The sequence below is a fragment of the Monodon monoceros genome, unplaced genomic scaffold (assembly GCF_005190385.1).
Source record: "Monodon monoceros isolate NGI ecotype Baffin Bay Population unplaced genomic scaffold, NGI_Narwhal_1 Super_Scaffold_17, whole genome shotgun sequence".
NCBI lineage: Eukaryota > Metazoa > Chordata > Mammalia > Artiodactyla > Monodontidae > Monodon > Monodon monoceros.
Window position 1 is genome coordinate 22,757,625 of NW_021703773.1, and position 121,811 is coordinate 22,879,435.

The 121,811-nt window shown below is 41.5% G+C and overlaps 3 protein-coding genes across 6 annotated transcripts in view; 1 reads left to right on the plus strand and 2 right to left on the minus strand.

Moving 5' to 3' along the window:
* STOX2 (storkhead box 2) overlaps window positions 1–6,950 on the minus strand; it is a 207,960-nt gene extending 201,010 nt beyond the window's left edge. The window contains exon 1 of the mRNA XM_029226258.1: window positions 6,841–6,950. The gene's annotated coding sequence lies outside the window, so the exon portion shown is untranslated. The remainder of the gene's footprint in view (window positions 1–6,840) is intronic.
* Window positions 6,951–52,468: 45,518 nt separating this feature from the next.
* TRAPPC11 (trafficking protein particle complex 11) lies at window positions 52,469–93,667 on the minus strand. 2 transcript variants are annotated; one of them, XM_029226511.1, is made up of 30 exons: window positions 93,502–93,667; window positions 90,860–91,084; window positions 88,865–89,034; window positions 88,131–88,201; window positions 87,207–87,321; window positions 86,128–86,227; window positions 85,684–85,757; window positions 83,773–83,869; window positions 81,958–82,091; window positions 81,157–81,304; window positions 79,176–79,269; window positions 78,150–78,229; window positions 77,973–78,051; window positions 77,836–77,890; window positions 77,346–77,491; window positions 76,623–76,684; window positions 76,399–76,531; window positions 75,693–75,823; window positions 72,149–72,304; window positions 70,247–70,434; window positions 69,994–70,142; window positions 69,690–69,811; window positions 69,050–69,169; window positions 66,300–66,365; window positions 66,034–66,190; window positions 65,106–65,217; window positions 61,397–61,488; window positions 60,052–60,185; window positions 58,211–58,378; window positions 52,469–53,443 (listed from the first exon to the last, which is right to left on the minus strand). In XM_029226511.1, the coding sequence occupies exons 2-30, from the start codon at window positions 91,061–91,063 to the stop codon at window positions 53,399–53,401; spliced, it is 3,402 nt and encodes a 1,133-aa protein (XP_029082344.1). In that variant the 5' UTR covers window positions 91,064–91,084; window positions 93,502–93,667; the 3' UTR covers window positions 52,469–53,398. The 2 variants fall into 2 exon arrangements, with proteins under 2 accessions (XP_029082344.1, XP_029082345.1); XM_029226512.1 differs by lacking the exon at window positions 93,502–93,667 and adding an exon at window positions 92,709–92,791.
* A 218-nt stretch (window positions 93,668–93,885) lies between these two features.
* Window positions 93,886–108,713, plus strand: RWDD4 (RWD domain containing 4). 3 transcript variants are annotated; one of them, XM_029226662.1, is made up of 9 exons: window positions 93,886–94,143; window positions 96,677–96,757; window positions 100,826–100,935; window positions 101,041–101,188; window positions 102,529–102,646; window positions 104,551–104,600; window positions 104,737–104,739; window positions 107,838–107,913; window positions 108,210–108,580. In XM_029226662.1, exons 1-8 carry the CDS (start codon window positions 94,120–94,122, stop codon window positions 107,868–107,870), a joined length of 567 nt encoding a protein of 188 aa, XP_029082495.1. In that variant the 5' UTR covers window positions 93,886–94,119; the 3' UTR covers window positions 107,871–107,913; window positions 108,210–108,580. The 3 variants fall into 3 exon arrangements, with proteins under 3 accessions (XP_029082495.1, XP_029082494.1, XP_029082496.1); XM_029226661.1 differs by having other exon boundaries at window positions 107,838–108,704; XM_029226663.1 differs by having other exon boundaries at window positions 93,901–94,143; window positions 100,830–100,935; window positions 107,838–108,713.
* The last annotated feature ends 13,098 nt before the right edge of the window (window positions 108,714–121,811 follow it).

The window sequence follows — 121,811 nt, forward strand, 5'->3', positions numbered from 1 at the left end:
CCGGAGCCTGTGCTCCGCAACGGGAGAGGCCACAACAGTGAGAGGCCCGCGTACCGCAAAAAAAAAAAAAAAAAAAAAAGAGATACCTGACCCTTGACAGTGTCCAAGTTTATTCTTCTCTATCAAGAGAGACTGATAGCAAAATATCAAGAGCCGCATCCTCCAACGCCAGTGTGACTTTACAAAGCTCTTGGCATTGGACCTTCTCAAGGATAAATGTGTGTGCATATATAATATATACTAACAGATTATATTCTTGTATTGATAGCTTGTACTTTATCAATACATCTATGCAACCGCCTCATTGAGATAAACTATACATCAGATAATTAGTTCCCACCAATTAAGGAATGCCTGTGATTGTATTAAGTCTACAGCTGTAATACAGAATGGAGGAGTTCAAAACGTGTTTCTACCCATGTAGAGTGGGTAGAATAATGATACAAGTACAATCCAAGTGACTATGTTAAAACCCACCCCATACCTGAAAATTCGATTTTTAAGGTGAGCACACATCTTTGTGCGGGATATTTTAAGCAGAATGAAACGTTTGAAATTATTTGTAGCAAGTACTTTGGATAAAACAAACCTCTCTGGGTTTTTTACCCCTAAATGTGTGGTGACCTCAGGAACGGAAAGCACCTGAGTGCCCTCACTCCAGCACAAGAAACACAGATGGGCCTTTCAGTTTTATGCCCCTTTGAAAAGAACCTGGGATAACCTGTACATTCACCTCTTAACGCAAGAGGGAAATATAGGCTCAAGACCAGCATTCAGCAGTAAGAGGGGAAATAGATAAATTTTTGAAAAGCCTCTCAGTTATCACAACAAGGCCTTGAGTCTCAGAAGTTCATTCTAAATGCTTTATTACGATGAAACTGACACACGTTTACTGAAAATTTCTTTGAGCCAGAGTGAGGTAACTCATAAAAATATCTTTATGACTAGCTAGAAATGAACAAAACCTGAGATGCATCACTGTTCACTGTTTAACCTTAACCCTGAGATTTTAATATGAGAGGTAAGCTTCTCTAAGAGCGAGGCCCACGTCTGACGATTTCCTAGATGTTCTACAGACCCCAACCCAGTGCTCTATGTTTATTGGACGCTTAATGCCTTGTCAGCACAGAATAAAACTCCAGGAGGCTCCACATGGCCTGGAGTTGGCCAGCCCCTCTGACCTCACCTCCTGTCACACCTTCCATTCTCTGGCTGGCTTAACAAGCCCCAGCCTCACGGGCTTTCCTTTCTGTTCCTCCAGCATTCAAGCTGATTTTCATCGGCTCCTCCACTGCTGGCCGGGAGCTCATCCATCAGTCAGGTGCTACGCGAAACAAGGGGCATTATAGAGCTGTCACTCAAAGCACTGGCAGGGAATGTGGCTTTGGGGCAGAAAATGAAGAATCCGCCCTCCTGTGAGAAAGCCCTGCAGAAAGATTATTAAACCGCACAAAGCAATGGACCGACCTGTTTGGCCTAAAGGAAGCTCAGGCAGGATGGTCTCAGGCGGCATCCTGGACCCAGCACTGGTTTCCCTTTTTCTTTGTGTTATCTAATGGAAAAGAAGAACCTAGCCGCCTCCAAGCAAACTGGCTGCCATTGGGCTACGTGGCACCCCAAACTGTTGGGAGGTTGTATGTACTGGGGGCTGGGAAGGAAATTGTGGCCAGGACAGCCTAAACTTGAATCCTATCTGTATGACAAAAAAGAAACAAGCAAACAAAAATAACGATGCCTGGGTCCAGACCCCCTCTCTCTAGCTTACTAACTAGGTACCTTTGGAGAAGTACTTGTCACTCTGTTCCACAATGTCTCCATTTGCAAAATGGGTAAAATAATGATACCTAAATAGTTGTAAAGGTTGGTTAACAAAAAGATAGCACTTAGGAAATAGTAAACGATCAGTAAGTGTCAGCTATCGTCTCGTATCTTCTCGTCACTCTCTATCATCTGCTCAATTTTTACAGCACTGAAAACTCTCTGAAATTCTAATTTCTTTGTTTAATTTCTGAGGTGTCTGTTGCACCCCCTAGAACGGAATCTGCAAAAGTACAAGGGCTGTGTCTGACTTGTTCTCCACTTCAGTTCCCAGAACAAATCCTAGAAGACAGAAGGTTCTCCAATTGTTGAATGACTCAGTATCTCCAATTCCAAAATCTTTACAACACTCATGAGGCAATCCCAGCCATGAGCTTAGGACACTTATTCAATTTTAAGTTGACTTAAATGAGTCAACTTTTGGTTGGGATATATACAAATTCTTTTGGCATATACATTTTTAAAACAATTGTCTTAAAAATTTACTACTTGGAGAAACCACTTTAAGAGAGCAACTTTCTGAGAAAACCAATAAAGATGTTGGAATAGAATGAAGGCTTGATGCCCATATGTTCTAAACAATTTTCTTTTTATTGACATATAGCTGACATATAATATTATGTGAGCTTCAGGGATACTCCGGCTAAAAACTTTTCTAATTTAAAACATAAGTCCTGATTTAAAGCCTAAAAAGCATGTTTGGTCCTCTGTTAATATCTAAGGATAAATGGGGAAAGTATAAAGAGTCACTGGAGAAGACAGAGACACTGAGCCATGCTCCCTGAGATCTGAAATTAGAAGAATCTATGGAGATTGCCGGATCTGGATAAGGCTGGCGGGTGGGGAAACCCCAGAAGCCCCAGGAGGGAGGAGCATCGAGGCTCTGCTCAAGGGCCTCTGGGTGTGGGGCTGGGACTGGAAGGCCCTCTAGACTCAAGCAGGCTAACGCGATACCTTCCGTAGCACGCAGAGCCTTGACCATGGGAAGGTACCATAAGAGAACAAATGCACTCACACAGCACCCACCATCTCTCCCCACGACGCTTTCAATAGACCTTTAGCTGGTGCACCTGCGTCCAACCCCCTCCCAGTCCCACCCAGCGCCCTCACCGGCCCCAGAATTCTCATTCTACCTAAGATCAAACTGTGTCACCCCTCCCCCTGCTCAAAAGCTACCAGGGCTTCCCAGTCATCACCTGTGGCCCAAGCTTCCCTTCCCACTGTCTTATCGCACCACTGCCCACCCCAGCCCCAGCCAGCCAGTTCCCAAACGTGTCAGGACCTCCCCAACGCCGTCCTGCCCGGGTGGGAAAGCACTCCTGTTCTGGAGGCCCTGGCGGCCGGCATCTGCACAAGGCTTAGCGCAAACCTCTCTGCTGGGAACCCCTCTCCCAGCCCACCAGGCAGGAGTACCTGCTCTTTACTCCCGTCCTCAGAGCCCTCCTCGCGCTCTCAGTTCTTGCGTCAGCATCTCCGAAAAGCCTGAGTGCCTCATCAATCTTTATAATCTCGGGAGGGACACAGAGCCTGGCACTAGCGGGCACTCAATGAACACGTATGGGGTTTAATTTAGAGTTTAATCAGAATACACAGCACAATTTTAAAACATTCCTAGTTTCCTGCACACACACATCCCTTTTGAGGGTCCTGGAAAGAAAATGCCTGAACTATTTTTTCTACATGCCCAGAGTAGGTCATTTCTAAGTAGTGGATTGAAATATGCTAGCAGGTCATTTCTAAGCAGTGGATTTGAATATCCCAAGTCAAAACTATTTTTCCTTTGAGTTGCTTAATTCCCTGCTTCTTGTTGGATCCATAATCATCTCCTCCTTGTCCAATCCCCACCTGAAATGTGTGTGGTTAGAACCACATACTTTTGGAATTACGGGCAAAAGTAATCTGGATTGCTGGCAACTTCAAGACGCATGTTTCAAGTTACAAAGCAAAACACTAACTTGTTTTCAATCCTGCTGTAAAAGTGTAGGCTTGCCTCAATTGCGCTGGGGCACAGCCAGAAAAGGGGGTCTGGGCAGACCTCTTGTCCACCCCTCTCTCTCCACTCCGGGGTGGGTTAATACACACACACACACGCACGCACACGCACACGCGCGCACACACAGGAGAATGGGAACTCAAGATGGAGCAAAGCCATTCCTCCCTTTTCCTCACTTGGAGGATCTAACAGAACAATTTCATTACCACGCTCTAAGATGGGCTCTCAGAGACCACCTGGAAAACAAGCAAATTTCGTGAATAATTATTTACCATAAGTATAATAAAATGTAAACTGGCATTTGCCTACCAGTTATTTAAGAGGACTACTTGTGACTGATGAATTTAATTCAGGTTCGACAAGAGGAAATATAATGTCTTCTGTGATGCTCATCTATGTGTCTGGTTTTGTGGCTGTTTTACACCCATGAAATAATTAGGGAAAATCACAAAACTACATGAAAGTAACTGATAATATAGGTAGCACAGTCTGAGGGATCAGTTGAAAGTTATCCTGCAAGAAATGCATTACTAATGATAAAGTCCCACAGACAGTGATCAGCTCCTGCTTTTGCGTATATAAATTAGATGGAGTCAAGGGATTCCTATGATAGTGGCGCTCAGTCTTTACAGATTTACAGCTAGGCTCCCTCTGAGTACACCTTCGTGGTTTGGAGTTTGTTTCTTGTATTTTTGAGCGCATGAACTTGTCCACACATATATTGTGACTTGGAATAAAAGGTGAGCCAGTCATCAGGGGCTCCCAGACTTCGGAGTTTCAAGGCTTCATAAAAGATCTTGCAACAAAAAATTAGGAAGCTTTGCAGCAGACACTGAGGTTCCCTAAGAGAATTTTTATAGGAGATAAACTGTCGCACACAATTCAGCATCTTACCATCATTACTGAAGCAAAACCGGAATTCTGAACCCCCAAGACAGTTCAGAAAAGTTAACCACTTGGATCCCAGAAGGCATCACCCATGCTCCTTTATCTGATGCTGGTTTCAGGGGGTGGTCCCCTTGCTTATCATCGCGGTACTGAGTTAAGGGCTGAGCCAGTGCAGCCGCTAAAACCACCAGCTGCCCGTCAGCCTGAGACAGTTCAAGCTGCCAAGGCAACAGGCAATAGTCAATCAACTACAGCAATCTCGAACCTTTAAAATTGCCAAAATAGTTCTCCTTGCTTAATATGACAGATCGCCAATTCCTATAAGTTCACACATTCTGCTAAAATGAAAAAATATGTGAACTACTGAAATATTTACAAATCAAATGCTATTGATACAATGTCTGGGATTTCAAATGGTGGGGGAGATTTATAGATGGAGTAAGATTGTCCATGTGCTGATAAATTTTGAAGTTAGATGATGGATTCATGCGGATTCAATATAGTATTTTTGATTATACGGGACACCCCCCTTATCTGTGCTTCCGCAGTTGCAGTTTCAGTTACCCGCAGTCCCCTGAGGTCCCAAAATATTAAATGGAAAATTCAAGAAATAAACAATTCATACATTTTAAATTGGGTGCCATTCTGAGTAGCTTCATGAACTCTCTCCCCATCCTACCCCGTCCTGGGGTGTGAATCATCCCTTTGCCCAGCGAATCCGTGCCGTGTAGGTTACCTGCCTGCCCATTAGTCACTTAGCAGCCGCCTGGCCAGCATCACTTCAACAGGGGTGGTATCGCAGTGTTTGTGTTCAAGTAACCATTACTTTACTTAACAATGGCTCCAAAGCGCAAGAGTAATGATGCTAGCAATTCAGATATTCTCTTACTGTGCCTAATTTTAACATTAAATTTCATCATAAGTATGGAGGTATAGGAAAAAACCAGTATATACAAGGGTTCATCCGGGGTTTCAGGCATCCACTCCGGGTCTTGGAATCCTAACCTCTTAACCTCGCAAACAAGGGTGGGGAGGGGAACCCCCGTACGAGTTTTGCAAATTGCTTAAATTTTCCAAAATAAAAAATAATCATGAAGTCAAGTTTAAAACTATTAAAATGCAATCTCTACAGTGCATACAAGTGATTACATATATTCTTACTTCCTAGTGTGTTGCAGTTCTACAGTAGGAGAGCAGATCTTGACCCTTTACTAAGGCAGCTTAATTACAGGGACTCCACTGAGGTTTTTGCTAACGTCAAAAAAGAAAGTTAAGACACCTTCTGAAATTCAGTACAGGTTGTAAAACATACAAGATGAAAGCTTTACTAATTTTTTACCTACTCGATTTAAAGGAAGCTTTATAAAGGAAGATTTCTGCTATGTGAAAATAGACAAAACACAACAAAACAAAAAAGATGCTATAAATTTGCCATATGTATAGAGGAAGGCACTTTAGCAGGTAAAAGCTATTCCTTCGGCGGAAGGTAGCCTAACAACCCTGGCGAACGAAAAAGGCGGCTCTTCAGTCTTTTAGCGTTTGAACTTTTGACCTCTTCCCAAAATGTCACGAAAGAATTTCTAAACCGTGGGACTAGAAAGAACGCTTTCTTTCCTCAAATCGTTTCACAAAACATTACTCTTTACTATATACGCCTTGAGCCACCGAGCCCAAAGTACAAAACTAAAAAGTAAAGTCTAAAAGAGATGCAAACTGGATTAAGAAAAATACATATGAAGTAATGCAATTAAAAACAAAACAAAACAAAACAGCAGGTCGAGACAGCACTGGAAGTGCGGCAGCGAATATCACCTTTCGGGCTCTCTTCCCCGGACACAGTTTTCTCTTTTGCTGAGGATCAGGCTTTCCACTGTCCTCCTCGTGTCCCTTCCTTACTTCAAACTCACAAAATGACTTGAAGAAACATGTACTGGAGGCAACGAAACCTACAGCTCAGTCTTGCAAGGACACAGCGGCGCTTAAGAGTCAACCCACACGGAGGGGGCGGAGGGACGCGTCTCCCGAGGCAAACGCGGCCGAGCCGGGTCGCCTCCCCAGGAAAGGACGCGCCGGGGGCGCCCGCGCACCTGGCCCGCTCGCCGCCGCCTCCCGCGGCCGGGCCCGCTGCCACCCGAAGCTACCTGAGCGCTGTCTCTCCACTTCTCCCGCGTCCGCACACGCGCCCCCGGCCCCAGCCGAGCTCAGAAGGTGAGACCCGCAGACCCGAAGCGGCCGCGGCCCCGCCGAGCCTCCCGCGCCGCCGCCCACCCGGCAGGCCGCAGGCACAGCCTCGCCGGGGCAGCCGGGGAGGCTCCCGCCAGCTGGCCAGAGGCGGCGTGCTCGCCAAGGTACAGATCCGCGGTTTAGGTGCCAGGAAGCTCCCCAGTCCAGCACTCGCCCAGGCTGCCGGCCCCTCCCCGGGCGCGGCGCGGGGGTGGAGAGAGGCGCGGGCGCCCGGGGGGAGCGGGGCCAGCGCGCCGGCTCGGGCGGGGCAGCGGGGGGGGATGGGGGGGATGGGGGGGTTCCCGCGGCGCGACAAGACGGGACAGGGCGGGCGGCGGCCGGACTCACCCAGGCAGCGGATATGGAACCCCGAGGGCGGCCGCAGCGCCCGGCGCGACCAGCCCTCGCGCAGCGCCTCCAGATGCTCCTCCTTGCCCTGGATTAGCAGGACCTGCTCGTCGATCCAGCCCAGGAAGAACGTCTCGGCCACCGCGGCCGTGACCTTCTTGTTCCAGAAGTGCTGCATGTTCTCGGCTTTGAAGTCGGCGAAGATCTCGTAGCCGATGTGGTGCCGGGCGAGCTGCCGGGGCTGGGCCGGGGACGCGGGCCGGGCGGCCTCGGACCTCTCCCCCGCCGGCCCCTCGGCGGGGCCCAGGACGATGGCCAGAGAGTGAGGCGCAATTTGCAGAAACTTCTCCATCTTCGGAGGCATCCGGCGTCCGCGCGCGACCCCGCTCACCGCAGCCGCCGCCTCCCGCCGCTCCCGGGAACAGCAGCGCGAAGTGCGCTGCGCGACAAACGAAGAGCGTTAGTGCCCACCCCCGGGCAGGCCGCTTCCCCACACATCCCGCGCCCAGATGCCGGGGACGCCCCCGCGCAGCCCCTGCGCGCAGCCTGCAGGCGGGCGCAGCAGGTCACCACGTGGGGGAGGGGAGGGGGTGCGGAGCCCGCTCGGGCCGACGGCTGGCGCGCATTACCTGCAGCTCCAGGCCACCCTCCCTGCACCGCTCATTTTCCAGCCTCTGCACCCTTGCCTCCCTCGGCGCCCGGCGGCCCGGCGGGGGGCGGAGACGCCGGAGGGGGCGGGCAGTTCGCGCCGAGTCCGGGGAACCCTCCTGGCTGGACTCGGCCGGAGGAATCCCCCAAAGTCCGCTGCGGGAGGTGGTCGACGGGGTGCGGATGGCCGGGGCGGGGGCGGGGTGTGAGTTTAGGTGGCGGGGCCAGGGACGCACGGCGACACATGGAAGGCACCGAGTCCGGAGCGGTGAGTGTCGCTCCTCCCCACGCTCCACTCCGCCCTCACCTCCCACCTCCTGCTAGAACAAGTGGCTTCGCTGACTGGTTGATGTGCCCTTGGAAGTGGCTTTTTTAAAAACGTAGTCAACCACGAAAAATTGTCATCCGTCCCTCCTCCCACGCTCTCGTGGAACTCTCCTCCCGTATCTCCATCACGTACTGTGGGCCTGAGATAGAGGAAACCTAGTCATTCCCAGCGTTACCTACCCAACCCTCCGTTTAGGAAGAGGATACGGAAATTTACCAGGAAAGGTAATGATTATGCTTTTTAAAAAAAGAAAACAAGAAACAAACCAAAAAACCCCACTTCGTTAAGCTTCTTTGTGTACAAACTCTGTTTGGCTTATTTTTCATTGAGAAAGTTTAGTTGTGTATTTAGAGCCCTAATTAATTAACGCCAAGGCTTCATACTACATTTCCCTAGAGGAGGGTTTCTCAGCCTTCGGTGTTTCACAGAGTCACCTGCAGCTTTTTTTTTTTTTTTTTTTTTTCCCGGTACGCGGGCCTCTCACTGTTGTGGCCTCTCCCGTGTGGAGCACAGGCTCCGGATACGCAGGCCCAGCGGCCATGGCTCACGGGCCCAGCCGCTCCGCGGCATGTGGGATCCTCCCGGACCGGGGCACAAATGCGCGTCCCCTGCATCGGCAGGCGGACTCTCAACCACTGCGCCACCAGGGAAGCCCCACCTGCAGCTTTTGTCAAAACATAGGTATCTGTATTTGGGTCTCTGATTCCGTAGGCCTGCTGTGGAACCTAATACTTTTTCTTTCAAACAAATTCTCTGCTGCTGCTGCTGCTGGTCCTGGACCATACTTTGAAAACATTTGAACTAGAAAAAATGTTACGTGGTGGGAGGGATCGCTGAAGTGTTTGCTACTGGCATCCTGGGATTCTATTACCATGAAAAAGTTACTAAACCCAAGTCCAAAGACCTGGGTTTTAATCTTACTGAAGGTGTCCTTGGACAAGTCACTGAACCCCAGTTCCTCCCATTTGCAAAATGGGAGTTGATAAAGCCCCACTCAAGCCCACATCTCTGGACCGGAGAGAGCATCAAGGAAGGACATGTTTGAGAAGTCGCCTCAGATGATAAAATGTGCAGTCAGCATGAGAATGTGTGCTGCCACTAGTCACAGAAGCCAGGGGCTCCTCAGGCCTTAGAAAGCCAAGGACTGGATTTGACATGAGGGAGGCAGCCATGGTCGTATGAATGCATCCTGCCCTTGGAATCTCCCAGGCACCCGCGGAGTGGTGAGACCTGATCATTTCTTGCTGGGCTTTTAGTGCTTTAGCACTAAGCCTCAATTTGGCACCAGTGACACAACATTCTTCGCCCTCCCTTAGTGCCTGGGCCTCAGGAAGAGAGGAAGTGGTAGTGGCTGGGAAAATGGAAGAAGGAAAGATGTACCTGTGACATTTTCTTTTTTACTTAGCAATTTTTTAAATTTTTGTATTATGACATAATTTCAGACCTAGTGAAGAGTTGCAAGAGTAGTGCAAAGAATACCCAAGTATTGAATATCTTCACCCAGATTCCCCAAGTGTTAGCATTTTACTACACTTTTCAATAACCCTCAGTTCCCAGTTGGCCCACAGTACCCTCCATGCATGGACTCAGGGTCACGCATGTTTCTACTCCATGTCAGTTTCACCAAAATTTGCCTGTAAATATAGCTTTTTTTTCTTCCTCGATCTTTCCCTCTCTTTGCTTCTGCACCCATCCACAGTCTCTCTTCTTGCAGCCCCCAGTCTTCAGCGGCTGCAGCAGCAGGAAGCTAGGACAGGGATGCATTGGGCAATCCTTCAGATGCTAAATAATAAAACCAGTCAAGGAAAAATAAAAAGATGTAGGGGGAGCAATGACCAAGGAAACAACTGTAAGTGTAATTATAGCATGAGATGCACGCCTTGAAAGTGTCGAACAGAGAAGTGTCAGAAAGAAACAGGAGGGGGCTTCCCTGGTGGCGCAGTGGTTGAGAGCCCGCCTGCCGATGCAGGGGACACGGGTTCGTGCCCCGGTCCGGGAAGATCCCACATGCCGCGGAGCGGCTGGGCCCGTGAGCCATGGCCGCTGAGCCTGCGCGTCCGGAGCCTGTGCTCCGCAATGGGAGAGGCCACAACGGTGAGAGGCCCGCGTACCGCAAAAAAGAAAAAAGAAACAAGAGGACCTACATTAGATAGGATACTGGGGTCTCTAGGAGGAGATGGGCATTTACTCCTGCCCAAAGGATGAGAAGTAGCCTATCTTGCCAAGGCTGCATAGGCCACACTTCTGATGTCACTAGAAAAGTTGTGCTCTTTTATCCCCTTCAGAGAGGCATTTGCGTGTATCATCATGAAAGAAGGTGCAAATGTTTCTTGGCAAGGAACTATTTCCTTCCCTAGGTTCAGTATCCTAGACCTTTATATTGACCCAAGTACTGGTAAGATTTCCTGGTTATTTTCCAAGGAAAAGTATTTAACATTTATCAAATGCCTCATTTTTGCAAAACTCAATGAGAAGGAACAATTATTATTCTAATTTTTCCAATGAGAAACCGAAGTTCACAGATGTTAAGTAATTTGGCCAAGATCACACAACTACTAGTTGATAAACCGAAAATTTGAACCAGACTTATGACTCCAGAACCCAAGTTTCCTCAGCCTACACTGCAGCCTCCAAAGGAACTAAGAACCTGCAAGATAAACTAGTATTACTTCATTCAGAAGGAATTATTGCACCAATTTACTTGAAAATGTTCAGGAAGAACTTCTTGGGTAGCTCGTCAAATAAACCCTCAAACCCCCTGGGGAGAACAGTTGCCTCAGTTTTTATTTTATTTTATTTTATTTTGCGGTACGCGGGCCTCTCACTGTTGTGGCCTCTCCCGTTGAGGAGCACAGGCTCCGGATGCGCAGGCTCAGCGGCCATGGCTCACGGGCCCAGCCGCTCCGCGGCATGTGGGATCTTCCCGGACCAGGGCACGAACCTGCGTCCCCTGCATCGGCAGGCGGACTCTCAACCACCGCGCCACCAGGGAAGCCCCTCAGTTTTCTCCATAGTGAAGTTCAAGGTCAAGTGGGATGTTGTGCAGAATGAAAGAGCACTGTGAAGGAAATTCTTTATCAGCCCTTCTCCCCACTGCCTGCCGTCAACTGCCTGCCATTCCTGCAGGGAAAGTGGGCTTTGCTAAACCTACTCTGGTCCAAGCTTATCAGTTGCTGGTTGTCCCGCCAGGATATAACAGACTCTCAGACAGTCATCACTCGGATGTGCCTTCCAGCCTAAGGGCCCTCAGTTTGGAATTTCTGTTTGTGGCAGATGGTGTTTTTGAAAGATGGCTGCCGCAACACTTCCCACGTTTGTGCGTTTCCGTAATGTGACCCATTACGGCAGTGTGACTCCCCCATCAGGAGGCAGCAGCCTCTCTCTCCACCCCCTTGACTCTGGTCAGGCCCCGTGATTGCTTTGACCTATAGAGTAGAGCGGAATTGATGCTGTGCCAGTTCTGGGAATAGACTGATTAGCTTCTTCGTTCTCACTTCTGCTTCTTGGAAGCAGCCGCCTTGTAACAAGTACGGCTACGCTGAGCTCATCATGCTGTGGGCAAGCCCAAGCTAGCCACGAGGAGAGGGTGTGGAGAGAGAGTAGTGCTGGCCAACTCCAGTCGTTCTCACCAGCCCAGCTCAGGCACCGGCACATGAGTGAAGGAGACATTCTAGCCCCAGCAGACACCAAATGTGGAAGACCCGAGACCCCATACTAGTAACCCCCAATCGAGCTGTCCCAGGCACCTCTGGGCATTCAAGTCAACCCAACTAAAGCTTCCAACTTTGTATAACCGAGCCATCCCCACTGTGTCTCGTCTCAATAATTTTTTTTTTTTTTTTTTTTTTTTTTTTTTTGCGGTACGTGGGCCTCTCACTGTTGTGGCCTCTCCCGTTGCGGAGCACAGGCTCCGGATGCGCAGGCTCAGCGGCCATGGCTCACGGGCGTAGCTGCTCCGCGACATGTGATATCTTCCCGGACCGGGGCACGAACCCGTGTCCCCTGCATCGGTAGGCGGACTCTCAACCACTGCGCCACCAGGGAAGCCCTCGTCTCAATTCTTGACCCACACAGCTATGAGCATGATAAAGTGGCAGCCGTTTTTCATCACCGAGTTTTGAGGTGCTTGGTTACAAAACAATAGATAATTGGGCCGCTGTTGCTCTCGTATTGTTTGCACGCATCTTGGGGCAGTCTAATGGATAAGAATCCCGGCAGGAAACGAGATTTCGTTGATGTCCTGATCGTGGCATCTCTGGAGAGTCAACTGTTATAAAGCAAAAAGGAAGTCCTGCTATGTTATTTCTATCTCACAAGTGTGATAGGTGGATTTAGACTCCTAAGTCCATAATTCGAGGCACCAATCGATTAATGTGTCAGAAAGAATGACATCTGCACAAACCATTCGATAAAGCCTCACTGCAGTAGGAGTCCAGAGTTTCCACAGAGCTCCTATCACCATGGGGTTACCGCTTGTTCTAATTAAAAGCCCCCTAAAGGATTCTTTCAAGGGTAATCCACCAACACCCTTAATTGTAGTGCACAATTTACGCAGTATTATTGATTTTGTTTGATGCTTATGACTACGTGCTCACCTACTAGCTGGAAAGAGGCTCTCAATTAAATGTCTATTACTGTTTATACCAGGTTAATAATAAAAATAGCTGACATTTACATGGTGCTTCCTGTGTGTCATGTACCATGGTAAGCACTTTATGTATACTCATTCGTTTAATCCATGTGGAAACCCTATGGGGTAGTTACTTTTGTCATCCTAACTTTATAGATGAGAAACTCATCCACAGAGACCTTAAGCCACATGCTCGGGGTTTTGGTGACTTGGTATAAAGTCCTCAAGCCAGGATTCAAATCCAGGCAATCTGGTTCCAACCACACTGAAGGCCCCCTCCACTCTTCAAAGAGTTTGTGATGGTCTTGTTATCACAGCCGCACATGTATGAATCACTTACTTGAGGATGCTGGCTCCATCCAGTGGTTGAGAATGAATTTGATGTTGAAAAGACTGCAGAAGTACATCACATGCCTCACTTCTCCCCACAACATACCAAAGACACTTACCTTAGTCAAGACCTATGTCGATCTTCCTTACAGGGAAGACTTTTTGATGGCCTGAGACACTTTCCCAAAGTAGCTCACAGTGCTTCTAAATGCCACCCAGATTCCTCACTCTTTTTCCCCCCAAAGAACGAATCTCTTCTAAGACAAAATTTAATATTGCCACCATAACTGAGAGCTTCATGTAGCCTAATAATGAACTGTGGCTGGTTCTTGGAGGCTTCTGCATAATGCTTCTGTGGACAGTAACACAGCCAGGACCCTTCTGAACTCTGGCCTTCATATGGCACCAGCCCTGGCATCTCATTACAAAGGCAGAAGCCTATCCCAGTGTGCAAACTATATTTTTCTTTGTCTTCTGTTTCTATTCATGGTTTGTTCTTGTTGGATTCCTATACCTGTGCATGGGAGCAGTTAAGGGTAGAAACCAGTCTACTTTTCCCTATGAAAATAGTTTACAAGTTTCCTGCCTGTAATGGTAAACCCAACTCCACATACCCCAAATTTTATGCCAAAATTCCATTTTATTTGAACAAAAATTTCATTGGCCACATCAAGTTGTGCTTGCATGTGGGATCCTCCTGGACCGGGTCATGAACCCGCGTCCCCTGCATCGGCAGGCGGACTCCCGACCACTGCGCCACCAGGGAAGCACTCTTGTGCATTTTTTAATGGAATGTTTTAAATATTGGATGTCCATGTCCTTAGAATGCATGCCTCAGGCTTTAACTCTGAATGATTGGAAGTTAGTAAATCTTGCTGCCGTTCATTAAGAATCATATATCAAACAACTGTTGTACTCTAGGCAGTGTTCTGAGTATGACACGTAGAGAAATAAATAAGACGTAGCCCCCTTATTTGGGGGGGCTTACAGTTTGCAAGAGGAGACAGACAAATAATCTCCCCAAAATGGAATTAGGCCTTCTTAGTGCAGTAGTAGAAGCAAGTACATACTATATGGGAGCACAAAAGGGGGAGGGAGATAAAAGGAAGGAGAGGTTCATTAAATAGGTGACATTGAGAGTGAGATAAGACTTCATACGCTGGGTAATATTGAACTAAGACTTGAAAGGTAAGTACTTATTATACGAGGTTGACGTATTACAGCTCTTTCCAACCTAAGGGACGTGATCCACTGGTGAGTCTCTGTCACTGGGCAGTGTGTCCAAGAAAACAGTTATTAGCGATAGAGTACCCATTTGGGATTGATTCCTTTTGATTTATTTTTAAATTAAGGTAGATTCAAAGTTCCTCTAGTAGTAAGTTTACTCAATCCTTTGCATGCTGCTAGGCTTTTTAGATACGAAAGAAAAGGGCTGGAGTTACAACTACCCTGCCAGGGTTTGTGCATTTCACTAGTGTTCCCATGAGGTTGGGTCCCTCATGTAAATGGCATCTGCCATGTAGGCTGTGGTGGGGAAAAAAGACATGGCAAACTGCTACCATAACGCATACTGTACTGTCGTTAATTTCGTAAGTATGTGGATGAGCATATATAACACCTTGTTACTATTTCATGTGAAATAACAATCGCCGATATTAATAACAAAGCAACATGATACACACAACTTTTATATATTTTCTCCTACTAACTGGAATAGAATCAGTTCATTATGTGTTGATTTTTTTTAAAAAATCTAATTGCCAAGTTCTACCCCTGATTTTGTCTCCTCCAGATAAGGAAGTGAATGCTCAGAGTCTGAGATCTCCAACAGTGGAAATTATAACCTGCCGGGACACTACCATCTTGCCCAAAGTGCCGCATTCTCCAGTAAACAGACCCTCCCTTCTCTGAGATCACTGCAGATGGCAGATCTCCAAAGGCAAGAGAAGGGCCAACTAAAAATAGTTTTAGGAAAATGCTCTGGTTAATCAGATAACTGCTATCTGAAACAAGCAGATACCAAAGCATTTTAAAAGACAGAAACACAGTCATTCACAAGAGAAAGCTTAATGATCTTATTCATGTTGTATTTGTTAAAGTGGAACTTCAAAATCATCTATATCGGGCATTCAGTTATAAATGTAATTCGATTCCTACGGTGTTTTCCACTTAGTTACTTTAGCAATATGACTCACCAGAGTTTAGAAATTATATATAGTTAGTCATTCTTGGTGATTTATTCTAGATGAATAAATGTACTCTTTTTCCAAAAAAAAGTTGAAGTAGTTTTATTTGTAATTTTATTATTTATTTATTAATTTATACTATTAATGGGGATTGTCCTGATAATTTAGAAATGCAAAATAAGTGGCAAATCAACAAGACTTGTCTACCATCTGTGACAGTTATTGTGAATCTTAGTATCTTTTCAGTGCACCACTTTTAATGTGTTCTGTTTATCCTACTTAAATATTTTAAAGGATGTAAATTGAACAAGCAATTAGATAAGCACTCCATGTCTAAAAGTTATATTTCATATTAGAATTAAATATATACATACAGTAAAGACAACATATTTTATTAGAAAACATATTATCAAGAAAAAGCACATTTAGGTCTTCCATTTCTGGCAATGGAGCACACTAGATAGCCTAAAAATTTCTCAGTACAAGCACTTAAAAATGACACATATATATAATACCACCTCTTGCCCTCACCTTATGCTTTCAGGTAGGATGGAGTCGCTTATGTCAGACCAATGATTCTGCCAGGAACAGCTAGAAAAGCTAGATAACATATAAACATTGTCTGCTTAAAGGCATCACGTGGTTGCTGAAGCAACAAGGAAAAAAAGGAATAAAATTTCTGAGGGAGGCCCGTGAAGCGGTGATCTGACCTGCAGACAGTTTTCCCTAAGGAAATGGGTTAATCTAATTCCTGGCTATGAACAAGAGTCCAGAAAGCCAGACTTTTATTTATTTATTTTAGTCCCCCGACCAGGAATCGAACCCGTGCCTGCTGCAGTGGAAGCGCAGAGCCTTAACCACTGGACCACCAGGGGAGTCCCCCCAATCCCCTTTCCCTGAGTAGACTTCTGAGTAGTGGAGAGCTGCTTCCGACAGACAGAGAAACCAGTAGACTTTCTGGCAGTTTTATACAGTTGGAGTGATATAATTGCAAGGCCTCAAACATGGCAATTTTCTGTTCAAAACAGCTGCAGAGGACGGGAGGATAAAAAGCCGAGCTGAAACCCTCAGAAAACTAGAACAAAGCTTTTGTCGGCTTCAGTAATGATGAGACAAGGATTGGAGCTCACGATACGCCAGGTGGAGGAGTTCCAGCATGTACATCAGGTTCTCAGTTGAAAGCATCAGCATGAAGATAGATGAGACAAAGGTAAACTGCAATGCAAAATAGAGCCTGCTCAGTCCCTTGTTGAACGAAAATGATCAGCTCCCACTCCATCTGCTTAACAAGGGAAAGAGGGAACTTTCTCTGGAGGAAGAGATAGTATTACCTGGAGCCTCTACAGTATTTTATATACAATGTCCAGCATTCAGTTAAAAAATTCCAAGACATGCCGAGGAAAAGGACTATATTGAGTCTGTTGAGTCATGGAGGAAAAAATATACTATAAACAAACCCATAGCAGACAAGAATTTCAACATAATTATAGTATGTTAAAGAAAATAGAGGAAAAGATGCAGAAAAACAATAGAGAATTTTAGCAGAGAATGGAAATATTTTTAAAAAACAGAAATCTTAAAAAAAGGAAAGTAAAATCTTTAAAATTAGAACTCAGTACATGAGCCTATGCCCAGACAATATACCATTTTTTACCTACTAGCGTGGTTATAATAAAAAAGACAGACAGTAAGAAGGGTTGCTGAGGATGGGAAAAACTGGAGCCCTCATACCGTGCTGGTGGGACTCTCAAATGGCGTGGCCACTTTGGAACACAGTTTAGCAGTTCTCAGAAAACGAAACAGACCCACATAAAACCCAGCAATTCCACTTCTAGTAGTCTACCAGACAGAAATGAAATGAAAATGTATATCCCCACAAAGACTTGTCCACAATAGTCATAGCAGCATTATTCACAATAGCCAAAAAGCGGAAACAACTAAAATGTCCATGAACTGATGAATGGAACACAAAATGTTGAATATCCATGCCATGGAATGAAGCCAACCCTCAATACCCATGGGGGATGGGTTCCAGATTCTATAGTATAGTGGATCCTCCGTATTTGCCAGTTCCACATTTGTGGATTCAACCAACCACAGATCGAAAATGTTTTTGATTGTATGAAATGTCCAGAAAAGGCAAATTTATAGAGACAAAAAGGAGGATTAGTGGTTGCCTAGGGCTGGGGTGGAAATGGGGGCGATTGCTAACGGAGAAGAGGTTTCTTTTCAGAATGATGGAAATGTTCTAAAATTAGATTGTGGTTATGATTGCACAACTCTGTAGACACACTAAAATTCTTTGTATACTTAACAGAGGTGAATGTTATGCTGTATAAATTATATCTCAATAATGCATTTAAAAATAAAGATAAAACCCAATAAAAATGATCAAATAATCCAGTAAAGTATGTTCTCAGAGTATATTTTAATAGTTTGTTCGCTTGATTTACAACTGTGGAATATGTAAACATGTGGTATGTGGATCTCCATTTGTATTAGGGACAGCGTGTCTGTCATTGTCGCTGGTGGGGCCACACACAGATTACTAGGTTCACATTAGGAACCAAGCACCAAGAAGTGGGTGATTGGCTTGAGAACCGTGACAAGGAAAGAGAGGAAAATGCACAGGGTTTGGAAAGTTCTGATCATACTGATGGAAGCTGTGTTACACCTACTACCACGAAGGGCTTAGGGTTGCCTTTTCCTTAGGAGTTCTGCACAGCTGAGTGTATAGACTCCAAGCTCAGAACATATTACAATTAATCTACTTCCACATTTCCTCCAGAATGTTCCCATCACTATCCCTAATCCTCTCATAACCCAGGCTTTGACTTACTTTTTCAGTGAAGATCACAGACAAGTGTTACTCCAGCCATAGCTAGAATTAATGCTTTCTACGAAAATCTGATTTCTCTGTTGGTGCTCTGTTTTCCTCCTGACTCGGAGAACTCAACAACAGAGATTTGTCGTCCATTTTCTAAATCACTAACCCCCTTAAGTCTGTCCTAATCAATTCCATGGGTAAAATTAAAGAACAATATATTGAAAATAAAAATAAATTTACTTGGTCATGATTTCGGTATAATTCAGCATCTTTACAAATCACCTAATACCTGTACTAATATTACTACATGGTTCGAATTGGGGAAAGTATTGCAGCTAAACAAAACAATGCCGTGGTTCTGAATATGGTCAGACCAGTCCAAACACTGTGGTCCCAGAAAGGGAAAATGCTTCTATGCTTTATCATGCATTAATTAAAAGCTAAGTGCTCTTTCAAAGTTTTGCTTGGTGGCCCAGGGATCTAAGTGATTACCACCTGCATTTGATGAGTCAGACTCTAAATATTAAAAATGTCCCCGCAGGCAACATCTGTTTCTCAGATCTGCCCTTTTGTGGCTAGAGAGTTGAGCCATTTGGGAGACTCAGATCCCCAGGCTCCTATCCACCCTGTCAGCCCTCCTCTTTAAGGGATTATCCTTCACAGAGGTTGCCTCTGCTCTAAAAGGACACGCAGGGAAACCTGCAAATGCACAGGCCATGGAGAGATTCTCAGAGACTGGGGGTCACTCAGGCTGTGGGTAGGCGAGCTGATGGATTGTCTCCATTTCTCCCCCAAACTCCTTCTCCAACCTCCTCTATCTTGCTCTCCACCCAGGAGCCTGACTGCCATGGGCTGCACCAACAGCTGACTTGCCCTCTTACTTCCAGTTAGATCTGGGCCAGAAATTGGCAAGACAGGGGGGGCCAGGAGGAGAGAGAGAATGGGGTATTTATTCCCCCGACAATTCCCAGTCAGGCTTCGGGGTGGGCAGTAGTGTGTTCCTCTCCCCAAGGCCACGGCCCCCCTCCAGGGCCCTTTTCTACAACGGCAGGTCTTGCTGGGTTGGTGACCACTCCCTTCCCTTGCTCCTTGCTGCTTCAGAGAGCAGTACAGGACCCTCTGCAGCTGCTACCCCCGGGATGCTTCACTACCCCTTGTTAGACTCTCCTAACGCTGCCCCCTCCTTTGCAAATACTCCTGCATAAAACTTTCTTCACTTACCCCTTTTGAGAATGCCATCCATTTCTTTCCAAGATCCAATGAATTAATAGGAGTTACCATTGGTGAGTGGAACCGGGAAGAATTGATAAAGGGTTTAACATTTTATTTTATCCTGCTCTGTATTTGTTTTTTATATTTAAAAATGAGGGGACTGATGGGAAAGGGGTGCACAAAAAATGAGTAGGTGTTACTTTGATAATTAAACACACACTCTCAAAAGAAAAGGAAAACTAAGCTAAAATTAAATAAATAATATTATTCATAACAGAAAACACGTAGGATTTTTACCTATTTCTTGTCACTGTGGGAAGAAGTTCAAAGATATATACAGTAGGTTTGTTCTAAGTGATGTCAAGATTTGCCTATACGTGTGTGTCGTTGTGTTATATTGATAAAAATCTGTTTTTTTAAGTCTCTACAAAATGGAATTCATCACCGAGTATGGACTCATGAGCAAAAGGAAAACTTTAAAATAGCTGTTGAGGAACAAAGAATCACAACATTGCATTTAAATGATATAATATCATACTATTTACTCTTAAAAAATTTACCTTGAAAAATTGAAAAAAATCCAGAAAGATGCATTTGCTAGGGTATTAGTGAAGCACTGATATTCAGGTGCAGCTAAATGAGATCCTCCCCAAAACGATTTCTTTTTTTTTTAACATCTTTATTGGAGTATCATTGCTTTACAATGGTGTGTTAGTTTCTGCTGTATAACAAAGTGAATCAGCTATACATATACACATATCCCCATATCTCCTCCCTCTTGCGTCTCCCTCCCACCCTCCCTATCCCACCCCTCTAGGTGGTCACAAAGCACTGAGCTGAACTCCCTGTGCTATAAAATATGTCTATATTTTGAAAGTGATATAGCATCACTTTCCCAAGTTAATGTTCTTCCTCACTCATAATAAATAGAAAACTAGATCTCTGGGTATCATAGTGAATGCGTCTCAAAACACATGTTGAATGAAAAAAGCAAATTCCATAATGCCTTATTGTGCCATTTCTGAAAAACAAAATCCACAAACAACACTGTGTCCTTTGTTTTGTTTTTCAGAAAACACCTATTTATTATTTATTATGAGCCAGGCACTATGTTAAGTACTTGACAAATATTTACTCATTTATTTCTCAGAGCAGGGAGGCTCTCGTATCACAGATCCCCTACAAATGAGGAAATGGAGGCCCAGAGAGGTTGAGTTACTTGCACAAGGTCACAAAGCTTGTAGAAGACACTGGGATCCAAATCAACGTGGTTAGACACCATAGTCTCTGCTTCTAATGTCACAGCCTCCTGTGACTCTGAAGAAGCCAGATGTTGGCCCCAGGATTAGGAAATGCTGAAAAAGATGCTGCCCTGCTTATCTCACAGCTCTGTCTCTCTCTCTAGACAAGCCATTGGTTACTCTCCTCCTTTGTCCAGTCACAGATCTTCTAGGATAGATATTTGAATGTCTCCATCCCTTTGAGAAGAATACTGGACAGTTGGCAAATTCCTACCGTCCGGAAAAAATGTCATCCTTTCTGGATTCCCATTTATGTCCTCAGTGACTACCACTGGCTGTGGGCAACTGGATTTCTGTTCTCTTACCAAAGGGCTCTGCTGTGTTGGAAAGAACACTGAACTTGGAGTCAGAATATCTAAGGTTGGATACTGGCTCCACCACTTAAGAGATGGTGATGTTAGAAAAGTTACCTGGACTTAGGAACAAAGATAGCTGACTGAACACATCTTCCCCAAATCCCACTAAACTTCAGTAAAGAAGAAGAATCAATACTCTTTTTACACAGGGGAGAAAGCATTGTTCTTGTTTGTTTATTTGTTCATTTTAAGGAGGAGTCTTTCATTATCACTCACCAAACAAATGTTTAATGAGGGTGCAGCACTGTTGGAAAAAGGGCTTTACACTATATTGGAGATAGAAGATCAATATATCTGAAATAAAGCAAACATTAAAGATGATGAGGGCTTCCCTGGTGGCGCAGTGGTTGAGAGTCCGCCTGCTGATGCAGGGGACGCGGGTTCGTGCCCCGGTCCGGGAAGATCCCATGTGCGGCGGAGCGGCTGGGCCCGTGAGCCATGGCCGCTGAGCCTGCGCATCCGGAGCCTGTGCTCTGCAACGGGAGAGGCCACAACAGTGAGAGGCCCGCGTACCGAAAAAAAAAAAAAAAAAAAAAAAGATGATGATATTACCTTGCCTAATTATATGGAAGAGAGTATGGTTGCTTTGAAATTTCAGAACAAGAGATCAGTGAGGACTGAAATGGTCAGAGAAAGTTTTGTGATGAAAAGGAATGTTTGCTAGGTCATAAGGAACATGGGTAGCCTTGCATGGACAGGGCAAGATATTTCTGGTGAAAGAAACGTGACAAGAACACATCTTTGGGCTTCCCTGGTGGCACAGTGGTTGGGACTCTGCCTGCCAATGCAGGGGACACGGGTTCGAGCCCTGGTCTGGGAGGATCCCACATGCCGCGGAGCAACTGGGCCCGTGAGCCATGGCCGCTGAGCCTGCGCGTCTGGAGCCTGTGCTCCGCAACGGGAGAGGCCGCGAAAGTGAGAGGCCCACGCACCGCGATGAAGAGTGGCCCCCGCTCGCCACAACTTGAGAAAGCCCTTGCACGGAAACCAAGACCCAACACAGCCATAAATAAATAAATTTATTTAAAAAAAAAAAAAGAACAACAGCTTGCAGCTGGATCGGTGAGGAGGTGAAACCAGTTCATCTTGGAGAGTCGTGCATCTTCTCTGCATCTCTACGACCTATATCCACCCACCCACCATCCACCAGCACCTGGCAGTTTACAGGTCTTGGCTAATGTTTTCCAAAATGTAACTCAAGACCGGGAATTGCATTGGATGCTATACTACAGACCTTCTTGAAAACCAGGTAGTGGAATTTGGACCTGATTCTAAAGGAAATGACTAAATAATTGTCTTAACTGGGGATGGATGGTGTTCTGTAACTGCAAAATGCTCTTTGGGGAAAGTCAGTCCATAACACACAACCACAAGACAGACAAAGGACCAGGAGAGTCTCAAGTACGTGTCATTACAAAAGAAACTGGCTCTGGAAAGACCTTCCTTGGATCATATAAAGGAAGGAGCAAGAAGCCCAGTCTAGACAGTGGCCAGAAGAGCCAAAACAAAAATTGCCACACACTCACACATTAGTGTTGTAAAATCCTCAAATCAATATTCTCCGACCGGACTGAGCAGAAATGAGTTGCTGCCCATGTTCAGAGTTACCAAAACATTCACCTAATAGGAATCTTCTTTTGGAGAAGAGAACTGATTATTTTGACCTAAAAAAAAATCCTTATTTATTACAAACATACCTACATTTTTCTAATCATTTTAGTGCTGATCTTGTCGACCACAATATAGTTATACATCAGCTCCTTTAATGCGACCATTATAATACTGCTAACCTAACATAGAACCTATTCACAGAGACAGAAAACAGAATGGTGGTGATTGTTCAATGTGTACAGAGTTTTGGAAGATGAAAAAGTTCTGAGGGCGGGTGGCCATGGTGCTTGCACAACAATGTGAATGTACTAAAGCCACTGAGCTATATACTTTTAAATTGCTTAAAATGGTGAATTTTATGTTATGTACATTCTTAATTAAAATATACATTAAAAAAATTTTTTTGGAAACTTAAGTCTCTTCCTTTGGAAACTGGAAAGGTCCTGCTCAGGCTATCCATAGAGTTTTAGCTTATTTTGAACGAACCCCATTTGCCCTTTGTTAAAACCCAGCAAGGCAGTGGCTCCCCGGGCAGTGCTGTGGCCACGCCCAGATTCTCCTCTCGCCCCTGGTGCTTTCGTACACCTACTCTCTTATACCCTCCATCCAAGCTGACTATAGCACAGAGCTCAAGAAACTCTTTGTTTGAAAACCTCCATATTTTCTGCCCCCAAGACTGGGTCATTAGCTCTGCAAGTATTCTCTTGGACCTACCGTCCAACCTGCTTAAGCCTCTGTCTTAATTGCACTGAAGTCTGTTTCCTCCCTTCTTCAGACACTTGCCAAAGCCCTCACTTGCCTCTCACGCTTGAAAACAAACCACAAAATAAAATTTTAAAAAAAGCCTGCTACACTTTATTCCCCTTGCTTTGAAATCTTACTACACCAAGTTAAAGTTCAAATCTTTGTGAGTTCATGGTTTCATTCAACAAATCTTACTGCATGTCTGCTACTGGCAGGGATTGAGTTTAGCACTGAGACTGTAAAAGCAATTAAGACACAACTTCAGTCCTTGTGAAGTCTGTGGTCCAGCGGAGGAAACACATAAATGAACAGGAAATTACAACCAGAGTAAAAATGCAACCAGAGGAGTAAGCAGTGGGTGGGGTGAGGGGCACATAACCCAGCTGAAAAGATGGGAAGAAAGGTATTTTGGGAAGAGGGAACAGCATGGGGGTAGCCTAGAGGAGGCGGCTAAAGCAGGGAGCGTAAGCAGGTAAGTATTCTTCAAGATTCTAGCAGCCGTGTGCAGAATGGGAAATGCAGGTTCTGGATAGAACTGCCTCTTTGGTTTCCCTGTGAAGTGGTATGGCCCTGCCTTAGCAGATGAGAGCCCCAAATTAATTTTTCCAGCTTTTCCTGTTCAAAATTTCAAAAGAACCTTAAACATCAGCATGAGAAAGGCCACACCTCATCTTTCTTTTTTTTTTTTTCACGCCTCACCTTTTGAGCTTAACTCCTGGAAGATACTCTGCTTTCAGGATGATAGCAGATACCGGATGTCTTCTCCCTTTCCCTGTGATTTTCTTCTTTCCTTCACACTGGGTAGAACGACACTGAAAATAATATGCATTATGTGAAAGCAACTTGAACACTCGGAAGTATGATCCAAGGGTGAAGGGTGAATAGTCACAATTACTAATAGGATACATTGCCCAGTGGAAGGAGCAGAGTCTGAAATCTTGGGTGTAGCCCCTCTTCTCTGACTTCTGTGACCTGAAGTAAATTCGACAACCTCTCTGCAGTGCACCTTGTCATTTTTCCCTGTCTTGCACTCTGTATTCTTAAGAAAACGTTCATCTCTGACTACACACACACACACACACACACACACGCACACACACACACACAGATATACATACAGGTAGCTGATGCAAATGTGGAGGTACGTTAAAAAACTTTTTTAACATAAATGGTCATTGTCTAGGTAATCAGTATACTGTCCTTTTAATTTTCCTGAATGTTTGCAAACTTTGATAATGCAAAATTTGAAAACATTTTATCTTCTAGCCAACCTTTAATCTGTGATCTTTGGCCTTCCCTTTGTTCAAGGCTCCCTTTCGGGTCCTGTGTATTTTCACACCCTCTCTTCCTCCCATGTGACCATCTGCTCAGAAATGGACAGCTTCCCATTTCCATGTTGCCTTCACTGTCAACATGTTTATGCTACCTTCTCACCTTTTCAAAGAGCATTCACGGTTTATCTCCCACTGTGGCGGAAAGGTTTTGTGACTTCCTTCATGGATTTCAGGATGGGCACGTAAGAGAGGAAGGGGGGGTGGCGAGGGGGATGTCTTCCCGGAGCCCAGAAAGCATATCACAGAGGCCAGGTTCAACTGTCTACACCCAGGTTGGCACAGAAGTGTCCCTGCTTAAGCCACGTGTCTCAAAGTGGGTTCTGCTTTAAACTGGCTGCTGTTCCGAGCTCTGTCCCATCTCTGCACCACCCACCGCTCCTTTGGGAAGTAAGGCCATTGCACCAGCTGGGGACGGGGCTGACCCTCCTGGGCTGCATATTAAGCACGTGGATTCCTGCGCCCCACGCCCTGGTGCACGTGGTCTGCGAGGCCAGAAACACCAGACTGGGTGACCTCCAGCACTCCCTTGACCCGTAATACACCGTAAGCTCATGACAAAGCAGAGTGGGTTGTGTCCTCATAGGAGCATCTTTCCCTCTTCTCCCCCCACCCCACTCCCTCATCCCCAGTTCATTATTCACAGTGTGGATGCAATCCCGATCCTATCATCCCAAAGGGCTGTCTCTCCTGGATTCCGTTGATGTGTGAGCCTAAAGCAAGGAAGTTCAGAAGAAAAGTGGAATCAAGGCAGAGAGTCTAAAATCCAGAAGCATTTTTTTTTTCTTTTTTGGTCATCCTTGAAAATAAAACAAAATTCCTCATCTCTCTCCCTCATGACATTAAAATATATTTTATAAGCCAAACTGCCTTAACTATGGTTTAAGAGGTATTTTCCTTTGTTCAGAACTCTCTTTTTTATGTATTTTTTGAGACAAGCTTTGTCAAAGCACATTTCAGTCTAAAAATATAAATACTTTCCTTTAGGAAGTCACCGCTCCCTTCCCCTCACATATTTGAGGAAATACTGCAGATCTAGTCATGATTCTTTTTTTTAAAAAAAGGAAACCCAACCACAAAACAAATCCCTTTCCAGCATTTTCATGGGAGCCTATAACAGTTAAAGCCAAAATGATGGGAGATGGGTGGCGGCCTCTTTCCCCTCCAGGTCAACCCCCCCCTTCTGTTTTCTTTGGGCTGAATGTTAAATAAATCTAAATGAGAGACAACAAAGGTCCTTTTCATTCTGGGGATAAAGGAAAACGCAGGATTTAGACCTGGAGTTTTTGTCTCTTCCATCGGCTGAATGAGCTACAGGAATCTGTGTAATAATCCTTTGCAATGATCCTTCTTCAGAGCAGATGTAAACGCTGGGCACCATCTGACCAGCTCCAGCTCTGACCCCTCTTTCTTCCCTGACTGTTCCCCTGCCCTGACTTGTCTGGATTATGTGATTATCATGAGACCATGATAATGAGACCATTCCCCTGGGGAATCTTTGAAGGCACCCTGACGGCCTTCTCTTTGCTTCAGCACATTTCCAAGAAAGGACACAAGCAATTTAGAAAAGCTTTCTTTCCAACTGAGTGATGCTTGGGCCCCAGGTCCACACACCTTGCTCTGACGGAGGCGTTAAGTCAGTACAACGAGAGGTTCCAAGGGGCCAGCTCACTATTAGCAGTGGAGGCAAGCCTGCCAAAAGAAAATGCGTATCAGCTATCAGAGAGTTTTATATTCAACTGGAGGAGATAATTATCAATAAGAATGACAGTTAAAAGAATGTGAGTGCCATGAACTGCTAAAATCTGTGATATCACCCGAAAGAGTGTTCAGTTTGAGGTGAGTGTTTGGGGAAGGCTTTATGCAAAATAAACAAAGCAGAGGAGCAGTTAATGCTGTGGGCTCCTCAGGAGCTTGGGTTTGACACTTACTAGCTGTGGGAACCAGCGAAAAATACTTAACCTATTTCTACCTTAGTTTCTTCATCTGTAAAATGGAGATAATAAAGTACTTTTCTCAGAAGATTGTAATAAATAATGCACACACATATTTATACTATCTATGTATATATATTTATGTTTAAATCTATTTTCTTACTAGAATGTAAGCTCCATGACCACAGGGAATACTGACCATTTGTTGCTTGAGTGACTGTACCGTGTCAGCTTAGCTAGGCTGGAATGGCTTTCTCAGCATCCTCTTCCCCGCATGTTTCTGGGGTGGGTTTGACCACAAGAGAAATTTGCATGATATCTGGAAGCCAAAAATGAATCCTGTGCCATATTTTCAGGCTCTGAAGGTCAGGTGCAGGGCCCAGGCGTCAAGTCAGCTCACGCGTGTCGTCACTGGCACGCCTGGTGCAGGGGGCAGTAGCCAGCCTCGTGCTTGTCCATTTCCCCACAGACCTCTCTGCTCACCTTCTCTGAGTCCCGGGCCAGGCACGGCTCCGTGGTGAAGACCACCGGCTTCTCCAGCAGGTTACCTGTGCTAGCAGGGCTGTGCACAGTAGAGATACAGAGATTCTGGTTTGTTCTCATGGGTCACAATCCGCCTGTGCTGATCCCATTTCCTGTCTAGCTTTCCTGACTCACTGTTGGTAACCTAGGTTCCCTAGGTAACCCGTGAAGACTTCAGGCTCATCACTAGATGCAGAGGCAACAGCCTTGCATGGACTCTCTCCAGCAGCTTGGGGAAGCTCTAATTCCTAAAACAAATCCATTATTCTGCATCACTTACAGTGATCCTGCTTCTCTAACTGAATCCAGATTATGTGGAAATTAGTACCAGAAATGGTTCTAGAGAATGTGTTCTCATATCCAGTTCTAGGCTATCTGAAATTAGTCCTCTGATCTGATTCAATTTAAAGGTATTAATGATCCAGAATTATTAATAATAACCAATAATGGTAGTCCATGAGATGCAGTGGCAAAAATTACTTTAATTATTACCTGCAATCAAATGTCCATAGAAAGCAAGACTTTGGGTGACTAAGTAGTTTCTTCAATAAAAATCACTTTATAGACAATGAAGAAGTTGGGGAAAGAAAATGATGAGCTCAGGGCTTTAAATCCCCAGCTGAATGTCTGGGTAAAGGATGAGAAATATTCTATGATTGCCCTAAAAACAAATAACTTTTTTCTGTAGTTGCAAGGCCAAGATTTCTGGAAACCAAGCCCAAAGTCCAATTCAATTGAATTCCCAATCTTATCTCTTTTGCTAAAGTTAAGGCAATGATTGGAAAGGAGTGGGACCCTAAAATTTGAGGAGACATATAGGCATGGTCAGTATGGCTGGGGACCTTGAGTTCCCAGATTCTGTCAAGTCTTCCATGCCAGTAGAAGAAATTCTTTCTCCCATGTCTAAGGAAGTGATTGTCCTTATGCCAGAAGATCATGCAGTGGTCTCTTCCAAGGCCTTACAAAAGACTGGTGACCCTCTGCAGGGTGAACTCATTGATTCTAGACCAGACTCAAATTCCAGCAAGTCCCAACAGATACAAAATATGACCTATGAGGTTGCAATGCACACCAGACAAACTGTAAGATTTTACCAATTTATATCAATAAAAATTGGGGGGACATGTGTGGGAATCCAATAAGGGTGTTGGATCATAGCGGAAGGAGTACAATATTGAACTGGATGGAATTTTTTAATAACAATACATTAAAATGTGTGTTATGTTATATAGATTAAAACAGAGATCCAAGTGTTCTTGATTCAGTGTGTTAGCTCAAGTGGCTGGGAGTGACCCTGACGGTTCCCTTATCTGATTGACGAGTGCCTGGACCCAAGGTAATGACACTAAAACTTTAAAGAAATAGCAAACAGAAGCTTCTGGTACAGAATGAATGGAAGATGGGAAAAAGTAATACCAGTTTCAGACACATTTAGTCTTTAAGAATGAATAAAAAGAAACGGGTATCATCTTAACCATGTCTAAGAGATTCAACCCTTGTGAGGTTAGTCTCTGCTTTTTACACTAATTCCAAGTCTGAACATCATGGATCATTTTTGCCTAGCCTGGTGTACCATTTGCAATTTGCAAATATTCTTGCGAGCTAAAGTCTGGGAGATGTGGTTAATTTTAATGAGAGATTCTAATTAAACCATTTAGCCATTAAAGCACAAGACCCTTCCTCTCTTTTCTGTTGTCCTTTCTCTCATGGAGTTAGTCCTTTTGTTGAGTCCAGTAAGCATTCTCCCAGCCCTAAGAGCTACGGATTCCACTGGTTCTGTGACTTTCAGTTATGACCCCAAATTTCCTCTCTGTGTGTTAGGGAAATGTGAACTTCTTCATGTCTTTGTTGGCTTTAATTAATATGTCTGGGCCAGAATCCAACAGACCGCATGAGCCATCTCTAAACAAGGAGGAAAATAGAGGAGCCTGAATTCTGTGCCAGCTCTGGGGGCTTCAGCACTCTCCCGGCTCCTGTCCCCAGAAACACTCCAGTCCTCATCAGTTTCAGCAGAAAAAGCCCTCATGGGTCTAAGGAAAAAACAAAAACAAAAACAGGGGTTTGGTTGTTCTGTAAAGATGAGCATTATGCAAGGGCAAACATAAAGAATTCTGCTCACCAGAATTTTTTTTTTTTTTTTTTTTTTTTTGCGGTACACGGGCCTCTCACTGTTCTGGCCTCTCTCGTTGCGGAGCACAGGCTCCGGACGCACAGGCTCAGCGGCCATGGCTCATGGGCCCAGCCGCTCCACAGCATGTGAGATCCTCCGACACCGGGGCACGAACCTGTGTCCCCTGCATCGACAGGCGGACTCTCAACCACTGCGCCACCAGGGAAGCCCGAGGATGTGATTTAAAGAAACAAAAGCAATTTTGCTGTACAATCAGGAGATCTTGATTTCACATCCGATTTCTTGGTTCTAGAGAAACTCTTACCAAAAGTCAGCTTTAATGCAATGCATATCAGATGCATTTCAAGGAATCCAGGGCTTGGCTAACTTGTTCCCAAACTTTAGTTCGTTTTTTAAGTTTTTTTTTTTTTTAATTTCCCAATCCACTTCAAATTCCAAATATTTATGCTTCCCTGAGAGTGGGCCACTGTACATTGCAGCACTGCAAACCTGAGGCAGCATTTTTCCCTGCCAGGGTTCTAGAGGGAGACGAAAGAATGATATAGAATTCACTGTGCGTGCGTTTGGTCTAAAGAAGTGCCGTTCCTTCCGTGTTGGGGGAACGGTATCCGGGAGCCACGGGGCATCCAGGACCAGAGACGCCTCAAAACCTCAGGAAAGTGCAGCCGTCCAGCCCTCAGCTCCACGCAGCCCCTGCACCCCTCTGCTCACCCCTCACTCTTGACCAGGTCAGTGAGGAAAGTACTAGCATTTCTCAAATCAGATTTCCTCATTTCCTCATGCTCACTAATTAACAACAGCAAGACATAATGCGACCAAGTGCATATTGTATGTGTAAAAACTAAATAAGAATACCCTAAAAATGAGAAATGCATAAGAAACAAACACTCACAAAGCCATTGAATAACCCAGGAAATTGATATCCTATCCCTGGGCCTAGTAATTTTCAAACCTACTTCCCTCAAGAGACCATTTGTAAGGCTCCAATGATAGTTATTTTATCAATCTATCCATCAAGTATTATACATTGAACATACCCCACAGTGTGTAAGGCACTATGAAATGATTACCTGAATTTAAAGTACTACATGCATTTCTTTCAAATGCATGGGATTATCTCATTATTTCAGAATAAAAATTCTAATTACAAAAAAATTCTGAATTCCAAGATTTTATAGAAACTGTGGCCTTGTAAACAATGAGTCAACCCTCACAGCAAAAATTCCTCAGGAAGATAATGGTTCACTAATCCCTCCTGGCTGGCATAATATCTTGGGTTTGGCTCATTGAACCAAAGAGATAATTTCAGCTGTGCATCATTTACTGGACAGGTCTTTTGAGGGAGTAAACCTTTGATAAGGAGTAATTGGGAGGACTCCTCCCATAGCACCCCTGTGCTACTTTATACCTATATTGCATCTGTGTGTATGTGTGAGTGTGTGTGTATTATACACACACACACACAGGCATACTTCAGAGATACTGTGGGTTCGATTCCAGACCACTGCAGTAAAGTGAATATTGCAATAAAAGAGGTCACACAAATTCTTTTGGTTTCCAAGTACATATAAAAGTTATGTTTACACTATGTTCCAGTCTATTAATTGTGCAGTAGCATTATGTCTAAAAGAAACAATGCACTCCCTTAACTAAAGAATACTGTACAGCTAAAAAGTGCTAACCATCATCTGAGCCTTTAGCAAGGTATAATCTTTTTGCAGTAGCAACATCAAAGATCACTGATCACAGATTACAATAACAAATATTAATAATGAAACATTTGAAATATTTCGAGAATTACCAAAACGTGACACAGGGACATGACGTGAGCAAATGCTGTTGGGAAAATGGTGCCGATAGACTTGCTTAGTGAGGGGTTGCCACAAACCTTCAATTGTAAAAAAAGGAAAAAAACCCAATATATGCAAAGCACAACACAGTGAAGCACAATAAAATGAGATACGCTTGTCTGTCCCCTATCCTGCGCTTAACTAAAATTAACCCACCTAAGCTATCTCTAGACTTCTTTCAGCTTGAAGTTTCCTGGATCCTGTGTTGTGTCAGTGTCTAGCTCAGACCTGAGGGAACAGAACCCAGGCCAGCCCTATGCTCTGAGAAATGGGGGGATATGGAGCAGGAGGTGCTGGCTAAGGGAGCGAGAGCCAGTGGGGGTCCCAGGGCAGAGAAGAGACCGGCAAATAGGTGGAGGAATCAGAGGCGAGCTGTGCTGGCAGCAAAGTAAAACTTGGCCATGATCATAGTTTTACCCAGAGCTAGACCTACACCTGCAAAACTGGATTTAATGGCAAAGTGCCTAAATATACGCTCAATGAAAACATTTCTTCTCAGAAGAAATGACTGCAGGACACAATGGGGTCAGTCAGCGTCTGAGCCTTCGTTTGTTTTGGGTTTTTTTAACATCTTTATTGGAGTATAATTGCTTTACAATGGTGTGTTAGTTTCTGCTTTACAACACAGTGAAACAGCTATACGTAAACATACATCCCCATATCTCCTTCCTCTTGCGTCTGCCTCCCTCCCTCCCTATCCCACTCCTCTAGGTGGTCCCAAAGCACCGAGCTGATCTCCCTGTGCTATGCGACTGCTTCCCACTAGCTATCTATTTTACATTTGGTAGTGTATATATGTCCATGCCACTCTCTCACTTCGTCCCAGCTTACCCCTCCCACTCTCCGTGTCCTCAAGTCCATTCTCTACATCTGTGTCTTTATTCCTGTCCTGCCCCTAGGTTTTTCAGAACCTTTTTCTTTTTTGTTTAGATTCCATACATATGTGTTAGCACACGGTATTTGTTTTTCTCTTTCTGACTTACTTCACTCTGTATGACAGACTCTAGGTCCATCCACCTCACTACAAATAACTCAATTTCGTTTCTGTTTATGGCTGAGTCATATTCCATTGTATCTATGTGCCACATCTTCTTTAGCCATTCATCTGTCGATGGACACTTAGGTGGCTTCCATGTCCTGGCTATTGTAAATAGAGCTGCAATGAACATTGTGGTACGTGACTCTTTTTGAATTATGGTTTTCTCAGGGTATATGCCCAGTAGTGGGATTGCTGGGTCGTATGGTAGTTCTATTTGTAGTTTTTTAAGGAACCTCCGTACTGCTCTCCATAGTGACTGTATCAATTTACCTTCCCACCAACAGTGCAAGAGGGTTCCCTTTTCTCCACACCCTCTCCAGCGTTTATTGTTTGTAGATATTTTGATGATGAGCCTTCGTTTTAACGCCCAGAAGAACTGCATTTACACAGTCAATTTCCTCCTACTCCGGAGTGAAACTTTTGAATTCTCCTTTGTTGAATCCTGGCATAAAAGGGGCTGGAGGTTAATGGACTTGAGAATACAAGACTCAGTAATATAAGAACTGTACATTCCATTGACACTTAAGCTTCTACGCGTTATCAGACTAAATAAAAGCAGCAAAGCCTCACTCATCTACCATCCAACTGTATGGCAAGTGCATAAGTGGGAATCGGGAAAGCAGAAGAGGGGCCTCGTGATGGGATGGAGATTTCAGGCATTGGAAAGACAGTGCTTGGGTTAAAGAGAGAAGGACAGAGAGACAGATGGACAGACAGAGCATTGCGTAGCCATTCCTGTTAACCTGCAAAGCAGGCAGCCCACATTTTGTAGAGTATATTGGAGGGAAGCAAATTGCTCTAAAGAAATCAATTAATAAAACTTGTATGCTTCAAGGCCCTGATTTGAACAAGTACATAGAGCTGTGATTACTGATACGAGCCTTAAAGGAAAAGGAAGAATTTGCTGCAGAAAAGAAGAGCCAGCAGCCCAGGGACAGCACAAAAATGTCAGGCGCTCTGGGTGGCTGGGACGTGGCCCATGCCCTTAGCTAGGGCTGAATTGTTATTAGCTGATCCCTAGGAATAGGAAATCAATATCAATACCCAGAATTGTTTATATCCCTATCCAAATAAGCTATGATATTGTCTCATTATGTTCAAGCTTTCTCAACAAGTTCAAAGACAGTAAACTTTTAGAATATTGGCTTACTTCTGTGTGCACTGCATGCAGTATAATCTCAAGAGAAGCCCCTTGGTCTGTTATCCAGGCTGTAAGGCTAAATTCTACACTTACAGCAAACTTGGAGTTCTGGCTTTCCAACTCACAGAAGTAGAAGTGAAAGAGGGCTTACACAAACATAAACGCTAGCATCAGCGAGAAGTGACAGATAGTAACAATAAAGAGAAAGAAAACAGGTAAACTCTAAACTGCCAACCCAAGTACCAGAGAATGCAGCAACACTTCAAACCCCGTCACACGTCTTTGTGACAGACGGTTAACGGCCTAAGTCTACCAAAAAAGTACAATTGGAATTAGTATATTTGATTTTTTTTTTTTTTTTACAAACCCTTGTGTCGAGGGCTGACTTTCAATAGATCGCAGCGAGGGAGCTGCTCTGCTACGTACGAAACCCCGACCCAGAAGCAGGTCATCTACGAATGGTTTAGCACCAGGTTCCCCACGAACGAGCGGTGCGTGACGGGCGAGGGGGCGGAGTATATTTGATTGTTAAATGTCAAAAAGTAAGCAAGGAAGTTTGGAAATATTTTGTGCAAAGGGGTTATAGAAAAACAGAAACTTGTTTACCTAGAGCAAGTGGTCAAGAGATGTGGACAAGTTGAGATCTACCCTGTGTTAAATAATGTCTCCCTGAAACGTGTATCACCCAGAATCTGTACACGTGACCTTATTTTGCAATAGGGTATTCACAGATGTACCCAGGTTAAGATGAGATCCTGCTGGATTAGGGTGGCTCAATGACTGCCATCCTTATAAGAAGGGCGGCATTTGGAAACAAAGGCTTGGAGGAGAAAAGACCGCATGAAGACAAAGGTTGAGATTGGAGTTATGCTATCCCAAGCCAAGGAGCCCCGAGAATTGCCAGCAACCAGCGGAAGCTCGGGCGGCAAGGCAGGATTCTCCTTTAGAGCCTTCAGAGAGGGCATGACCCTGCCAACACCTTGATCACACAGTTGTAGCTTCCAGAGCTATGGGAGAATAAATTTCTGTTGTTTAAAGCCACCCAGTTTGTGGCACTTAGTTTTGGCAGCCCCAGGAAACTAAAACAGGGATCCTATTCTCCCTGGTTCATTCCATTAATTGAGACAGTTGCTTTTGAAATACATAAATGTCATTTGTTGAGTGATTACCATTTTCCAGACACCATTCGAAGCATCTTGCACCTGATCCTTACAATAAACCTCTAAAGTGGATATTGTTACTATAATGTAAGAAAATTTTGTGTATTTTGAAGCTCTGTTGTTACAGATGAGAAAATGAGGTAGAAAAAGCATCAGAGGACTTGCTCCAGTCCACTCAGCTAGTGAATGTTGAAATAAGAAATTGCACTCAGGTAGACTGGTTCCAAAATCATGCTCTACCGCCCATATGACACACTTTGGAGGCTAAACCATCCAAACCAATTGTTTTCATAGAGTAAATGGTCCAGATAATTCACTCAGCTTCACTGTGGTGAATTCAGGTCAAAAGTTGGCAAAATGAAATATAGTGAATTTTCTGGCTCATTTGGTGATCTCTGCCACCCATCTTCTACTCTATCAATATGGTGCTTGCCATTTATACACTGACCATGTCATGCTATGCACTGGTGCCTTTGCAATACTTAGTCCTATTTCCTGGAATGTTCTTCCTGGCTTTGGCATATTTTAAATCGCATCTTATATTTCAAGTCATAGCTCACACGCAACAATAAATGAACATGCATCTAACAACAGAGCTTCAAAATACACAAAGCAAAAACTGATAGAACTTAAAGGCTACTTGAACAGATGTGTAATTTTCATTGGAGACTTTAACACTCATTAAAAGGGGAAGTGGGGCAAAAGAGGTGTTCCCTCCGCGCGTAATTCAGGAATGCCAGAACATTGTATTCTCTTTTCCTCATGTCCTCCATACATATTACTCCTGGTTCACTGGTGCCTGAAATTCCATAGCTTATTGCTTTGGCTTAAAGCCAGGAGAAGGGAAGGGACATAAATTTCTTCTTTTCTAGAGCTATGTGCCAGGTACATTCTTACTTATTCTCCACATCAATCTTACGCATTGCACTCTTTTATAAAAGAAGGAACTGAGGCTCAGAGAAGTTACGTAATTTTTTCAGGGTCACAAAGCAAGTAAATAGAAGAGATTATAACTGAGCCCGAGGTGGGTTTACTCTAAAATCTACTACTCTAGGCTAACATTTATGTTGGCCTAGCGCTGTATTGTCTCTGTCTTATTTAATATTTACGCTCAGAGTAAATAAGCTTATCAGGGCAAGACCATTATAAATATTTTCAAATCCCCATCGCAATAGGAGAGCAACATTTAAACAACCCTCCGACAATATTTTCAATAAAATTAGGTGACACGGTTTGCTCTGCTCTGGTGGTCTGGGTAGGACGAAACCACCACTATCCACGAAACCTACTCACAATCTTTATAGGTTAGGAAATGTGTGAGGATCTAAGGGAAGATGAGAGGGAGTTCTGATGGTTTAGGAGCCGGTGGTGTGCTCGTAAGTTAGCTCTCAAAAACATTTAAAAACCACCAAAACAAATAAACAACAAAACTCAGAAACCAACTTGACCTGTACTGTTTGCTGATCTTCAGGGTATAAATACTCCACCATAGTTAATGTCACTGGCTGCAGATCTGGGGAGAGCTGACACAGTCAAGTTTGGCAAGAATCTCAGCTTTAGAATGAGCCTTAGAGCCACTGCTGAGAGCCTTAGAACATAGACCTTGCAACAAAAGCTCACCCTCACGAGAGAGGACCCTTCAAGGACCCCAGAAATACTCCATAAAAACTCTCTCCTAGGGACTTCCCTGGTGGCGCAGTGGTTAAGAATCTGCCTGCCAATGCAGGGGACACGGGTTCGAGCCCTGGTCCCGGAAGATCCCACATGCCACGGAGCAACTAAGCCTGTGCGCCACAACTACTGAGCCTGCGCTCTAGAGCCCACGAGCCACAACTACTGAGCCCCCGTGCCTAGAGCCCGTGCTCCGCAACAAGAGAAGCCACCGCAATGAGAAGCCCGTGCACCGCAAAGAAGAGTAGCCGCTGCTCGCCACAACTAGAGAAAGCCTGCGTGCAACAACGAAGACCCAATGCAGCCAAATATTAATTAATTAATTAATTTAAAAAAAAACCCCAAAACAAAAAAACCCAAAAACTCTATTCTAGGAGGAAAAACTCTCTCCTACCCTGAGTAAAAATCTTCTAGTAGTAGAATGAATTGATCAGGTCCGAGCACTGGATATAAAGAAGGTACAAAGGAATAAGATCTTATAACTGTGGAGGTGAATCCATGGAATGAAGTACTTTGAAGTGACAATAGGGAGGGAGCCTTCAAGACAGAAGGCACCTTGGTCTAGCCCCTACTCCTTGCATGACAATATTGCTTTCAAATTATAAGAAAACCCATCTTATATAAGTATAAACATTAGAAAAGAAATGTAAATCAAATATGAAGATATTTTAAGGAAAATGAGAAAAAATGAACTAAATACTGCATTGGCAGATAAAGAGGCATACCAGAGAAACATGGCCACAAAGCAGATTGAGAAATGTTTCCTAATGGAAAATGAACTAACAATAATTTTTAAAACTGTAATAAGTTACAGAAACATGACATAAATATGACATATGTAAGTTCGAAAATTAGACAGTACCACAAGAGGGATGTGTCAAATAAGAGTCGAGCGAGCTCAGGAAAAAATTAAAACATAATATTTTATGAACTAAGCCTAAGCTAGAAGTTACACAAGAAAAATTAGACGTCACAGAAAGCATAACAAGGGAGATTGAGGTTATAAAGGAGGAAATTAAACAGAAATAAAGAAAAAGATTGTTTATAAAGGTAGATGTAGAAAATAGGCAAAGAAAAATCCAACAGCGTACAACTGAAGTTTCTGAAGAAGGAAACTAAATCAATAGATCAGAGCAAATACTATCTTAAGAAATCTGTGATGAGATAAAAAGACACTTGAGTCTATATATTGAATGGGGTCAGTATGTACCTGGGAAACTCAACCAGAATCATCCACAGTGAGATACATTCTAATTAAGCTACTGGAATTGAAAGATAAACTCATTTCGGTCTCCAGACACAACGCACCACCACCAAATATCAATTTTTTGATGGAAAAGAGGACAAATTTGAAATGAAACTCTGTTCATACAAAAATCTGCACAAGAATGTTCATAAAGACTTCATTCACAGTAGTCAAAACCGGAAACAACTAAATGCCCTTCACCAGCGAGTGGTTAAACAACCAGGTACATCTGTACCATGGAAATTTACTCAAGGATAAAAAGATATGAACTATCGATACAGGCAATAGCTTGGATGAGTTTCCAGAGAACTTCCGGAGAATTATTGTGAGCGAGAAATGCCAGTCCCCAGTGGTTACAAATTCTATGGCTTCATTTATATAACATTCTTGAAATGACAAAATTATAGAAATGAAGAACAGATTAGTTGTTGCCAGAGTTTAGGAAACACATGGTGGGCAGGAGGTAGACAAGGTTATAAAAAGTCAACATGAGGAATCCTTGTGGATATGTGTCTTGAGTGTGGTGGTGAAGATACGAGAAAATTGCATAGAACTGAATACACACACACATATATATGCAAAACACAGTTAAAACTGGGGAAATCTGAATGAGATTGGTAGATTGAACCAATGTCAAAATCCTGGTGTGACATTGTACTCTAGCTTTATAAGATGTTACCTTTGGGGACACTGGTAAAGGGTACACAAGATCTTTCTGTATTATTTCTTACAAATGCATGTGAATCTATAATGATCTCAAAATAAAAAGTTTAATTTAAAAAGTGCACTGCTCTGAGCTAACCAATGTTTCAAAATCAGTCAACACAGAGGAAATTTCGATGACGAGGATGCTGGTAGTCATGGTGATAGTGGTGATTATGAGACTAATTACCATTTACTGAGCTGTCAGTGCAGGTTCCAAGAGAACTGAGGCTTCCTCTTAGTCGCCACTGCACCCCAAAGACTAGCACAGTATTGAATAAATATTCATTGAATAGCTGGTATTGAGCAAATACTGGTGGAATAAATGAACAATTCTGCAAGATACCTATTATTATTCTCATGCTTCAGATAAGAAAGCTGGGACTTAAAAAGGTTAAGTAATACCCAAGCATCACACAACTTATAAAGAGAAATGTTAGGATCGGCTGATCACAAAGTCTGCTATTAATAACGACGTCAGTCTCCCAAAACGCTAGGGTAAGTTCCAATAAACCAACATGAATGCTCTTCATTTTGGTATCACCACTTTAACTGCCTAGCATCTCTCTGCTGAATCTCATGACTATTCTTATTTATAGTGATGCACCCTTAGCCCTCCTCCCTGTCTTCTTGTTCTCTGAGCATCCTTGTGAGAGATTATTATTAGTGCCACTGCATGTGAAGGGAAAAGGAGACTAGTTTACGTGTGTTCAGAAAATCTACCAATGACTAGAGCATTTTTTAAAGCATGTTAGATACTTTAGGAATTTCCACTAATTTCTGAGAATACACTTACCTTATGAATTTATCTTATTCCAATTTAAGCTGCCCACATAAAAATCTGCGAAAGGATCCGCTGTCAGGCATGAGAAATAGTCTGAAAATAATAGGTCTGGCTGCTTCGGGGAAAGACTATTTAGGAAACAAACTCCCCTGATGTAAAGAGTAAACACTGGAAGTAAATTCTCCAAGATGTGCAAAGTCTTTATCATTAGGTAATGAGATTATGAGTTCCTTTTGGTTTTCTGCATTTTTCAAGTCTTCTGCTCTGCATGTATATTACTCTTAAAAATAATATAGTAAAAATAAGAAAATGAGTAGTCTAGGTAAAAATTTTACAAAATTTTTAATTAAAAAAAAAAGTTATTCTGGTATAAACCTATCTTAGCCCAGGTTGTCTAGAAATCAGAATGAAGGACAATGCATTTGTGCTAACACTTCATCAGGGAGAGCGATCACGGGAAGGAGAGAGAACAAATATTATAAGAACAGTACTGAGCCGTTCAGAAGCACAGCTGATTCTCCATCTTATGGGAGGTCTTCAGAGGGGCTGAATAAACTAACAGATGTCTTGAAACAGTCCATGGGGGGAGGAAGAGAGAAGAATTTGTTCATCACTTCCATCTCTCACCTGCCAAAGTTTACCCTGCAGGATGTTAAGTCCTCATCTCCTGGGGGAGCGCGGGGGCAGTATCTCCAAGCAACCATTGGGAAAGCAGACCTCAAAACACTTGTGGCAGACTTCTCCCACCAACCCCATCCCCCGCCACCTGCAGCCATCAGCCTCAGGGGCCTGTTCAGGGCGACAGTGAGTGTGGGCTCCATGAGGTTCCCAGGGGTGCCCTGGCTCTACGGCAGGAGGCCAGGGCGCAACAGGAACCCCCAGAGCACCACCATGGCGCCCTGGCCCAGTGAGCAGGTAGACGCCCACTTGCCATTGCTGTCAGCGCGAGATGCTGGCGAAGCTAGACAAGCTGCCTCCAGAAAAGATGGAGCTTCCTCTCTGGGAAGGCAGGCTGATTAGGACTCAGAGAACAGGCCGGCTCCTCATGAAGGGCGCCCAGAATAGGCTGTCAATATGTGCTGTCTGGGCTTCCCTGGTGGCGCAGCGGTTGAGAGTCTGCCTGCCGATGCAGGGGACACGGGTTCGTGCCCCGGTCCGGGAGGATCCCACATGCCGCGGAGCGGCTGGGCCCGTGAGCCATGGCCGCTGAGCCTGCGCGTCCGGAGCCTGTGCTCCGCAACGGGAGAGGCCACAGCAGTGAGAGGCCCGCGTACAGCAAAAAAAAAAAAAAAAAAAAAAAGTGCAGTCAACAACAGTGCCTCTTTGGACCTTGAAGGGGGAAACATCAGAGAGTGAAAAGTTCTAGGTTCTATGTATCCGTGACTCACATCCTGATGCCTTCATTTTGATGAGAAAAAATTTTAAATCACCCTTTTACTGCAGAGAAAATAGCATATAGCAAAATCTTGCAGGGAACTTTCACTGGGATACGGAAATGACACGACCCAGCTGGATGTCTCAGGATAATGCTCCGATTCACTGGTCCCAGCATCTCTCCTTCTAGGGCATTCTAGGGACCACCAGTCACAAAATTCAGTGTGGATGGAGCTGGGCAACATGGCAGTCCGACCACGCCTCTTCCCCTTCCTTGTATCCATAGGGAGGCGACCTGGACTCCAAGTTCAGGAAATACAATTTTCTTACAAATTGGGGTCCCGAAGACACAAGAAAAAGAAAAACAGGACGCGAGAGGGAGAGTGGCGTCTGCAAGGGCCTCTGTCCAGCTCCTCCTAGGACTGTCCTGCTTTACTGAGACCTGGGGCTGGTGACTCCGTTCTCCATTTTGTGATGATGAAAATGCCATACAGAGTTTTGGAAGAAACATGCAAAAAAACAAAATATCATTACAATTGCATCGTATTTTACCTTTCTAGAAGAGTCCCCCCTTCCCCAAACATAGCATTTTCTACTGTCTAGAGCTTTCACTGGGGCACAGGACACAGAAGCAGAGCTTGCGGAAAGACAAGAGGACTTTGCAAAGGGAAACAGAGGCCGGTGCCTCTGGTGTCTGAATTACACAAATTACATCGGTCCCTCGGCCTGCAGTGTCTCATAAATCTTCTCTTTCTCACTTTTTGACAAAGATCGCTGGCATCCTTAGTGTGGGTTACCGATGTTCCAGTCACTCTCACACTTACGGGGAGCTGGAAATGAGAATAACGGGCACAGTTGGAATCATCTGGGTTTGGGTTTTGGCTCTTCTATGCCTCAAGACTTTGTTGGGATGGGACTTGGAAGCTTCTAGGGATCAGGCATGGCTGTGGCCTGTGGGTTTTGTTGTCATTCAGATGGGCCCATCTTTTTAGTGAATGAGTGGATCCGTAGTGGGCAAATGACAAATGGGCATGGGGTGGGTGAGGAAGGTGTTCTCCTGTATAGATGTAAAAGTGAGGGAAAAAAAAGAAGAGGGAGAGGGAGAGAGGGCAAGAAGTAAGAAAGAGCAGGAAAGAGAAATCTCGAAAGCTGGGAGATTGCCAAAGAGTAGGTCTGTAGTTTACCAACATATGTCATAAATATTTACCAGTCCCTTCTAATGCGTCAGGAATGGTTCTAGGAGCTAGAGACAGATCAGCGAAGGAGACATATCTTTGGGGCACTTACAATCTCGTGGTTCCACTGGAAGGCCCACTTAGGACTCTGTGGCAAGAAGGAAGCTATTAGGTCTTGTTTAGTTAAGACTTTGAAGCTCTTCGGGTCCCTTTAACATCATCCCCTAGTCGGAGATCTAAATCGAGATCTGCTTCCTACAATCTAAAAGCTGAGACACGACAGAGAATTCCCCCAGCCATAGAGGACTGGCAACTGGAAGAGAGCCAGGTCAATGAACATGGTGTCAAGCAACAGATCAGAGTCACCAACAACCTGAGGAACCTTCTGGGAAAGAGAAAAGCATCATGGTTATAACTACAGCGGCGGCTCATCTGCTGCTTCCTTGAGTGGCCGCAAAACAGAATCTTCAGAAGCTCTCCGGGAATCCACACGGGGGCTTCTGGGGGGTATATTGGTATCGTATCACCAGGTGTGCCCGACCATGGACTCTCTTCCCACTGGTGCTGTGATACTGTGGATTTTTTTTTTTAATAACATTTGTCATTGTTTCTTGTTAGAAAAAACCCCACTTACTGCTGAAAACACTCTAGAACAGATAAGTAAAATGAAGAAAATTAAAATCATCTATAATCCAATAATCCAAAAATAGAATTTGGTGCATATACTTCCAGTCCTTTTTCTTTGAGTATGTATTTGTGTTTTTGTAGTGTTTGTTTTGTTTTGTCTTACAAGATTGTATCACACACACTGTTTTGTACCTTGCTTTTTCTGCAACAATATAGAGCAACCATTTTTGTTTGTTTGTTTGTTTTGTTTTTTTGCAGTACGCCGGCCTCACTGTTGTGGCCTCTCCCGTTGCGGGTCACAGGCTCCGGACGCACAGGCTCAGCGGCCATGGCTCACGGGCCCAGCCGCTCCGCGGCATGTGGGATCTTCCCGGACCGGGGCACGAACCCGTGTCCCCTGCATCAGCAGGCGGACTCTCAACCACTGCGCCACCAGGGAAGCCCTAGAGCAACCATTTTTAAACGTGATTTCACCAGGGAGGAGGGCCCTTCTTACAAAGAAAGATTTGTCTGTTGGGGTTCAGGCCCCACTTGAGAGCTCTGCAGCTCTGCCAAACCAAACAGAAAAGAAAGAATGAAGGAGGGACCTGGGTCTGGCAGTGCTGGCATCTAAAGTGCAGGCCATTCTCCCTTCCGGGCGAGGACATTCCAGAGGCACCTGAGTCCACTGCTCTCATCCCCTGGCCTCCCTTTCAGATACCAGCCACCTTCTTCTGGACACAGAGCTTCTCCCCTCTTCTCATCGGCATCCGAGGTGGGTGGGGGTGAGGGGGGCTTGGGGATGCCAGGGTGTTAGGCCTCCGGGGTGGAACGACCCCCGCAGACCCCAGACACCTGCAAGTGGCCTGGAGGTTCTGAGCTAGACACATCCTCTGTCTTTCCGGACTATGATTCCTCCTGCAAAGAAAAGGTAAAACTGATACCGCTTCACCTCCTAGGTGGGCTTTGCAAAATCCTTAGAAGGCGTTTTGCATTAGCTTTAGAAACTCGCTGTGGAGGCCTCTCTGAGAGTGGCATCCTGCCCGCTTTCTGGAAGTGGCTGCACCACGTTTAAGCGAGGGGTGATCGCAGCGGGGTGAACGTCCATCTCAGAGGCGCTGGGGGCCTGTGATCTCCTTCAGGCTCAGCCCGCTGCCGCTCCAGCCGGGAGCCGGGTCCCCGCATAGATGCAGCGCGTGCCCGGGGAGATGCGGGGATGCGCGCCAGGGAGCGTGCGTGCAGAGTCCAGCGCTCGCCCGCACAGCCAATGTTTCTGCCGGTCATTCCAGCAGGTACAAGAAAACCTATTTGCTTGCTCGTCACAGCTGGGTTCCGATTTTAAAACATAAAGGCTCCTTGTCCTGAAGTCATCCAGCCTGTCTAACCACTTTGGAAATTTCTTTCTGCTTCGCAGAACCCGGAGTCAGTCATCCGACATGGTCCTGGCTAGTGAGCCGGAGTTATTCTTGCACGGAACCTCGAGCCTCGAAGGACCAGCCTTGGTTTTCGTTTTCTATGAGGGAGGGGGAAGCAACACTTGAAAGGTTCAGCTTGTCCAGCGCGCTCAGACACACTTGACTTTGAGAACAGTAAACATTCTACTACCTGATAGAGGAGGAGGAATGATTAACCTGAAAAGTAAAACATTGTGGTTAATGGTTGTAGGTGGGAATGGGCACAGGCTCTCTCCTTTGACCAAACTTTGATCAGGCTCCTCTGAGCACCTCTGCTCAGCCAGGCCCGACTTGGGCTTCTCTCCCAGTCCTTGGAGAATCCTGTTTGGGCAAGAATCCTGCTAAATCAGTTTCATGGAAATCCCCACCTTGGTACCTGACCACCCTGGGCTGCCTTCAGCCAGAATTCTGTTGAGTTGGTCTAGCAAGAGCCCCCTTACCCCTTAGGTTTTCCCATCCCCATTCCCATCTCAGTAATTTCCCATCCACTGACCCCCGCCTGCACCTTGCCTACAAATCCACATTTGTCCCTGTCGGTGTTGGAATTGAATCAGTCTCTCTCCCCTACAAAACCGCATTGCAATGGCCCCTCTTGAATAAGTCTGGCTAACTGTCTTTAACAGGTGTCCTGAAAAATTTTTTTAACGGTATCTGTGTCTGTGTTGAAAGATCCATCATGCAGTGATTACCGGTTTTCAAAGAATTTGTATAAAATCCATTTATTAAACATCATTTAATCACTCCTCCATGTCAGGCTCTTGCACTAATTCCTCAAGGGAATCACTTGGAACATCTATAATATTGATTTGAAGTGTGTGGTTGGCAGAGGTCTGCAGGAGTGGATGTCTGACACCAGTCTGTAGAAGTTTTCTTGTTGGTCTTATCCTTACAGCTGAAGATTCCTTGTCAACTTTACTTTTCAAAGCAGAAGCTCTACGCAGGTGAGTACAGGCATAGGATCCCTCTGTTCGGAGGAAGCCAGATGGAGGGTGCTGGGTGTCCTTTAGAGAAGGTGACAGCTGCCACCAAGATGTCAGAAGGCCATCACACCAACCTCCCTGTCCTGCAGCCTTTCATTTACATGATTATTTCATACGAAGGGGGGAGTAAAGGAGAGGACCAACAAACCAAAACGAAAACCAAAGCTCTTGAATAACACGAGAGTTAGTGAGGTTACCACTCATTATCCTGAAAATTATAAAGAGAAAGAATCAAGTTATTAAAAATTCTCTTATAGGAACTATATTTTAGGGTAATTAAATAGACCTAGTAGATGAGGGGGAAAAAGCTTCTATATAGCATAATTCCAGCCAATAAATGCAGGACAGTATATTAAAATTACATTTTGCAACTTCTAATAAGTAACTGATTCAGACAATTGCCACCGATGGATGTTCAGCTGAACCTTATAATAAAGGGGTTAGGCTGTCATTCTCTAAACCCACTGATCCATCGTAGCATGACTAAAAGTGAGGCAATCAGACCTGTGTGGCAATAGGATGTGTAGCATGTCAACTATGAGATATTATTACAGAAAAAAAGCAGGGGCGGGGGCTTTCCTGGTGGCGCAGTGGTTGAGGGTCTGCCTGCCGATGCAGGGGACACAGGTTTGTGCCCCGGTCCAGGAGGATCCCACATGCCGCGGAGCGGCTGGGCCCGTGAGCCATGGCCGCTGAGCCTGCGCGTCCGGAGCCTGTGCTCCGCAACGGGAGAGGCCACAGCAGTGAGAGGCCCGCGCACCGCAAAAAAAAAAAAAGCAGGGGGGAGGCAGGCAGAAAGGGACTCAGACAAGCTTTGAACTGTAACAGTCCACAGGAAATCCAGGGGACAGAGAAACAAGCCAAATGACACCCTGGGGCAGCAGTCAGCCAACACCAGGATGGGGAATATTTCACAAGACGCTGACTGCATGTCTTCAACAGGTCAATGATAAGGGATAGAAAGGAGGAAGGGACTGTTCTACATTAAATGAAACTCAAAAAAGACTTGAGACATAATTAAGTATAATGATGGACCTTGTTTGATGCTGATTCAAACAAACCAACTGTAAAAAGACTCCTTAGTCAATCAGGGAAGATTGAACATAGATCGTGTATCAGGCAACCTTGAAGGAATTACTGGTAATTATGAGATGTAATAAGGTATTGTGGCTATGTTTATAAAAAGTCCTTTTATTTATGGGTGAAATTACGTAAGGGGGGAATAGGTGTGGGTGCAATATCATGTAGATGGTAGATGGCAAAGTATGAATGGCTACAGAGCTGAGTACAAGCATGAATGTGTGTTATTGTCTCTACTTTTGTGTATGTTTGAAAATTTTCACTATAAAAATGAAACAAAATAAAGGGTAGCGATTAGAAGTAGAGAAAATATTGCAAACGTACTCTGAGCAACTGGTAAGCGCTCACACCTCTGATAAACGCATGAACTATCACAGAGCTCCTCCCACCCTGTGTTTAAACGATTCAATATTCAAACACATCTTGAATGTAGGGCTTCTTATTGTTTCCTGTTAAATTTGGCACTTGGGATTCAGTCCTTTGCTGAGACAGTGGTTTTTGATTATCACCCAGAGTCAAAGATTTCTCAAGCTACAATTCTTCAATACTCTAATTAGCATTAGACAACTAACAAGAAGACGCGCTTCGTTCAAAAATCCTCGAATTCCAACAGAAAAAGCCCTGCCCTCCAGAAGCAGCGGTGCTGACAGCAGCAAGCATTCTTTCAGTTGTAAGTGAGTTTCAGGCCTCCCCTAATTCTCTTATCACTGAATAGGAACCTCTCGGGTAGGAAAAGCAGAGCCAGCTTTACTCAGCGCTGGACAGGTCTGTCTACACTATGAACGCTTGGTGAGCCTGGGGGCCGTCTGGTGTGGACGCCAGCCAGCACCCCTTCATCACCTGCAAAGCTCTTCCCTGATATGTTTACTTTACAAATTTTATGTGCCCTCCAAACCCAGCTCACATAACAGGATCTGTTCAAGGATGATGGAAACACATTCCCATACAAGAAAAACAGAGTAATTTCATGACGATCATGAAAACAACTCCAGGGTCACTTCTGGAGGAAGCCGTGCCTCTCTGCTGCTTCATCACTCAAACCCTATAATCACCTCCACTGGGGTTCCTTTCTACCTTGTATCTTTTATTTACTTATTTTTATCATGGAAAGTTACAGACATATCCAAAAGTAGAGCCCCCAGGCACCCTTTACCCACTTTTAACAATGATTAACATTTAAAAAATCTTGTTTCATCCACTTCTCCCCAACCTGGTTTGTTTTTTGTTTTTGTCTTCTGGAGGATTTTAAAGCAATTCCCACACATCCCATCAGTTCACCAGTCTTGTACCCACTTTTACTGCAGCAATCTCATGGCAGTGGAATGTGTTTTCATGCCAGTGTCTCCTGCTGGACCACTGATCTTCAGGAAGAGGATTCCTTTATGTTTTAGCAAAACCAGCACAGAAACTGGCCCATGGCAGGCGCTCGATAAACTCTTGGAATTCAATGTGTAATTGAATTGTCAACAGCTTTATTGCCATAGACTTAAGAACAGGTCTTTTTTCCCTCTTTTTTTTTTCTGCCGCGCCACGCAGCTTGTGGGATCTTAGTTCCCTGACCAGGGATCGAACCCACGTCCCCTGCACCGGAAGCATGAAGTCTTAACCACTGGACCACCAGGGAAGTCCCAAGAACAGGTCTTAATTCACAGAATGCATAACGCCTCAGTCATCAAATCCATATTTAGCCCAAACTCATTTATTTAGGAGCAAACACTGGCAGCATTAGAGTGGTGGCTGTGTAGCATAGTGGTTAAGCACGTGGGCTCTGCAGGCAGTGCGTTGATTTGAATCCCAGCTCTTCCACCAGTTGCCGTGTCATTGGGTAGGACAGATTGTATTTTCCAAAGATGACTGCAATGATCTCTCCTGTCCCCCCTGTTCTTCTAGAATGTGGCCATTTCCCCATCAGGAGGTAGGGTTTATATTCCCTCCTCTTAAATGTGAATGTGCCTGTGACCATAGTTGAAGTGATGTTATGTGATATACAAGGCCAGGTCATAGAAGGCAATGCATCTTCCTCCTTGCTGGCTAGACCACCCACACTGGAGCTCTGTGCTGCCATGTAAGCATCCAACTACCCTGAGACCGCCATACTGTGAGGAAGCCCAAAGACCACATGGGAAGGTCCTGAGACTAAATGGAGGGATGCCTGGCTAGCCCCATGCTGCTTCAGCTCCCTCGTTCTCACAATCCCCACTATCCTAACTCCAGCTACTGTCAGATGAGCAACTGCCTGAGTGACCACAAACCAGAACTACCCGGCCAAGCCCTTCCTGAATTCCTGACCCACTGAAACCATAAAAAATAATTGCTGCATTAAGCTATCAAGTACTGGGATGATTTGTTTTGCAGTGATAACCAGAACATTGGGCAAGTTACTTAACCTCTCTGTGCCTCAGTCTCCACATCTTCAAAATGGGGATAATAACAGTACCCACACCACGGTGGGCTTTTATGAGTACTAAATGAGGTAAGAACAAAGTTGCCCGGCACACTGTAGCCCTCAATAATATCAGTAATTATCATTTGGGAAATATACATGGTTTAGAAATCCTGACCAACCTAATAAACATATTGCCAGTTCTCATATTGCCAGGCAGGCTGATACATTCTGGGTAAGGGCGTATTCTATAAATGAAAAACTACTTCAAGGTGGCTGTGAGTTTTGCATCCTCTCAACGACTGGGGAGAAAACAATTTAAAACATGGCTCGACCTGTCACTTGCATGGTATATGTCACCTGAAATGCAGGGGTGCCTGGCAGGGTTGACTTTGGTTACATGTTCCCCTCTGGTAAAACACGCTTCAGAAAGCAGACACAAAAGGCCCGGTGATCACTTTCTCTTTTGTTCTCAGGCACAAGTAAATTGAGTGGAAGGGAAAGTTTCTCATAAATATGACCTTCGAAGAGAACCTGAATATACTTAAACTACAAATTTCTTTTCTCATGCATGAAAACATGGCATTTCATACTCATTCGGTGAATTGTATGCAGTTCTTTAGTAGCTGTGTCTGAGAATGGCATCGTTGGCTAAAATAAAAGGAAGATGGTGATGGGGCTCACCACAGGATGGCTTGAGGAGCCCTTGGTAGAAATGTTTCAGAACAAATCCACAAGCAAGAGAAAGTGCACATTTCTATTCGGTATCGTGTTCATTCAGCAATCTCTAATCACTAATGCTGCACCTAACTGCTTCTTGACAATTATAGTCATTACTATTTATTCACTCAACCGTTAAATAACACAACCCATCTCAAGTATTTTTTTACACTAGGAGTTGGGACACTTTCAGTGCCTTTTCTGGGGTTTTAGGTCAAGAGGTAAGGTGTGTGCTGGGACTACACAGACCCTCCCCATTACAAGAGTAACCTTAACTTTTCCACTTGTTTTGTCCTTGAAAGCACCCCCTCTTTCACTGCAATGCCAATGTGGAAATCACAGCTCAGAATTTTTTTTTTTTTTTTTGGCTGCGTTGGGTCTTTGTTGCTACGCATGGGCTTTCTCTAGTTGTGGTGAACGGGGGCTACTCTTCGTTGTGGTGCGCGGGCTTCTCATTGCAGTGGCTTCTCTTGTTGCGGAGCATGGGCTCTAGGCACACGGGCTTCAGTAGTTGTGACAGGTGGGCTTCAGTAGTTGTGGCTCGCAGACTCTAGAGTGCAGGGTCAGTAGTTGTGGCGCACGGGTAAGTTCCTCTGCGGCATGTGGGATCTTCCCGGACCAGGGCTCGAACCCGTGTCCCTTGCATTGGCGGGCGGATTCTTTTTTTCTTTCTTTTTTTAGTGATGGATGTTAACTAGATTTATTGTGGTGGTCATTTTGCAATACATACAAATATTGTATCATTATGTTGTACACCTGAAAACTAATATAATGTTGTATGTCAATTATACCTCCTCAATAAAAAAAAAAACAGTGGCAATTATAGTACCTTACATACTTTTTTAATATTTAAACCTCGTAATTACAAAAAAAAACAATCATTTGTAAAATCCAGTTTAAGAAGTGAAGATGACAGCCAACATTTGTGTAGTGCAGAGAAAGCTGCCTATGAATTCACTGCTTTTCAAACTCCAAACCTTGCATATTTCCCACTCGCCATGCAATCTCCAACTAAGAAAATGAAATTAAATGAGAGTGGTTATTGGAATTATTTCATTTATTAACTATTGCAGTTGTTTGTTTAAATTGAATCCCGTCATCCCAGATTCCCTAAAGACTGTTCAAAGGCTTTCCAAGAGCAAGTACAAGTTAGAGGCATCTTCTTCTGATGGTGGTAACACCAGCAGCTCCACCACAACCAACTCACTGTGCTTCCTGAGAAAGGGTCCTCTTCCAAGAGCCTGATGCGCATCAACTCACCGCCTCCTCACGAGAACCCTACGAGGCACTGTGGTGGACACACTCTAAAGGTGACCCCAGGACCCCCATCTTCTGTGTTCATACCTGTGTGTCATGACCCCACCCATACCTTTGAGTGAGTGGTGGGTGGGACCTGGGACTTGCGTTTACTCACTAGAATACAGCAGAGGGGACATGATAACATGTGTGTGATTACAGTGCCTGGCTTGCTTGAGCCTCTCCCCCCCCAGCTGGCTTTGAGAAAGCAAGTGGCCTATGGTCACCAGCCAAAAAGAAAATGAGTCCCTTGGTCCTACAACCACAAGGTCACACATTTTGCTAACACCTTCGGTGAGCTTGAGAGTGGATCCTCCCCCAGTCAAGTCTCAGATGAGACCTCAGCCCTGCCAGACCCTTTGACTTCAGTCTTGCTGACGACCTGGCTGGGCTGTACCTGGATACCGGACCCACGGAAAATGCAGACAATAAATACGTGTTGTTTCAAGCCACTGTGTGTGTAGTAGCATCGCTCTTCAGCAACAGATAACTAATACAGTGGTGTGGATATCTGCATCCTTGCTTTACAGGGGGAAGGTTAAATAAACAGTCCGCGTTCACGGAGCGAGTAGGAGGCAAGATGAAAAACCAGCAAGTCTGGGGCCTGGAAGATCGGCGTTAACCACCGCGTGTTCCTGCCTCTGCTGACATCTTATAGCCCACCTGTCTCACTCCCTCTTCTGAGGGTGGGGACCCCTGTCCTGAAGCCATGGGCTCCGTTAGGGCACCAAACCCAATCCCTTGCAGCCCCGGTGCCAAGGCTGTGGCATGGCATTTGTGCCGGCACAAAGGAGAGAACAGGGGTAACGGGCCATGACGTCCCTCCTACGGCCCTGGCAACTGGAAAGGAGCAAAGCTTGGTCACACACCAAAGGCTCCGACTGCCAGGTGGATTCTTAACCACTGCGCCACCAGGGAAGCCCTACAGCTCAGATTCCTTAACACGTATTGTTAAGAACAGTATCAAGAAAGAGGCTTTTAATATTCTGGGTGGAGTTATTAATGGGCCATGAAAGAAATGACTGAATGAAAATGAACGTAAAGAATCTTTTTTTTTTCAAGTAATGTGAAGACATTTTTAAAAATTCAATGTAAGAGCCGTGCTCTGGAAAGCCTCTTAATAAAAAGAAGGATAAAGAATCTAAGACTTTCTGAGGAAAACTGAGTTGAAGTTGCACTTTTAGGATCACAGATATATAAAATTAAGCAAATTGGAAAATTAATTTTATGCCAAAGTCAATATCATCCTCATCCTCTTGGTAACACGCAACATTGATTATCCACCGGCTCTTACCTTCAAGAATCAGGGGCCAAACTTTAATACATAGCTCCCCCAAATTCCAAATTTTAAATGCTTTATTTAAAAATTTATACCCCTGAGTGGTGCATAATACTGGTAAGGAGTAATACTGAGAATCAAATGGCAACACGGTACTAAGACAGAAGACAGGGTCCTCTCATGAGGGACAGATGACTGTGGCTGGTGCACAGAGGCCACAGAGGCAGGAAGGGAAAGACTCTGAGTTCCTTCTGGACACTTGTAACCTCAGTGAGTCAACAGCTCCTGCAATACTGTGACAGTTTTGTTTTGGGGACCCAGGAAGATCATGATTTCATGTATTTCTGAATTAAGACTTGCAATTTAAAAACAAGTGAATAGAATACATTCACAGTAAAATGAACGACATGGGAGAATTCCTGGTTGAGAAAGGATTACGCTATTGAGGGAAAGCGCAGACCTGTTTATGTGGTGTATTTACACTCACACAAATCACACTGACATCAAGGCTAACAATTTTAAAGTGGACGCCAATGATCCATCCGTTCTAACACGCACTGAGTACTCTGTGTTTGACGATGGCCGTGTTAACACATGAGACCTTTATTACATAAGCACGGCATGAGATGGACCTTTGAATTTTTCAAACATCAGGTTACATCCCCTTAGTGAGTCATGAAATCAATTCAGCAGGTTAAACCAGGAATATTTTTAACAAAACAGAGTGGGATATAAAATGTAAGAGCATATAGAAAGTATTATTTCATGAAATTTTCGTTTACAGTTCCTCTTGTGTATTTAATTTTTATCATTCTCATACCAAGTCTACGAGGTAGTATTACCATCATCCACATCTTACAGGTAAGAACAGAGACAAACAAAGGGCAACATGAACAAAGTCACCAGGGCTGGGATTTGGCCCTAGACAATCCGACAAACTCCTGTGGTCTCCACCTGTAAAGCTGTGATAACAGGGAATTCACGTCCTCCCAGACCGTCACCGCCCCAGTCTCCCCGCAGACGCGCAGCGCCGGCTCTAGAAGGCGGATCTATTTCCAGTCCTACATACCCCACCATACCTCTGCAACCATGTTCTTAGTAAAAGCTGCTCCACGAAGCTGAAATCAAACAAGCGCAAAATAAATAAAAGATACATAAAAGCATATCTGAAAGAGAACATATTTATTCACATGATTCTTTTCCTTTCTGAAACTCCTATACTTTTAAACAATAAAATCTCTGGGAAATGGGGTAGTTTTAAATTAAGATATTTTAACAAAGAGGATTTTCACAATATGATTTTTATTTACATGAATTTTCAGAAGTTTTAAATAGTTCTTTTCAAATCGCACAACATAACTAAAATCTCTTATTTAGACATTGCACCTGTCTCAAAAACTTTTAGTTTAGGGAATTATGCTTAGAATCAGAATCTTGCAGTTCAGATACTGACGGGTAAGGATCTTGTTAACATACTTATAAATACAAACCTGCTTCATAAATGATCCGTGTTTTGGCTGCAAGCTGAACCTATCTGACATGTTTTGATGGTAAGCAAAGATATTTTTTAGACATCTTAAATTGCTCTGATTAAAACCTTCTGGAAGTTTTCTGCATCAGTCACGTGACTACTTTCCGGTTCCTGTGTGTGTATTCTGAGCACAGACTAGATTTATGAGGATGGATTTACCTCCGGTTTAGCCAACTCTGAATTCAGAACTTTCCTGGGGCAGACACTGGCGCGTGTTCCCCTTGTCCAGTCATATTTCAGATGCTTATCTTTCCTCGGCCACTGCAAGTGCAAATCCCTTACTTCGAAAAGACGTTACTATCCATAAAATGACTTTCAACAGGAACAAAGGACTGACATCCTTTCACGTCACACCGACAGATTTCAAATATTTATTAGTGAAAACTATAAAAGAGGATGGATTTTCCTAATATTTTAAGCATGAGTTCCTCTGAAGAGTTGCTATAACATCCATTAACAAACAGCAAAGATTAACTTGCACCACAATCAAGCTACGGTTCACCACGGAAAACGTAGACACTTCTGTCCGGCGTCTCCGTAAGAACAGCCGAGGCCCGTCCTGAACATCACGCGGCAACAATGGAGGCGTCGTCCATGAGTCTGCCCTGGGGCTGCCGAGTGGAAAACAAAACGGGTTTACAAAATGGTAATGGCAACAGTAGCGCTATTAATTGAAGAGATTTTGACGTTCTTGGAACTGTTTCACGAAAACAGAATAGACGTGTGCAAGTACCCAAACAAACTGTGTTGCTTTCCTCCTTTCCCCCCACCCTCTTTCTTCACGTGAGCCGGGGATGGTGACGGCACAGCCTCCGTGCTGCCACACTCCCTCTGTGCCCAGTGGCAGACATCACCAGCCGATCACACCCACCCGCGGAATCTACCTCGTCACTACTTTTCTCTTAACCCGGTGTTCTGGCAGCTACCACCAATCTATCAATGCACCGCGCGTGAAAGGGAACATGGCCACCATTCCTGCTCAAGCGGTAACGCTCTATCCTCTCTCTCCCTTGCTCAGCCTGTGTCCCGAGCTTTAAGCAGGCCACAAACCTCAGCTGACAGCAAGCTCTTTGGGATTCAAGGCTTCCCAATCTCCTGTTTGAGAAAAAGTGATTCACAATGAACTCTAAGGTATTAACAACGAAGATTGCAAGGACTGAAGCAGCAATTAAAACAAAATTTCCCCTTCTCAAAGTTCAGTGATTGAAAAAATTTAAAACATCACATCAGAAGAAGAAAAACTAAGAGGGATTAAAAGGTATCATGACTGTTTTTAGGTGTAAAATTTCTGACAGGTCAGCAACACCCCAGAGAGTCATCGAGTAGCTAAAAGAATGAAATTCTTGCAAATGACTACTTTACTGCTGTACGTTAGCAGGCCTCTGTGGGAAAAGCACGAGAGACGGTGTCTGGGACATGAACTAGATTAGCATTGCAACCTCAGCACCACAGCCCACTGCTGTGTTTCAAGCAGCTGGCTCCTGTGGGTTCCCTGGAGCAGCGAAGGGGGCGCCCCCGCTCTGATCTGTTGCTGGGCAGCTTTATGTACGTATGTACGTATGTATGCACGTGTGCCTGTGTGTGTGAGTCAACAGCCATCTGAATGGGATGAACGAAAGGACAGGTTGCTGGTCTTTCATACGTCATGGAATTTGTAGGACTCATGGAGGACGTTTAGTTTTAGAAACAGAATAAATGGCTCCACCAGGTCAAATCCTTAACAAACACAGCTTTACAAACAGGGACAGAGATCAATAAATCTGTTTTCTTATCATGCAATAAGAAAACAAATCTATTTTGCGAAGGAAGAAAAATATGGATCCAAGCGTGCTCTAGGCGGCACTGTCCAACAAGACTCTCCGTGAAGACGAAACGCTCCCCATCAGTGCTGCTAGCTGCTCGCCTACTGAGCGCCTGAGATAGGCTAGTGCAACTGGTAACTAAGCTTTAAGTTAAGTTGTAATTAATTTGAATCTCAATAGGCACATGTGCTCGTGGCTACCATACTGGAATAGCACAGGTCTAAAGTTTAATAAAGGTATGACGGGAGGTAGAATTTCAGTCGGTGATTGTTCATGAAGTGGAAAAAGGGTAATCCTCATTCACTGCCCTTAGTGTGACAGGTAAAGCAATTTTAATTATTGAGTTTTCCCAGTTAATAAAGGAGCTGGCTCTGAATAGTGCAGTCAATGATTTTAGCAGCAGTCAAGTTACTAGAAGATGGTTCTTAAATTTAGAGAAAGGATCGTGGCAGTTAGAAAAGGGTGTGCTGATTAGGTTGAAACTTATGAAGGTTTACTTTTCTGGAACCTTTCCTTATGGACCTAAAACACCACCACCCAGAAGAGGTTTACTGTGAAAGAAAATCAGAAGACGGAACCAGATTTATCTGGATTAGTTTGGGTGTTCTGAGCACTTCACGGAAAGGAACGAAAGAGATTAATTGATGGGAACAAAACGCTGGTTCCTCAACATGACCAACTCTCACATCTCAAACAAGCTCTGTTTGTTCGGCTAGAATACGATGAGGTCTGTACATCGATAAATACTTTCAGGCTGATGAAAGCCATACTTCTGAGTTTAGGAAGAGCAAACTTCGGAGGGTCAAACAGCTAAAAGGACATCAGAGACCACCCATCCCACCGCCGCTCCCCAACCCAGTCATGACTTCTCCCCTGCAGGGTAACCTCAGACGTGACAGTGAGGAACAGCAAGGGAAATGGCTTTAGAGTGTGATGAGGTGGAAATGTAAAAAAAGCCACTGCTGTGTGCAGGCGGGCGGTATATGGGAAATCTCTGTACCTTCCTCTCAATTTTGCTGTGAACCTGAAACTGCTCTAAAAAAAATAAAGTCTTAAAAAAACAAAAAGGCCACTGTTTAAACACAGGAGATCCAAAATTATGAGATTTAAAAAATAATAATTTAAAAGTATGGTATAAAAGGGAACCCTTTTGCACTTTTGGTGGGAATGTAAATTGATACAGCCACTATGGAGAACAGTATGGAGGTTCATTAAAAAACTAAAAATAGAGCTACCATATGACCCAGCAATCCCACTACTGGGCATATACCCAGAGAAAACCATCATTCAAAAAGACTCATGTGCCACAATGTTCACTGCAGCTCTGTTTACAATAGCCAGGACATGGAAACAACGTAAGTGTCCATCGACAGATGAATGGATAAAGAAGATGTGGCACATATATACAATGGAATATTACTCAGTCATAAAAAGAAACGAAATTGAGTTATTTGTAGTGAGGTGGATGGACCTAGAGACTGTCATACAGAGTGAAGTAAGTCAGAAAGAGGAAAACAAATACCGTATGCTAACACATATATATGGAATCTAAAAAAAAAGGTTCTGAAGAACCTAGGGGCAGGACAGGAATAAAGACACAGACGTAGAGAATGGACTTGAGGACGTGGGGAGGGGGAAGGGTAAGCTGGGACGAAGTGAGAGAGTGGCACGGACTTATATACACTACCAAATGTAAAACAGATAGCTAGTGGGAAGCAGCCGCATAGCATGGGGAGATCAGCTCGGTGCTTTGTGACCACCTAGAGAGGTGGGATAGGGAGGGTGGGAGGGAGACGCAAGAGGGAGGGGATATGTGGATATATGTATAGCTGATTCACTTTGTTGTAAAGCAGAAACTAACACACCATTGTAAAATAATTATACTCCAATAAAGATGTTAAAAAAATAAAAATAAAAAAGTAAAAGTTTGGTATAGAATAGAAGCTTAGAGGGTTAATAAAAATGATTTTTTTTGCAGATGCAAAAGAAAAACACAACAAAACTGTGTAAGTCTAGAAAGGTAGCAGGTGGGATGATTATGACACATACATGAACACAGGCTAACTTACAATTTACCAAATCCCAGATTATATAAACAAGGCTTCCCCAAAGCCTGACAGATACAAAAACGGAAATTGTAACTTGTCATCCAAAAAGGGGGTATAAACTTAAAATAAAAAGAGAACACACAAGGGACTTCCCTGGTGGCACAGTGGTTAAGAACCCACCTGCCAATGCAGGGGACACGGGTTTGAGCCCTGGTCTGGGAAGATCCCACGTGCGCGGAGCAACTAAGCCCATGCGCCACAGTTACTGAGCCTGCGCTCTAGAGCCAGCGAGCCACAACTACTGAGTCCGCGCTCTAGAGCCAGCGAGCCACAACTACTGAGCCCGCATGCCACACTACTGAAGCCCACACGCCTAGAGCCCATGCTCCACAACAAGAGAAGCCACTGCAATGAGAAGCCCGCGCATTGCAACAAAGAGTAGCCCCCGCTGGCCACAACTAGAGAAAGCCCACACACAGCGGCGAAGACCCAGTGCAGCCAAAAATAAAAAAACAAAACAAAACAAAACAAAAAAAACCCAGTGTGATCCTATATCAATTATTTAAAAAAAACACAACAACAATAAAAAAAGAGAACACACAGGATTCATATATGTTCATGTATCTCTGGTTACCAAGGGAAACCAGAACTATCTGGAGAAACAGCCTTAATTTAGGCATCAAGAGTGGCTTAACCCGAGGCAAAGCGATGACAATCCTACAGGGTCCTTTACTGAAGGAACCTGGAAATCGTATCACTGTTAAAAAATCAAAACATTAAACCAGAGTATAGTTTCTGACCGGTGATCGTTTACAGAAAAGACCCAAATCCAGTAGTATTACATAGTTAGAATCAGAAAAGTTCAGGGACTGTATTCAGAAAGTTAATCCATTTTTTTTTTTTTTTTTTTTTTTTTGCGGTACGCGGGCCTCTCACTGTTATGGCCTCTCCCGTTGCGGAGCACAGGCTCCGGACGCACAGGCTCAGCGGCCATGGCTCACGGGCCCAGCCGCTCCGCGGCATGTGGGATCTTCTTCCCGGACCGGGGCACGAACCCGTGTCCCCTGCATCGGCAGGAGGACTCTCAACCACTGCGCCACCAGGGAAGCCCCCTTGATTAAAAAATAGTTACAAATTAACTACAATTTTAAAACATATTTTTAAAAAGTAAACAAAATATTAAAATAAAGAAATAAAAAAAAAGAAAAACAAAAATAGAAATATACTTTACTAAACGCCAAAGAAAAACCATGTTTAAGGATGCCAGAAAGATAAACCTTTACCCAAGGGAATAAAAATCTTTGAAGTTACATCTAAAAATATCTATAAAATAGAAATCTAAAAGAAAAAATCTATAAAATAATAACTTTACAGAAATGAATAGCAATATTGCCAAATTTATACAGTAACAGTCAAAGCCCTATCCTGTTAGTCTCCAAATACTTAGTGAAGTTTACATGAAAAAACATCTTCTTTTGTTTGTTTTCAAGACAGTGAATTTAAAAAGCAGAAAATGTCTAAGCCTCACCTTTACAAAAATACTGGTGGGTATAAAACGCCTGAGCAGTTGATTTGTGAAGTTGGGAAACCTGAGCAAGTTGATGTTGAGAGATGGCAGCGGCTGACACCCGGCCATCAGAGGGTAGAAGTTATATAACATTTCCTGTTCGGCGCCAGGGAGGATACGTAATCGAATCTAAATCACAAAAGTTGTAGAGAAAGATGATCAAATACAGATATCAAATATATCTATACGACGTTACCCACAGATTACTAGCAAATGACAGGACACCTAAATCTTTCTGGTGAAATATTCACACCCTCTCCTATCCCTTCTTCCAGACAGATACCAAAATATACAGCTGAATTAATGAGGTCAGGATCATGCAGTTAACAAACATAACAAAAACATGTGCATGATTTCTCAGTTTCTACCAACATCTAAAAGGCAAGCTGTACCTGCTTAACAATGGGACCACAGGGTGGATCACAGGGTGGACCACAGGGTGGATCAGTATTTCCTGTGCCTTAGACCAGGCAGGCTTTATAGGCACAGGGCGCTATGGGATAACGTGCAGAAAAGCATCTTTGTAAACATTATGTAACATTATGTCAACATTATGTCAACATGAGACAGATTGTTTCCTGTGTTTTGTGTTAGGGACTCTACCTTTGAGGTAAGGTAAGTAACTTCAGGGGAAGAAAAGATGTTTGTACTTTAGGAAAGAACACCAACAGGTAAGATTTTTGGTATCTTACATTATCTAATTATTTTTAAGTCAATATGTGAAAGAGATCAAAACAATCAAGAAAAGCTTACTCATTTGCAAATGAGTACATATGGTGCGTGTTGCGTCAGAGATAATACATGTGTGTGTGTAACCAACATATTACAGCTAATATTATATTTGGTATACACTATAAATTTAAATTACTGTACAGATTTACAGTATACTTCATGTGTAATTCTACTTTCATTTAACTGCAAACACAGCACTCAGGACATGCCCAGCCATGGCATGGCTGGTGAGTCAGGGTGGATGCTACTAGGTGTTATGACAAGTTTGTGCTCTAATTACATCCTTATCTTACTGACCACTGAGGTGTGTCCCTGTTGCCACTCTTTTTTATTTTGTTTTTGTTTTTGTTTTGGCCGCACCGCACAGCTTGCGGGACCTCAGTTCCCTGACCAGGGATTGAGCCCAGGCCCTGGCAGAAAGCCCAGAGTCCTAACCACTAGGCCACAAGAGAGATCCCCTCTGTGGCCACTTTGAAGAGGAGGACAGTATTCTCACTGCAACATGGTTTTGCCTGAGAGTGTCCCACCCAAAAATCTGATGAACTTTTCTACCCCTGATTTGAATAGATGAATCAAAACATCTGAATCACTTATTTTTATGTATAGATACAAAATTGTGCCTACACAAAACAAAGATAAGTAAATTCCATACAAGATCAAAATCTCTTAAAAACTGTATTGATAGTTCAGAAGGGAATTAAGCTTTGATCTGTGTAGTCATGCCTCAAGGCCTCAAATTAAAAGACACACACACTCACAAACTCATTAGTAATAAAAGGGACATTTTAAAATTTTCAGGAATTCTATTGTAGTCCAAGAATTTGTGAACTCCTGTTTTATACGGAGAAAGAACCTATATGTGTGATCTCAAAGCAAAATGGGTTGCCCGTTTAACCCAGTTCTATAGCAAGTTGTAATCAACCTTCAAAAGTGACTGAAGATTCACCACTATCAAAACAACAGGGACCACAGTCAGCCTTATCAATTCATTTGTACACGAAATGTACAGCTTTCCACTTCCTGGCCATACTTTTGTGTCTTCATAAACAACCCAGAGATATGACCTGTACCTGTTTAAGACCTGAGAACATGAAGGCATCACTGGGCTCCACAGAAATCTCCACATCTTGAACTAAGTCAGTCTTATTCTGGAGGTGATACTTGACAGGTAACGACTCTCTAACACGCCCGAATGATGGCAGATCTGCAGACAAAGGTGACACATTACTCTTGGTTTTAAAAAAAAAAGCTCACCATTTATGGGTTCTTTTATTTTGCAGTATGCGGGCCTCTTATTGTGGCCTCTCCCGTTGCAGAGCACAGGCTCCAGATGCGCAGGCTCAGCGGCCATGGCTCATGGGCCCAGCTGCTCCGCGGCATGTGGGATCTTCCCGGACCGGGGCACGAACCCATGTCCCCTGCATCGGCAGGCGGACTCTCAACCACTGTGCCACCAGGGAAGCCCCTATGGGTTATTTTTGTAAATAAATCTCACTATAGACATGGGATTATTTAAATTAAAGATAGTACTGCACTCTTGCTAAATAAGAAAATTCTCTGATTGGACAATAGCCACAGGGTGCCGATAAAACAGACTAAGAAGAATCAGTCTCCTTCTACAATTGATTTGACTTAGATAGGGGTCTTGGCTACCAAGAGCGGAATTATATTTTAGGAATAATTTTTTAAATCTACAAAAGATTTCCCTAAATATCAATAATGGCTGAAGATGGAATGACAGACATTATGCGCCCCTTGATGGGAACTGTGATGTATTCTTGCCAAAAACTTTAACCTGAATCTGATCAAGCCAACAGATCTAACTACCAATTTATAGGGACAGAGAAACACTTAAAAAAATGATACAATGCAATCAGTAAATCCAGGCTGTAGGCACTGAGTTTCGTTAACAAATGAACACCAAGGAAGCGAGAGAGGAGGTGGAGGTGGCACAGGAGGTGATGAAGCGGTGGTGTGGACCTGGGGGAGAGGGAGTCTGCCTGCCCATGGGTTTCAAAAGTCTAGACATCCATGAACGGCAATGCAGGGACCTTAAAACACACTAAAGAACATTCAGAGTCGACTAGGGAAATTTCAATACTGGAATTCGATCATATTACAAAATTATTGCTATGTTTTAAAGTTATGATAATGGTATTGTGATCACGTTTAGAAAAATAGCCAGTAATGTTAAAGATGCATACTGAAATCTTTATAGATGACATAATATCTGGGATTTGCTTCAAAATAATGAGGGTAGGAGTGTGTAGAGGTATAGATAAAACAAGACTGGTCACAATCTACTTTTATAAATGGTGGGCATTTTTCGTAATAGAAAGTTAAAAAAAATCTTAGGAGCTAAAATAAATATTCTTACTGGATTTTTTTGATCAAATAAAATGTGAGTGCCATTACCTGCGTTCACATGGAGAGGGATATTTTCTACAATCACGTGTGGCAGAGTGATGACAGTGCTGATGACAGGGATGTCGTCCATGGCTGAAGTCCTACAGCAGAAAAAGGTACCTTTTAAATCCACATTTCATGTGAGAAGTTAATAAATCAAAACCAGGGAACACGTATATTCACCAACTAATTACGAAGGAAATATAAACTATCCCTTTTCTAAAAGTTTATTAATGGAAGGAGTTTTGTGAAGAGCTTTTACAATCCCATTTTTGTTTTGAGGATTTCCGATTAACAAATGTTATAACTCAAGGCTGCTCTTTGGTCCCAGTGATGAAGTAAGGAGTTGCGTCAGAATGTAAGTCAACTGCACCACGAGCACACCACGTAACATAGTGTTTTGGTAGCAAAATGTTCTCAATGTCGGGAGTACTGCGGTGCTTTACATTATGACACAAACACCTTCTCACACCAAGGACCATCTCCAGACGAGCACCAGACCACTGGACATGCCCTGCTGAAACTGCACTGTGGACGCACAGGAGAAACTGAAGACTAAAAACATTTTACTATCAGTAGACACAGTGGCATTCCAACATTACTGAGATAAAGTGAGTTACATTATGAGACTGTCAGATATTTTTCCCTGTAGTACAGTCAGGGTGGGAACTCCAGGGGCAGCTGGCATCTATCTGACTGCTGAGGACAATCCGTGCGAACAGCATGTACGTAGAGGTGGAACAGCTGTGACACTATTACAATAGTGCAAACCACTGATGGGCAAAAGCACCCAACCTCTCACCATTAAGAAATACATGTCTTTTTTTTTTTTTTTTTTTCGGTACGCGGGCCTCTCACTGCTGTGGTCTCTCCCGTTGCGGAGCACAGGCTCCGGACGCGCAGACCCAGCGGCCATGGCTCACGGGCCCAGCCGCTCTGCGGCACGTGGGATCCTCCCGGACCGGGGCACAAACCCGTGTCCCCTGCAGCAGCAGGCGGACCCTCAACAACCACTGCGCCACCAGGGAAGCCCCAAGAAATACATGTCTTTATAGTAACACAGCAGAGTAATTAAGCAGCACCTTCAAAATGCTGTTTTAATTCCTATAAACATGTGAATTAAACTAAACATCAATATGGTAAATTCAAGGGGGGAGAAAGACAAGTTAATTTTTTAAAAATAAAATTACCTATTTTTCCTTTCTCATTTTTAGTATCTTAATTACTGTTTCAAGACTTATAAAATAATTGAGCCATGCCAAGAAAATAACACATGAGATACCATGCATCTACCTCCTGGCCTAAGAGAAGATAAGAACATAGCTGAATCTTCACGTGTACCCCTTCCCACTTGCATCCCCCAACCTCCACTCTAGAAGTAACTACTAGCCTGAATTTGGCTTCTATCATTCCTACGTGTTTCTTTATGCTTTTCCAAATTATACGTACAGCCCTAAGAAACATATGTTTTACGTGTTTTCTGATACTATATATATGCAATTTGTTCATATTCTGCAGTTGCTTTGTTTCATTTAGTTTTAATAGGCTGATAGGTGTAGCTCTGGTTCCCTCATTTTCACTGGTATATAATATTCCATTGTACAAATGTGCCACAATTTATCCAATTTCCTGTTGGTGGACATTTATTTTCTAACCTTTAACTATCGTAAGTAGTGCCGCTATGAACATTCTCAGACATGTCCCCTTAGTGTATGTTTTTGAATCTTTTCTAGGACTGCAGGGTATAGCCATCAGCTTTACCTGGTACTGCCAAATATATTTCCAGAGCAATTGTTCTAATTTATACTCCTCCTCTTGACAAACTTTGCACTAACCTTTTTATTTTTTCAAAGTAGTGGGAGTACAGCTGAATCTCAGATAAACTTATAAGGCTGACCTTCTCTCCCCCTATGTTTACTGGCCATCCAGCTTCTTCTGATCACTGTACTACCTACTCAAGTATTTTTCTCAACTCTCAGTTAAGAGACTTGTGTTTTTCTTATGATCTGAAGAAGTTCTTGATCTGAATTCGAATCCTTTGTCAGTTTTAGATGTTGCAAATAGCTTCCCCCAGTTTGTATTTTCACTTTCTTCATGGTGTTTTCTAATGAACTGAGAAACAATTTTGAGAAATCAAATTTATCCATTTTAGTGGCTTGTACTTTTAGGGTCTTATTTAAAGAAATTCTTTCCTATGCCAAAGTCATAAAATGATTCTCTTATTTTTCTACTAAAAGTAACAAAGTTTTGCTTTTTACAATTAAACTTTAATAAGCCTGGAATTTTCATATACATTATACAGTGGTACAGCAGATATCCCATTTTTTTCCCAAGTCAATACCCAACTCTTTACCACCATTATAAAGCAGTTCCTCCTTCCCCTACTGATCTATAATGCTACCTCTGTGAAATGTAATTTCCATGTGTGGATCTGTGGAACTATGTCTAGACTCTCTCTTCTGTTCCATTGGTTTATTTACATCTCCCCGAGCCAATACCATAGTGATGACTACTTACAATAAGTCTTAGAATCTGGAAGAGCAAGTACCCTTGCCTAGTTGTACTTCTTCTGGAATATTTTGACTATTACTGCCTCTTTGCCTTTCCATACAAATTTTAGAATCAAGAGTGTCAAGTTCCACAAAAACAAAAACAAAACAAGTTGTTGAGATCCTGAAGGACACTGCATTGAATCTATAGAACAATTTACAATATTAAATCTTATCCAAACCCTATCAGAGATTATTTTGTATCTCTCCCATTTATTTAGGTCTACCTTTAATGCTTTAAATTTTTATAATTTTCTCCATAAAGGTAATGCACATCTTCTACTAGATGTATTCCTATGTATCTTACCATTTTGTTGTTATGTAAATGACACCTATTTTAAAAATATTTTCCCTACAGGTTTATTACTGATATACGGAAATCCAGCTGATTTTTGTATGTTGATGTTATATCCAGCAACCTTGCTGAGACTCTTTATAATTCCAATAACTTGTTGATCCCCTTGGGTTTTCTATGCGAACAATCCCATTCACTGTAAATAAGGGCAGTTTCTCCTAATGTTTTTAGTGGTTGGTTCTATCATCAGAATTAATTTGGCTAAAATTGCATCTGTAATAGTTCACAAATTGTAACAAACACAAACAAAAGTTTATCCTTTTAAATCTTTGTGTTTTTGACAAAAGGTCAATGACAGCATGTGACTTCTAGCTTGTTCTCCAGGCTGACAGAAGCTCTCAACTATTAAATGACAATGAGAAGGACTTCCCTGGTGGCGCAGTGGTTAAGAATCTACCTGCCAATGCAGGGGACATGGGTTTGAGCCCTGATCCGGGAAGGTCCCACATGCCTCGGAGCAACTAAGCCCGTGTGCCACAACTACTGAGCCTGTGCTCTAGAGCCCGTGAACCACAACTACTGACCCCGCGTGCTGCAACTACTGAAGCCAGCGTGCCTAGGGCCCACGCTCCGCAACAAGAGAAGCCACCGTGATGAGAAACCCGTGCACCACAACGAAGAGTAGCCCCCGCTCGCCGCAACTAGAGAAAGCTCATGTGCAGCAACGAAGACCCAACGCAGCCAAAACTAAATATAAATAAATAAATTTATTAAAAATAAATAAATGAGTAAATAAATAAATGACAATGACACATAATAAAGGCATTAGAATAACACAAATAATGAAGAAGAGGTAGGGCTGATACAATTTTACCTCTTCCAGGAGATAATATAATGCCCAGTTGCTACTCCACCTTCAACATTTCCAACAGATGGGCAACGAAGACAAAAGCATTCACTGGCACTCTCTGAAGTCCGTAAGACAACTACAAGAAAGAGACTTCATGATCCTTCATAGTGATTTCATCTCTAAAAAGAGAGCTTTACATCCAAGTAATACAACAAAAAAGAATACTTTATCAATTACACATTATTTGTAGAGACTTGGAAACTAAGGCTCAGAGACGTTAAATGACTTTTTTCAAGGAGTCAGGTAAACAGAGCAAATAAAATGACTCACTTAAACAGAGCAAATAAAATGACTCACTTATATTTGGTCTTAAGAATACATCACGATTTTTTCCCCTCACAATATGTGCCCTTATCATCTAGCTGAGCCCAAGTTTGCTTGGGTTAACATTCAAACTAATTTTTATTCCCTCTAACAGCTCGAGAAATATACAAAAGCCCAAAGTATCCTGAACCAGAAAGGTACTATCGCCTCTATAAACTGTTTTTAGTTGGATAATTTAGAAAACTTATCGTCTGCTTTTCTGTATTTTCCAAAGTTTCTTTGGTAAACATCTTTTCCCATTTCAAATTATGACCAACAGTAAACATCAATTAAAAATTATAAAAAACAATCTATAAAAAATCCAAATATGACAAAACACTTTATCTTCAATTACATTTTTCAGTCACTTTCTTACAGTATCAAGAATCTGATTTTTTAAAAAATAAGGTATACTCAAGCAAATTGTAAATGATGCTAATTCTAACTTAATTCTAAATGCACCTGCTTTTTGTGAGTGTAAGTCTCAAATTCCCTTCCTTAGCAAAAAGCTAACTCTTACGCCACCAGCCTACACACGCACACACACTACTGTTTTCTGCTAGTTAAGGGGGATGATCCACATTCTCACCGTTGTCCACCTGGGACTCCAGCTGGTCCACGGGCGTCATGGAAGGAGCAAGCTGCAGCTCACTGGAGACGATGGTGAGGGCCCAGGGCGAGGCACTCAACAGGTCCGTCATCAGCAGGAAGGGGATGTCGGCATAAACCCTTTCCAGGTGCTCAAACTGTCACGGATGGAGACAAAGGTCTGTCAGGAAGTAAGTTAATCCATTTTCTCTTTTCTGTTAATTTCTACAACCTCTATGATTTCCAGTATGCTTCACAGGAACGTACCTTTGTAGAAACAAATTTAACTGCAACGTCAAATGGAAAGACGGTTTCTATCGTTACAGTTTCATCCTGCAAGGAAATGTAAAGGGCACGATCAATGGCTTTTCTAAATCTTAACAACAAATGAAGTTTTAAAAACAGAAGGCATACAAAACACAATCGATTACTGATCAATAAATAATTCCAATTTAAAAATTAAGAAGCTAGGATCTTTCACTTAGGTATAGTATTTGTAAGAATCTATGTAGAGAGCAGACTAATAGTTCTAATTATCTATGGTTTTGTAACAGTTCACACTGCAAAGTGCTTTCTCATACATTATCTATCTCAGGATCTAGCAACAGTGGGCAGGGCAGGCACTGTCACCATTTTACAGAAGAAGAACCAGAAGTTAAGGAAAGTTAAGTGATTGGCCTTAAGCCACAAAACTAGTGGTGCAAAGCCTAGAATCTGGGTCTTCTTTTTGTCTAAGTCCTTCACCTCACCTTGACTCAAGACAACTAAAACAATGATAATGATAATAGTAATAATAATAATGTAATATGACATAGCATTATAATCACTGCACACATATTAGGAAATGCTCCTAGTAACTCAAGGAAACAGACACCAGTATCACCGCCATTTTAAGATGAAGTGGTCACACAGCTAGTAGGTGACAAAGGCAGAAACTGAACCAAATCTGACCCTGGAGCCTGGACTCTTAACCATCCTGCTCCATCTCCTCTGCACAGGGCTGTTCAAAAACCAGTGGGCTTATAAAGCAGAAACTAACACACCATTGTAAGCAACTACACTCCAATAAAGATGCTAAAAAAAAACAACAGAGAACAAACAGTGGGCTTACGACATCTTTTAAAAAAACAACCCACACTGTTGGTGAGAAACCTTTAAAGAAGACCACGTTGGGTTAAGACTCAGGCTGTAAGGCCAAAGAGATCTGGATTTTATTCCTGGCTGGATACGTACTTACTAGCCATGTAGACCTTGGACACAGCGATGTGACCTTGGGAAGGGTATACGGTCTCTTTAAGTCTCAGTCCTCCCAAGGTTGTTGTGATAATTAAATGAGATAATGCACACAAAACACTCAGTGAAATGCCAACATCATTTTTATTATTATTATATGCTTCAAATTATTTCCTCTCTCAATTATTATCAAGCTATCCCACCCCTCTAGGTGGTCACCAAGCACCGAGCTGATCTCCCTGTGCTATGCGGCTGCTTCCCACTAGCCATCTATTTTACATTTGGTAGTATATGTAAGTCCATGCCACTCTCTCACTTTGTCCCAGCTCACCCTTCCCTGTCCCGGGTAAAATAATTTTGAAAAATAATCATTACAGCCTTTTGCGAAGCTTCACAATACACACTAGCAAATTTAAATGCTGTGCTAAGTCCTGAAGTAAAAATATCAGTTTAACACCCTTTAACCCGGTATTTTCCAAACATATTTAACCAATTAATTCTTTTCTTGTGTAATATCTATTTCTATTCCTCAGAATTAGCGTCCCTTACAAGCACATCTTGGTAATGGACTGGCTGATAGAAGAATAAATACATTCTTCTCTAAAAAAGTGGCATGTACCTCGATGATCTCATGTCTTGAGAACATTGCTGAAAGATGTAGCGGCACACTGGTTTCGCTCGAGTTCAGGAGAGTTACGAGGTAGCAAACGGTTATTTCAAAGTACATTCCAAGTCTACCATCAGCTTCATTATCAGACGTAGAAACAACACCCAAGGCTCAGGACTTCAAATGTGCACAGAACTTTAACGTTCTTATTTTGTAGATGAGGAGACGGAGGTCGAAAGGAGTTACCTGGCTGACCTGAGTTTAGGATTTAGGAGGCAGTGCTGAGACTGGCACCCTTATCTCCTAGTTCACCAGCAAGGTCTTTTAATTACATCAGGCTGGTGAAATTTTTGACAGTGTATTATATGCCTTTCTCCCTGCCACTTGGGGAATCCTCCTGAACTCTCTTAGGATGGTTTTGTTTCCCAGTGACTTATAAAACAGCCTGCGGCCCAGTCCTGTGCAGTGACCAAACTACAAACCCCCAAATTCCTAGGGCTTCTCCTCTGCTGGACTGAGGACCCCGTTCCTAAGAAAAGGCTGCCAGGTCTCAGAAGATACCAAATATCATCATTTTCCATTAATAAAAGGGGATACAAGCATTATATACAATGTGGTTAAGTCTATATAAAAACACGTCCCCCTGCAATCTCTTGAAACAAAAAAGACCGATAAGAAATACATCAAGGAGTTAATAGCAGCTGCCTCGGAGTTGTTGGACCTGGCAGCCTTCTTACTTCTTCCTCACCAATGTGCACTCACCAAAAAATGATGTTCAAAAGAATCTTTTTTACTAACATAAATATTCCACAAAGGGAGACCTCCCTCCCACAAGACCTTCTTCATATTAGCCAACTTACAGATTTTATCTAATGTGTGATCTTATAAAGAAGCAGATTGGGTTTAGAGTCTCAAGACTGTTTTGCACGAGATCTCAAACCTTTTGGTTCTCTGTACAAAAATACCATATAGGCCAATTTTCTAATGTTTGAGCGATGCATACCATATCACATCACTTATAATAAACGTAAATGATAAAAAAATCAACAGATGTTTCATTAAAACTTGTAATGGACTATGATCACCTATGCTGTTTATTTTACAGGTTAACTAAGATAATACAAAATAGGAAACACTCCAAATATGGTATTTCTCAAAGTAGCTATGAAATAAATACCTTGTGACACTTGCAAACAATTTCTTTTTCTTCAATAGTTGTATTGATCAGGTAAGAAACATACACAAGAAACATTCTTGAGCCCACTGTTCCACAGCGAACATATAACATTTTTTCCAGCTGCAACAAAATAAAAGTATTTTAGTTTAATTACTATTACAGAGATTGTCTCCTGATATATATTCTAGGATAATGCTCCCACCTTTTAGAGTTTACTGTACCAACTGGCTAAATTCTTGAACACTTTTTTTAGCTGTTCCTGTCGCAGCATGAGTGGGATCATTACTACTCCATCTTTTTTTTTATTACATTCTCAATTTCCCAAGAATTCTTTGTGTTTGTCTTGGAAATAAAAGCTGACCGAAAGGTTATTTAACTAAGATACAAATTTCGTGTTATTTAGTTATTTTATCAGGCAATGAATTCTCCATATTAGCATTGTTTGTTCTAAAATTCCTTGTATAAAAACTGAAGACACTTTACACATTAAATATGTGAAATGTGAATAAAATGTGCATTAGTTGAATCACTTTTTTAGTCTCGGGATATGCTGTTAAAATGCTCTACAACTAAAACTCACTACATATTTAACACTACAGCCTAACCGATTTCCTCTCCAATCACAGTTGGCCAAGTTCACCTGCTCCCCGGGATGTAGGTCTCCGACAGGAATGTCAGTGAGTAGAGCCGGGTAGGACTCATCACACGGTTCTGTTCCATGAAGAGTCACATGAGTTTTCTGAGTTAAATTGGCATCCTGTCCTAAAAGTATGAATGTTGGCATTTTAAAAATACAGGAAATCCAAACGTTATCTTGACAATTAATACTGCATAGAGAGCACTAGATCATAACCATTTTTTAAACAAACTTCCTGAAGTTGATATCACTGATGTTTATTTTATGTTGGATCAATACGGCTCAAATTTTAAAAAGGCAAGTTTACCGGGTTTTAAACCAGCAGTGAGCTTCAGGTCTCTGATGCAGGTCTTCTCATGGGATTGCACAGTCACAACCAAACAGTACATTTCGTTAGTCAGGGCAGGAGGGTCATGTCGCAGATGGACAGAAATGTTTGGAACTCTGGAAATGATCCTTTGGGAAAAAATGTTAGCTAAGTCACTGATTTTTTTAAAAGAAACAAAGTATTCCAAAGAAGTGAGGTGACCTTCTCCCATCTGCCCACCAGGCCGACTCACATGGTGCTCGCCTGGATCACTATGCTGTCCCAGTGAAGCTCGCTGTCGGGGAGCCTGGGCCTTCTTTTGAAAGAACGGGCAGCCTGTAAGGCTTCCTGGGTGGAAGCGGCATCTCCTCCTCCCCCCTGCCAATTCAAGATCACGCATCTTCCTGCCTCGCTGCCCAGAACCAGATCCAAGGATGTGATCTAGAAGGAGGAGGTCCGTCAGAAACGCCATCTCATACCAGTTCGTCACCATCCCCTCCCAACAAATTACAGGGTGGGCTGCTGGGCTGTGGCGTTCCTCGGACCCACGACGTGACACAGGTCAGAACACCTGCTGTGGGAGTCCGATCCCAGACCCTTCTCAGCTGTGACACTGGCTAGCCGTGTGTGGGGTTTCAACCTCTTCACCTTTAAACAAGGATAATGAGCTGACTCCCCAGCTCGGACACGACGGTGCGGTACTGCTATCCCAGTGCTCGGCGTGGTGCCCGAAGGAGCAGACCCTGCAGTAGTGGCTGCTGAGTGAAATCAATGAATGTTCTGCTAACCGTTAACATACTCACAAGCTAACTCCTAGTGGCCACACATATTCTTCCCGACAACATCAACAGTATTAGCAATGAAATTCTTTATTAACTGAAAAAATGTCCTTTCCACTAAATCCATTAACAAATATACTCAAAATAGTATTATTAATTATGATTTACATCTGGTAGGCTTCCTTAGGTACCTTGTAAAAAATTAAAACATGTCACGAGGGATTTAGCCAAAATCATGCAGAATTTTTTTTTTAATGAATAAGCAAAAACTCTGGATATTGGTAAATAATAAAATCAACAGATTCACAGAAATTGTTATGAGAACATAGGGTGTACAGCCTTAAGTTTCTGTCTTGGAAATGGTCTCTAGTTTGCGTTAGCCAACCATTCCCGTTCCAGCCATGGGAGAGCAGCACTTCATGAATGCTCACCTCGTCCTAGTCACTATTCCAGGAGATTTATGTTAACTAACTGATTTAATTCTCATGAAACGTTGAGAAGTAGGTAATGTTACTATCCTCACTTTATAGATGAAGAAACGGAGACACAAAGAGATCAAGTAACTGCCCAGGGCCACAAGCAAGTAAGCCAGAGAGCTGGCGTTGAAACCCACGTAGCTTGGCTCAGAGTTTATGCTCAATAAAAATATGACTTCCATCATGTATTTCTGAAAGGCATTTTAATTATCTACATTAAATGAATCCTTTGAAGTATATATCTTCATTTTTTCTTTAAAAATATGCAATCAGCAATGTTTAAAGGTCAAAATGATATAGCTCTTTAGTGTGAATTATGTCATATTTTACAAAATATAATTACTACATTATAGAATATGTATATATATACACAGTCTAAAATTCCTTAGCTGATTATGCAGCCATTAAAAATGAGGTTGGTCTCATGTAGTAACAGGAAATGATGTCTAATATATCACTATCAAGCAAAAAAAGCCAACTACTGAATATTACGTATAACATATTCTCACTGGGCTTCCCTGGTGGCGCAGTGGTTGAGAGTCCGCCTGCCAATGCAGGGGATACGGGTTCGTACCCCGGTCCGGGAGGATCCCACATGCCGCGGAGCGGCTGGGCCCGTGAGCCATGGCCGCTGAGCCTGCGCGTCCGGGGCCTGTGCTCCGCAACGGGAGAGGCCACAACAGTGAGAGGCCCGCGCACCGCAAGAAAAAAAAACAAAAAAACATATTCTCACTGAGGGGAAACCTACCAAAAAACCATAATGAATGGGTTCCCTTGGGAAGTCCAAGTGGAAGATTTTCATTTTTTACTTAATAAACTTTTGTATTATTTTTATTATAATTTTTTCTGACACATTATTTCATCACTTAAAATATTCTTTAAACACATTTCATAACTAACCTCAATTTTCTTTCCCACATCTTCAGTTTTTGCCACAAATTTAAATAAAAACTTCCTTGTTTTACCAGGAACTAAGCACATCTTTCCCTGAGTCAAATTTTCTAAAACGTCACTCGCCTTGGATGCTTCTTCGATTACACAGAACTGGTTGTATTCCTGAAAAAGAGGTGAGCAAGGGTCACGGTTTATGAACTCAAATGTCATATGTTTTGCTAACACTAAACACCAAATTACTTGGAGCTTGTTAAGGTTAACTGCACTGATACTGAAGCATTATGAATGTTCTATTAATAAAAGAAAAAGTATTTTTATGCCAGACGGTAGCAGTTAACCACTCACTGCCGCCACAAGATAAAGACGCTTCGCACAGAAGCTGGCCTCTGAAAACGTTTGTTTAGCCATCCCTTTCCTGGAGACAGAAACAAAGACTTACTCTTTGTTTTGTGTCAGATGCTACTGTCTATCATCTTTTCTTAAAGAGCTTCCTTTTTACCTGGCTTCTGTGACACTATAATAGCTCCTGTTTCTCACTCTCCTGCTTTTCCCTCAAAGGTCTTTTTTCCCTCTTGTTCCCCTCATTCGGAGGTTCCAAAAGTTTCAGTCCTTGGCTTTTGGTTCTGCTTTTCTCTTTATGTTTACTTCACTGCAAAGTCCATCCATGTCTACGTATTCGGCACCTCTGTGCTAATATCTCCCACATAAAAACTTCTAATTCTGACCTATTCCTTAACTAAAAGCTTATATCCACAATTGTCTCAGGGATAATTCCACTATCACTTCAAGCTACCTTCCCAGAAAAGCACACTCCTTACAGATGAATAAACAGAGACATCTTTCATATACATATCTAAGGGATCACCATTCTCATCCTTTCAATAAATACTGAGAACTTTCCAAGAGCCATCTTCTATCCCAGCAGGTGAATTATCTTCACAGAGGATTCTAATACAGTTAAGTTTTATACCTTCCTTCTAATTTTCATTTCTATTCCAGGCTTATGAAACCTCGTACCCGCTACTTTTTTCCTTGTGATCTGCATCCTGCATTTCAAATAACATATATTCAGAATACAACTTTAAAAACAAATTGCTTTATATTTTATTTTAATATTTTATTAGTTTAATTATAGATGTGGCCTGTGTTGCTAAAAGGGAAAAAGAAGGAAGGAAAAGAAATGCAATAGCAGGCTATGATGTGAAAGGTAAAATGAGAGTGCCTTCCTTGACCCTCTAAATTCCAGATTTAGAATATTTCACAGTGAGTGAAAAAAAAAATGTCTGTCCTCTTGGAGCTTACATTCTAGTAAGAAAAACAAGCAATTTACCAAATAATCACATGACAAGAGTGAAACCACAGCTGTGACAAGTACTATGAAGGGTTATGTGAGCCTGGCTAGGTCAATCAGTCATGTAGGTCAGGCGAGGTGTCCCTGAGGAAGTGAGGCTTTTAAGGGGATAAAACATGAGGAGGAACTAAGCAAATAAAAGAGGAGGGAAGACCAATCCAAGCATAAGAAACAGCACATACAAAGCTGCTGTCCTAATACTGTATGATCTTACTTATATGTGGAATCTACAACTTACAGAAACGGAACTCATAGAAACAGAGAGTAGAATGAGGATTGCCATATGCTGGGCGTTGGCAGAAATGGGAAGATGTCGGTCAAAGGGTATAAACTTCCAGTTATCAGACAAATAAGTTTTGGGGATCTAATGTATGGCATGGGGACTATAATTACTGTATTATTTATTTACTTGCACGTTGCTAAAAGAGTAGATCCTAAATGTTCTCACAAAGACAACAACAAAAAGGTGATTACGTCAGGTGATGCATGTGTTAACTAACCTTACTATGGTAGTCATTTTGCAAAATATGTGTATCAAATCATCATGTACACTTTAAACTTACGCAATTTTATATGCCATATCTCCATGAAGCTGGAAAAATAAAGTGTTTTGGGCCTGCAAAAACCAAATGGCCCATCCTTTATCCATCCTATCCCCATTCTGTATCCTCTATATATACTCAGCAATCCAAACGTACCTATTTTAAATGCCTCTTACCCCTTTGCCTCCATTCCCATCACTAGCATCCAAATCCTCATGCTTTCGCACCTGGGTTCATACAAAGAGCCTCCAGTCTCTAAAGTATCATTTCTTTCCCTCTATTTTGCTACTGGAATAAAGTTTCTTAAACATAAATTTCATGCTCTTGCTTTAAAATTCTCAAAATAATTGGAATCCTTGGGTAATGGTTTGAAGTTGAATAAAACATACTAATCCTCAAGTGACCCAGGTTCATTTAACCAATTCTATTACAGGGACATTGCTCAGTTCTTATGAGTCAAAAAAAACCTATTTAAACAGACAACATTCTTTCTTTACCACCATGCAATAAATAAACAGATAGATAACGAATAAATGAATGAATAAATCAATCTTAAAAGGCTTCTGTTGATACTTCCCAGACTGACTCTGCTTAACTCTCCAGGTTCCTCTAAGCCACCCAGCCTGACTCCCACTCACCCCACCTATGATCCCTCTGCTCTCGTGAGGCTGCTGTCTTCACTTGCCCAAAAACACAGAACATTCACTCCTGTTTCCATTCAGCGTTTCCTCATTGCCAAACACATCCTTTCCCTCTCATCTTTTTAAACCTATCTTAATTGCATCTTCAATTTTGAAACTTCCTCTTTTCTCCAGCATGCCTGCCATAACAGTATTTCTAGCCTACACACACATTTAGGCCATCTGTGAGCCAGTCCTGGCCTTGCTCCCAAAACGCTTATATTTTAGTGGGGTTGATATATGCTAAACTTTTTCAGGTTCACCATGATGCTAAGAATATTGTAACTCTCAATAAATGCTTGCTGGTTACAGCTCAGTACACTTTCTGTGTGACCAGAAAATTAGAAGTGAGCTTATAACTGAAACAGAATGTAATCAAGCACTTGACTATATCACACTATAAAAATGTTCAAATGTAGGAAATATAGTACAATCCCAATTCTGGAGAAAAAAGTTGCTTATATATGCGTGCACATAAGATGTCTAGACTATTCACGAAGTTAATTGTGACGCCCCCTAAGGAATGGAATTGGAGGAACACACATTTACTTTCTACTTTATATCCATCTATTCCACTTTCATTGCTTTAACATCAAACATATAACAGTTTTATAATATAAAGCTAATACCAATGTTAGAATAAAACAAATGGTTTTGAAAATTATATTCATTCTGAATATATCTTATTTGAAATTCAAGATACATGTTACAAAACTTTTTGTCTATGTGTAGACAAAGTTCTTAGGTTTCCTAAGCAGGGAGTGAAAACAAAAACTAGAATAGAAAAGTGTAAAACTTGAATTGTGGATACAGAAGTTGAGAACTATAAATACAATTATTCTTAAATAGACTGTCAAAATACATTTGTTAATATGAAACCATTAAGACCTAAAATTCACTAAACACATTTTACCTCATTTAATGCAAGCTACAATAAGATACACACATGGTAAAAACACCTTAAAAGGTGCCATTACCTGATTATTAAAGCTGACACAGAGCTTAGAAAACCTAATGGGATGTGGGCAATCAGCCTTCAGATAAATATCGAACTGCACGGGAACGTCGACATGAAAACTTGGGGCGTGGAACTTGGCTTTGCATTGCACTAGAAATAAAACAAAAAGGGCCGAGTCAGACACCATCAGACACTCTAGACACACACACATTATTCTCTGATCCACATATGCTCTTCAGAAAGGAAACAGCTACACTGGATATTCTTACTGACTTCTGCACCTGAGGCATTTCAAAAGACATAAATCAAGCCAAATTTAAACAAACTCTAGCTCCAAAACCTCTCTAATTTTAAAAACATGGTTCCTCCTAAAATGTAACTGACATAGGATTTTAAAGAAAAAAGAACCATTTTGTTATTTTTTAACGTATTTCAAAATACCTGCCTAGACAATAAACTTTTTAAATAACTGTCTTTCCAAATGCATTTCAAATAACATCTGAACTACAAACGAACAGAGTAAGTGTTATGACCTCAACTAAGTATTTAAAATTTTGACCATCTTTAAAGTCGATGGGCAGAAAATTCAAAAAAAAAAATCACACAGTTCATCTACAAAATGACCGTACTTGGAAAATTCTTTGACTTTATTATTCTGTGTCTATTTATTTTGTAGAAATAAGGACGATTTCTCTAAAATAATACTGTAGACGTTGGTTACCCACCAAATGGCACAAAGTCCTGTACGCCTATTGTGAAAAGATTGCTGCCGGCCAGAGAAATTCGGTCCGCCCACAGCTTCTGAGCAGTTTTCACAGCTAATATGTCACAGTCAGGTTCAGGAGCAGGACTTTCATTCTGTGCCAACATGGAGTTAAACATCTGTTCAGCTAGTTTTATAAAATACACACATCCAGATACAGATGTTATATAAAGAATTCCAGCCTACCATTAAAACGTTTATGAGGTTCTTTTCTATCCGAGATTTCTGGTCATCTTTCAGAGTTGAAGCTAATAGGAAGGAAGAAGGAAGAAAATTAGAACTATAAGACAGGCAAGTAAGCCCACTACCCTCATTTCAGGTATTAAAATCCTGCAGATAAATCTCTCTTCTTTTTTTTTTTTCTTTTTTTTGTGGTACGCGGGCCTCTCACTGTTGTGGCCTCTCCCGTTGCGGAGCACAGGCTCCGGACGCGCAGGCTCAGCGGCCATGGCTCACGGGCCCAGCCGCTCCACGGCATGTGGGATCTTCCCGGACCGGGGCACGAACCCGCGTCCCCTCCATCGGCAGGCAGACTCTCAACCACTGCGCCACCAGGGAAGCCCGATAAATCTCTCTTCTAAGATGGCTAAGCACAACACTGGAAAACTGACAGCACAGCTTGCTAAAAGTCAGCCCCAATGCTTTATGTGTGTGCGTTTGAACTCTATGTGAAAATTTATTTTATGCCATATTTTAAAAAGTAAGGCAGATTTTTCTCAACTACAATAAGACCTTCAACTCTAATAAGTTCCAATAAAGTATAAAACCTCTTCACTCCGCAAAGTGACTTGCATGTGATAACAGTACTACCAGATATTTGATACTGAATTATTCTTCCAATTTAAAGAAGCTTAAAGATGCTATGTAATTGTAAAGATTCAGAATTTTACTGAAAGAACATCGAGTCACCTCTTCCAAGAAGTTCTAGGGAATAAGTGATGTAATCTTTCAGTTGGGCCATGAGGTAAGAACACTTCAGAGCTGTGGTCAGTATAGACGTGAGCAGGGTCCACCATCCTTCACTCCGATAATCACACATCACATAATCCAGCAACCTGACAGAGGACAAAATGTCAGACAGGCCGAGACAGCTTCACGAGGAAGGGTTTGAATAGTTCATGGAGAAACTAAAATAAAAGTGCTTTACTCATTTTATATAAACTTCAGAAAATCTTACTGAAATAGTTTAACAGGTATTTTCACATTAGGTAAATGTGAGGTTTCCTTAGACTCTGATAATGACTGTACCTGCAGACAATACTTGAAAACATATCACGGAAATGGTGTTTAATAGAAGTAGGAATAAATATGGAAATAATAAATCCTTCAATACAGATTTCCATGCTAATTCTGCTGCAAGAGAATCAGAATACTTGTGAAAATAGTGAACAGAACTCACTTCAAAGCTTTGGTATAATCCTTTGCATAATAATATTCCTCTCCCATTTGAACCACTATAAAGGAAAAAAGACTGTATGAACATAATTTAAAATTACTCAAAGTTGCACAAAGTTGTGGCATGTTACGGATACCTACTCAGATGACTTTTCATTCTTGGACACTTATATTTCTTAAATTGCGCAACAGCATTGCTCAGAAGAGTTATTATTATTTCCTGTTAGAAAAGATAAAATGTGAAACATTTCAATAAAAATAATCTCATGTTTTCCTGGAATACTGTAAAAAATAGTTTATACTGGAAAAAAGACTTACAGAGTGAACAACACTTCTCTCCTTCAGCTGAATGGCAAGAATCCCCACCTTCTCTTTTTCAGGATCAGAAAGATCAAAACCTGTGTAAGACAGGACACAACCCATTTTAGGTAGCTCATTTAACACAAATCCTTCACACGAACACTGGACGTGTACACTCCCTGAATCCTATACAATGTACTTAAGATTCTTAAACATTCTAGAATTCTAAAGATTCTAACAGACAGCTTTATTAGCATGGAATCTTCTCTGTGGTCTCTGTTCTGAAGGGTACGTTACTGAGCTCTGTACTCTTTTGCCCAGTGGAATCAACCACCTCAAAAGTAATACCAATATCATTTTCTAGACAAAATACATTTCCTGTAGATTAAAGTAAATAATTTCTTAACAAAAAGTTTAATGGCCACAGAAATTGCTCAGATTAAGTGTGTATAAAACAAAAAAGATAGAGAAATCATTTTTAAGGTGGTTCTGGTAATGATGTTCTAAAATGTCAAACATAAAAAAATCGTTAAACTTAACTGGAATTAAAATATTTAAATAGACCAGAGTGGCTTACTAACTGTGTCATTTAAGACAACAGATGTCCAAATATTTTAGTCACATCTACATCTTTAATTATAAGTCATTCTAAGACGTAGTGATAAAAACAACACATTTTTAAAGTAAGTCTTAAAAAGTGTTTAAAAAGCACATATTTTTACCTCAACATAATTTTTTTTTTTTTTGTGGTACACGGGCCTCTCACTATTGTGGCCTCTCCCATTGCGGAGCACAGGCTCCGGACGTGCAGGCTCAGCGGCCATGGCTCACGGGCCCAGCCGCTCCACGGCACGTGGGATCTTCCCGGACCGGGGCACGAACCTGTGTCCCCTGCATCGGCAGGCGGACTCTCAACCACTGCGCCACCAGGGAAGCCCTACCTCAACATAATTTGTTATTATGTTGTGCAGCCATGGAAAAATTATGATAGCAATCTTGTGCTTTTGAGGTTGAGAGGACGGGAAAGAGGAAAAAATTATTTACTTAGGATTCCTTGTCGCCATGGTCGCTGTCCATAGAAGTCAAGAACTCCTGTCTGTGTTTCTAGGGGATCAGGACTGGGGTGCGCTACAGAAGCCTGTAAATCAAAACACAGCCCATCAAGACCAACTCTCCCTCGATCTTTGTTAGAATAAAAAAGCTTTCATAAATATGAATAACACATTCAAATATCAAAGTTGTGAATATTTTAACATAAATTAAATTTCCATAAAATTAAACAAGAATGTTTCATTTAATATTAGGTAGTCTTATAAAACTTAAATTGAATAAATCAACCTGATTCTGACAAATGATTTCATAGTAACTAACTGCTCTACATTTTCTTTTAATTTATAAACCAGTAAAACTACATTACAAATTAAATTTGATGGTTATTCCATATGTAGAAGTGTTTTTTGTGCAAATAAAAATAATGTTATAGGAGTTTTGAAAAGAAGACACTATTTTCCTTTTTTATCGCATGTGTATTAAGTCTTGGTATTGATGGGGGGAGGATACTTTTGGCACCAGAATTTACAAATTTATACCACTTTTCTTTTTTATAACTTTTCCCTCTAAAACCAAAATGTAATACAAGTAATTGTTTAAAAAATGCAGAAAACGTCCAAAAGGAAAATGATAAAAATTTAAATTACCTATAGACCTACTACCACGGTTAACAATGTATATACATTATTCTTCCAGATTTTGTATGCAAACGTTTATTCGTCATCAGCTGAAATAATTTTTCAACCTGCTTTTTTCTTTTAAATACATTCTGTATATCTCACCATATCATTAAAGATTCTTCCAAAATGTTATTTTTCTTGGCTGCCTGCTGTTCCATATTGTAACAGATTCCCTATAGCTGTTCACATTGTTATTTTTATTTTACATTACTATTAATAAATCTGTCAGAACAACTCTATAAATAAATTTTAATACTTATCTCTTAGGATCTCTTATCTGTCTTAGGCTTCCTGAATATGAAATTTTGGGTCAAAAGAAAGGCATGATTTTGAGGCTTCTTTATTTATTACTTGACAGAATATTATTTTACATTCCAGCCAATATTTGCTAATGCCCATTTTCTCATATACATACAAGATCCAGTTTTAATCACCTTTTAAAATACTGTGCTCAAATATAATATGCCAAACTTTTAAAATAAAATACATGTAATGAAATTATACATCACATACAAATAACATGGTAGAAAATAGTCTAGGTATATCATGATTTAAGGGGAAAAAATCCAAGCATTTAAAGTACTAATATGCAAACTGTTTTTTTTTTTTTTACAGTTTTTTAAGTAGCACTGTTGTTAAAATTCACCTATCTTCAGAGAAGAAATCTGAGGTTTTAAGTGAAAATAAACTGATATAACTATGTGAATGTAAATATCTCTATCTATATACACACACCATGTTCTTATTTTAAAGGTGCTTATGGGGAAACTGGTATTTAAATATAATCATCCAAGAGAAAAGCAAAATGAAATGTCAAGTTTAAGAAAATATGCAGTTAACATCCTCAAACAGATTCTTTAGAGTTTTCCATGGAGGAGAACCCCAGGAAGAGAAAGAAGGCCAATGTTATGCTCTCCAGTGGGTCAACATAAAGCACATTTCTCAGTGTCCTTCAAACTCTAGCAGTGATCACAGAAACAAAACAATGGATTTACAGTATGGCATGGACTAAACTGTGGCTTTTATTTTAAAGTAACTTTCTCTCCTCTAAATCACTGACTTATCGCTAATCATAAATCAGTTCTTCAAAGAAAAACTTCTGCTTAATTCACAGGTGAAAATAGAGTACTCAGGCTAAAACTGAAAATAATCCTAATTCCTGAAAATATAAAAGATAAAAACTTGTTACATGCAAAGGCTTGGAAAAAATTATCAACACCCATCAGCATTTCTTCTTTCAAGAGAAGGTTAATAGATGTCCTAAATGCCAGCTAATACAGGAGTCAGTGACTTACTTCATGGTTACAGAGGGTTTTCGTAAGCTGTTTCCGCTCCTGGGCATAGTATGCTGCCTGCTGGTAATAGAAACCAGGATTCTGAGTTTGAATAGCTGTCAACCCCAACTTGATAGCTTCATCAAATAAATCTCCAAAGGCCTGGAATCTTAAAGAAAAAAAAAAATCAAGAAATAAAAAAATGGAATGAAAAAGAAAAAGGAAAGAAAAAGCAGCTTACTTCTAGTAGTTATTCATCCTGGAACCATAACCTCAGCAGATTGTATCAAAATAATGCTACTGCTGAACCATTAATTGTGGGGATTTCATTGTAAATACTAACACACACTAATCGTAGGTTACAGAAAAATTCTTTAAGTCAACTCTTCTGTGTTAGCAGGTCTTTATAAATATACCATCAAGCCAGATGTCAACATAGTTCCCACCACTCAAATACATCCATGTTTCTGGGAAATTTCTCATTTTAGCGATTTTTAGTCATCAGTCTCAGAGGGCAAGTTCCATGTCAGTAGGGATACTGTCTATTCACTGCTATATTCTCGGTATCTAGACACATGGTGGAAACTTGATATATATATATTGAATGAAAGAGATGGTCCCAGGAACTAGCTAATTTCCATTAAGAAACTGTATGAATCAGTATCTACCATTACTGGGAACATACTTACGGTGGATCATTAAAAACCTACTTACTGACAAAAATCTTAGTTCGATTTAGAACAAAAGTCCATGCTAACTCCATTCCTCCAAACCCCAAGTATTTGTTTAAAAAACATTCTGAAAATATAATTTAAAACATACTGTTTAGACATCCATGCAGCGTGCTCAAAAGACAACTCTGCACTTCCGATTTTTTTCTTACACAAGTCGATGTGCTTTCGGAACTGAGCAATTGCGTCCAGTGGGGTGTTGTGCTGAAAACACAGCCTACAGATCTGGAAGATGTAAAATCAACCCCAAAGTAAAGAAGAAAACCAAAGTCAAAAGGTGTATTCATTTAAAAATATATAAAAATTGAGACTAACTTTAAAAAGAGTATGGAATTTCCTTCTCTGAAGTTCAGTAGAACTTAAGTGCAACAGAACTGATTTTCTCTATTACAAAGGATATGCTAAAAACAGAGGTTATGTCCCTTTGATTAATGAAATAAAATTATTCACTATTTGTGACGAAATCTATTCTATACCTTACAAAGTTTTTTAAAGCATAGAATAAAGAAATATTAAACCCAATGAAGAGCATAAAGACGGGCAAAAATGAAGTATTTCCAACAGGTAACTGAGAAAGGACAGATTAACTTTCAGTTTTAGAACTGTCAGAAAGCAAAAGATTTTTTGTAGAACAATTAGAGCACAGTAGCCTCCATATCAAACAAGGATTACAGAAATTCTTGAAAAATTATCTGGGATGTTATTTCAAAGTAATAATCTATACGTATGTAGGGTAAATGAAAAAAAAAGAAGAAACAAAGCCTAAATTTATTTCCACATGCTTATTACCACTTTTAATTTTATTTTTTTAGGTATAAGGGAATACATGAAAAGTTAAATCTCTCATCCATCCCTGTCCCTCAGCCATCCAATTTCCCTCTCTAGAGACAACAAGCTCCCAGCATACATTTGGTGATATATTCTGTCCACAGACAAGTATGTGCATTTACAAATAAACTATTATTTTTATACAAATAGCATCACACTAAATATGCTGCTTTGTGCCTTACTTTTTTCACCTAACAATATATCTTGGATATCATTCCATTTCAATGCATGGAGCTGCTTCATTCTTGATAGTTGTATAATATTTTGTTGTTTGGAGTTATAATTTATATTGACCAGTCAGTTATTGTGGGGTTGTTTCCAACCTTTTCCTATTACAAGAGGCAATAAATATCCTTACATATGTGATTTGCAAGTCTTAGCACATATGTGGGATAAATTTCCCAAAATGGAATTGCTAGGTCAAAAGGAATATCCACTTTAAATCTGCACTGTCATTGCAAAAATAGCCTCTATAGAAGCTGTACCAATTTACACTTACACATGCAGTGAACAAAGTGTCCCTCTACCCTTACATCACTAACCCAGTGCCAGCCTCTTTAAAAGATGAGTGTGGAAAGATTAAAAGCAAAAGACAAAGCCTCACCTGCCTTCTGGGGGTGTCTATTTCTACCATATACAACCTTAAAATGCTCACATACCAGATATAAAAGTTTTCTCTAAGGGGAATAGGTACACCTTTTCTACGGCTGGCCATTAAACCAAGGAAGGCTTACCCAGTTCTAATAAGTTGCAGCTTCTAAAATTCAATACTGTAGGCAGCTTTCTTCTCACTCCCTCCTGCACCCACTTAAAAACAAACAAAAGACCCTCCTCAAGGAGTTTTACCAAGATAAAACTCCTCTAAATGAGAACTCTGGGACCATAGCTCAAAACCAAGCATTACAATTAGACTGCTAAGAACCAGGGTGCTCCTTGAGATAAAGGACATAAAATAGCATAGCATAATTCATCAAATACTCACTTTTCAGAGCAAGTGAGTCATCTGGATTTCCAAACTTTAAAAAGATACTCCAATATTTAAAGCCAAATTTTGTTTATTTGGAAGTAGAACTATTACCTTGTAGTTTATAAATCCTGCCATGGTCTTAATTTCCAGAATATTAGTTTCATGGGCTCTCAATTCATGTACAAGATTATAGGCGGTCCTGTAATTCCTAATATAGACACGGGGAAGGTAGTTAATTATGGTATAAATTAATTTTAAGAAAAGATTCCTAAGAGCAAAATTATTAGAAATAACAGAAACAATATTTACTCAACATTTCTTAGCACTCAACAGCTCAATAATAACATATACATAACAATCTCTGATGTCCTGAAAAATGATATACTGATTCATTATGTGTGGGAGGAATCAATGGCTTTTCTCTAAGAACAGAACCACTGTACACCGCTGTCATTAACATCTGCCTGTACCTGATAGGAATTCAGCTGCAAAATGAAAGTGGAAAAGTGTCCAGAGTTACATGACAAAATTAACATTGTTAAAAACAATTAGTATTTTTAAAAAGTACCATGTTGAGCTTCTCAAATAGAAATTGTATTAGCGAAGAAGGTGCTATCAAGACAGAGATGGGTCAACAGCTTTAAACCCAAGTATCTCCACAACTGAAATGGGTATCACTAGTCTCGGGTATGGGCTGCAGTGGGGATGCCCTCAGGGCAGCTAGCGCTGAAGGAGAGAATAGTGTGAGAAAGGCAAGTCTGATAGAAGATGGAAGGTAATGAGAAAATCTCAGTCTTCTCCAAAGAAAAGTGTTTGCTCCTAACTTCTCCACATAACATTTTTCTTTCCAGAACTGTGTTTGAACAGAATTGGAATTGAAGGTGTTTCACTAATACCACAGATAAAAAATGAACTACATTAGAACCAACTAAAACTATACGAAGTTTGAGATTTATAGAACACAATTTGGTGCTTAGCACCTCATTAGCAACAAAAGAGAGGAGGTTTCTGCAATATTCCTCTGAATGACAGACTTATTTATTTCTCTGTTCCACCCTCCCATGTATATTTAGCCTCTCCCCAGTTTTAGGATATATAGCTGGTTTTTATCCTTTTGCTACACTGGCACTGTTAATCTTAAAAAACTGAGTTAAAGCTAGAAAGAGGTGTTTTATTAAATTGTGTTTAGTAAAATAAAAGCAAAGGGATAAAATGCCTAACCACTGCCAACACATCTGCAACTACTCTTCAAAGCTCTAAGCAGAGCCTTAGAATGAAAAATGGGACTTCCCTGGTGGCGCAGTGGTTAAGAATCTGCTGCCAATGCAGGGGACACAGGTTCGAGCCCTGGTCAGGGAAGATCCAACATGCTGTGGAGCAACTAAGCCTGTGTGCCACAACTACTGAGCCTGTGTGCCGCAACTACTGAAGCCTGCATGCCTAGAGCCCGTGCTCTGCAACAAGAGGAGCCACTGCAATGAGAAGCCCGCGCACCGTAACAAAGAGTAGCCCCCGCTCGCCGCAACTAGAGAAAAGTCTGTGTGCAGCAACGAAGACCCAATGCAGCCAAAAATAAATAAATTTTAAAAAGAACGAAAAATGATGCTACTGGCAGGTATTATAAACTAAAAAAAAATTAAGAAATTCAGTCTGATTCAGATAATGTTTAATACACATGAAACTTTGAAAATCAGTCTTAACAAGGATTTTACTGAGTATACAAAGAAGAAGTAGGTAACAGAATGGGAAAAATTTTAATGTTTCTTTAGATCATGAAATTTAATTAAATTACACCAGAAAGCTTTCGGACACTATAAAATTTACTTCTGATAATAAAATGGATATATTTTTTAAAAAACTCAAATATATTCCATTTAACTAGAAAAATTAAAGTGAATATTACAAACCTGACTCTAACCAACATAAACATTTTAAACTTAAAGTTTGGTTGAGATTCAGAAATTGCCACCACTATGTTATTGTTAACATAAAGAAAAAGTTTGACAACTGTTAGAAACTTACTTCAGAGCATTTTGTGTATCTTGTTTCAACTCACTGAAGAAAGCTATTTTGAACTGATGTCTAACAAATAAAAGCTGAAAAGAAGAATGGAAAAAAAAATCATTATTACACATATTCTCTTAAAAATGTAAAAATTACAATAACGTTTAAGAGGAGACCTAAAAGTATGAAGGCAAATATCCAAAATTAAAGTTCAAGAATTATTCCAGTAAACAAGTGTAGTTAAGAAGGCTACCAAAATCTATCTTCAAGAGCTTTAAAGGCAAAGAGGACAAAAGACAAAATAGTTTTTAAACGCTTTAAAAAAAAACTTCAGAAGCACAGAAGCCATTTAAAAATATCTAAGTATTAAAGACATTAAATCATCTCCTCAGAAATAATCAATGATGAATAATCTACTCTAGAATGCTGCTATTATTTCCTTCTTTAGGAAGAGACACGTACCTGGTGTGTTGTTTTATTCAAAAATTCTTTATGAGATTTCACTCTTCTAATCTCAGTGTAGTAATAAGTCTGTGCATGTTCATAAAAGGCGTTTTCCAATCTGTTAAAAGAGACCAACATTCAGTGGGCTTCCCTGGTGGCGCAGTGGTTGAGAGTCCGCCTGCAGATGCAGGGGACACGGGTTCATGCCCCGGGCCGGGAAGATCCCACGTGCCGCGGAGCGGCTGGGCCCATGAGCCATGGCCGCTGAGCCTGCGCGTCCAGAACCTGTGCTCCGCAACGGGAGAGGTCACAGCAGTGAGAGGCCCGCGTATCGCAAAAAAAAAAAGACCAACGTTCAAACACTGAAGTTATTTTAAACCAAAGTGTTTTCAAGAATCATATTTATAAGACCTGAAAGTAAAATCCTGACAGAGATAATGTCTGCTTTACTTCATGATTAAGATAAAAAGTAAAGCAAAATATAAGCTAAATTTTTAGATAAAAAAATCTAAAAAGAAGACCCACCAAAAGCCATTTAAAATTTTACAATCTAAGAAATAACTGATAAAAATAACTTTCTTATAATTTGTAAAAATTAGGTAATCACTAATAATCTATTATTTTATAATTTTATAAGTATGAAAGAAACAAATATCTAATACTCAACTAGATTCAATTATCTTTTGTGACTCTGACATTTAGGGTTTAAAGATTAAGGAAAATAATGGGAAAAGGACCAAAAATGAGAACTGGCAAATGAGGTGAAAATAACATTTGTATAAATGAAATCCTGCTTCATTCTATAACTATGAGACTACAGAGGAACCAAGAAAATTTGCCCAGAGATGGATAAACAACTCAAAGTTCTGTTTGTGAAAATAAGTACATATCCGAAGTATCTTCCTAGGGCATGAAAGAAAGCTGAATTCAAAGTCAGATAAGGATTGAACTTCAAGGTTCTTCCTCCTCAGAATAAAACAGAGTTCTGAAGCTGCATTCAAAGGGTTTAAATACATCTAAGAAAAATATGTAAAAAAATGAAATAAAATGGAATAGTCAAAACTTAAAAGATTCAGTATATATTCTAGGTTATTTACCTTATAATATAGCCCACAAGGTGGTCTGTATGGGGCAGTACAAACAAAGACTTCCCCGAGAGTTCACACGCATTGCACAAGGCTGCAGCTCTTTCTGAAGCAATGACATCTTCTCCTGTTGACAATAAGTGCCATAAAGAGAGAAAATAATTAATGCATTTTTTCTAAATGGACATTTCCCCAAATCAGGACAATATAATTAAGAAAAAAAACCCAAACCACTTTTCACCACGTCTATAAGACCCCTGGAATCCTTGAGAGCTCTGTGGGGTGCTTAGAAGTTACACAGTACATATATGTTAGGAGAACACTGTGGAATTTTGTACTAGGCCAAGACAGGCCAAGTAATGCCAACAGATATACCGCATAACTGTTTCAAAACCGTAACTAAAAATGGAAGCAATAGTTCATTAAAGTTGTTTCCAAAACTATTTAAGATGCTTCAAGTTTCAAGATAGAAACAAAAGTATTTTGGCTTCTGAAGTCTGAGATGGTAGAAGAAATAAGCATTTGAAACCAGGACATTTTCTTATAGGAAACTAGAAATCCTACAGCATTTTTCTTTGCTCTACTGCAAATTAAGAAAAAAATATTACGTAAGGAATATAATTTCAAATAGATCTCAGATAAGCAAAAAACCTTCTTTTTTAAAAATCAAGTGAATAACTCTTTTGTCAATTGACATGTGCCTCCCTGGAGGGAAGGGGAACTAGGCAGCAGGACTTGAGAAGATCTGCACTCTTTAATGTTTTTAATTTTTACAATAAGCATTTACTCATGCATTATTGGTACTTTTTAAAGTTAACACACCATATCTCCCATAACTGAATGCGTGAAAGATTTCAACATTAAAAATTAAGCCTCCTGGTAATAAGAATTGGGGGGATAAACCAATCAATTAGTTATTAATTAACCTTTTGCTACCTGGGGGCAAAGGGGTTTTCTTCTGAATCAGAACCACTGCAACTTTTGTGTTTCTCCCTTGTAAACTCTGCCTGCAGTGGAAAAATAACAATAAAATTAATTAAGTAATTAAACTGTTTTAACTTAAAAAATGTATTCAAGACTACATAAAATACAAGCTTGACAATTCAAAGAAAGACAAATTGCAACTTAAAAACCCCAAGATTGGGGGAACTCTTTTCCTACATACAAAGAAACACACATGCCACAATGATTTAAATTTTAAAAGTATAATCTCAGATCAAGCTTCTGTTCCTTACAAAAACCTGCTTTAAAGGCAAAAGTTTAAAATATACTTCAATGTAAAAGTTACACTGCAACTTATTTCTTTATAGTGATATATTAGAGTAGTCATCCAAAGGAATTACTTTGAAATAAATGGTGATAAAGCAAAAAGTGTATTATGAGACTAAACAGCAAATCACTATATCTCCCCCCACGAAAAAAAAATTATAAATGCAAGAAAAAGCATTTGGAACTTCAGGTCAATTTGTCTTAGAAATTTCTTCACATTGCTTACCATTCCTTAAGTTAATATTAATGCTACCTGTTGGAAGTGAACAGGTTTCATTGGAGGCCAGTGATCCCCAAATGACTACTGCAGACTTAACGGCACTCAGCTGCCTTCGATAAATGTCAGTAAACTCCAGATGTGAGTTTGACCCAACACAGTCAACCTGACAAACGGGACATACCTAACTATTTCCACTCTGGTCGCGCACTCAGACTGCTTTTCTTTCCACTGGGGCTCATCCCAGTCTAGTTCGTAGAACACAACCACCAGGGCTGGCACCAGATTCAGATGTTTATTCATCCAGCCTGTCTTCAGGATCCCTTTGGGAATGTACCATTCATACGAAGTTCTCTGCAAACATTAGCCAAAGTTGAAAAGAGGTATTTTGACAACAAGAGCAGCAGAAATCACCTGTTATGGAGTGCAGGCACTTTCTCTGTATATATCTCATTCAGTATACACACGCCGCATTTCTAAGATGAGGACATTCAGGCTTAACAGAGATCAGGTAAGAGCTAGCAAGTACTGGAGGTAGCATCTCAACCCTAGAGCCAGTACCATTTCCATTTAAAGACTGACCAAAGCCAAAGCATTTCTAATGATGTCAAGGCTTTCAAATACCCTGGAAGTAAACAGCCTTCTTCCCAATAAATTCTACTTATATTCCTCACCATCCCAGATTCCGTTCTTGTAAAAGCTGCTCAAATATTCTCTAAAACCCAATATGGCTTCATCTGCTTCAAAGTCGTGTCACCAGGATGGCATTACACCTTACTTGTGGGTGAAAGAAAAAAATGAAGGACAATTCTTAAATACAGAAGCGTAAGGGCAGTCACTGGGGGTCAGCGCTAAGTGCCAGGTCATGGGGAGGGGATGCCCTGAAGAAGCTGGGTGAAATCTCAAACTACCCCCAAAGCACCCGCACTGGCCAGACTACTCCAGTTCACGCTGGTCCAACGGTTATTCCACGTGAGGAAAGAGAGGACAGGAAGGAAATCTGACACAAAACACCTTGGGAACTCAGGAAAGAACCAGGAGGAAAATGAGGATTCTGAAGAATGAATCCAGGAGGAAGAGGGTGAGTCCTGCTGGGTCGCTGGACCGCATTAAAAGAAGTGTGTAAGAGCCAGGGGTGCTATTGCTCCCACAGTTTCAGAGAAAGCTCATAGTTCCTGGTGCTGGATATATGACACTGTGTCTGTGGTGTGTGAGTCTCAAACACATGCAAAAGAATCAGCAGGTGACCAAATCTACAGGGCCTACGCTCCCCCGAGTTGAACTGAGGACAGCCAGTATTGACATGCTTAATAAACACCCCAGGTGATGACATACTTGGTCCAAAGACCAGTCTGTCAGAAACATTGCTCTAGGGGGGGAAGAAAAAGTAGGCAGTTTATTTTAATCAATGTGTCTTATTAACTGACTTTCAGATCAACCTGAAAAGATTACAATAAATGACAAATCAGTCAATGTACACAACTTTCTTAAAAAGCAAATTGACATAATAAGCAATACACGTGTATGAGTTGCTATTATTAATTCATACTATCATCATTCTAAGTATTTTTTTCTAAGTAAATCAGAGTCTCTACCATGATGTTCATTCTAAAAGTCAGTTTTGAACTTAATACCCCTCCTATTCCACACTGAATAAACTGTTTTAGTTTATGTAGAACTCATCAAGGACAGAGAGTATGTATTATTTAGATTTTTATCACCAGCCTGTTGCATAGTTCCAGGTACTCTAAACCAAAGCAAGTGCTCAAAATATGTCTGTGAAATCAAACCAAACTGCAGAGACTATGGATTTTATAATGATACTGGCAATGGTGAGACCTTCCTTTTAGAGAGGTCTTTGTTAAAATTATGGAGCCTTGGGGTCTCGTTTTAACAACAAATAAAAAATGGAAAACCTAGGCTCATAGGATAGAAAGCTTAATAATTATAAAGTAATTATTCTTCTGGAGTAAAAAAAAAAACGGGGGGATTATTAGATACATCTGTAGTATATTACACACAGGAAAACGTCTGGAGTTTTCTTCATGCACCACTGTAACCATACCCTTGATAAACTCAGGGGTTTTCCTGCACAGATATAGGAACAGAAAAGATACACACATGCAAAGAAAGAGACAGACGGAGAAGGAGAGTCCCCTTGCAATCATAATGTCATTACCTTGGGTCTACATTTGGGATACTCATGGTCACCTGGGAGCACCTTGAAAGAAATCGGTACCCGATCAGCCCTCCGATTGGCACAGAAAGCATCCCAGACAGCTCGATGGACAGCATTATAAACCACATCCAGGCCTGTGAGAGTAACAAAAGCCATAGGCCGACAACATAATTCCACAGGGAAGTCCCATTGTGTGGGGCTCATGTTCAAGGTGTCAGGAAAATTCTGAAATACAAATGTTAATACGTTAATAATTAATTTCTTAAAAGCCCACATCCACATCTAACATATGAACCTCCACCATTTGAAAAACATTACAAAAAGGCGAAAGTCTTTGAGTGTCTACAAACTGTCGAGCAAATCCAAAAGAAGAGAGCAAAAGGGCAAACTTTAATTCTTGAATTGGACCTATTAAAATTTAATAACTATTGGTATAATATTTTTAAAAATCTTTCATATACAAGGGTTGCAGTCAACTTTAAGACAAATCACTATTTCCAGTAACATCTCAAAACCACACAAAACTTTGGGATAAACAGACCAGGAAAGCAGGAGGGTGATCAAACTTCTGATTTCAGTTATAAAGAAAAACAACGATTGATTTACATATACAATAAAGTGCAACTATCTCTAATTTCTCTGTAATTGCTAACATCTAATTTCTGATTTCCTGAGATAGCATTAAAATAATATGCTAATTATCTAAGTAGCTATGTTTTCTCATTTCTCCGCAATTAATACAAATGTACTACTTAAAGGAAAATCTACAAGGGAAAAGCTAATAATGAATGGAAACCTCTAAGAGGACATGTTTCTACTGTGCCCTTTAGCTGAGAAGCGGTCTATATCAATCCAAGATGCACTACGTTTTGAAAAGCAATTATATAAAAGTGTTTATTGCGAACAAAATTATATTTTAAGAATAATTTCTGATTTTCAAAAACATGTATCACATGGTTGGTTTAAAAGGTGATCTCCACCAGTATATCATACAGGACTCAAACACAACTTCTGTGAGAAGTTAGGAGCACTTAGGCCACCACTTGATCAGCAAAACAGTATTTTTAACTGAAAAGTTAATTTAGTAAAGACTATTAGGCTTCTCACACTTAAGTACTGACGGAACAATGGGTACTAGATAATTGGTTTGGAAAGTCTATCAGAAACGACAAATGTCCACAATAGACAGAAGTTTTAGAAATGCTTAAACAGATATTCTGAGGACAGGATTAAGGTACGAGGGCAAAGGACTGCATGTTCAGAAACAGATTCTAGTTCTAGTGAATTTGGGGTGAAAATAAAAAAGAGATGGTCAAAACACAATTTAGGTACCACTGCTTGATCCCAAAGAGTCTAGATTAGAGCCCTAAATACTCACTTCCTTTAATAACCCCAGAGGCTCAAGAGAATTCGCTGTGTCCTTTGAATATGGAGTGGAAATAAGGGGAAACAGAAATTACGTTTAAATCACTTAAAATCACAATCCTGTCCAAGAGAAATATAATATAAACTACATAAATAATTTAAAATTTTCTAGTAGTCACATTAAAAAAGTAAAGAAAGGGATGAAATTCATTTTAATAATATTCTACTTAACCAATATGTCCAAAATATTATCAATTCAACATTACTATAAAAGTTATTAGTGAGATGTTTTACGTTTTCTAATACTATGTCTCCAAAGTCTGGTGTGTATTGTACACTCGGAGCGCATCTAGCCTATTTCAAACGCTCAATAGCTACCTATGGCGACTGGCTACTATACCAGACAGTGCAGCTCTAAATTACGGTAACTCTGTCCCAAAATAACTGTACGAAAACTGTATCAGAAAATCTTGCCACACTGTACCTTAAAAGCGTTGGCATTTGAAATGGTTGTGCCTATTCGGTGGCAAAAAATGGGAAGAATATCAGCAAAGGACAAGTGCAGAGGTTGTATGGATCTCGATGACAGCCTATAGGAGAAATTTCCAGATCTCCTGGAAAAAAACCAATGAAGCAACTAACCAAACCATGACCTGGAAGGAGGTGCAGAAGTAGGAAGCGAACACTCTGGATGGGAGATCGTGTAGTGCAACGGAAGTCGTCTGGAAGCTGGCGTGGTCATAAAATTATAAGGAAGACTCTTAGAAAGAATGACGGACTGCAAAGAAAGGTGACCTAATGAAAGTGGCAGGTTAAAAAAAATAATGCAGTCACTATTTTTTAATTAACGGAGGTTCGGGATGCAGGACACAAGGCCAGTAAGGATGGGATTCAAAGATGTCCAACTACAAAACAATCAAAAGAGGAAGGACAGTTTGGGGCCGGGATGGCGAAACAAAAGCTGATGCTGAGGATGCGAAGCAACTGCCCAACTTAGGAAAGGATACCGCCCCAGGGTCGCAGAATCCTGCTCCGGTAGCCCCAATGAAGAAACGCTGCAGCTCTAAAGGCAGACGCTATCTTCCTCCTCTCCTCCCCTACCCCCCTTAAACCTGGAAGCCCTAGAAATAGGTGTGTCTTTTCTTTAGAAGCTAAAAGAGAAATGCACTCGCTGATGCTGTACGAAATCACAGGCCCCCCAAACCAGCATCGTTAAGCGCTAGCAATCTCCCTCGGCGGTCTCGCCCGGCCCCACTGGTCTCCCGACCCGGACTCACCCAGAGCCGCACGCCCCGAGCCCGCTGCAGCTGTGGCCGGTCGCCGCCAGCCGGGGGAGAACCAGGGGAAGCAGGCGGGGGGGGGTGTGGGTGTCACAAAACGCCGGGGGCCGTCCCTACCACCACCGCCCCTGTTCCGGTGCCCACAAGCGAGACTTCCCAGGGCCCATCCGCGCAGGCACAGGAAGCACTTTCTGGGCTTGACCGACAGCGCCCTAGGCCAATCGCCGTCCCGGAACTCTACGCTGCTCCGCGAAACGTAAGGAAGACGCTCCGCTTCCTAGAGGAGCAGGAGCTGGGGGCGGGGAGAGAAGGAGCCAATAGGAGAAGCGAGAAGGAGGGGGCGGGGTCTCTGCCGTTACCGCCTTTCTCCCTCTCCTGCGACTCGCTGGCTCCACTGTTGCGGAGGCCGCTGGCTCCTCGCTTGCAATCCTCCGCTGACGGCTTCGCGCTGCCCGGGGACCGGGAACCCGCGAGACTCTCGTCTGCGGTGCTAAGGGTGTGCCTCAGCAGCCCAAGGCGCAGAAGAGGGACGCCCCGGCCTTGGGGCCACTGCCCTCGCATTATTTTCGTTGTCGCGAACGCCGTCCGCCCGGGAGGCGCCCCGTGACCGGCGCGATGAGTGCCAACGAGGACCAGGAGGTGAGTCCGGTGGACGCTCCTTTCCCGCGCAGGCGGGGTGCCCCTCCCCGGCCCCGCACGTGCCCTCGCCTCTACGGCGGCAGCCTCAATGAGGTGCCCTATGTTTGCGGGTGTCCTGCGCGGAGAGGCCCAGCGCGCCTGCCTGGGTAGGGGACCACCTCTGCCCTTCCTCCCCCGCACTGCAGTTTTGAGTTTTGCAAACCCTAGGGTTCCCCCCAGGTCTCCTGATAACGAGGACGAGTGTCCTTGGCCCGCGACCCGGTGCACTTGGCTCGCCTTAAATCCCGTGTGTTGTGCAGGGCCTGTGTTCTGAGTTAGGCTCTTTGGGAATCTAATCACCTTTACATTTTAAAATCTGTTGGCTGGTAGAGAAAGTTTAATTGAGTTAGTTAAATTTCTGGTGCAGGGAAATAATGACACTAGTGTCTTCTGGCCATATTGCGTGGTGGAAGGAATCATTTAATATATCCATCTGATAGTTGTCCAGTGGATACGAAGTCTGTTTTGACCATCCATGTACTACCGGAATTGTATGGTTTACACTCAGATATTTTCTCGTGAAATGCCACTTTGACATTGAATCATATGATATTAGAGTTGTAAGTAGGTGTTCACTTTTCATTTAGAGTATACTGCTTGAAAGTTAGTACTTTTACATGACACATGTCATGGAATCGCGGTATTGGAAGTTACCTTTAAAGAAGACCCAAAGTTCAACAAGCTGTGATGTCTGAATCCTTCTAAAATATTCTTGTCAGTTGAGTTTCTAAGCTAAGGCGTGAACAGTTCTTACTGTGTAGCATGGAGCGTATAGTGTAAGGTTTCTCAAAGTTTGGCCCATGGACCACCGCCTAGAACTGTTTGGGTGGTTGTTAGAAAAACAGTTACCTGCACTCTAGCTCAGATTTACTGAATTGAAATTCCTGCGGTGAGAACCAGCCATCTCCATTTAACAGTAAAATAGCATCTTCTTCCACAGGACAGTTTTTCAGATGTTTGAAGACCATTTTCCTGCCCAGTTTTTCAGACCTCCTCCTCTCATGCCAACTGGTTCCTTTTAGCTCTTCTCCATTTGTTCATTCTTTTTAGTTCCTTCACTCTTCTGGAATTGTGTATCTGTGGACACATTATAAGTTTATTTATGTTCTTTTTTTAAAATTGGGGCATTCCAGTTTTCTACAGTTAGATTTACTGTCAACAAAAACCCTTAAAGTGCTTTATGCAGAGCAGTTTGTCTTTCGTCTTCTGCTCTGTATGTTTAGGTACCTAAGGACAAGTTCTTCTTACCCTGTAAAGTTTCATCTTGTTAGCTTTTTTTAAAGGGCTTTTAAAATTCTTCTGCTGCTGCCAGCATGATTCACTATCCCATCAAATTGTCATCCACAAATTTGATAAGCCTGCCTCCAATTTTTGTTCCTGTCCAAGTCATTTAATTGAGATATAGGGAAGGATTAAGGACAGAAGGAGTAACACTACATTTTGAGTAATGTTGTTTTTCTAATCCCATCTCAGTTATTCCTTGATCCAGTTTGAATTCTTATATTTTTTTTTCTGTGAATGTAGCAAGAGAAACCCATGGGGCCTTGCTGAAATCCAGGTAGACTGTTTTGTCTCTTTCCCTAATGTACCAATCCAGTCACCCTCCCTAAGAAGGGTTGTGAACATATACCTTGTTTTTCATATTCTTGCCAAGTCGTATGGCTACTCCTTAACTCTGCTGGGTCCTCACAAACTCTTTCTTTAGTGATCTGTCTTAAAATGTTGTCTGTGTAGGTCAAACTCACCATCCTGTAGTTTGTAGAATTCTCAACATGCATCTTTTTGAAAACTAAAATATCTGCGGAAGTGCAGTCTTTCTTTTCTTTACCTCTTCTGAGGTCTTTGTCAGTAATCACGACAGTGATTGGGTCTTCTCAGTTGTAAGCCTGCAGCATTCTAAGAAGTATTTCCAGCCAAGGATTGCTAGTTACATTTTCTCTTGCAGTCCTTTTTCCCATCTTGGATAGATACTTGTCAACCTCTTTCTAACTACCATTTTTTAAAAGTTCTTTTTATTGTCTGTAAGTGTTTTTTCAAGTTTTGTGTCCTTCTGTGGTAGGGATTACAAATATAAATAGTATGTGTAAATCATGGGGAATGACTGTGTTTCATCTCGTCCGCAAGTTTAATGTTCTTTCTACCCCAGGCTAGCCTTTAGCAGAGTGAGAAAGCGCAGGCTCTGGAGTTGCTTTAAACTGAATCTTATTTTCCTCCCTAGTAGGAAGGAGAAAACAGTAAGATCTTTGATGTGAGATTGATGTGAGAATTAAGTGAGATAATCCACTGCAAAATGCTTAGCGGTGCCTGGCGCATAGTGTTAAAGAAAGGATTGGGGTTGTGATGTGTTAGTATAGCACCTGGTCATAAACGTCGAACGCCATGTAAGTCAGCCAAGTTTTACGCTGTTGAGTGGACTTGAACCAGAAACAAAAGATCCTCTATTTCTAATCCGTTTATATGACTAAACAACGCTCCTGTGATTCATTTCTTTCAGATGGAACTGGAGGCATTGCGTTCTATTTATGAAGGAGATGAAAGTTTCCGGGAATTAAGTCCGGTTTCATTTCAATATAGGGTAAGACCTGGCATGAATAGAAGCACTTACTACTTTGTAGGAAAAGACGAAAGTTGCTTTTTGAAATGCTGGGGTTTTTTGTTTTTTTTTTTTAATTTAGTGGTTTATACTTATTATGTCTTTGGATTTGCTGAAGCATTTAAATGAAAACTCATCACTATGACATGAGTTATTTTCAACTTTTGAAAACTTAATTCAGAACTTTTAAAAACTAAGATAAACGTTTTTATTGTAAGAGAATTTTAAAATGTTAGAAACAGAAGAAACATTAGAAATTATGTGGTTTTACCTTCTAATCTTAAAGATAACTTCTCAGTCCTAACTTCCCAACCTCCCACAGCCAATATTGATAAATGTTAGGGTTAAAATCCAGGTCTCTAGTCCAAGTCTAGCATTCTTTTTACTACCCTATAATTTAGTCAAGAAAAGTTGATATTTTCTTAATTCTGTATTACCAATGTGCGTGAATATTTTATGAGTATGTGAAATGTCAATTTTTCTTTAAAATAAAGGTTGCTTATAACTCTTTTTCAACGTGGAACAGCACCAGTATTTTATTTTATAAATAAATAACATAAACCGTTTATCTGAATGATTTTAAGTAGTAGTGGGTGGTATGGAAAACTTTTTTTATAAAAGACTTATGCAAGATTTATGGTTGTTAACATTGTCACCATTTAAAATAAATTGTTTGATGGGCTTCCCTGGTGGCGCAGTGGTTGAGAGTCCGCCTGCCGATGCAGGGGACGCGGGTTCGTGCCTCAGTCCAGGAGGATCCCACATGCCGCGGAGTGGCTGGGCCCGTGAGCCATGGCCGCTGAGCCTGCACGTCCGGAGCCTGTGCTCCACAACGGGAGAGGCCACAACAGTGAGAGGCCCGCGAACCCAAAAAAAAAAAAAGGTTTCTCCATTCCTATAGAATGAGGACTAAACTCCTCAGCTTGACACCCAGTGCCTTCTGTTTGCTTTGGACTGTGTCTCCAGACTTTCCTGGCACTGGCATCTGTTAGACATGATACCTTGTTAAATGTTTCCCTGCACTGTCGTTACTACTCTGTCTTGGGACACGTTGTTTGCTCCTGCCCTCGCCTCTCCTCCATCATGCATCCTACTCTTCCGTTAATGCTTACCCCAGGCCTCCTCTGTGGCGTACGTGGGCCATGTCTCCTCTCTGTCCCCTGACTTCAAAGTAGGATCGACTAGTCCCCATTTCCTCATGCTATGTTCTGTCGCTTTGGAACTTTTCCTAGTGCTGCAGTTTAGTGAGTTGTCTGAAGGTCTGTCTCCCTTGAAGACAGTAGTGCTCTTGTCTCTTGGGTGACGCACAGTGTGAGGCGTGTGACAGTTTGTTTCTACTTATACTTTGAGTAAGGGTTTAGTGACTGCATAAAGCAAGTAACTTTTATTACTTTTTTTTTCCTACTGTACAGCAAAGTGGAGTCCCCTGTGCTATACAGCAGCTTCTTATTAATTATCTATTTTATACATGTTAGTGTGTATATGTCAATCCCAATCTCCCAATTCATCCCACCCACCACTTTTATTACTTTTTAATTATCTCTACTTAAAACACAAGCATAAACCGATGACGTCCATTATGCAGGTAATCAACTTATGTAAGTATAGCAACAGATCCCGAAGTTTATTTGACATAATTTCTAAGCCTCACCTTATATTGATGTGGGGTATGATTGAGGGTAAGGAGATGTGAATAAAAACATTAGTGGTCAGAAAATAAAAGTGAGTCAAGTAACAATTTAGGGTGAAAATTTTTTAAGTCTTGACTGAAGTTTAATATTAAGTATTTAAAAACCCACAAAGCAGCACATATACCAAAAATACTACAGAAGAGATTAGCATTGCCCTGTGCAAGAATGAGATGCCGATTCATGAATCATTCCATAGTTTTATTCGAAAATCATCATTCTGCAACAACCAATGTGATGATTGTGTCAGGCAAGGATCCTTAATGGATACTGAAACCTTTGGGTGAAAAGTTGTTGAGAAACAAGCTATGCACATGGTTTTGTAGTACCACCCACAGATTTCTTCGTAATTACAAAATGAAAAAGATACCTTTCCATTGAAGAGGTCTGGAGAATATCACCCTAACCAAGTGATCAAACTTGGTTATCACTACTAATGATTCTGGAAGATCTTACGTGCCTCATTATTTGGTGCTGGGGGAGTGCACCACATCGCCTCCCCAGTATCTTTATCAAAGCCATTTACCAAAGCCGTTTAGTCTGAATCTGAACAGAGGAAACAGTCAGTCCTGATCTGGGGACTTATACAAGAAAACTGGCCTAGGTTCTTTTTGTCATGAAAGACATTTAGGAGGTGGGATGGGTACTGGGGACTGTTCTAAATTAAAACAGAATAAAGAGATCTGACAACCAGATGTAATCCACGATCCTCAACGGATTATGGATTTGGGGGTTGAGGGAGTGCTTTGTTAAAGGACACTTTAGATACAATTGGTGACTTTTAATATAAGTTATGAATTAGATAATATTTTTGTATCAATGTTGAATTTCTTGGGTGTGTTAATGGTTTTGTGGTTATAAAGGAGAAGGTCCTTATTCTTAGGATACTTTAGTTTAAGGACATTTCATGATGTCTGCAGTTTACTTTCAAATGGTTCAACAAATGCCAAAGGAAAAAAATCACATACATTGGGGAAAGGGAGTTGGTCCTATAGTGGAAGAAAGAGAAGGCAGATGGAATAATAGGTATGTGGTGAATAAGATACGTGTCAGTGAATGTTCATTGTTCTAGGTTTTCTGTAAAAGCTTTCAAAATAAAAAGCTGGGGAGAGCAAAAGAAATAGAAAAGATATCTAATTCAGGTCAAATAGGTGATCAAAACATACAAACTTCCAACTATAAAGTAAATAAGTTGTGGGGATGTAATGTACAACATGGCGACTGCAGTTGATAATACCCTATTGTGTACTTTGAAAGTTGCTAAGAGAGTAGATCTTAAAAGTTCTCATCACAAGAAAAAGAAAATTGTAACCATGTGGGGTGATGGATGTTAACTAGATTCATTGTGGTGATCATTTTGCAATATATACAAATATTGAATCATGTTGTATACCTGAATAATATAATGTATGTCAATTATACCTCAATTAAAAAAAATTTTTAAAGTAAATTTACTTATTTATTTTTGGCTGCATTGGGTCTTTGTTGCTGCACGCTGACTTTCTCTAGTTGCGGCGAGCGGGGGCTACTCTTCGTTGCAGTGCGTGGGCTTCTCACTGCGGTGGCTTCTCGTTGCGGAGCATGGGCTCTAGGTGTGTGGGCTCCAGTAGTTGTGGCTCACGGGCTCTAGAGCGCAGGCTCAGTAGTTGTGGCACATGGTCTTAGTTGCTCCGCGGAATGTGGGATCTTCCTGGACCAGGGCTGGAACCTGTGTCCCCTGCATTGGCAGGTGGATTCTTAACCACTGCACCACCGGGGAAGTCCCTAAAATTTTTTAAAACTTTTTCAGGAGTTTCTGTCCAGCCTAAGGCACTCCTTTTCCTTATCTCTCTACCGTTTCCTTTTTTCTATAAATTTTACATTTCATTTTCTACTTTCTTGGGATCGTGCTAAATGCATATCAGTTTACCTGTTCTTAAAGCCTCTTATGATTTAGCAATTGGAAAACTTAAGACAAAAATGAGGTGTTTCAAGTTTGTGGATTTTCATTTTTGTCCATTCTCTTCTTGTTCCCATAGCTGATGTCTTATCTTTGTCCTCAGAAAGCTTTGATGAAACAAAAAAATACATGTGTCACACATAATCTCGGGGCTCGAAAAGATGGGAGGGCTGATGAGAGAGACAGGCCATGGACATCAGCTAAAGCTGTTTAAAACAGCCTAGGAGTGAGTTAAAAGACAGATTAATCAAAGACTGAGCCCTCACCCTCTGCTGGGTCTTAGCCCAAACCCTGAACTTTTCAAGATATGACATGACTGATCTGATCACGAGCATTGGAAAGAAGTCAGCATTTTAAAGATCATCATTTAATATTCTGCCTTTGTAGCACTTTCTACAAGCCTAAGATTTCCCTTTTCTTCAGATAGGTGAAAACGGTGATCCCAAAGCCTTCCTAATAGAGATTTCCTGGACAGAAACCTATCCCCAGACACCTCCAATCATATCTATGAACGCCTTTTTTAACAACACCATGTGAGTAGTGTTCCGTTTTCATGAGGTGTTTTCTGTTGGGGGGCGGGGGCAGGGTAACTGTCTCTCTTACTTTTCTCTTAGCGATGTATATCTTGTGCATTGCAGATCATCAGCTGTAAAGCAGAGCATATTAGCCAAGTTACAGGAAGCAGTGGAAGTCAATCTCGGGACGGCCATGACCTACACATTGTTTGAATATGCCAAGGACAGCAAAGAGCAGCTCATGGAGAATCACCATCCTGTCCATTCGGCTGTGAGCAGGGCATTCAGTTTCACCATACTTTGTTTGTTTTGGTTTCACTCTGCTAGTAATTCATTTTTGCTAGTTATTATTTTTTAAAAATTGGAGGGAGACTTTGTGTTAGATTTAAAATGATAGTCACATCTGAGTTAAATAAGAACAGTGAATTTTAGATTTCTTAGTGTCTGCTTATCTTTAAAAATGAAATTATATTCTCTAGATTTTACCCTTCACATAAGCCTAGAATACTTCATGGGTGTGCCAGAACTGAGCTGTGTAGAACCAAATACTTTTTCAAGTGTATTTAACATCTTCATAAAGCTCAGATAGAAGATTTCTTACCTAGTGCTGAAATACATATGAAATTACGTACTTTCTCCACGAGGCTTATTTAGTTGGAAGTAGTCCTGCCACAGTTTAATTGGAAAGTGTTGCAGCTTAAGGAGACTTCATTAAATAGGAAAAAATTATTTTATTTGTAGAATTATTTTAGGAAATAATCATCTTTTATAACCTTAAGCAGGTATGTGTTAGACCCCTTTGCACCAAGTCACGCACTCCAAGACTTTCAGTGGTCAGTATCAGTTGAGTTTTGTCTTGTAAACCAAAGGCCACGAGCAGTTCTGGCTTCCACGTTCCCCATGAACACAAGTGGACGCTGACAGGCAGCTGGAGAAGCAGTGGAGGGCGAGAGCTCCTGGACCATGAGAGCTCCTGGACCGGGGGCCAGACCGCATGGCCCTGAGCATGCACTCCTTTGCTGTGTGATTTCGGGCAGTTTCTTAGTCTCTCTGTGCTCTGTTTTTTCATTTGTAAAATGGGGATTATAATAGTATCTACCTCGTGAGATTGTACTAAGGATCAAATGAGTGATAGCTGTACAACATTTACGGCAGTGCTTGGCACGTAGTGAGCATTTTAAGTTTTGTCTATCTGACTACATGACCCCAGATATTTAAAAAATTCCCTTCATTTCCTCTGGGAACCAGGAGGTTCTAAGTAGGCATATGTGATTTTTCTAAAGACATTTAACTTTCAAATACTAGCGCATTAACTGAATTGTAAAATTACCTTGGCACTTCAGAGCTTTGGCATAATCCTGGGATCAGATCTTGTTTCTCAGGGACCTGGTTATAACAGTATAACTAATATTATGGCCTTCAATGTGAACTTTTAGGAGAGTGAAACCAATAATGTGCTAAGGTTCCTGATCTAATAAATGAATACAATAATAAAGGATTCTTTTACTTCACAAACCTAAAAATTGTCAACTCATTTCAGGATATAGCCATATTTAGTGTAATTCAGTAAGTTTTAAGGCTTGAGTCTAAGAATTTGTTCTTTTTTTCTAGACGTCCATAAGCAATATCATCTCAGTTGAAACTCCTAACACAGCCCCATCAAGTAAGAAAAAAGACAAAAAAGAACAACTCTCAAAAGCCCAGAAACGTAAGCTGGCAGATAAAACAGGTTTGTGTTATTTTTTTCCTTTGATAACACACATAACTGGGTTGCTTTTTGGTATCATATGGATGCTTAATAAGTATATTTAGATTTAGAAGATTAGTTCTCTATACTCTTCATTCTTGGAACATTTGGATCAGAGACTGTTTTAGGTCACAGACGTATATTGAAAATATTTACTACTACTTTACCACAAGAGATAAACATTTGAGAAGAAGGTCAAGTGGCAAAGTAACTATAAATGAATCTGAAGATTGTAGACCATTAGAATAGTGTACAGATGTGTGTCCTACTGGTACCCTCTCTGACATGTTTGGAATTTTCCTGTTTGTTTACCTTTATGACAGATAAGTGTATTTTTGAAATTTTTTTGAAATATAGCTTTTATCTGAAATGAAGTCTGGTATACCATCAAATCTTAACACAATAAATAATTTAATGTTTTCGTCTGTAGTTGACTTACTTATACAACAAGATTTAAGAATATATATTTTGTCCTTTTTCTTTATTTAACCTAAAACTTTGCAAATTGACATCAATCTGTAAACTTTTTTCCAGTTAAGGAAAATGAGGACATTATCATGTGTGCGTATAGCTATTTCTATCCACATACACAAGTGTGTACGTATACTTACGTCTGTATGTGTGTGTTATTGCTGTATGGTTACAAGCTGCCCTTTATTAAAAGAAGTGACCCTTTTACTTTGGTGAAGAGGTTTAAAATAACACCCTTTCTTTTATAAAGTTATGGTAGTTTTTGGTGGTTTATGTTTTGTTCAATGTCATTTGTGGCAAAATAAAAAGAAAGCAACCGTGTTGGCCCTCAAAATACATTTTTTGAGATCGTATTGGTTTATGAGATAGAAAATCTGGGACTCCATTATACCTACTGTCAAAGCAGCATTAAAGTATAAACAACTGAAGCAGTAAATTGTTAGCCATTATAATCTGTTTTTTAGAATTTTGGTTCATCTCTTTCCAGAATGTTTTAGCATATATGTCAGTTAGTTTGTTACTGTTGCTTTCATACATAATGACGTACACTTGTTCCCTTCCATTACTATCTCCCTACCTCCCTCTCCTTGGTGATGCCCCCCTAAACTCCGTATCTTCCTATCAGTCTGGTGCAGGAGCTTGTGACTTGAAACTTGCATTCTAAATAAAAATTTAATGGGACAGTTGTGGCATTGTGGGTGAGTTTTGGTTACCAGAATTGGTGATCTGTCCCCGTTCCCCCTTATAACCAGTGAGATAAGATTCTTATTGGCATGAAGGAGAAAAGAGCCATTAGCATCTAAAATTGAGCTCCAGTGATACAGCTTTTCTCCTGTAAGAATCACAGGGTTAGTTTCTGTTTCTCTTACTATACAATTAATGTCCTTGATTTGAATGCAGATTTTGAAGGTTTCATAAAATGAGACATATATAGATACATGAAGCAAAGAGGAAATCAAGATATTTTAGATTGAAAATTTTTAGACTACATTTATTAAACTATTTTTCAAATTTGAATAAAAGAGTGAAATTACTTCATAAACTATAAATTCTTATAAAAGGGTTGAGCTTGCTTTTAAGCGCTCCCAACAGATTAAAGCCCTGATTAAAGAATGTCAGGTTAAATAATGGATATTTTATCAGAGCACAGCAGTTAATAAATAAGTTGGCCCGGCGTCCTCTTAGGTTTGCAGGCAGACGTGTTGAGAAGGCCTCTTGTCTTGAGCCTGCTTCCTGGTATGAACACTAACTCACAAAAGAGCAAACTGACCCAACTTCTCACTTCAGTAAGCAAGGACCTTTTATTATTTAAATTTTTAATAACATTTGTTATGTAGAGTAGTATATAAAATCTTATTTAAATTTAAATATTACTGATTGGTCTTAGATATAAAGTTACTGTTTTCATCCTTTAGATCACAAAGGAGAACTTCCTCGAGGTTGGAACTGGGTTGATGTGGTGAAGGTATGTAATATTTATATTTCAGTCTTCAAAAAATTGTTACAGTTATTACCATCAAGTAATGAAATTTATATCTTCCATTTTCTCTCCTTCAACCTTTGGATTTTACTGGGATGTCTGTTTCCTTTTTCATGTTCAGCATGTAAGTATTTTTGAAATATCTTTCACATTTTTCTCTTCCCTACACCCTCAGTTTTAGGTTTTCTTTTTTTAATAATGGAAAAGTAGAAATGAGTTATAACTACAGTAAAGTGTGCCTGTTTATGTAAGTACATCTTAAGAATAGATGTACTAAAATATGACTAAATTATAGATAATATGGAATTTGAAACAAGTCATGAAAAGGAGTGCTTTGATTTCTTAGTAGAAGTTAAGTATTTTTTTTACGGCAGACCCTAAATGAAATTTCCCACCATCGTCAAGAAAGATTTTCTGGTTTTGTTGTTGAAAATTGTTTACTTTCCACTTGGAACTTTTTTTTTTTTTTTGGTCGCGGGCCTCTCACTGTTGTGGCCTCTCCCGCTGTGGGGCACAGGCTCCGGACGCGCAGGCTCAGCGGCCATGGCTTACGGGTCCAGTCGCTCCACGGCATGTGGAATCTTCCCGGACCAGGGCACAAACCCGCGTCCCTTTCATCAGCAGGCGGACTCTCAACCACTGCACCACCAGGGAAGCCCCAAAGCAATGTATTCTTAAAGTTTATTTTGAAGCCAGCTGTTTGGGCCATAGGATGCCTTTTCTATAGAACCTATTTGAAGTAATTTTTGTGCTTCTAAAATCTAGTACAAAAATATTACCTGAGAGTAGGGAGACATGAGCCACAACTGGAATAAAGAAACACAGTACACGCAGACCTTGTTTTATTTCAGTTCACTTTATCTTGCTTCGTAGATACTGTTGTGTACAAATTGAAGGTTTGTGGCAATCCTACATTGTCAGACGATGGTTTGCATTTTTTAGCAATACAGTATTTTTTGATTAAGGTGTGTGCATCTTTTTTTAGACATCGTGCTATTGCACACTTAATAAACTACAGTATAGTGTAAACATTTATATGCACTGGGAAACCAAAAAATTCGTGTGTCTCGCTTTATTATGATGTTTGCTTTATTGCGGTCATCTGGAACCCAACCCGCAAAATTTTGAGGTCGGCCTTTACTACTTCTTGCCTTCCTGGGAAGAGGCTGACCCTATACAAGCGATCTGTGTGGATGGAGCTCCTCTGGCGTTCTCTCATTTGACTTGGGCCCCTGCCGCTGATCCTTCATAGATACTTACCATTGTCCCAGGTGCACCTGTATTTATCTCACCAGCTAAGTCTGCTCTCCCCTTAAAATGCTGCCTGCTCCAGAAGGAGCTGTCTCCCAAATCAGAGTAAGGATCCATCTTTTTGGTGTGGCCCATCGCAGCCAAGCATGAAAAGGAGAAGAATATGCATCATCTCAAGTGATCACGCGCCTCTTTCCCGAGAGCCAGAAGTGTCGTTTTCAGTGTTTTTGGTTTTGTTTTTGATGTGGACTATTTTTTAAAATCTTACTGAATTTGTTACAATATTGCTTTTGTGTTTTGGTTTTTTGGCCGTGAGGCCTGTGGGATTTTAGTTCCCCAAGCAGGGATCGAGCCCACACCCCCTGCATTGTAAGGCAAAGTCTTAACCACTGCACTGCCAGGGAAGCCCCCAGTTTGTTTTTAAGAGAGACTTTCTTAATATAAATTAGAATTTTAAGCCAAAAAAGAAAGTAAAATTCAAATAATCCAGTAATCTTGGGAGATGGGAGAGAGATTTTTAAGAAGGAGCTTACCACCTAGACACGGTTTGGACTCAGAATCCATTACTCTAAGCTAGTGGTTTCCACATGTGGTCTTTGGAGGCCCTCTTCGAGGGACTGTCAGGTTCAGACTATTTGCATCAAAATATGAGAGGCTGCATGAAGTGTGATGATGCCATCACTACGTTCTCTATTAGAGCACTAATGGAATGTGTGCTTTTATATTCTTGCGTTTTCCAGAATTTTCTAAGGTAGTAAGTGGGTTTAGGATCTAAGTACGTTCATTTCTCTGTTCACTCCGTTTGTTCCTAGTACTTGGACTGTGTTTTTGTTGGCCATTTTCCATTATATCTGCCTTACTATAGAAGCAGATTTGTGAGCACCCAGCTATCTTCTGTTGAGCTCGATAATAAAGAGATTTGCAAAAATGTAAAACAACACTACTCGTCACTTTAAGTTTTGGTTTCTTGTTTTAGAAAATGCAGTTTTTCATTTTTAAAATGTGACTGGGTTATCATTATTGTTATTTTTATTTATTTATTTTTAAATTTATTTTATTTATTTACTTTTTTTTTTTTTTGGCTGCGTTGGGTCTTCGTTGCTGCACATGGGCTTTCTCTAGTTGTGGCGAGTGGGGGCTATTCTTTGTTGTGGTGCGTGGGCTTCTCATTGCGGTGGCTTCTCTTGTTGAAGAGCATGGGCTCTAGGCATGCGGGTTTCAGTAGCTGTGGCACATGGGTTCAGTAGCTGTGGCACATGGGTTCAGTAATTGTGGCACATGGGCTTAGTTGCTCTGCGGCATGTGGGATCTTCCAGGACCAGGGCTCAAACCCATGTCCCCTGCATTGGCAGGTGGGTTCTTAACCACTGCACCACCAGGGAAGCCCCTGTTATTTTTATATGAATTAAACTTCTCATTTTTCAAATGCAGGTAGGTATAATGTACATTTTAAAAAACAAAAAATCTCTTTAGGATCCTCAATTTTTAAGAGTGGGAAGAGGTCCCGGAGCCAAAATGTTTGAGAAGCGCAGTTTGAGACTTGTGTCACGTTTCCAAAACTGTAAGAATTATGTAGTTAAGATGATAAGTCTTAAGTGTTTTATACATTGTTAAAATTTTAGAATTTATTGTTTGTAAAAAAACAAAAATAGAAGAATATCATTCATTTTATAAATGGTACCTTTTGTATACTCTTGGTTCCAATTTATTTCTTGGAAAGCTTCAAGGGATTTTTTTACCCCTCTTGTTCTGTTGAGGTTATGTTTTCAAAGAATCCTGTTTAAAGTAGCTGAGGCTAAAGTTGAAAAGTATTTCCATACGGTGGAAGCTGTAGATGGTGCAAGTTACTTGAACCTTGTTGCCTGTTGTTCTATTAACTGTAAATGTTGACTTGATATGATGTGGAAATAGTGAACTCAAATAATATGAAAGCTTAAGTTTGTTGAATATTTCTTTCATCTTTTTTTATAGTTAAGCAAAACTGGCTCTAAAGATGATGAATAGCACTTGGAATTTGAGACGAGGGAGGAACAGCATCCTTTAAAAAGTAAACTGGGTTCAAAATCTTTCATTACTCTTTTCTGGTATTGAGGTGGCTTTCTATAAAACAATTTTTTTTGTATGTTTCTTATGTAAAAACATGTTTTAAGCTGAAAGTTCATGACGAGATCTGGTTGTATTAAATTACTTTCACAAACTTGCCTTAATAAAAGGTGAAAATGTTACTGTTTAGTATACTTTATAAAGCCAATTGGCCTTTATAAATGGACAAATATGGAGAATTATAAATCATCAGTGTTAATTTATGTGATCTTATTCTGGTGGATGTGATTTTTTTTTAAGGAGTATGAAGCGCTTTTCAAATTCTCATCCCAATGGAGCAGAAGACTGAGTGAACAGTGAGTTCACAGCGTGATCCATATTAATAGGCTTCTCGTCTTTATGTCTTCATCCCTTCTTTCTCTTAATTACTGAAGCATAAATTACTTCAGAGAAATTTAAATACTAGTATTTGAACTTTATACATAATATTCTTTGTAGTTCCTTTTTATTTTTCAAGGGTGAACTGCTTTTTAATAAATGAATATCTGTTTATACTTTCCTCCTGGTTTGGGTTATGTTTGATCATGAGAGCTTTCAATGGTATGTGGAATAGGAGAAAGAAAGAAAAAAAAAAACCAAATCTGCCAAATACATTAGAAAGCATTTGACTAGAAGTGCTGGTTCCTATTTAAAACCGTTCCCTTTGCTGCATATACCAAAATGGGGGTAAAAGATGCCTTAATATTTAATTTTTATATTGTTAGAGACAATGGTTTTCATAAATTCCTATTTATCTGTTGTTGTGTATTTTTAGTTGTTTGATAACTGAGTTCTTCTAAGTGGTTTCACATAAAACCACATTTCAAGCATTGTTTCTTTTCAAGTATCCAAATGTATGTCTGAACCCACTCATCTTTGTAAAAATAGACATAGAAGTCTTTCAGATGCTGTTTTAGCAGGAAGTTACTGATGTGTATGTGCGATTTACAGTGACTCTGTATGTACTCCCCAGCTTGAAAAGCACTTAGAACTACTGCTGTGGTTTCTGGAAGAGTCAGTTGTTGGTTCCTCAATTACACCTGTGCAGCTCGGGTCTGGGTTTTTAAAGAATAGTTAACTTTTAAAGAAATTTCTTTATCAAAAGAGCAGTTTGAGTTATATCCATGGTTTTTGCTGGGTTAACATTGGCTTCAGTTAAATCGTTTCAATTATAAAGTAAGTATAACTATGGTGAAGAAGCTTGTCTCATTTTTAAATGCTGAGTCACATTTTATTTCTTGAATTAATACGATAGAAACGTCGAAATTCAGGGCCACTTGAATATGCCAGCGTTCTTGTTTTGGGGTTGTGTGTATAGTTTTTGTTGTGCTGATTTGTTTGCTTGTTTTTTAAAGAAACAAACTGCTATGTCTGCTAGTGGAAGAAAATGCTTTGTTTTGCTCTGAAGATTCTGAAATTATTCAGGCATATTGTGGTTCATAGATTACAAAGAATAATGCTAGTTAAATGCCAATGAACTATTTTTACTCTTTTTATACGAAATGTACAAATTTCGGGGGGGGGTGATGGTGGCAGCGGTGCCTCTTACTACCTTATGTAAAACACTTGAACATTCTCATCAATATTGCCATCATCTGTTTAATACTCCCAGTATATTTTCTCAACGTCTGTTTACCTAAAGTTGTATGGAATGACATAATAAGCAATAAAATCTGAATTACACTCAGTGATGTTTCTACATGTTTTATTTCACATCACTTGGAGAGAGAATTGTTGCTTCTGTAACTGCACAGACTTATGGTACAAGATGTACCATCCAGCTAGAAACTGTTCCAAATGTTGGACTAAAAAAGGTTTTTTAAATGAACTGATGAGGGTAAGATATACCCAGAGTCTACAAAATTAAATGAAAGTTGGAGGTTAAGGACAGCTTCAGTTTTCACAGCCTCAGGGGGCCCAGAGACAGGAGATGAAGTCCAGGGTCACCCCAGGGTAGGGAGACATAACACACGCACACATGCACAGCATGCGTGAGGCTGAGACCTGTCCCCCGTGGGGGCCCTGAGGAAGAGTTCTGGTCTTGAACTTTGGTTCTGGGTATAGCAGAAAATGTCAGTATACATACATGTACTCTCCTGCACCCATAACAGTTCATCTCATACTTGGGTTTCAGCCCAAATTCCTCCCCCATGTGGGCAATCTCAAAAAAACCCTCAAGCCAGGATGGTACCAGGCGGGTAGAACCTCTGGACAAGTGGTAGAAATGACCACAAATCCACTCTGAAATGTTGAGCCCACCTTCAATCCAGACCTCCAAAGAAGCCCCATGGAGTGAAAACAGAACAGGAGGTGTTATCTGGTAGGAATTACCTGGTAATCTATGATTCTGAATTTCAGTGTTTTTGATTATTTGACAAAATCAGGAAGTGATGTATGGTCTAAAGTGTTTTTCAAACTGCAGTTTGTGATCCATTAGTGAAGAAATTAATTGAGTGTCTTTACCAGCAGTTTTTCTAATGGAATGGACTAGAATAGGATTAAACAGAAAATACCAGTATATACTACATGTTGTAAGGGTATTTTGGGTGTGTATGTGTAAGTATTATGTAAAATTTATTTCTTAAAGTGAGTAATGGTGAAAAAAAGTTTGAAAGCCGCTGATGAAAGTATACAAAAGATGGAACAAATTTTATATGAAAACCGTTAATTTTTAAAAAGACAAGATATGCCTTTCAGAGTGCTAATAACATTTGTCATTAATTTTGCATTATTACCGAAGACCAGTTAAAGCCACATTGCATAGTATAATGGGAAAGGAGCAAGACGTTGGATTTGGAGTAGGACTTTTTTAATGACCTTGTCCTGCAAGAATTTTCACTATTACAGATTTACAGTTGTTGCTTATATGAAGAACTGAAGAGAATACCTGAGAGCTAATACCTGAGTACATAAATAAATAACTTTAATAGCTTTCATTTCATACTGAAAAGAACCCAAAATAAGAAAATTAGTTCAATTTTCCCACCATTTCTAGAGGTGTGAGCATTTTCTTCCTGGGTTTGCTGTATCAATCCAGTTTCCAAAATAAATTATAACCTGCTGATGGTGGTGATAAGATAGACAGGAAACACTCCCACCCCTGCCCATTTTCCCCTATTTGTTACTGCTGGCAGCTGGGAAGTTTGAAGTGACCTTGCTCGTTTTCTCTGCAGCCTTCTGGTGCTATAAGAGGTCTTTTTAGATTTGGCCTGTTGGGACACTCTTCTTGATGCTTTAAACAACAAACCGTCTCTATGATCAGTTCTTTCTTACTTCATTCATAAAAGAGAATGCAAATTATAAAGGGAGGAAACTGTCCCCAGGGTTGGGGGGAGGATGCAGATGAAATCATTTTGCTTCATAATTAAGTGGTTAGAAATTAGCCTTGAAAGTTTTAATCTATGACCGTGTTTAGAATGCAGAAGGAGATGAGAAAGGTTTTCATGTATGGAATTACAGAGGACAAGCTTCAGCAGCCTCACTGTGTGTAGACTGAAGAATCCTTTGCCCTTACATGCTCCAGAGTTTCATTCTGCGGCTACCACAGGGTGACACTGCATGTGTTTTTACGGAGGGCAGTAGGTGCTCTGGATCACTGCCCACCTCATTTGCGAAGGAACATACTAAGACTTGGACCCTTGTATCCTCGGAAAATCTGAATCCCTCTGAGGTTTCAGTGGATGCAAACACTTTATTAATTCCTACATTCTTTTCACCGTCTGTTTTGAATTCTTAAAATCACACCTTTTTCAAATTCTACCCAATAGTGTGATTTTTCTTTTAACACAAATGTGAAAAATTTAAAGTGAAAACTTTTCCTCCTTTTTCTGTCCTATTTCTCTGAAGATGACTAAATCTAGGATTTGTCAGTTGGCCGTTTCATTCGATAAATGCGGAATACACTAAATATTCCTCGCCTTCCAGGGGCTGCTCAAAGATAAAATTTTAATTGGTGGATGCTATTTATTTAAAATTCTCATGATAACGGAGAAATCATGGAGTGGTTACAAGAATGGCCATCCATCTGCTAAGAGAAAAACTTCACTCCCACTACATGCTGACAAATGCCATCTGTTAAGTTTTTCCCTTAGTATCTTTTTCTCCAAGTCTTTTTTTTTTACTCTGAGTAAGGTGGACAGCCTCTAGAGGGTTTTTTTCCCCCAGCTTTATTGAGCTGTAATTGACATATAACATTGTGTAAGTACAACGTGGTGATTTGATACACTTATCACACTATGATTATTTAACACCTCCATCTCTTCATATAATTATTTTTACGTGTGGTGAGAACAGTTAGGATATCTATTTGCCTTGCTAAGCATAAAATACAGTATTGTTAACTATAGTCACCATGCTGGACATTAGATCCCCAGAACTTATTCATCTTATAGCTGGAAGTATGTACCCCTTGACCAGCATCTCCCAACCCTCCAGCCCCTGGCAGCCACCATCCACATTGTTTCTACGTGTTGAGCTTTTTTCGGATTCCACATACACATCATACAGTGTTTGTCTTCCTCTGTCTGGCTTATTTCACTTAGCACAAGGCCCTCAAGTTCCATCCATGTTGTCACAAATGGCGGGATTTCCTCTTTCTCATGATTGAATAATATTCCATCCTATAGAGGGCTTTGAGCAGAGGAGTGAGGCGATCTGACTTGTTTCAACAGTTTATTGTGGCTTCTGTGTTGGGGATGGACTGAAGCAGAAGGGGAGGCAGGGAGAGACGAGTGGGGAAGCTGTTGCAGAAATGCAGGTGAAAATAATGATGGCTTGAACTAGGATGGGAGGTGGAGGTGGGTGAGCAGTGATCAGCTTCTGGATGTGTGTTGAGAGAACTGCTCACGGGATTTGCTGACAGATCACATGAAGGATGTGGGAGAAATAAATAGATGTGTATCAACAATGATTCCTAGGGAATTCCCTGGCGGTCCAGTGGTTAGGAGTCTGCGCTTTCACTGCTGAGGGCCCGGTCGGGGAGCTACGATCCCACAAGCCGTGTGGCGCCAGCCAGAAATCATATAATAATGACTCCTAAGCTTTTGACCTGAGCAATTGCAAAAAGTCGGTTTTGTCCGAGACATTAATTCTCCCTAAATTATCCTAAAAATTTAAGGTAATCGCAGTGAACTCGCAACTTGATTTTTTATTTTTTTGCAACTTCATTTTTAAAAGAAAAAAAAAAGCTTATTCTGAAGTTCTTAAGGAAAACCAAGCACACTAAAACAGCCAGAAAAAAATATTGAAAAGAGTAATAAAGCAAGATTAGTTCTACCCATTAGTAAAACATACTTCAAGCAACAGGAATTAAAGTGATAAGGTACTGGCACCTTCTGTGTTCAATGAAATAAAATAGAATCCAGAAATGGACCTAATATATACAGTAATTTATGATATCTCTGTAGAAAATACAGTTTCTTCAATAACTGGTATTAGAACAACTGGATAGCCACCTGGGGGGAGGAAAGGAAAGGCATTCCTGTCTCACTATTTACATCATAGTAATTTCCATAGGTCAAAAAAAAAAAATGATTTTTAAGTATATAATTTCAGAATGAGACGACCTTCCTTATGTTGGACACAAAACCCTGAAGCCATAAAGAAAATGCTAAGTTGGATGATGTAAAAATGAAAAAGCTCTGCATAGAAATAATTTCCATAAATAAGACAACAAACTTTATTTTTCTTTTTGAAAAAAAAATTATTTTTTGAAAGAAAAATTACTTTCAATATATATACATAGAAAAAACTCAGAGAAGAAATTATCAATAGAAAAATGAGCAAAGAATGTGACAGTTTTAGAAAAGGAAATGTAAATGACTTAAAGAAAAAGATGTTCACTCATAATAAGAGAAATGAAATCTGCAGTGAGATTCCATTTTTCTCCTATGAGGTTGGCAAAGACTGAAAAGTTTGGTAATACCATTTTGGAAGGTGTGAGGAAACAGGCTTTCTCCTACAAAGTTTTTTGAGTGTAAATTATACAACCTTTATGAAAGACAATTCAGCAATGCCTGTAGAACCAGTGTGTGTTTATATTCTGGGCTGTGGTGGAAGATGTTCTGTGAGTGCTGTTTTCTAGAAATTGAAAAACACTTTTCTAAATGCTAAATTGCTGCTTGCCTTAAGCGCCTGTGAGGATTTCCATGGAATTCGATCAAATAATCCTGTGTTTAACCAGAACACTGCTTAGTTGGCACCAAAGATGGCAGAAAGTCTGCAGGAGTGAATTCTAACAAACCAGCTGACCAGAGCGTGTCCGGGGTGCTTTATTCTGATACCAGTCCGTCTAACAGAGTCCTGAGAGTTCAGTTTAAGAGATCGCAAGAAACATTCTACCACTTTCATTGTCAGCAAATGGATCCTTGCTTTGAATTTTTAGTTTCCTTCAAATTTATAGCAGAATCATGCATTTTATTTAAGCTTCCTGTGTCCTTCATAAGCTGCAGAATTAGCTAGTGTCCCACGGTTTCCCACCTGGGCTGTCCCTCTGAGTCATTCTAACCACATCATGCTTTATGGCAGAACCGTTACTTTACTACTGGGTTGAGTCAGTGATTAAAAAACAAAAATATACTCCGTTCTGCCACCCACATTGTGATTCCGCAAGCAAAAGGAGAATGTCGTTCCGAAGCAATCTGATAATCAGTTTAACATTTCTTCCTCCGTCTTTCTAAGTCTCACCCTTCAACAGTGTGCTTTTTCCATACTCACTGGTTGGTTTTATTGATTAGTGAAAGGAACGCTGAGTGACAGTGTTTTAGTAGGAAAGGACTGTTGGGCATCTCCACTCAGACAGCTGTCCCAGGCCTGTCTGCAAAGGAAGCGCTTGAATCTGTGTCAATACCTGGTGACATGGACTCTGGTCCCTCCTCCTTGGGCCATCGGGCTGAGGCATGTTCCCCAGCTCTTGTCTTATCTTCTCTCCCCTGAGAGGACTATACTTTCTTGACCTTGTTGATTAACTCAGTAGAATTTGGTTTCTGCAAGGATTTAGACCAGGAAAAAGCAGTCTGTGGGCACTTAGGTCAAAGATTCTGGCGAATATTCATTAGCTCAGCCCTAGCATCGGCAGCCCAAGTAAAACCACAGAGAGAGAACTGTACTTCCCCCTGGGGTCCCCCCTTCCCTGTCTCCCTCCTCTCTTCCATAGACAGCGCCCACATGCTACTGGGGAACCCCAAAGTTCCCACTTCCCGTCCCCCTCCTCATACCTGCCCATATCCTAAGTTCCGTGTCAACATTCCCCATGAAAACTCACATTAACGCCTCTGATTAAATGCCACTCCTCAGTTTGGGGGAAAACCACTTGCTTAAAGTAACTCATCTTCCCACCAGCACACTACCCCCTGGGCTGCGAGTATACTCAGGTTCACCGATGTTCACTGAGTAAAAGACCTCCGTTCTAGCCAAGGCCCACCTCCCCACTTGGGTTCTAAACCCTGCTGCCTCTCACAGTCTCCAGGACTTTGCTGTCACCCCTTGCTCGCTGCGTCATCAATTGCTATCTGCCAGATCCTTCCCTTGGGCCATTTCACTGGGTGCCCACTGCACCATGCTGACCAGCAGACATCTTCTTTGATTCAAAAAGAGACACATTTGCATACACAGTGGCTCCTGGAAGGCTTGTGCTCTACTGAGAGCGCTGGAATACTGGGGAGCCTGACCTCACTGGCTTCTGGATATCCCCTGAAGGCCAGGGAGTGTTAAAGCCCATAGGGGGTCAAAGTCAGGTCTTCCTTCTCTAGAATAAATTCATTTTCTTGTTTCGTATTCCGCGGGAGATCCCTACAACTTGGCATTCAGCCATCGGGACAGATGGCCTTTATTTCGGCAAATATTTCTGGCTGAGGCTTACAGAAGATGTGCGTCACAAATAGCTTCAGTCTCTGTAGAGGGAGGGAGAAAGACATAGCCAGGAAAGTCTTCAGGAGTGCCGGGCGCTTGTTCTCCTTCCCCACCCTGCGCACAGATTGCGCTTCCTCGTCCCAGCCCCTCAGTCTGAAATAATCATCCAGCTCCTAGGTTCCTTCACCTTCGCCTAAATATAGCTCAAGAACAATGCCCTCCTAGAAACTTTACTCTCCCTGAAATCTAAACACAGTGTAAATCCATTATCCTTCCTTTAAGCCACCATACCTTAAAGATATGAAAAATGTGAGATTGCAAACAAATGGAAGTACAGAAATGCAACATTCAAGACATTCACGTGCTGTTGTAAGGTTTGGTCTGGCCCTATTAAGAGCCAATAGCATGCAGCGAGATATGGCAGGACTCAGAGATGCTCTTGCTTTTTAGCTTAAAACCAAGAGCCTGTAAGGTTTGAACTTGCTGCTGTGTGTCACCTTGTGATCAGAGAGACAGATTGTAACACGGACGGGATGCTTAAAAGCCTACGGGGGCTAGGCACTCACAGTATGAATGAAGCTGGTTGGGTTTAGGGAAAACAATACAAAGCATTAAGGAAGGACGCTTTCTACTTGGCCTTTGAGTCTTCTACAGCTGGGCTGATGGGAAGCACGGAGGTCTGCAGCACGGCTTGACTCCAGCCTGTTTTTGCCATGGGAGAAGGAAGGTGCAGTATTACTAGATCTTTAAAGAAAAGCAGAAGTCTGTATTTTTACATAGGGTCTCCTGAATTTCGAACATTAGTAAGTAAAATATATTTAAAACAGGCCAAATAAACCTAGCCATGGGTTAGGGCCTGGGCCATGAGTTTGTGATCCCAGCAAAGCAGAGCCATCATGTGTGTTTGTGCTTTTCACAGGGCCTCAAGTGGGGTTAAAATCCGTGTCACACACTAATCGCCAAGCTGCATGCCCAGGCTTGAGACTGCCTTACACCAGCGCGGGAGAAGGAAAACGCTTTTCTGGTCGGTCCGCCAAAAGGAGGAATCCTCCTTTCCTAATTTGCACAAAGGTGCCTGTATGTACCAACAGTGATCCTGCAGCAAAGATAAACAACAGAATAGTAAAGCTACTTTGGGACACAGGACTTTCAGTGATACAACTGGAAAATTCACAAACTGCTTACCCTATGTACAGCTGTGGCCAGCCTCTGTTCCTGGTGTTAATTTCTTTGGTGCTGAGCATAGCTTAGTTTATATCTGCACAAGCTTTTATGTTGGAAGTGAATAGAAGTGCTTTTGCTTATAATTATAACTTACAGTAAATTTTAGAGGAAGAATCAGGGTTTTATGAGCTAGATTGACCGGAAGGTCCCGCTCTTGTTAGGCGATGGCCAGGTGGCAGGGTAACTGCACTCCAGGAAGAGAGAAATAGGTGCTTTGCCCAGCCCTTGGATTACCCATCTTTACACCAGGAAGGCAGCCTCTTCTGTGGGTCCCTGGGACTCCAGATGTGCCAGCCTGGGTGCTGGGGGAGACATCCAGAGCTGATGAACTAGTAAATGCATCGGCTGTTTCGATTGTCAATTGTAGGTTCCAACGGTTGACCCCAAAACCACATTTCTCTACTCAGTCTCTTGGCTTTAAGTTTTCAGTTTGTATCAGTCTTTTTTCCCCAAAGGACAATGAGGGGGGAAAAAAAATCACCACTCATTCTACCACTTTGACATCTTTACAGCATTTGTGACTCCCTACAAATTTTTTCTAGCCTGACCCAGTTCTTCTCCAATATGATACATGAGTGCATCATCCGTGAATGTAATTGGTTTGAACTATTTATATAAAAATTTCAGGGAAAATACTCTTTATTTTGCTAAAGTTCCCTCTCTCTTATGATGTATTTCCACATGCTAATTTTATATTTACTTCCCAGACGGTTTAACCCTTGCCTGAGAACAGACTCTGTGCGGAGAGGACCTTTGTGCATAAATGAAATGACTTCCCTCCCTCTGATTCTCACCTTTCAAGAAGCAATACAGTTCCACTTTGTTAACAGTTGCAGCTGAGGGGACCAACTGCCTAGGTTCAACCCGTGGTCCCCCCGCTTCCTAAACTCGTGAACCTGTGTTCTCCTTAATACCTCCGGGCTTCAGTCTCCCCATCTGCAAAATGGGGAGAGAAGTATTAGCAGCCACCTGGTGGAGTTGTGTGTACATTAAATAAGACAGAGGGTGGGCAGTACGGAGAGCAGGGCCTAGAATCTAGTGATGCAGAAATTGGAGTTGTTATGTACCCGCTGCTTCAGTCCACAGAGGATTCGTGGTAGATGAATAAACACACAGACAACCAAAAAGACATCAAGATGAGGGAAATATAAAAAGCACAGCACCAACGGGGATAAATAGAACACAGAGAATTTCCTATAGGGTCTTATATCGTGGCTACAGTTAGCCAGAAATTTAGCTCTGAGCTTTCTGCAGCTCAAAGTGAAAAGAGAAACAGGTACACTTTTAATAGGCAAAAAGAGAAACGAAAAAGTCTTTGGGGGGACGCAAAGCTTTTCTAGCTTTTAACTCTAGAAGAATTTTCTCATATTAAGTTTCACAGCAGAGATGCAGAGAAGCTTAAACCTCCCACAACAAAAATAGTAATGGATTTTCATGAGATCGTTTTTTTGTTTATTTCCATTTTGACATAATTTCAGACCTAGAGAAAAATGGCAAAAACAGTACAAAGTCCTTTACACTTTCACCCAGACTCTCCGAATGTTGCATGTGTTATACTTTACCATATATACTTTATCATTCTCTCTCTCTCTCTCTCTCCCCACTCCTCCCTCCCTCCTCACCCCAATTTCTCTATTTCTCTCTATATATGCATACATATATACATATTTCTAAACCATTGGAGACATTATGCCCCTTTACTCCTAAATACTTCAGTGTGTATTTTCAAGGACAAGGATGTTCTCTTTTTTTTTTGCGGTACGCGGGCCTGTCACTGTTGTGGCCTCTCCCATTGCGGAGCCGCAGGCTCAGTGGCCATGGCTCACGGGCCCAGGCACTCCGCGGCATGTGGGATCCTCCCGGACCAGGGCACGAACCCTTGTCCCCTGCATCGGCAGGCAGACGCTCAACCACTGCGCCACCAGGGAAGCCCGACCTTGACATTTTTGAACAGTACGGGCCAGATATTTGTAAAATGGCCCTCGGTTTTGGTTTGTCCAGTGTTCCTTCATGATTATATTCAGGTCATGTTTTGGCACGAGTATCTTGGTAGTATCGCGTTCTCAGTGTGACCTGTCAGGAGATACAGCATACCTACTCTTCTCATCCTGATGATGTCAACTCTGAACACTTGCTTAAGGTAGTGTCTGCCAGGTTTTCCCCACTGTGAAGTCAGTATTTCTTTTCTTTCCTTTTTTTTTTTTTTTTTTTGGCTGCACCGTGTGGCCTGTGGTTCTGAGTTCCCTGACCAGGGATCGAACCCGTGCCCCCTGCAGTGGAAGTGCAGAGTCTTAAACACTGGACCGCCGGGGAAGTCCCTGAAGTCACTGTTTCTTATAATTGGGAAATATTTTGTAAATAGATACCTTGAAATTAAGCAAATATTTTGTTCCAACTTTCCCCCTCTAGTTTTTATTGCTGATTCTTGCTTGAAACAGCTATGACCATGGAGGGTGTCAAGTGGTGATGTTCTAATTCCATCATTCCTTCTGCATTTATTTGTTGGCATTTTATGGTCCAGCATTTTCTTCCACACATCAGTGTGGACTCATTTCCATGCTGGATTTATTCTTTAATCCTGTTTAATTTACTGCTCAGTTTCTCCCAGATTTGGCTGGTGAATGCCCTCAAACTGGCACTCATCATACCTGAGTGATTCTTCACTTGCTGGCACAGCAATACACGCGGTTATAGCTTAATGAGTTCTTGGACAAAATCCCAAAACGTGGCTCAAAGCAAGCAGCTCTGTAGAGAGCCAGGACGACGGCATCCAAAAATGCTGTTGATGGTCTTGCTTGATTCGAGTCTAAAGCTCAAAGAAACCATAGGAATGGGGCTTCCCTGGTGGCGCAGTGGTTGAGAGTCCGCCTGCTGATGTAGGGGACGCGGGTTCGTGCCCCGGTCCGCGAAGATCCCACATGCCGCGGAGCGGCTGGGCCTGTGAGCCATGGCCGCTGAGCCTGCGCGTCCGGAGCCTGTGCTCCGCAACGGGAGAGACCACAACAGTGAGAGGCCCGCGTACCGGAAAAAAAAAAAAAAAGAAACCATAGGAATGGATCCTCTTCCACCAACCTTCTGTAAATATTGCTTCTCTAAACAGGCTTTTGATAAGATCTGGACATTGGACAATTCAAGGTTTTGAATTGTCCAACTTTCTGATGATGGAAATGTTCTATAGCCACGTTATCCAGTGAGGTAGCCACTAGAGACAGGTGACTATTGAGCGCTTGAAATGTGGCTCGTGTGACTGAGAAACTAAATTCTTAATTTAAATTAGTTCATTGTAACTTTAATGTATAGAACCGTATGTGGCTAGTGGCTACCATATTGGACACACAGGTCTAGAGGGAAGGTTTCCTATGGCATTGATAGAGGATGGATTTAAATATGTTCCAGACAAAATGATGAAACGCGGCCCTAAATGATTAAATAGTTAATTTTGCAAAGTTATTCAACTCAAACCACTTGAGTAGTTCTATTTATGCATTCTATAAGTAGTAGATAGTAAAATCACAGTGCTCCACTGAGGTTACTCCTAATTTGGGACCATATCATCACAGCATAGGCTCAGGGGGTCCTTTTTTTTTTTTTTTTTTAGAATTTCTAACAATGATAAACGTCTGGTTTAATTCCTCCTTTTGCATTTAGGTAAGACTGTTTCCCATACCAGTTTTACACCTTGCTAGTATAGCTTCAAAAACTATAAACACACTAAAATTAAAACATGAACTATTAGGAATCAAAAACGCCGCAAGGGCCAAAGACCATGGTATGAGGCAGTCAGTGGTGTAGCCTACATGCACATCACCCCACCCGCTGTGGCCTCTCTTCAAGTGACCGTGAGTGCAGATCATCTAAAAGTTCTTTCAAATCTGTACCCTCTGCGAGCAGTAATGGAAGGGAGAGAGGCAACAAAAAAGTCCTATTTAATGTTCCCTCAACAATCTAAACTTTACTTAAGATAGGCTTTCTTTACGAATTGTCTATATACTTTGGGGAAAGACAAACAGGATTGTCTGACCCTGAAGACTCAGGTTGCCTGGCAACAGTCTGAATGGGTCCAGAGCCTCCCCGTCCCCCAGCAGGAGGGGCTGTGCCCAAAGGCAACTTCCCACAGGTCAACAGGTGCTGGCAGCAGGCGCTACAGACAACTAACTTCCTGAACAGCTGCCATCTAACTTCAGACTGCCCGATGCCCAGGCAGACACTGCATCCCAGTTGGCAAGGCCACTCCCATGCCTGCTCTATAAAAAGGGAACGCAACTGAGTGGGGGTGGGAGACTTGAGTCCTTCTTCTGGGGTCCCAGCCCAAGCATCCCTCCACAGAGCGCTGAGATCACAGACCGTGCATCTGCCCCACATTTACCCATACATTCCCACGTGTTCCGAAAAACTCTCACCTTGGTTGCTCAAGGACAATGTGAAGGACACATTTTTAATAAAAATAATCTGTATTTTCTCCCAAGTAGCTGACGTCAAGGAAAATCATCAATGAAAATTCAATATATGAATCATAGAGAAAAGAATGCACTTGAATGAGATCCGTGGAGTAGATGGTATGAAGATTTCACTGTTAATTTCCTGGTTTTGATGGTGGTCATTTCGCTTAGGTAGGAGAATGTCCTTGTTTGTAGGAATTACAAACTAAAGAATTCAGGGGTGATGGGGTATCGTAACAGCATCTTACTCTCAAGTGGTTCAGGAAAGTTTCTTCTATTCTTGAAACTTTTCTGTATGTTTGACATTATTTTAAAATCAGCAGCAAAAGAAGTGTGTCAAATAAAAGGGAAA

Coding starts and splice junctions, on each gene's coding strand:
- TRAPPC11 (XM_029226511.1), bottom strand. CDS start 91,063: ATGAGCCCCACACAATGGGACTTCCCTGTGGAATTATGTTGTCGGCCT. Junction 81,305..81,957: donor GCTGCATGGATGTCTAAACA/GTATGTTTTAAA, acceptor TTTTTCTTTAAG/ATTCCAGGCCTTTGGAGATT. Junction 76,685..77,345: donor CCTAGAACTTCTTGGAAGAG/GTGACTCGATGT, acceptor CCTTCCTATTAG/CTTCAACTCTGAAAGATGAC.
- RWDD4 (XM_029226661.1), top strand. CDS start 94,120: ATGAGTGCCAACGAGGACCAGGAG. Junction 96,758..100,825: donor CGGTTTCATTTCAATATAGG/GTAAGACCTGGC, acceptor CCTTTTCTTCAG/ATAGGTGAAAACGGTGATCC. Junction 102,647..104,550: donor TAAGCTGGCAGATAAAACAG/GTTTGTGTTATT, acceptor TTCATCCTTTAG/ATCACAAAGGAGAACTTCCT.